Below are 109,624 nucleotides of genomic sequence, written 5' to 3'. Positions count from 1 at the left end.
CTGTATTTTTAATTAAATAAATGTAGCCTTGGTGAGCAGACGAAACTTCTTTTAAAAACATTAAAAATAGTGGTTACAAACTTTTGGACTATACTGTGTATATATATATATATATAATATATATATATATTATACAGTAAGTTTGGAAACATTGCTATTTTTAATGTTTTCAAAAGAAGTCTCTTGTACTCATCAAGCCTGCATTTATTTGATCAAAAATACAGAACAAATCTGTAATATTATAAAATATTATTACAAATTAAAATAAAGTTTTCTATTATAATATACTTTAAAATATAATTTATGTCTATGATTTATTGCCAATGTTGTGCTGCTTAATATTTCTTTATAACCTGTGATACTTTTTCAGGATACTTTAATGAATAAAAAGTTATTTTAAAAAAGCAGCATTTATTTAAATTAAATCTAACAATATACACTACTGTTCAAAAGTTTGGGTCAGTATTTTTTCTTTCTTTTAAGAAAGAATTAAGAAATTGTTTTGGGAAAAACTTTTATTTTATTCAGCAAGGATGTGTTATATTGATAAAAAGTGATGGTAAAGATTTATATTGTTGATAATATTTCTATTTTGAATAAATGCTGTTCTTTTTAACTATTTATTCATCAATGAATCCTGAAAAAAGTATCACAGTTTCCAAAAAATATTAAGCAGCACAACTGTTTATAACATTGATAATAACTGAGTATCAAATCAGCATATTAGAATGATTTCTGAAGGATCATGTGACTCAAAAGACTGGAGTAATGGCTGATGAAAATTCAGCTTTGCATTACAGAAATAAATTATATTTGAAAGTATATTATAATAGAAGAAAAAAAAAAAAAAAAAAAAATATATATATATATATATATATATACACACACACACACACACACGCACATTGCCTTGCAAAAGTATTCAAATCCCTTCATTTTTTTACATTTTATGTTGCTGCCTTATGTTAAACTAAATTACTTTTTTTTCACATCAGTCATCAAACTTCTCCATACACCATAGTGACAAAGCAAAAACCGATCTGTGACAACTTTTCAAATTTAAATGGAAAGGAAAAACTTAAATAAGTACGTTGCATAAGTATTCAATGCACATCTGCATTTGGGTATTTTCTGCCATTCTCCTCAGATCCTCTCAAACTCTGTCAGGTTACACAGGGACCACACTAGACAGACATTTTCAGGTTTCTCCAAAATGTTCAATTGGGTACAAGCCTAGGCTGTGCCACACAAGGACATTCACAGGGTTATCCTCTTGCATTGTCTTAGCTGTGTGCTTAGGGTCATCCTGTTGGAAGGTGAACCTTCTGTCCTATCCAAAGTTATGAATGCTCTGGACTATATTTTTTTTTAACGCTGAGTTTCAAAATGTCCCATCACACACTAACTTACAGTTGTGTCTCGAATACTGTCTGTATGAACAAAAGTAATATCAAAGATGGCGATGTCCATAAAACTGAAAAGTCTTAGCACTTTTGACAGGACAGAGTCCATCCAGAGGTCATCCATTAAATCTTCATTAACCGACAGCAGCTTCATTGTAACGTTAACCATGCGCTAGCTGGACACATTTAACCGCTGCACTTACGTCTCAGTGTCTCACACATGACACGCCATTTGAGTCACGCATAGAACACAAAACTGATAGAAGCAGCTCCGGTGGAGAACAGTGACTGGATCTTAAAAATTCTGATGACACACAGCTCATATCTCCATCGCTGTAAGTCACCGAAAGCATAGCGGCTCTCTCGCACTGTATGACGTGACAGACAACTAGTTGTCCAGTCCTGTTCCGTTCACACAACGCAAATTTTCTGAGAATGCGGTTGTGAGTCCTGAAAATTTACAGGTGTGAGTTCTGTTATAGAATGCGGTTGTAACTGTCATAAATAACTGTACTGTGTGTGAAAGTAACTGTATTAAGGACTCAAATACAGGACTGACAACCATATTCTGTTGCTGTGTGAACGTGGCCTATTTTTTGCTGCTTTGAGCATTCCTTCTACTCTGATGAGTCCCTCAGTTCCTGCCGCTGGAAAAAAACAACACAGCATGATGCTGCTCCACCACCACACTTTACTGTTGGGATGGTATTGTGCAGGTGATGAGCAGTGCCTGGCTTCCTCCAAACATGACGCTTGGAACTGAGGTTCATCAGACCAGAGAATCTTGTCCTTTGTGTGCTCTACAAAGTGTTTTTCATGTGTCTGTCTTCACTGAGGAGAGGCTACTCTGTCATAAAGCCCAGGGGTGCGTTTCCCGAAAGCATCGTTGGTGAACCATGGTCGTAAGTCCAATTGAACTCTATTGGTAACGATGGAACTTGCGACCGTAGTTCGCTTCGGGAAACACGCTCCAGATCGGTGTTGCAGTGATGTTTGTCCATCTCTAAGTTTCTCCCTTCTCCATTAATTATCATGGAGCTCAACTAGAGTGACCATCAGCTTCTTGGTCATCACTCAAACCAAGGCCCTTCTCCATTGATTGCTCAGTTTGCTCTAGAAAGTGTCCTGGTTGTTCCAAACTTCTTCCAGTAAGAATTATGGAGGCTACATGCTTCTGTGAACCTTTAATACAGCATTTTTTTTTTTTTTTTTTTTTTTTTTTTTGACTTTCTCAAATCTGTCTTAATACAATCCTGTCTCTGAGCTCCACAGGCAGTTCCTTTGACCTCATGGCTTGGTTTTTGCACTGATATGCACTGTTAGACCTTTTGTTGAGAGATGTGTGCCTTTCCAAATAATACCCATTTAATTGAATTTGCATCAGTTAACTCCACTCGAAGTGTAGTAACATCTACAAGTGAAACTGGAATGCTCCTGAGTTTTCCAGTTCTTTTCCATTTCACGTGTCCCAGAAAAGCGTATGAATACCTATGCAATGTAATTATTTCAGTTTTCTATTTTTTATACATTCGCAAAGTTATCACAGATCTGTTTTTGCTTTTTCATTATGTTGTATGGAGTGTAGATTAATGTGAAATAAAGTAATTTAAAGTAGTTTAACATTAAGCAGAAACATAAAACGTGAAAAAAAAAAAATGAAGGGGTTTGAATACTTCAGGTGTGTGCAGGTTTTATTCTCAATGCCGGCAGGAAAAATGTTGGTGGGGGAGTGAATAAACAGTGCTCTCTTCCACCCTTGAGCAAGGCACCTAACCTCAAAAATGGCTGCCCACTGCTCCAGGTGTGTGTCCACGGTTTGCAGTGTGTGTGTGTTCAATACTCACTACTCCTAATGTGTGTGCACTAACTTGGATGGGTTAAATGCAGAGGACAAGTCCAAGTATGGGTTACCATATTTGGCCATCACGTCACTTTCAATTGTTGCTGCCCATCAATCTGAGAAGGGTTATTAGGCCATTTCCAAACAATTTGAAGTCCATCATTCTGCAGTAAGGAAGATTATTCACGAGTGGAAAACATTCAAGACCGTTGTCAGTCTTCCCAGGAGTGGACGTCCCAGCAAATTCACCCCAAGGTTAGACCATGCAATGCTCAGAAAAACAGCAAAATACCCAAGAGCTACACCTCAGACTCTACAGGCCTCAGTTAACATGTTTAATGTAAAAGCTCATGACAGTTCAATTAGAAAAAGACGGAATGTGTGTGGCATGTTTGGAAGGGTTGCCAGGAGGAAGCTTCTTCTCTCTAAATATAACATGGCCGCACAGCTTAGCAAGCTACATCTGAACAAACCACAAGACTTCTGGAACAAAGTCCTTTGGACAGATGACACCAAAGTGGAGATGTTTGGCCATAATGCACAGAAAACTGAACACAGTATATCAGCACAAACACATACCAGCTGTCCATCATGCTGATGGAGGGGTGATGATTTAGGCTTGTTTTGCAGCCACAGGACCTGGGCATCTTGCAGTCATTGAGTTGACCATGAACTCTTCTGTATACCAAAGTATTCTAGAGTCAAATGTGAGGCCATCTGTCCAAAAGCTTGGCTGAAATTGGGTCCTGCAACAGGACAATGATCTTGTGATACCAGCTAATCTACAGCAGAATGGCTCAAAAAGAAAATAATTAAGATGTTGCAATGGCCCAGTCAAAATCCAGACCTCAACCCAACTGAAATGCGGTGGTGGGACATTTAGAGAGCAGTGTAATAATAAAAACTAAAAGTTGTAACATCAAGTAACATCTAAGGAGTCATATGTTAAAAATATAAAATTTTCTTATTGATTTTATTGAGTTGAGTATTGATTTTAGATTGGGTGGAAATTACGATTAATCATCTGTCCGCTAAATTGGACATCATGCATCACTATATTTCAGCTAATTATTACAAAGTATTACTGTGACTGTTGTTCTTGAAAATACTTACTGCTTTAACTTTTTTGGTTGTAAATAAATGTATTTGTGTTATTAGAATGCAATTTGTGGTTACATCAAAAAAGTAATCTGATTACGTAATGCATGTTACCTGTAATACATTAGTTTACTTGTTGCATTAAAAACGTAATGTGGATGCATTATGCTTGTTCCTTATAATGCATTACTCGTAACACTGCTCATTTCAGATGAGATTGATTTATTTATTTATTTTTTTCCCAGTCTGAAAACATCAATAGATCAATGTAGATTTCAATCTGAGGTTTTCTCAGAGAGGAGAGCTAAATATATCCAGCAGGACAAATTTAGTCAACAGGAACCAACTTTGGTCGAACAGGAACCAACTCAATTGCGTTTGAAGCTGTATTATAATTTTATATATATATATATATATGTGTGTGTGTGTGTGTGTGTGACCCTCTTTGGTTTATCTCTGGCCCGGTTTGTCACTGCGGTCAAGCCAGCCGCAGTTTGAAAATACACGGTCAAGCCAGCCGCCAAAAAAAAAAAGTGTGTGCGCCTATTACTATAAATACGGTAATTTCAGGAACAGCAGAGAGAGAACGCGCTTTCAGAGCGCTCAAGTTGCCCATCTATCTATCTATCTATCTATCTATCTATCTATCTATCTATCTATCTATCTATCTATCTATCTATCTATCTATCTATCTTTATTCAGTCTAATATATAAAACATCTGTTTCTTTCTTTCTTTCTTTCTTTCTTTCTTTTCTTTTTCTAATATATCTATCTTTTTTCTTTCGATTATATATCCATCTCTTTCTTTTTTCTTTCTAATGTTTCTTTCTCTTACTATATCTTTCTTTTTTCTAATATATCTATTTCTTTTTTCTTTCTAATGTCTTTCTTTCTATAATTTCTTTCTTTTCTGTTTCTATAGGGGACGTCCCATACAGTATGCATACCTCATAAATATCCCTTTTACTGCAGCATTTTGGAGATATGCCACATTATTCGACTTCAAAGGCCTATAAACACCTCATTTCAAATAAGCAGAAAAAACTAATGGTTTGTTTCTATAGGGGACGTCCCATACAGTATGCATATCCCATATGAGTACATTTTACTGCAGCATTTTGGAGATATGCCACATTATTCGACTTCAAAGGCCTATAAACACCTCATTTCAAATAAGTAGAAAAAACTAATGGTTTGTTTCTATAGGGGACATCCCATAGAGTATGCATACCTCATATGAGTACATTTTACTGCAGCATTTTGGAGATATGCCACATTATTTGACTTTGGAGGCCTATAAAGACTCCATTTCAAAAAAGTAGAAAAAAATAATGCTCAGTTTCTATAGGGGGCATCCCATAGAGTATGCATACCTCATATGAGTACATTTTACTGCAGCATTTTGGAGATATGCCACATTATTTGACTTCAAAGGCCTATAAACACCTCATTTCAAATAAGTAGAAAAAAACAATTAACTATTTCTATAGGGGACGTCCCATAGAGTATGCATACCTTATATGAGTACATTTTACTGCAGCATTTCGGACATATGCCACATTATTTGACTTCAAAGACCTATAAACACCTCATTTCAAATAAGTAGAAAAAACAAATAGTCTGTTTCTATAGGGGATGTCGCATAGAGTATGCATACCCCATATGAGTACATTTTACTGCAGCATTTTGGAGATATGCCACATTATTTGACTTCAAAGGCCTATAAACACCTCATTTCAAATAAGTAGAAATAACTAATGGTTTGTTTCTATAGGGGACATCCCATAGAGTATGCATACCCCATATGAGTACATTTTACTGCAGCATTTTGGAGATATGCCACATTATTCGACTTCAAAGGCCTATAAACACCTCATTGCAAATAAGTAGAAAAAAACAATGAACTGTTTCTATAGGGGACATCCCATAGAGTATGCATACCTCATATGAGTACATTTTACTGCAGCATTTTGGAGATATGCCACATTATTCTACTTCAAAGGCCTACAAACACCTCATTTTTAATAAGTAGAAAAAAAGAAAGGTACATTTCTATAGGGGACGTCCCATAGAGTATGCATACCTCATATGAGTACATTTTACTGCAGCATTTTGGAGATATGCCACATTATTTGACTTTGGAGGCCTATAAAGACTCCATTTCAAAAAAGTAGAAAAAAATAATGCTCAGTTTCTATAGGGGGCGTCCCATAGAGTATGCATACCTCATATGAGTACATTTTACTGCAGCATTTTGGAGATATGCCACATTATTTGACTTCAAAGGCCTATAAACACCTCATTTCAAATAAGTAGAAAAAAACAATGAACTGTTTCTATAGGGGACGTCCCATAGAGTATGCATACCTCATATGAGTACATTTTACTGCAGCATTTTGGAGATATTTCACATTATTTGACTTCAAAGGCCTATAAACACCTCATTTCAAATAAGTAGAAAAAAGTAATGGTCTGTTTCTATAGGGGACGTCCCATAGAGTATGCATACCTCATATTTATCATTTTTACTGCAGCATTTTGGAGATATATCACATTATTCAACTTCAAAGGCCTATAAACACCTCATTTAAAATAAGTAGAAGAAAACAAAGGTCTGTTTCTATAGGGGGCATCCCATACAGCATGCATACCTCAAATAGCATAGGACAACGCCTTGCCCTAAACTGTCCTCACACGTCTACAGGAAACATACACATACACAAGCCCTCCTTCCTTTCCCCCTGACACAAGTTACTGAAAATTCTCCAAGATGTATAATGTATCTGGTATATCTATTGTTTTTTCCTTTCATGTTTGGTATCATTTTAAATGTCTCAGTGTGGTTGGTAAAATGGTCTCAAATTCACAGCAGTCATTGGTATTATGAAGAAGGTTGAAAACTAAGGAGATGTAACGAATGTAGCGGTTATTACTAAATTTATGGATGAAATATGAATATAATAATTCATAAGGTTATGAATAAATTATGATTCATATATCGACCCAACGGGGAATTAAACATATATTGTGAATCAATTACAACGAATTATAATCAATTACATATATGATTAGTTCTGGTTTAATAATTATTTAGAGAAACTGTTCGTTTGTCCAGCAAACTAAGTCCCTCACAGAATATTATAAACAGAGTTATTCTCTGGCCATGAAAATAACTAAAGCATAAAGCGATCGAAAAACGTTAAAGTGACTTGGTCTTCAGTTGAAAGAACAACAGAACAATCGAGCATGAATTAAGTGTTTAATATATGCAGCTACGGCTACCGAGATTATACGTCTAAAATATATACAGAAGTATACACATATATATACACAAGAGTGAGAATGAAGAAAAGACATGGAAAGAAAGATGATCAAAGGATGGCAAATTCTTTGTTAAACCTTTTTGAGAGAGAGCCAGCACAGAAATCAGTTTAGACAAATTCAGATAAATGATAATACTTGCTTATTGGTTCAAGTCCGTGTGTAGCAGTTTCAATGCGCCTGGCTGGGTTAGTCCTTTCAGAGAGGGTTTCTCCGGCGGGGTTTTCAAAAGAGGTTTAAGCTTAAGTAACTTAGCCGAAGAGAGAGAAAGTCTAAGGAAGTGGTCCTCCCGAACTGCGCGCGTGGTTGGGAAGCGCGGTCAACTGAGGCGTCCGTGCACGAGGTGCTCGTGAGTCAGTCGGGAGACAAAGGAGAAGAAGAAGAGGAGCGAGTGAAGGTGTGTGTCGTTGTCTTTATGGAAACCCAAGCTAACACACCTCCTGAATTGTAGCGACCAATAGATGCGCAGCACTATTTGGCGGGCAAAGTTGCTTTGTTTGGTCTCCTAGCTGAATTTGCATACTTGATGATTATCCGATCGGATTTCGAGATGGAGTACGTTCTTCACAGGATCATTAAACACATAGAAAAATGCATTTGTCCGTTTTGTGACATGTCTCAATGAATAGCTCAAGTCCGGAGCTTTAAAACGAGATCAAACTCGATAGGTCGGAAAGGCATAGGGAAGAAGTTATGGTTTACAGACAGAATTCCACTATTACCATGCACACTAGCACAAATACACTCCTTTAAACACTAGGAAACATGCATACGCTTCAAAATACAGGATGGGTATATGTTGGCATAATTTGTATTTTACATATACAGTCAAAAATGTATGTTTGTGAGTTTCTGTATGTGTCTGTGTGTGTGTTTTTGTGTGTCCCTGTGTGTGTGGGGTGTTGGAATGTGGATCTGGTCAGTCTCTGGGGGGGGTGCTCCTTTTGAAGTCACCAAAGTGAGGAAGTTGGACTTTTCTGTTTACCATTGCAGGCCCACAAACCTGCCGAAAGTCACAGCCGTCCGGCGCCGATTTAGTGATTTATAAACAAAGTTCACCAGGTTAAAAGCGTTCTGAAAACTCCAAAGTTTATTGACTCTGAACGGATCCATCCAGGTGTTACAGTGAATTTAGTCCTCTTTTTGAGTGGTGTTGTGAAAACCCACTCCTCTCCCCCTAAAACAGGTGTTGGTGTAGTAAAAAATTACAACCCTTTTGTTTTGGTCTGTGTATATAAGGTAAAGTGCAAAGCAGTCATGTGGGATCTTCTGTAGCCAGAAACCCCGTACAGTGATGGGTGCGTGTCTTAAAAACACACTTGACATTTGATATTCAATAGTATTCTTGACATTTATTCAACAGTGCTTTGATCTGCCTGCATTGACACTATTATTTAAGAGCTGCTGTGCAGCCAAATTATGTACCAGTTATCAATGTAAAGCTGCTTTGACACAATCTGCATTGTAAAAAGCGCTATATAAATAAAGGTGACTTGACTTGACTTGACTTGACTTATTTCTGATTTCTGATTTCTGAATTGGCTTCTAATTGGTTATTTGTGTAATTGGCATGATACACTTTTACCTGACAAATAAAATGGGTAACACTTTATAATCTCACACAATTAAGCATAAGTTAAGCATTAGTTAAACACTAGTAAACAGTCAATTCATCATTTATAAAACATTAATAGACATTAGTAAGCCATTTATAAATACAACTATAAATGCTTTGTTCTTGATTTATAAGCATATCTATAATGAGTTTAATGATTGTATTTTCATACTTTATTAATGATCAATTTATTATTTCTAAATTATGTATTACATTATTCACAAACCAGTAATTTAGGAATTGTCAGTGGTTCATAAGATCATTTTTGAAGTGTAAGTAAATGATTAATAAAATATTTAAATGTACATTTATGCATCTCAATATTCAGACATATAGTATTACTTACTCAGTGTGTTAATAAATGCTTTATTAACACATATTCCTAGTGTCAAAACTACCTCAGTACTAACTTTAAAACATAAGAGAACAGCACTGCAGAAGATCACTGAACCTTTAAATCTCATTTATAAAAGCTTTACAAAGCATAAATAGTCCTCACTTTAGATGAGCTCACAAAAATTGTTAACTAAACACTTCTAAATATTTTATAATTATCTGAATTAATCATGAATTGCAATAGGAATATGTGTTAATAAAGCATTTATTAACATACTAAGTAACTATTATTATATGTCTAAATAATAAGATGTATAAATGAATGTTTAAATAGTTTATTAATAATTTACTTACACTTAATAAATGATTTTATGAATCACTGACAACTTCTGAATAACTGGTTTGTAAATAATGCTATACTTAATTTAGAAATGATAAATTGGTTATTAATAAAGTATAAATACAATTATTAAACTCATTATAGATATGCTTATAAATCAAAAATAAACCATTTATATTTGTATTTATAAATGCTTACTAATGTCTTTTAATGCTTTATAAGTGATGAATTAAGAGTTAATGCTTAACTAATGATTCATAGCGTGCAGTTATTATATTACCATAAAAGGTTATATTTGCTTTACTCTGGATTCTCCTGATATCATTATTAGCAGTAAATTATGGGAGGCTAATGTTACCGTAAATCTGTGTCCAGGGTAGAACAAACTGAAGACGCATTAATGAAGGAGCAGTAGGCACTTCATCTGAAGACCTTTTGATTTCAGTTTACCACTGATAGTAAGGTGTATGGAAGTGGCTAAATTAAAATACACTTTTGTTCAAGTAAGTAGTAGGCAACTGACTAAAGGTTTAGCTAACTTATTACACCCTCTGACGAAGATCAGACTGGCGAGTTTATGTTTGTGAGTTTACCGCAAAAGCCGGGAAGAGTACCTCTGTGTGGCATTGGGTCCTTGATGAACGAATAATTGAAAGGATACCCAGAATAATCAAATATCTAAGTTAATACATAACCAATAATTAATTTCTTATTGGAAACACAACCTAAGACTAATAATCATTTGAAATCGGAGTCAGATTAAACAAGTGAAATTAAGTGAACTTCACAGGGGCACTGAAAAGACATACATGCGTTAACCTTCGCCCAGGCCATCGGATTCCGTTTTTGGGTTCCCTATACAGTTTGTTTCTAAAGGGGATGTTTCATACAATATGCATACCTCATATGGAACCATTTTACTGCAGCATTTTAGAGAAATGTCACATTAATCGACTTCAGAGGCCTATAAAGTCCTCATTTCTAATAAGTAGAAAAATATAAAGGTCACTTTCTATAGGAGATATCCCAAATACACAACACATATGAAAACATCTTACTGCAGCGTTTTGGCGATATGTCACATTTTACTACTTCAAATGCATATAAAGTCCTCATTTCTTATAAGTTGAAAAAATAATGCCCAGTTCTCAAAAGGGATGTGCCTTACTATATGCACAACACACATGAAACCATTTTACTGCAGTGGTTTGGAGACACACATCTTTATTCTACTTTATTCACCTATAAAAACCTCATTTCTAATAAGTAGAAAAAACGAATGGCCAGTTCTTATAGGGGACATCCCGTACCATATACACACACCACATATGAAAACATTTTACTGCAGCATTTTGGAGATACGCATGTCACATTTTACTACTTCAGATGCCAATAAAGTCCTCTTTTCTAATAAGTAGAAAAACGTATTGGCCAGTTCTTATAATGGACGTCCCATACTATATGCACAACTCATACGAAACCATATACTGCAGCATTTTGGAGATATATCACATTTTACTACTTCAGATGCCTATAAAGTCCCCATTTCTAATAAGTAACAGAAAAACTAATGGTCAGTTTCAGTGGAGGTGTGTCAGGCATTAATGCCCAGCCAATCCCTGTTTCCTATCAGTCGAAAAAAATGGATGGTATATTCCTGTAGGGGTCATCCCACATTATATACGCACTTCATATGTAGCAATCTAACTGTGGTGTTTGGGAGAAATGCAATTTTTCAAGGACATTATGAAGTCCTTATAAAAAAAATACATAGTCAGCTCTTGTAGGGGACCTAAAGAAACGTCTCAGGTTACGTATGTAACCTTGGTTCCCTGAGAGGGAACAAGACGCTGCATCAAATGCTTTGTGAATGCCTCTGCATGATTGCATCGTGAAGCACATGTGAAATCAGTCCAATGGCATCATAGGCAGATGACGTCATGACCAGGAAACTATAAAGCACACCTAAACCAAACAGAGTCAGCTTCTGATAGGTCGAAGTCGGTCACAGGTACGCCCGTTACCTCTCAGGGAACCATGGTTACATACGTAACCTGAGATGTTTCCTTTCAAGGCAACTCATTTTGGGAATGAATTCAGCTCGAATTAAATAATTGATTTATAGTGAATTATAAAGAGTCATTTAGTTTACAGCCGAGCAACTGAATCATACAGCGTTCATCTGCTCAGGCCATAATAAGCTCTTGTAGCGGATATTAATATCCACTATCGTAAAAACTCTAATTAGAGTGCGGTAACTTTAAGATTGACAGTTTAAGACATTACATTTTCGAGCACATAATACAAGACACTTTCTTTTAAAATCTACAAGAGACTTTATTTATTCTAACACAAACTAATCTAACACAAACACGCAAACACACGCAAACATTCATACACGTTGCAGAAAGAAAGGACATGAGAGAAATAGTTTTGAGAGAGAATGAAATGATGAGCATGATTTTTAGCAAAATATGCACTTTAAATGACCTGACCTGAACGAACTATGAATCATTAATTTAATGCACCAGTTCAGTGTTAGAATCTGGTGGTACTTGCTTGTTGATTTCAAATGGAGAGAAGGGTTTTTCAGTCGATGATTTGTTGCAGAATCTTTTCAGGTCCGGATTGTGGTTAGGTAAAAACCAGTCACGTTTGAGCATGCTAGCAAATGAAATTAAATCTCTTGTTGTGGCTGGAATTAAAGTTGCAAAAGTCGTTAGAAGGCGGCAAAATAACCCTTATCTATCGTTATCGGTCTCTGGAATCACCAGCTTTGCCAGAGAGCACCATTTAGACATGATTTCTACACAGATTTCATTCAAGCCATGATTTAAACATACATTTGAGATTTAAATTAATTTCAAACCAGACCAGACATGCTTTCAATCAATCATTCAAAAGTTATCACATTTTCATGAATTGTGGGTGTTCTATAGCATAACAGCTTACATGTAGCATGTTTAGACATGATATAAAATTTATGCAGTTGAAAGATGTTTGATACAAATTGTTTGGAACAATTCAATGCTGTTTTAGTTGTAGAAACAGTCTCTGTGTAGCCTGGATGCCAGCCGAACTTAGCCCCGTCCACAACATTTTGAGGTCAGGGAGTTCGGTCTGGACTCGATCCGTAGAGGAGTAATTATGCCCGAACAGAAACTGTTCGGACCAATCACATTTGTCAGGGCGATGATTGACAGATTATCACCAGAAACGTAATCAGCCACGTCATCAAAGAGCGCTTGGGTTGAATTAGTTTACAACAATGATGGCTGTTGTTAAAGAACTGAGATGTGTAGATTCCGCTATCGCGTCCGTTATAGAAGATATCGACAGCGCATTAATTGGCAAGTACTCAGTGTATACTTAAATTCTTTTTACAACACCGGCAAAGATTGTTTACGCTCATCTTCTACTAGTTCCAGCATGTGTGCAGTTGAGTTCTATTGACAACTATGCGTCGCTCAACATACATCACTTACTCTGTAGCTCTGATTGGTTGAAGGAGGTCTTTCCTGGATCGGTTGAAATACGCCCCCATAATCAAAGCCCAATGGAGCAGTATCAGACTCATATTCGAACTAGAATTGAGTATGACCACGTCAGGCTAGTCTCTGTGTGTTTTTTCTGTAAAGTTAGGTCACTCAGAGAAACAGGCCTGCATAGTCTCTGTCTCTTTTGATCTGGAGATCAAAGATTCTTTATTTTCTGGTGACCATTTGGTTTCTACAAATGACTTAAAGGTTTGTCTCCTCTCCTTCAGTCAGGAAGCATGGGTGCCATAAAAGTACCTAGCAGGGGTGGTTCTGTAGATGGACTGGAGCCGAAAATTAGATTCTTTTGGGTTTCTGGAATTATGTTTTGAAATAATCATCTAAATGATTAATTTGTCTGGTTCGTCGAGTATGCATACTCTATGGGACGTCCCCTATAGAAACAGACCATTTGTTTTTTCTACTTATTTGAAATGAGGTGTTTATAGGCCTTTGAAGTGGAATATCTCCATAATGCTGCAGTAAAAAGGATAGATATGAGGTATGCATACTCTATGGGACGTCCCCTATAGAAACAGACCTTTGTTTTTTTCTACTTATTTGAAATGAGGTGTTTATAGGCCTTTGAAGTCGAATAATGTGGCATATCTCCAAAATGCTGCAGTAAAATGTACTAATATGAGGTATGCATACTCTATGGGACGCCCCCTATAGAAACTGACCATTCGTTTTTTCTACTTATTTGAAATGAGGTGTTTATAGGCCTTTGAAGTTGAATAATATGGCATATCTCCAAAATGCTGCAGTAAAATGTACTCATATGGGGTATGCATACTCTATGGGATGTCCCCTATAGAAACAAACCATTAGTTTTTTCTACTTATTTGAAATGAGGTGTTTATAGGCCTTTGAAGTCAAATAATGTGGCATATCTCCGAAATGCTGCAGTGAAATAGACTCATATGAGGTATGAATACTGTATGGGACGTCCCCAATAAAAAGAGACCATTGTTTTTTTCTACTTATTTGAAATAAGATATTTATAGGCCCTGATGTCGAATAATGTGGCATATCTCCAAAATCCTGCAGTAAAATTTACTCATATGAGGTTTGCATACTCTATGGGATGTCCCCTATAGAAACAGTTAATTGTTTTTTTCTACTTATTTGAAATGAGGTGTTTATAGGCCTCTGAAGTCAAATAATGTGGCATATCTCCGAAATGCTGCAGTAAAATGTATTCATATGGGGTATGCATACTCTATGGGACGTCCCCTATAGAAACAGACCATTTGTTTTTTCTACTTATTTGAAATGAGGTGTTTATAGGCCTTTGAATTAAATTAATGTGGCATATCTCCGAAATGCTGCAGTAAAATATACTGATATGGGGTATGCATACTCTATGGGATGTCCCCTATAGAAACAAGCCATTAGTTTTTTCTACTTATTTGAAATGAGATGTTTATAGGCCTTTGAAGTGGAATATCTCCATAATGCTGCAGTAAAAAGGATAGATATGAGGTATGCATACTCTATGGGACGTCCCCTATAGAAATAGACCTTTGTTTTTTTCTACTTATTTGAAATGAGGTGTTTATAGGCCTTTGAAGTCCAATAATGTGGCATATCTCTAAAATGCTGCAGTAAAATGTACTCATATGAGGTATGCATACTCTATGGGATGTCCCCTATAGAAACAAACCATTAGTTTTTTCTACTTATTTGAAATGAGGTGTTTATAGGCCTTTGAAGTGGAATATCTCCATAATGCTGCAGTAAAAAGGATAGATATGAGGTATGCATACTCTATGGGACGTCCCCTATAGAAATAGACCATTACTTTTTCTACTTATTTGAAAAGGAGTCTTTATAGGCCTCCAAAGTCAAATAATGTGGCATATCTCCAAAATGCTGCAGTAAATTTTACTTATATGAGGTATGCATACTCTATGGGACGTCCCCTATAGAAACAGACCATTTGTTTTTTCTACTTATTTGAAATGAGGTGTTTATAGGCCTTTGAAGTGGAATATCTCCATAATGCTGCAGTAAAAAGGATAGATATGAGGTATGCATACTCTATGGGACGTCCCCTATAGAAATAGACCTTTGTTTTTTTCTACTTATTTGAAATGAGGTGTTTATAGGCCTTTGAAGTTTAATAATGTGGCATATCTCCAAAATGCTGCAGTAAAATGCACTCATATTGGGTATGCGTACTCTATGGGACGTCCCCTATAGAAACAGACCATTTGTTTTTTCTACTTATTTGAAATGAGGTGTTTATAGGCCTTTGAAGTGGAATATCTCCATAATGCTGCAGTAAAATGTACTCATATGGGGTATGCATACTCTATGGGACGTCCCCTATAGAAACAGACCATTTGTTTTTTCTACTTATTTGAAATGAGGTGTTTATAGGCCTTTGAAGTGGAATATCTCCATAATGCTGCAGTAAAAAGGATAGATATGAGGTATGCATACTCTATGGGACGTCCCCTATAGAAATAGACCTTTGTTTTTTTCTACTTATTTGAAATGAGGTGTTTATAGGCCTTTGAAGTTGAATAATGTGGCATATCTCCAAAATGCTGCAGTAAAATGCACTCATATTGGGTATGCGTACTCTATGGGACGTCCCCTATAGAAACATACCATTTGTTTTTTCTACTTATTTGAAATGAGGTGTTTATAGGCCTTTGAAGTCGAATAATGTTGCATATCTCCAAACAGCTGCAGTAAAATGTACTCATATGAGGTATGCATACTCTATGGGATGTCCCCTATAGAAATAAACCATTAGTTTTTTCTACTTATTTGAAATGAGGTGTTTATAGGCCTCTGAATTAAAATAATGTGGCATATCTCCGAAATGCTGCAGTAAAATGTACTGATATGGGGTATGCATACTCTATGGGATGTCCCCTATAGAAACAAACCATTAGTTTTTCTACTTATTTGAAATGAGGTGTTTATAGGCCTTTGAAGTCAAATAATGTGGCATATCTCCGAAATGCTGCAGTAAAATTGACTCATATGAGGTATGAATACTCTATGGGACGTCCCCAATAAAAAGAGACCATTGTTTTTTTCTACTTATTTGAAATAAGGTATTTATAGGCCCCTGATGTCGAATAATGTGGCATATCTCCAAAATTCTGCAGTAAAATGTACTCATATGAGGTATGCATACTCTATGGGATGTCCCCTAAAGAAACAGTTCATTGTTTTTTTCTACTTATTTGAAATGAGGTGTTTATAGGCCTCCAAAGTCAAATAATGTGGCATATCTCCAAAATGCTGCAGTAAAATGTACTCATATGAGGTATGCATACTCTATGGGATGTCCCCTATAGAAACTGACCATTACTTTTTTCTACTTATTTGAAATGGAGTCTTTATAGGCCTCCAAAATCAAATAATGTGGCATATCTCCAAAATGCTGCAGTAAAATGTACTCATATGAGGTATGCATACTCTATGGGATGTCCCCTATAGAAACAAACCATTAGTTGTTTTCTACTTATTTGAAATGAGGTGTTTATAGGCCTTTGAAGTTGAATAATGTGGCATATCTCCAAAATGCTGCAGTAAAATGTACTCATATGAGGTATGCATACTCTATGGGACGTCCCCTATAGAAACAGACCATTTGTTTTTTCTACTTATTTGAAATGAGGTGTTTATAGGCCTTTGAAGTCGAATAATGTGGCATATATCCAAAATGATGCAGTAAAAGGGATATTTATGAGGTATGCATACTGTATGGGACGTCCCCTATAGAAATAGACCATTGGTATTTTCTACTTATTTAAAATGAGGTCTTTATAGCTAATCAGACAGTAATCCTTATGCAGTAAGACAGTAACACAATTTAATTCAAGAGTAATTGTAATAATATATATATATATATATATATATATATATATATATATATATATATATATGAAAATAACAACAGAGGGATAGAAAGAAATATTAGAAAGATAGACATTACAAAGAAAAAGGAAAGAGATATATTAGAAAAAAAGAAATAGATATATTAGAAAAAAGAAAGATATAGTAAGAGAAAGAAACATTAGAAAGAAAAAAGAAAGATGGATATATAATCGAAAGAAAAAAGATAGATATATTAGAAAGAAAGAAAGAAAGAAAGAAAGAAAGATGTTTTATATATTAGACTGAATAAAGATAGATAGATAGATAGATAGATAGATAGATAGATAGATAGATAGATAGATAGATAGATAGATAGATAGATAGATAGATAGAGACAACTCGAGCGCTCTGAAAGCGCGTTCTCTCTCTGCTGTTCCTGAAATTACCGTATTTATAGTAATAGGCGCACACACTTTTTTTTTTGGCGGCTGGCTTGACCGTGTATTTTCAAACTGCGGCTGGCTTGACCGCAGTGTCTTGTCTCACCCTTCATTAACACGCAACTCAGAATACGGATGATCACAGTATTTATTTGTCCTGCACAGAGCAATAGAAGAAAGAGAAACAAGTGAGTAAAGTTGCTTCAGCTCCATCTGTACGAGACATTTCACCACAGCAGTTCTCTCTAGCTCTGCTGTATACCAATATAGCAATAAACAATTTGGCTTCTTAGATTTAATGCTTTGTGATCGTATAGTAGTTTTCAATATCAGATAGTAATATGCATAGACAGAAATATTATAATAATTATTTATTTCACTAGTTTCACTAGTTCGGGAGCACATGGAATGACGCACATGGAAAGATTCGGTTCATTAAAAACGGAAATAAAACTATCAAAAATATGAACAGAAAACACACTCTATAAGTCAACTAGTGTTCAATGTGTGCAATCCCCTTCATACATCGTCTAACATTCAACATGAAACTTATATTTTTAACTTTTAATACGGAGCTGCAGCAGAAACGATTCACCCACAGCAGTTCTCTCTAGCTCTGCTGCAGGTTCGAACTCGGTGGGCTATAGCGCCACCAGCGCAACCAATAGGAAGCGTGAACACATTACAGCAGGATTTATTTAAAGAACCCTTGAACTATGATATTTATCCCGTTACATATATATATTATAGTTTACACGTGATTTTAGATCATTTTATTCATTGGTTTGTTAAATGTACACAGTGCTATTACTGTATTATAGTATCTCTTTGGTTAAAACCAAAAAACTCAAGTGGACATCTGTGTAAAAATGTGTGTAAAAAAAGTTCAGATCATGTTTTTCATGCCCTAACAGCAATAAAAGCACATAGGGGAAAAAATCTGACTGAGGTTGTAATAATTAATGCATGAAAGGGTTAACGTTGTCCACTAGAGGGAGCCACATGATATACTTTTTTAAGCCTAATCTTTTTCTATCAGTTTCTATTCATGGGAATAAATGCGTTGATCTACTTCATTTGTATAACTATGGTGAACTGACAGGATAGTTTTATATAATTAGTGAACATAGAAATATGTGAAATGCTTGTATAGATCTTTAAATGTTTATTTAACTTCTATAGACTCAAATAAAACATATAAAACCAGCATATTAAACATTTAAACCGTTTCACAGACAAGACTTAATCCTAGTCCCAGACTAAAATTCATGTTTGAGCTGTTTTAACTGAAAGCAGTTTACACATATATCTTAAAATATGTCAGTGTCATTGTTTTGTCTCAAGATTGACACCAGTAATGTTTTTATTCCAAGGCACATTTATAAAAGCTACTTTAATGCCCTAATTGAACTAAGGCCTAATCCTATCTCAATCTAAGCCTGTCTGTGAAACCTGAACATAACATATTAAGCCATTTTAAGGGGTTTCTTTATGGGGACACTCTTGCACCTTTGCACGTTGCGATCGTATTCTGGGCTCAACTGATTGCCTGTATATGTTTCATCAATAAGGTGTATGAGTTTGGTCTTTTTAATTCACTGTTTGTCCACCGTTTAAAGTTAAGCATTTTAGAATGTCCAGCGACAGGGGAATCCTGTGTGACGTATGAGGGCAGCTCCAGTACTGCGGCACAGCGCCATATTTATTCTTTACATTAGTTTATTCTGCACATCAGCCTCGGGGGATATGACATTGTATCTCCTTTGTGGTAGAGAAAGCTCAATATGGATTACTGAATTTTTTATAATGAAATTGTGTTTGAAATGTTTTCATTTGAAATATTCACAGCTTAAATATACAACCATGCTGAATTTCAGCCCCCCAAAGCACTGTTTGGTTTGGTTTGTTTATTTATGTAGCACTGCTAAAAACAACCGAGGATGAACCAAAGTGCTTTACATAGTCCCAAAACAAAAACAACAAACAACAGAATATACACATATTAACAAATCAAACATCATAGACACCACATTTACCACATAGAGTTTAATATACTGTTAATAGAATGCTTTTTTTTTTTCATTTAGTGCAATTCAACATGCTATTTTTTTTCAGAGACATTAGTCATTATTTCACTTCCATATTAATCATTAAAGCTATTGCTACGACACAGAATATGCCCTACCTAAATGGTCAGGAGGAGCCGCTTCTACTGTGTATAAATTAAAATAAATTGTATTTCTGTAATTATTTCTAATTATTTGTAATTATTCTCTTGCCTTCTCATTTTCCCTCTGCATTCACTAACTGCCTGTTTAAAGACAACATAAAATGAAAAAAAAAAAAAAAAAAATCAATAAAATTAAAAAACGCTTTGTAAACAGACAGTGGGGGTGGAGGATTCCGTACATGGAAGTGAAAAGCAGGGCATGTTTGTGAGGGATGGTGGCTTGTTGGTGAATGACAGTTAGGGGCGGGGCTTGTGCTGCGCTGACTGATTGAATCAAACAGCTGAGAACGCGCGTGTGAAGACAGAGGAAAAGCAGCAGATGCATCGAAAGAAACCACAGCAGCACAATAAAACATTAAAGACAGCGTCTGCGGCAAACAGATGAAAGACGATGAATGCCAAATGTGTACGGTGTGTGTTTTAGAGGCGACGATGGTGTGGTGAAGAATGAGGACGCCTGACATTTTCATTTCTCTGTGACAACTGATGAACAACGCGCGGAGCAGCAGCAGCGCTTGAAGCAGAAACGCGAAGGGGAATACTCGTTTTGTCACGGTTTTTATTTTCAGCTCCTTTTATTTGTTGGTGTTTGACCTCGTTTATTAATCACACCGCAAACGCCCAACTAAACTAAAGATTTAGGGGGATATAGCTTAACCATTTTTAAATAGCACGAAGAGGAATAATTGTGCGGTCCTTCGCCGTGTTAATCAGCTGCAGGAGCAGAGATGTGACATTTTTCACACGAGCATTCAACCATCTATCATATCGGATGCTTTAATCGATAAAGGTACGTGCACAGATCAGATATAGACTATTGAAATCTACAAGAGGAATCTGCTGTTTTCTGGCAGGTGTCATCAAATGTTGCTTATTTTGATTCGAATATCTTTGCGCGTGTGTGTGTGTGTGTGTGTGTGTGTGTGTGTATGAAATCAAATCGTACAAACGTTTCATTGGTCATTTTGATGTGATTTATTCAAGCTAAATTACATAACGATTCATTAGATGCCTCTGTGGAATAGGGGTATATAAATATGAACAAATAATCAACACACTGGAGATCATTTCCCCTGACAGATATGCCATAAATGTAAAATGATTTTTACTCCTCTGCATTAAGTGTATGTAATTATACAGTACTATCATACTGCTTAATGCGACGATGCGTGATTGTGTCATTCTTTAAACGGAGGAAAATCGGATCCGAAATTCAAATTCAGAAAGAGAAGAGGATTTAACATTTTAAATATTTTTAGCCAAATTAATTAGCATATGACCATGAATTTAAACCAGTCACATGTTTATGTTATATAGCTAATAACAGGAGCTGGAAAGCATTCATAACCCAACCACTGAAAGAGCTTGTTTGATTAGGTTTTTTCCCCCTTCTCTTCCTACATTTCATTTGAGCATCCATGTTTGTAGTGTGCATCTGAAGTCCTGCATCTGAAGATTTATCATCCTCTGGTGCTGAGCTTAAAAACTGACCTCACCAGGCAATGGACTGAGGCCCTTTTCTAAAACCTGAAGTTCATCACATTATACATGCTGCTGTGGTTCTAGCTTCCCCCCTTCAGCGCCCCAGCTCACAACAACAACAACACAAAAGCTTTCTGCACTAACTCTTATTTATATTCAGACAATTGGAATAACACACATAAATAATCTTAAAGGTCCCGTTCTTCGTGATCCCATGTTTTAAACTTTAGTTAGTGTGTAATGTTGTTGTTGTTAGAGTATAAATAAAATCTGTAAAATTTTAAAGCTCAAAGTTCAATGCCAAGCGAGATATTTTATTTAACAGAAGTCGCCTACATCGAACGGCCAGTTTGGACTACATCCCTCTACTTCCTTCTTTAATGACGTCACTAAAACAGTTTTTTGACTAACCTCCGCCCACAGGAATACACAAGAGTTGCGTTTGTAGAGTGTGTTTGTCGCCATGTCGTCGAAACGCTGTTATTTTCATCCCGCAGTCCAATCTCCGGGTCTGATTCCGGCTCAAATTGATAGGGTAAAATTAAAGACATGTTTACAATAACACTGAGCGCATGCATGACCGTGACCTTTCCAGGCACGGTGCGCTCAGAGCTGTCGAATCACAACACAGGAACCGCTGGCACAATCAGAACTCGTTACGTATTTCTGAAGGAGGGACTTCATAGAACAAGGAAGTCATCCGCCCGTTTTTATGACAGTGGAAACAGCGGTATACAGATAAGTAAATTATGTGAAAAATACTGTGTTTTTTTTACACGCGAAACATGAACACGTTATATTGCACACTATAAACACAATCAAAGCTTCAAAAAAACACGAAAAACGGGACCTTTAACATTTTAGAAAAATGTATACAAAAATAAGACTCGAATATCAAGTGGTGCAGACTGGTTTTATATTATTCTTAATGATTTTGCACAAACAGGAACAATATGTCTTTGAAACTATTATGAATGAATTGTGGTTTATTTGGTAGCATTTCATAGTGTGGCTGATTTTACTAATATATTATTAGTGCTGGGCAGTATACCACTTTTGAATTTTGCATGTTGTATGTCAAATATCACCATACCATAGCTAAAATATTTGCTGTTTTTTTTTTTTTTTTTTTTTTTACATTATTTCTGTGATTTTTATGCAATTTGGGTTTTTTCATAAAATAATGTTTACATGAGTACTGCTAAGAAGGTGTAACATTTAGCTTTTTAAAAATCTACAGAGAATATATTTTTACCTAATTTCTCCAAAATCCACATTAATTTGCAATGGTATGTTATTACAAATACTCGAAAGTTCTTTAAAGTGAGTTCTGAGTAAAGGCATAGTCTAAATGTCATAAACCGTCATATGTATAATGGACCTGTTACCCTGTTGCGATTACATCTCATTATATACTTTGGTAAACAAATTCACGTCAGGTCCTAAGAAAATGTTTTGTTTTGAAAAGGAAGCAATGTTAAAGTTGTTGGCATATCTTTTATGGTTTTACTGCATTGCAGGTTGCACATTTAAAAATGGCTTACATTCTGCATCTGCGTTTTTGGTCATGGGTTTTTGGTCATGCCGCCCAGCACTAATTATCAGTGTACAAAGTTAGAAGTGCATGTTTGATAGATTCCCTTGCTCCCCTGCCTCGGACTTCCAGAGGGGACCTCTGCCCACCCCCACCCAACTCCCCATCTTCTACTCTTGTGGAAGACCTTCCCAGGGCAGTAGCCTGTCTAAAGCCCTGTTAAAGGGTTAGTTCACCCAAAAATGAAAATTCTGTCATTAATTACTCACGCCCATTTCATTACACACCTCAAGACCTTCTTTCATCTTCGGAACACAAATTAAGATATTTTTGATGAAACCCGATGGCTCAGATCATTTCCTTTTTCAATGGCCAGAAAAGCACTAAAAACATATTTTAAACAGTTCATGTGACTACAGTGGTTCAACCTTAATATTATAAAGCGACGAGAATACTTTTTGTGCGCCAAAAATAACCCCCCGAAAAACGACTATATTCAACAATATCTAGTGGTGGGCGATTTCAAAACACTGCTTCATGAAGCTTCATGAAGCATCAAAACTTTATCTTTTGTTTTGAATCAGTGGTTCAGAGTGCCAAAATCAGGTGATTTCAGTAAACAAGGCTTTTGAAATTTCAATAGTTCACGTGACTTTGGCAGTTTTTGATACACACTTCGAAACACTAATTCGAAACAAAAGATTTGTAAAGACACCGCACCGCCATACGGGTATTCCCACACATTATATTGAATCAATAGGAAATCGTCAGATTTTGAGAAAAAATTACATTACGAATCAGTGTTTTCAGAAGCCTCCCTTGTAAAATGCAAATATCCTAAGCATGTAAATGGTTGTTTGTTTAAAGTCAGGAATTACCCCTGCTTATTAAAAAGTTCATATTCGTTACAGTATAGCGAACATCAGATTAGCAAGCGGACGAGACACCTTAACATATATTTTACAGATTTCATAGTACTTATTCTGGAATCTGAATACAGATTTCTGCTTTGTAAGGTAGTTCGCCCTACTCACTGTGATTATGTTGTGTTGTACGGTATTGTACAGTAACTGTAAATGATTCAACCATCATTTAATTAACAGCATGTATTTTGAAGCAGTTAAGATAAAACAACAATGTTGGTTAAATTAACATTTTAATTCAGCAAAATATACATTTAACACTGAGCAAGATGATGCATGCATTTTTTTATACAATATAGTGCAATATAGCAACAAAGGCTTGTATTGTAATATTGTACATTTGAATCCGTTTCTGCTAATATTCCCAGTTGTATATTCATGTTTTATATTTATATTTTATATTCATCAATTACGTGTGTCGTCAGTGTGCAGCAGACACACCCATCTTAATTATTTCTATATATTGCTTGAAAGGACCATAAACATTACAGACAACGCTTGAAGTAACAATTAATTTACATACACATATACTATAAAATGAATTCTGTGCAACTAGTGCACTGCAAACCGGGTGACTTTTAGGTCAAGGTTTTTGCTGTCAGTCAATAATGCTCTCCGTCAGTTGGGAACAGCAGTAGGGCCATTCGAACCCTTCCAGTGGCTTCACCACCTGCTGGCAGTTTAAAACCCAATGAGCAATCCAGTCATATATTTAGATCGGTGGAAACAACACGTGCTCTTTGACATTGCAGCTATATCTATATGTGGCCAGTCCCGCTGGCTGGTGCGGGGGCTGCTATTGGATCAGGTCTGTGAGAAAACTTTAATTACAATGTTAATAGCGCTCAGCTGTTTCCCTTGGTACAACGAAACATTTACAGTTTGTTTGTGGTGAGTAGCCTTGATTTAATATAAAAAGCTTTGTTTAAACAACTACAAATGCTGACTGATAGGATTAACTTCTCACAGTAGAGCAGGGGTCTCCAAACTTGGTCTTGGAGGGCCACTGTCCTGCAGAGTTTAGCTCCAACTTGCCTCAACACACCTGCCTGTAAGTATTTAGTATGCCTAATTAGTCCTTGATTAGCTGGTTCAGGTGTTTATTTGGGGTTAGAGCTAAACTTTGCAGGACAGTGGCCCTCCAGGACCGAGTTTGGAGACCCCTGCAGTAGAGTATTATGTCTAGTACACTTGCACTGACTTCACCCCCATTAGTAGTCACTCAAAGTTGTTTTTATCAACTTTGTCACTTTGCTGAAGACTCCTACATCCAGTTGCAGCAGTCACTTTTGCCAGAAAATCAATCAGTGGGATCATGTTGCTTTGTTGTTGGAGGTGTGAACTCACAACCTAGAATAAGGGAACCCACTTTTAGGTTAATTGGCCCACACATGGTATGATTGATGTGACATGCAAATGAGCGATAGAAAACCAATCTGGCTGCCCATTTTTCCCATACCTAAATCTGCCCCTGGTCTGGATGAAACAAAGCTTTGACTGGGCAAAATAATTCCTGCTCATGCAAAATTTGATACATGCAAGCTGAAATTCAGAATAGGGGTTGGCGCTACAATATCCCATTATGAGCATGCAGGACTTGGCAGTGCTTTAGTTTAAGAAAGAAAGTTTGTGAGTGACCAGAGATGTAAGAAGGCCTTTTTAGTAACTGGACAGGTTTAATGTTTTGTTGGGTAGGTCAAACAAAAAAGTAAACAATAGCTATAATTGTAGACTTATAATGTGAATAGTGACTTGGTAAGTGACCACGGCCGAGTCATTCTTGTTCAAACACATTATCTTGCTAATAATCGAGAAATACAGTGCCAGGTGAACATTCAATTTAATTGCAAGTGAATATCTTAAAGACTCTCTGAAGTGCCTTGAAATGCACAAAGTGTTGACGTAATTTCCACTGAAACAGGAAGACAGGGCAGGACATATCGAACAGCTCTTCAACTGTTTTTAAATGGCCAATAGCTTTTTGTTTATATCACAGCTCGGCCAGAGTCGTTGAGCTAAAGTTCTAAAGCCTCAGTTTCCTTCTAATTTCAACTTGCTTTTTCTCATGGAGAGTGGGCACCCACCGGCAGAAACATAAATCGGCGCCTATGATCATCAGTGATTTTCATACTATAAAATAACATTTTGGTTAATCAGAAAGTGCAAATTGAATCCAAAATATTGCTGAAATATTCGAATAAATATTTCGTTTCGTTGGCTTTCTTTTTAAAGTGTAATAGGAGTTACACTTTTGGTCAAGCTCATGTTTGCATTTGCGAACTTTTTGCAGATGAAAGTTGTAATAGCTACATCTGATTAATCTAATATAGGATGTGTTGTGATATCAACATTTATTAACAAGCTGAATGCGCTGCATATCAATGTTTAGATTCATACTCAAATACAATGCCTGATATTTGAGTTATTTGAATGCTTTTAGGCTAGATGTTTCTTAAAAAAAAATACTGATGTTATAATAATGCAGCAGTGTTTTTTTCGTCATATTTGTTTAATGGCATGGCTATGCTAATTCGTATTGGCTTCGAAAACGCGCAAGGCAATTTGAAATCACTTAGGCTAATGTAAATGAAAATAAAGCACACATCTACCATAAACAGTATTATAATGAGAACTTCATAGAAATATATTGTACATTCTGTTCTGTCATGAAAGCGCATCATGGCGCGAGCTCTCTATCTGACTCTCGCTATAGCACGTAACTTAAAGTTCACTGGAATTTGCATCCTTTTATGCAGATACAAGTTGTAATGTTACGTCCATGTTATGTATCTGAGTTATCAGATTAAATATCATAGGATGTGTCATAGAATGGGCTTCAGTTCATTGGCATAAAGTCTATCACCTCAGGCAGCTATTCCTTTTAGATGCTTCTCAATAACATTGCTGCATCATAATCATAATCTAACAGTTTGTTTTCATAGACAGGTTTTCATGTTATATTTTTATTTTTAACATTCATGTCATAACAGTCTTCAGATATTTTCATTATCTCCATGACAGCCATGCCCCGCCCCCCAATTACTCGGTTACTCGTCTTTGAAACCTATCGATGATTGAAATGAAAAATTGCCAAAAATGCCCATACCTAATATTTACACTGTCTGAATCGTTGCCTATCCCCTATATAGTGACATTCACCACATAGAAAATAGTAATAGTGTGAACAAGTGTCTGATTTTAGCCACAGCTTCAGCGTCTTTTTATAATGTAGGGGGCGGGATGCTTGAGATTCTAGAGAGCTTTTGATTGGACAGAAAATCTGATAAGAAGCTGAAGTGCAGAGTGATGTCATCAAAATCATTGATCATATTGCTGGGAGTGAGAGACTGTAAGTTTTGAACACTTATATCTTTTAAATGTGAATTTAGTCATTGTTTTGGAGCACACTAGCTTATAGTGTACAGTAAGGCTAAAATATTCATACTAAAAGCCAAAGAACTTTGATTTCATGGGGACTTTAACACCTCACTAGATTGCCCATACAATTCTTTATATAATATAATTCGTATGTGATTTAAACAGCCTAGTTTTAATGTCAGGCCAGTCTTGGTTGTAGATAGAAAAGCAAAGCTCGCATGACGAATTCTCTGTGCCAGCCATGCAGCAGAACTGGTGAGAGCTGGATCCTTGTTATGTAAGAGGAGTCGCGAGCAGCACAAAAGAGTGGGAGCAGATTGGATGGGGTGCCTTGACAAACATGCAGCAGAGGATCTCCAGGGCAAAGCATGTCTTTCACTGCACACATCCACATTCTCCAAACCAGGAGAATTCTTACATGAGAATAAATATGAGAGACAGTTGCTATTTCGTGTTCAGATGCTGTTACACGTGTCCTAACATTGAATGCGAACATGGGGCGTGTCTCAATTACAATCAATCACAAAACTCAGCCAATCAGTTTTCTCTGTTTGCGCTCTCTCACACCAAGCAACACACACCTTGTATACTCATGACTTCCATTATCCTTCAGTTTGGTTAAGTTAGATTTTTTTTGTGTGTGTGTGTGTGTGTGTACAGTTGCAACACTGTAAAACTAGTAACCACGCAATCAGCAAAATGTCATGTCACTTGGTCGTGGCCAGTTAAACTCATTTACCATGGAAGGGATGCTTTTTATTTATTTATTTATAAACATTTTTTATTAACTTGAATTTTTGTTATAACTGGTGATGACAATCGACAAAACATTTTGTTGGTCACTATGTTTCTATTTCTGCAACATTGCACCCCCCATCCCACAGACACAGAGATATTTTGTTGGACTGATTCCTCTTGTATATTGAATATCAAACATGGACAAGGATTGTGCTGTTGTACAATAAAATATGACAAATCACACAAGTTCCACAACCTATGCTTCTCAGTGAAGCATCACAGAAAAATACAAGAAGTATTTGTTCTGCAGTGCGTTGCTAGTGTGTGTGTGTGTGTTAAGGTTGGGACCGTGTTAGAGCACTGCTGTTGATTTGCAGCGGATGGGCAAACACCCCCCACACCTCTTTCTGGCTCTTGCTGTTACCATGGCAATCACTGCACAATTACACATGACATCAGTTTTTTCCCTTTTTTTTTCCCCAAACAGTGCAGTGGCATGAAAAAAAAAAAAAACGCTGCAGAGTTCAACTTTGCAAAAAAAAATAACAGGCAGTTTTCAATAGTTTCTTTAAAGTAAATAGCACTGTGATTGAATCTCAGGTGACGCCCTTTGCTGTTTCAATAGCTGATTTGTACAGAGGCATCTGATGAGCAAACTAAATTGGAATTTGCAAATGGAAAAATCAAATGAGCCTGGAGCAGTTTGTGTTATCAACGCACGTTTTTAGTAAACCATACCATTAGCTGAAAGAGTATTCACATATGGGCCAAAAATCCAGCAAACTGTGCTCTGAGTCTCTGACCCCTGAAAAGGACCTCGACCGCATCTGAAATCACATACTTCCCTACTATATAGTAGGCGAAAACTGTCTGTGACAAAAGAAGTATGTCTGAATTCACAGTACTCATAAAAGAGTAGGCAAAAAGTAGCCAGATGACCTACTACTACCGGTGAAATTCTGAAGCGTGCATACATTTTATTATCCCATGAGACCACGGGAGGGGATTTGTGAATGGCAGTGAAGAGACGCAACCGATGCTGGTAGGTTATGTGACAGTAACAACATGGCAGATGTAGTACGTCCGAATTTTGTTCATGCTATACAGAACATACTTTTTTAGAGGATGCAATGTAATGTAATTACTTATTCAATATAAGTACCTGCTCAAGAGAGTATGTGATTTCGGACGTAGCCTAAGTGTGAAAATTTGCAGGATTAATTTAACATGCCTTTGTTTCTTTAATCTCGCATGCCCCCCGTTTATTTTCATTTATTATTACTGCCTCTGTAATACACGTATTACAGTCATACAATCATAATTGGTAATTAAATTTCTATAACACTGTTGAACTCTTTTAGTTATCAGATACTTTTTTTTTTCTTTTTTTTTTTCCAAAGTTCATGGTGAAAGCAGAGCAATAAAAATATCTGAGATGAGACTGATGCACCATTAACATTTTATTGTAAAAGGTTTCTATGAGAGAAAAAAAAAAAAGCTCAACGTAAAAATATATTTTTTCTATTTAGATTACAGTGTCATTGTTTTGGTAGTAAACTGTGAATAAGATAAGAGTATGGTAAAAATTCATTGATTTCTGGTCATTGACAAACATAAAACTGTTAATAACTGAATGTTACGTGAAATAAGGATAGATGCAATCGCAAGTCAGAAAATCTCATTTATTGAGCTCCACACCAGGTAAACAAAAGCAACAGGTAACCAGCAGCAGGGAGACGGCGACACAGGGACTTTGATGGGCCAGAAGTGAAGATGGAAGTGCCAGAAAGTCCAAGTGCTAGATGATCGTGCTGGAGTCCGTGGTAGTGAGTGAAGACGTGAAGAATCCAACGAAGAACAACAACTGGAACATGAACACGAAGACTCTTAATCCAACGGAAGCACAGCAGGACATAAACCGGAGACTCCAAGCAACGATCTGACAAACATGGAACGAAAGACAAGGCGTTATATAGACCAATTTGGTGTTTGCAAACAGCGATGACGTTTTTTGTGGGCGGAGCCTAGATGGTTGCAGAAAATGAAAGTTGAGCAGTAGAAGTCTATGGAAGCCACGAAATAAAAGAATAAAAAAAAGTTAATTTCGAGTTTATATCTCACAATTCTGACTTTTATTTCTCGCAAATCTGAGTTTACATATCACATTTCTTACAAAATAAAACAGAATTGTGAGATATACTCGTTATTCTGTCTTTTCTGAATTGCAATTTATCCCGCAATTCTGACTTTTCCCCCCTCAGAATTGTGAAATAAACTCACTATTGCGAGTTAGAAAGTCCGAACTGGGAGTAATAAACACGCAAATGCAAGAGAAAAAAAAAGTCAGAATTGTGAAATAAAAATTATGTTTAAAAGTTATCTATGTAAAATATTATAGGTTTAAATCATTTTAATTATAATTGTTTCATGCTGTATGTATGTATGTCCTCTGAACTGCATATGTGAATTTTATGTAGAGACTTACTGTTTACATCAAATTCCTGCTTTAATAGTAGACTAATCCTTGCAGGTGTCATCAATCCAGTCTGTGAAACGTCTCTGTTTATCTTCAAATTACGTTTTCAACGATGGTTTTCTTTAAAAATGAAGACTATATTTTTTGCATTCCGATTCCAACATCCAGAGGCACAACAAAACATTTTTCTCTTATTCTGTGGATTTTTTCACATTTTTCTTCAATAGCTTCAACTATTTTTCTGCAACCAGTATGCGCACGCAGCTGCAAGTGACGTAATTGTGACGTCTGCTCCAAAGTGGTCTATAGGCTGACAGAGATAGGAAACAGCTGCCGCTGATCACACAATCAGCGGCGACGCCCACATGAAACAATTAACGTGACAGCATAACGTAAACACAGACGACAGAATGAGACTGCGGATCTACAACTGTGACAGTACCCCCCCTCCTAGGAACGCCTCTCGGCGTTCCCAGGAGCACCTACCTGTCGATTGTAATCATCGATAAGGGAGTGATCCAGGATGTCCCTAGCAGGAACCCAACTTCTCTCCTCCAGACCGTAACCTTCCCAGTCCACCAAGTACTGAAATCCGCGTCCCCTCCTTCTCGAGTCCAGAATACGATTCACCGAATAAGTGGGTTCCCCGTCTACGAGACGCGGCGGTGGAGGAACCAGGGTAGGCGGGTTAATGTGTGAATGAAACACAGGTTTGATTTTAGACACATGGAAGGCGGGATGAATTCTCCTGTACGCCGGAGGAAGTTTGAGTCGGACTGCCACCGGACTAATGATCTTGGTGACAGGAAACGGGCCAATGAATTTGGGAGCAAGCTTATTAGAGACGGAGCGGAGAGGAATGTTCTTGGTAGAAAGCCACACTTTTTGACCCATGACGTATACGGGAGGCTTCGACCGGTGGCGATCAGTCTTAGCCTTGGTGCGCGCCCCCACTTGGAGAAGAGTCTCGCGGGCTCTAGTTCAAGTGCGGTGACACCTCTGGACAAAGGCGTGAGCGGAGGGGACCGCAACTACGGATTCCAGACTGGGAAAAATAGGTGGCTGGTAACCTAAACTACATTCGAGCGGTGAGAGGCCCGTAGAAGACACTGGTAATGAGTTATGAGCGTACTCAATCATAGAGAGTTGCTGACTCCAGGAGGAAGGATTCTTGGAAACCAAACATCGCAACATTCTCTCTAAATCTTGGTTGGCTCTCTCGGTTTGACCGGTTTGACCTGGGGATGGAACCCAGATGAAAGACTAACGGTCGCCCCCAGCAACTTACAAAACTCTTGCCAAAATTTGGACACAAATTGGGGCCCCCTGTCGGAGACCACATCCATCGGGAGGCCATGTAGCCGAAAGACGTGATCTACGACAGTTACCGCTGTCTCCTTAGCAGAGGGTAATTTAGGCAAAGGGATGAAATGAGCCGCCTTCGAGAACCGGTCCACTACGGTCAAAACAACCGTGTTCCCCTGGGAGGGTGGGAGGGCGGTGACAAAATCTAGCGCAATGTGGGACCAGGGTCTCGAAGGGACAGACAGCGGTTGGAGCAACCCATCTGGGGGACGATTGGAAGTCTTACCAGTGGCACAAATCGCGCAAGCCAAAACAAAACTGCGAATGTCACGAGCCATAGCAGGCCACCAGAATCGTTGCTTGACCAAAAAACTGGTGCGATTAACCCCTGGGTGACAGGCTACGTTGGAACAATGCCCCCATTTGATAACACTGGACCTTAACCTCTCCGGCACAAATAAACGACCCGTTGGGCATCCGGGCGGAGGCGTTACCCCTTCTAAGGCCGACTTGACCTTCGATTCGACCTCCCATGTCAGAGTGGAGACCACTAATGTCTCAGGAAGAATACACTCGGGAGTAGACGGGCGTTCGGAAGGATCAAAAATACGAGAAAGAGAATCGGGTTTGATGTTTTTAGAACCCGGGCGGTACGAGAGAGAAAAATCAAAACGTCCGAAAAAAAGTGCCCACCGAGCCTGCCTGGAGTTTAGTCTTTTAGCCGTTCTGATATACTCTAAGTTCTTATGATCAGTCCAGACGATGAAAGGTACCCCCGAACCCTCCAACCAATGACGCCATTCTTCCAACGTTAACTTGACTGCCAGCAACTCTCTGTTACCAATGTCATAATTGCGTTCGGCCGGAGATAAACGATGAGAAAAAAACGCGCAGGGATGGATCTTATCGTCTGAGGGAGAACGCTGGGACAGAACTGCACCTACCCCCACCTCTGACGCGTCGACCTCCACCACGAACTGACATGAAGGATCAGGGGCTATGAGGATAGGAGCCGAAACAAAGCGACTTTTAAGTTTGGCGAATGCAGCCTCAGCTGCATCGGACCACCTGAACGCCGTTCTGGGGGAGGTCAAGGCGGTCAGAGGCGCGGCTAGTTGGCTGAAGTTGCGAATGAACCGCCGGTAAAAATTGGCGAAGCCCAGAAACCTCTGTAGGGCCTTACGGGAATCTGGGTTTGGCCAATCCACCACAGCCTTAACTTTGGCAGGATCCATGCGAATTCCCTCAGACGAGACGATGTACCCTAGGAAGGAAACAGACTGTGCATGAAAATCGCATTTCTCCGCCTTGACAAAAAGCCCATTCTCTAGCAGCCGCTGAAGCACTCGCCTGACATGTTGAACATGTTCCTGGAGAGACGAGGAGAAAATCAATATGTCGTCCAGGTAGACATATATGAACTGGTCTACCATGTCTCTCAACACATCATTGACGAGTGCCTGGAAGACCGCCGGGGAGTTGGAAAGCCCGAAGGGCATGACCAAGTATTCAAAGTGCCCCCTAGGGGTGTTAAAGGCGGTCTTCCATTCATCCCCCTCCCTGATGCGGACCAAATGATAAGCGTTCCTTAAATCCAACTTTGTGAAAATGGATGCTCCCTGCAACCTCTCGAAAGCAGAAGACATCAACGGTAAAGGATAGGTATTCTTCACCGTGATGTTATTCAACCCTCGGTAATCAATGCAAGGTCGCAGGGACCCATCCTTCTTTCCAACAAAAAGAGAACCCCGCCCCCGCTGGAGAAGAGGAAGGGCGAATGAACTTAGCTGCTAGAGAATCAGAAATGTATTTCTCCATGGCCTCCCTCTCGGGAACAGACAGAGAGTAAAGTTTGCCTTTAGGCGGAGACTTACCGGGAACTAAATCTATGGCACAGTCATAGGGACGATGCGGAGGAAGAGAAGCAGCTCGGGCCTTACTGAACACCTCCTTCAGGTCCAGATACTCCGCGGGCACGTTTGACAGATCCGCTGCCTTTTCCTGTAATACAGACACAGACACAGAAGAACAAGCTGACACAAGACAAGACTCATGACACAGTGCTCCATCCCAACACGGAGTGCTGCCGCCAATCCACCCGAGGGTTGTGTTGAGTGAGCCAGGGATGTCCAAGTACAATGGGGGCCAGAGGGGAGTCCATGAGGAGAAATGAAATGGATTCTGTGTGATTACCGGAGGTGATAAGAGTAACAGAGTCGGTGGTGAAGGAAATGTTGGGAAGGTCTTGTCCATTGAGTGCGTTGACGGAAATCTGCCGGGTGAGAGGGATGATGGGTAGATGAAACCTTTGCGCGAACTGTGTGTCAATGAAATTGCCCTCTGCTCCGGAATCCAGTAAAGCTTGACAGTCCAGTGAGTGAGTGGCCCATCTCAGTCTTACCGGAAGGAGAGTGGATGGTGAGGACTTTTCGGCGGAGACCCCACCCGATAGTAGCCTCAGTTTTACTATCGGGCTCGATCTTTTACTGGACACGAGTTCAGGAAATGTCCAGCCCCTCCGCAGTAAATACAAAGTCCTTGGGATCTCCGCCTCTCTCTCTCCTCCCGGGAAAGCCGAGCCCTCCCTACCTGCATGGGTTCTGGATCGTAGGTGGGACCGACCGTGTCACCTGCGTGGATTCCTCGTGCTTCTGCACCCCGAAGTCCGAGGTCAGGACAAGGAAGATTCTCCAATCGATTGAGGCGGGTATCTACCCGTAGGGCCAGATCAATCAGACCATTAAGACTCTGAGGTAAATCCAAGACGTAAATCTCTCGTTGGACACGGCCGGCCAACCCATGCAGGAAGACGTCCCACTGCGCCTCCTCGTTCCATTTGCACTCAGCCGCCAGCGTCCGAAACTCTATGGAGTAATCTGCCACCGTGCGGTTTTCTTGTCTCAGTCCCGTGAGACGTCGGGCTGCATCTCTCCCCGTGACCGCACGGTCAAACACCCGCTTCATCTCGGCGGCGAGTGCTTGGAACGAGGCACAGCATGGGTCCTGGTTCTCCCACACCGCCGTTTCCCACAGTGCAGCCTGCCCGGTGAGCAGCGTGAGAATGAACGCCACCTTAGACTCCTCCCTCTCGAAGGTGCGTGGCTGAAGGGAAAAATACAATGAACATTTGTTCAGGAACGCTCTGCAAAAGTTAGGCTCACCAGCATAGGTCTGCGGCGTGGGAAGGCGTGGCTCCGGCTGATCTCCTTGCGCCGGTGATGGAGGAGGAACAGGCGGTGTGGGTGGCGCAGCGGGACTGCGGAGTTGTTGCAGCTGTTGGGAGAGCTCAGACACCTGTGTCACCAACGCCTGTACGGCGCGTCCGGTGGAAGAAATGCTCTCCTGCTGCTGGTCCATGCGAGCAATACTATGGTTGATGAACTCCGTCAAAGCCGCTGTACTTGCTGCATCCATGTTGATGGTCAGATCGTTCTGTTACGTGAAATAAGGATAGATGCAATCGCAAGTCAGAAAATCTCATTTATTGAGCTTCACACCAGGTAAACAAAAGCAACAGGTAACCAGCAGCAGGGAGACGGCGACACAGGGACTTTGATGGGCCAGAAGTGAAGATGGAAGTGCCAGAAAGTCCAAGTGCTAGATGATCGTGCTGGGGTCCGTGGTAGTGAGTGAAGACGTGAAGAATCCAACGAAGAACAACAACTGGAACATGAACACGAAGACTCTTAATCCAACGGAAGCACACACGAAGAAACAGCAGGACATAAACCGGAGACTCCAAGCAACGATCTGACAAACATGGAACGAAAGACAAGGCGTTATATAGGCTGACAGAGATAGGAAACAGCTGCCGCTGATCACACAATCAGCGGCGACGCCCACATGAAACAATTAACGTGACAGCACAACGTAAACACAGACGACAGAATGAGACTGCAGATCTACAACCGTGACACTGAATTATTAATATTTGAATATGGCTTGACTATGTTTAATGTACTATGGCACTTGTTGCAATTCGTTTCTGGCCAAGCAGATCATCAGATTCACTACCTCAAAAAGGGTCCAAAACATATGTTTAATGTTAATGGATACATACCCAATAGTTTGTTGTTGCTGGTTCATATTGCATAAGCTAATATATGAACATATAGAACTTTTTCATTTTAAAAATATATTGTGTAACCATATTGTAAAGTGTTTCCCATTTGACTGTATTGTGTGGTAACATTATTTCATTCGTATTCTTGCTGTTACAAATAAAGACAGAGTATTGGCATTTAATGTATATATATTTAATCATATGACATTCAAATTTTACGTACAACTGTGGACAAACAAGCTTATATGGTATAGCCTATAATGATTTCTATATATACCATAACATGTAGGTCTGTGTACTATACCTTTTTGCCACACAATGTAGAGCATACAAAAATAAATGGTATTTTATGATTTGTAATAAATTAGTAAGAAATCTTCGTTAGAAATGGCTGGTAGGCTAATATTGGCAAAATAGCCAAGTGCCTCTAGTACAACATTAGGCTGAAGTATTTGGGTAATTTGCATTATTAAGGCAAAATTTAAAAATTGTTGGATCCTTAAAACCTCAAACTTGTCATTGGATCAACCCATGTCATCATAAATCAAGGTTGTAAACTTTGCTTCCCTGGCTGGAGTGAGATTTTATTCATGAATAAATACAATACATACAGTGATTTCATTGCAAAGCCAGTTTTCAACTAACCAATTTACAACCTATTTCAGTAATTAATCAACTGACTACAGAAAAAATATTCTACACAAAGTATGATAACAAATTCAAGCTTCAGTAATAAAATGAAAGATATGCACAGATTCAGTATTTTTATAACTCGCTGTATTCTCTTGTCATGCTTGTTCTGTTGTCAAAAACTCCTGCCCCATCTGTGGCCATATCTGTACTGATCTCTAGACTCTAGAGCACATTTTAGGTGCATTTACATACAAAAACATATTGCACATTCTTTTCTCGTAGACTTAGAATTTTAGTCGAAATGGAATTATCAAGATCACCTGAATTTCCTTTTAGGAACTTTAACTTATTAATGGGGATGGGTTTGAATCTCAGCTCTAAATCTTTTTAGGGATTACCTTATAGAGTATGTGAGAAGAGAGAGAATTTTACTCCACTTGTGCTCATTTATTTGTAATTCCAGAGGAAGATGTTATCCGAACATATCGTTTGCCAAGCCACATTATTAGTAATTTGCTGCGCCTGTATTCTTAGTAGATTAACCTGCATCTGATTATCATAGGCTTGTTTTCAACCCTACGACCTTGGTTTTCAGTCCTGGTCCTGGGGACCCACTGCTTTGCACATTTTGTATATCTCCCTTATTTAACATTTCTGATTCAGATCATCAGCTCATTAGATGAGAGATAAGAGAGACAAAATGTGCAGAGCGGTGGGTCCCCAAGACCAGGATTGAAAACCACTGCCAAACAAAGTTTTTCCTTTGCGTCTTTCATGTACAGATGACAACATTGGATCCCCTTTCACATGGATCTGCAAAAATGATTGAAAACTGTTATGTATGCCAGTCCAGTAGTTAATGTCACTTTGTAAACTGTGACTGAACACGTAATACACATGTGCATGATGTCACCAATTTCACAAATCACGTTTTTGTAGTTTACACATAGACAATAATGGTATCGTTTTCTAAAACTTACAATTTGAATCCTGTTTTCAAAAGTTTACATTTTTAGGCCCCCAAAATGCCGTTGTCGTGTAAACGAATGGCCAAAACGCATAAAAAGTTTTCAGTTTTTCGTTAAAGGGTTAGTTCACCCAAAAATGAAATTTCTGTCATCAATTACTCACCCTCATGTCGCTCAACACCAGTAAGACCTTGGTTGGTGTTGTCATCGTCCAGCTCAGTTCAATTTGCATACAATGGTGTAAGTGCAGGCAGAAAACATTGTTGAATATCAAGTGTCCCCAACTAAGCCAGCCAGAGGCAACAGCGGCAAGGAACCCAAAATCCATCACGTGACAAAAAAGGAGGAAAAAAAACCTTGGGAGAAACCAGGCCCAGTCGGGGGGCCAGTTCTCCTCTGGCCAACAACGAACAGTGCATGATTATGATTCAGGCAGCATTACAGGTCACAAGTCAGATTGGGATCGGAACAGTCAAAATACTCCAGTTCCATCTGGTTGAAGATCAGATCAGGGGTGCCGCTAACCTTTTTGTGCCCTATGAAAGAATATGAGGTTGGGCCCCTACCGCACCCATTCCGCACCAAACATACAAGTCAACCTAGCTATCCAAAATCTTTGTCTGCAATTTAATAATAATGACCTATTACTTTTGCTATTGCTTTTGACCACTAGGTATAAGTATTTAGTCAGAGACCTCCCATGGCAGTAGCTAGCACTAGCAGATTATTTATTATGCAAATGTAAATGTAATAGAAAAATACAGTACATTATTCTAATATTCATATTAATATATTCTTAAAACCAATTGTTTAGTCAAAAATTCAAGAAGGTCCATATTTTAAAGCTCTTTCTAACTTGTACTCGGCCTTAAAAGTAACATAGTTCTTATAAAAGCTCAGAACGCGCGATGTATACAATTAATTAATAGTCTGATGATTAATAGTCTACGTTCCGGTGTGGGCGCTCAGAGTACCGCTGCGTGAGAAGAGTCGGTCCCGGCTCACTTTGAGCACTGACTGTTACTACTAATAAAACCGATCTCTGGGGGCCCCAAAAGTGCGTGTGCCCTTAGAATCGTCCTAACTTTCCCCCCCTTAGCGGCGCCCCTGGATCAGATTTGTCATGCCGGTATGGAAATGGTTTTGTTGAGGATCTGTGCCACTGGCTGTCGTGTCGATTAAGCCTTCACAGGGGATAGTTGACACACCCTGTGTCTCAATCAGCTCCCTAGTTCAGTAGTCAGGGCACTGACCAGGGAGTCAGCCATTTTAAGGGCTGTCTCAATCGCAGAATCCTTCCAGGGCACTGAAACGTTCGCTCCCTGAAAAGTCCCACAATGCACCGTGAAAACCAGGGAGCATCGATGCTCACTATGCTCCCTTAACGGAAGTTCTGAAGCGCGAAACTTGAATCACGTGAGCCAACTCACTACACATAACGATACGATAGATGTTTTTAAAAATACAAACCGTTATTTTATTATATTTCAGCATAAACATACATCGCTAGACAGGTAATGAGCATAATCTAGCTAACACTTATAATTTATTCACGGCTGAAATGTTGCACGTAAGCAAATAATTAATCATAATGTACTTTAAATAACATTACAAGTAATGTCAGAAAATATCAGCTCTGTTGTTGTTCATAAATACCAGTAGTGATGTTGTACAATGAGGACGTTGTCACGTCGCCGGAAATAGAGTCATAAGTGTCCCAATGTGTAGTGAACCAGCAGCTTTTACTGTCCTTACCAGTGCCCGAATTCGTGTACACGATATACTGATTCACGAGCTCGGGAGCTAGGGAACTGATTGAGACACACCCACAATCTAGCTGACATTTCAGGGATGCGTTGAGGGCGTGTCTAGGCGCAGGTCCCTCCATCTGATGTGGATACGGCCCAGATCCGACTGACTACGATAAACGTCAGGATAAACAGACTAATATTAGCGTAGACGCCATTCTTCTTATGATGTAATGAGTACATCGGGTGTTATTGGAAGTGTTCCCGGTTCCAGCTGACCTAATTTATGCAGCCTAAAAATCCTTTAACGGATGTGAAAATATAAATTGATAATGTGTTATGTGTATGCCAGGTTAAAGAGATGCGTTTTTAGTCTAGATTTAAACTGGCAGTGTGTGTCTACTTCCCAAACAATGCTAGGAAGATTGTTCCAAAGTTTAGGTGCCAAACAGGAAAAGAATATACCGCCTGCGATTGATTTTGACATTCTAGGTATTATCAAGTGGCCAGAATGCTGAGATCGCAATAGACATGAAGGACTTTAATGTGTTAATAGCTCGCTCAAGTACTGGGGAGCTAAACCATTTAGTGCTTTGTAAGTAATTAGCAAGATTTTAAAAATGTATACAATGTTTAATAGGGAGCCAATGCAGTGTTGACAGAACCGGGCTAATATGGTCATACTTCCTGGTTCTAGTAAGAACTCTATGCTGCATTTTGGACCAGCTGTAATTTGTTTATTTAGCGTGCAGGGCAACCACCCAGTAGAGCATTAGAGTAATCTAGCCTTGAGGTCATGAACGCATGAACTAACTGTTCTGCATTTGTCATTGAGAGCTAGGGTTGCCACCCGTCCCGTGAAATACGGAATCGTCCCGTATTTACAGGCAAAATGACGCGTCCCGTATCAAGTCAATATGGGACGCGATTTGTCCCGTATTTTACATAGGTCCACATTATGCAGCATCCCATGCAAATCATTGTGTGAAGACGTGTCCTATTCTGCCCCTGATTGGGTAATACTCGCTGCCATCGTTGGTTTGATTGGTTTGTTTCAGGTTTACGGGCCGTGAATCACGGCCAATCAGAGTCAGAGGAGGGCGGGACGCCGCCTCGCCGGTTCTTTTGTCAGAGAATCCATTTGAAACGATGGCGGAGGCAGGTCCAGATTTTTTTTTATCACCTCAATTTTTTTAATTGATAATGTTTCATATGCTGCCTATTAAGAAATAATGTTAATAATGTACATTAATCATGTTATGGTATGATTTGTTTATTAAGGTTAAGTTGTACAGTCAGACACATAAGCATTACTTTAATAAGAGTTAAGAGAGATATATTTAATTAATCAAAATATAGTACCTATGTGAATAAAATAAACAACTATTTGTTATGCTTAACCAATTTAAATAATTGCATCATTCAATACTATAGAATTAACAATAGACTATATAAAAATGGAATAAATAAATACATAAATATATTTACTTACCAATAATAAAAATGTTGTTAAGTGTTTTACTTAAATAAGAAATGTTTGTAGATATTATGTCATTTAGGTGTGGTTTCACTGTTTGGATGGTGTTACTGCAAACAATGCCAAATATTTTAGCCAAAATCTTTGTTCACATCACTCTATAAAATTACTCGAGTTAATTAGCAATTTCTTATCCTACTCCCCTCTGGGTTACAGCAGCTGAGTTAACGCAGGTGTTGGCCTATGTTTATTATTGTCATAGCTGTATATTCAATATGACCACTTAAGCTGTGATAGTGAGAGACTGATTGCATCTGTTCACACTGATTTCAATAGCAGATATCTTACTGTAATGTCCATTGGTATCAATCTTAATATTTTTATGAAAACATGTTTTAAGTTATGATATACCACCACTGGCACGTCATCGGGTCCGTGGTCATCGTGGCCCCGAGGGGTGTGGCCCCCGCTGCGGCAGGCGTCCCTTATTTTTCTGTATTGAAGGTGGCAACCCTATTGAGAGCATATGTCATAGTTTTCCATCAAATGTTGGATTTAAAATATTAAAATGTAAAAAGTGTATTTTGTCCAGTCTTTTTGTTTTTGTTTTATTGTATTTGGTTTAGTGTCGATGAAGGGGTACTTGAGCCTTATTGATGAGGTTGTGGGGGTAAAAAGGTTGCAAACCACTGCTATAGGGCATAAAAATAAGGGAGGTTTCACAAACAGATGATGAGCCAGAGAGAGTAACAGAGACTATAGATTTTCTTAAGGCTAGATAAGGACATGTTAAAGGGACCATGATAAGATTAAAGAAACATCAAGTAAAACGTTTAGATTGTTATTGTTCAGTGGATGCTAAAAAATGTTATATTAAAACTAAACCATATCTGGCCTTTTTGATCAGCAGTTCATAGTTGAACAAAATGAATCAAAGGTGATTAAGAAATCTGAAGCTTTTACATTGAAACAATCATAGTAGGCTCATTTGGCACACAGTTGGGCTTTACACATGTATCTTACAAGCACTGAATTTTTTGATGCAAAACACAACATGGTGTTTAGATGAGGGATATTTGATTTAATACTCTCTTTATTAAAAATCTTCGGATATCTGCAAGAAAACATGGATAATTTGGATTTAGGTGGGTTTAAAGGGTTTCTTCCCCCAAAAATGAAAATTCTGTCATCACCCTTATGTCGTTCCACACCCGTAAGACCTTCGTTCATCTTCTGAACACAAATTAAGGTTATTTTGATGAAATCTAAGAGCTGTCTGACTCCTCCATAGGAGTACCAGAAAGGTACTAATGACATGGTTGAAACAGTTGACGTGACTGCAGTGGTTCAACCTTAATTTTATGAAGCGACGAGAATACTTTTTGTGCGCAAAAACAAAAAATAATGACTTTATTCAACAATATCTTCTCTTCTGTGTCATTCTCCTACGCTGTCTACGTCCAGCGCTTCCAGGTTCTACGTCAGAACAACTTTGAATAAAGTTGTTATTTTTGTTTTGTTTTTGCGCACAAAAAGTATTCTTGTCGCTTCATAACATTAAGGTTGCACCACTGCAGTCATGTCGACTGTTTTAACAATGTCTTTAGTACCTTTCTGGACCTTGAAAGTGGTGGTTAAATTGCTGTCTATGGAGGAGTCAGAAAGCTCTTGGATTTCATCAAAAATATCTTCATTTGTGATCCGAAGATGAACGAAGGTCTTACGGGTTTGGAACGACATGAGGGTGAGTAATTAAAATGCATGCAGTCAACCTTTTTTTTTTTACAGTGTAATATTAAATTGTGGAGGACTGCTTTAAAAAAATGTTCAAATGAGTTCGAATGAGACTTTTTGTGTTATTCATCAGTGTTTTGAGCTGTCTCACAGAACCATAGCATGAACACATGAATACTTTATTCAATTTCTTATATAAATGCTCTACCAGTACCATGAAATACACAAAGTTTGAATCCTACCAAAGAAATTTAATTTGGAGATGCATGTTTTTGTGTGTGTATGTAACATGAAGTATGTGAAAACTAAAACTTTCTTTTGCTGTGCAGGGTCCATCTCTTAGGCCATAATTTTAAAGGCTGCCACTGAATATATCTTATACTAAGGTAAGCTGTTGGCTTTATTTAATATTAACCCATGACACCCTTTATGCTAAGCTATTTATGGTATACACGCACAGGATCCTAATTTAAGAATAATGAACCTAAAAACTACTTAAACATACAGTGGCCACAAAAAATGTTTGGACAATTAAGTCACACCTGTAGAGATATTGTTGAACATCTGACAAAAATGTCTTCCCTTCAAGACATTTCTTAAACAAATCTTTGATATCGTTGGGCTTGATCTTTTGCACATTGTTAACAATTATCTCAATACTGGACTAGTCCCGGACTGCCTCAAACATGCTATGGTAACTCCAAATCTCAGGAAGCCTAACCTTGATTCTACTAGTTTAAATAGTTTTAGATCTATATTTAAGCTGCCTTTTCCCTCTAAAATCCTGGAGAAAATTGTGTTAATTCAGTTGAAGTCTCATTTGAGTTCAAACTGCATCTCTGTAATTTTAAAAGTCTTAAATTTTATTTTATTGGCAACTGATAAAGGGATTGTTGTTGCTTTGGTTCTTTTAGATCTAAGCTCTCCTTCTGATATGGTTGACCATAATATTTTTATTTTTTGGCTGGAGAGTTGTGTTGGTCTACGAGGTACCGTTTTAAAATGGTTTTGTTTGGGTTTTTTTTTACTAATAATTGGTTCTCTGTTTCTATTGGTCAGTATAGACCTTATGTAGCCCCGCCCCTTTTCAGCGCTGCGCTCGTTGTCTTTTGACTTCCGGTTTGTATTTCCACAGCGATCTTACGTATTTATGAATGAACTGCTCATTTTAAAATCTCCCCGGTCTACTGAGATTAGTTAAGACATATGCTTTAAACATTACAATGCTCATGATAACTTTCATTAACTCTACAACAAGTAAATCCACTTCACCAGCTAATTTTTCTTCAACAGCGATGCCATAGAAATATACAGGGCTACCGCAAAAACGGAAGTTCAAAGACAATATTCCAAAGATGGCGGCGCGCTTGTTTCTCTGGAAAATAAGGTCAATAGTGCTGGGCGCTATACCGGTTCATACCGAATACCGCTATTTATTTTTGTTATGATATGAATTTTGATGATACCGCAATACCGGTATGTGTCGCTTAACCAACGTTCAGAACACGGCGCAGCGTCACTGTTTGAGAGCGTCCCGTTTCACTGTTGCACTGTAGTGAGAGCACAGCTGAGATCGCATCACAGCCTATGGTAAGTCCGAAATCACCCCCTAATGCCTTATTCACTATTCCCTACCTTATCCACTTATATTGTTCGCTTGAAAGAGTGAATGAAAATGAGTGAGTGAATTCGGACAGCCTTTGTGTGTACATCGGCTGTACACTCGTTATTGCGGTGCAATGTGAGATTGAATGAGTGCGCTCAATAACGTCCACTATGGTTTCGGACACCACTACAAATGGCTGTCCCCTCAAATAATGCCCTATTTGAGGATATAGGATTCAGCCCTTGATTACAGCGGAAAATTCAAACTACACGCAGTTTCTGCGCGGAGCGCACTACGTTCTCCACATGGATCATATTATATAGACCGGAGCGAGAGTGTTTAAGTTTTTTATGGACCGATTTCATATACTCTAGTGCTCTAAACATGAACCAGCAGCGTGTATGCGCACATATTTCATCACGTCTTCTTCAAATGAAATGTAACGTTATGCAAAGGACACTGAACTGTACGTCTGATCACGACCGTGTTGACACGATGGGTTATTCTGCTACATAGAAGACGATGTAAGTTAATAAATAGACTGACAATTCAAAGAAGAATGGGCAAAAATGTAACTGCTTTATTGTTTCTGTGTTAAACTTGCGTGTGTCATTTGTTCAGAGACTGTAGTGCTCTTAAATGTACTGAAAATATCCTTAGACATTTTAAATGTTCTTCCGCGTTTCTCCCTCGTTTTGGCAGTTTGTTGTTATATAGGGTTAGATTTTTAAAAATTTTTCTACAATATTCACTCATCGTGACAGTAAAACAGGGCATTCTAGTCAATCTACTGCAGTATTTCCTCTCTCAATCAGTAGAAAATGTGGTTAACGCCCGGTCATGCATAGGGGGAAAAAAATATCGCCATATACTGTGAAACCGATATAATTTTGAAAAATACCATGATATAAATTTTTGGTCATACCGCCCATCACTAGGTTGTGAAAATCCACCTAATATCCCTCAAAACAGTGTATGAGTTTCTGTATAGTGCCAATTTAAGTCCTACATGCTCACAAACCTAACCCATTATAACAAACAAAGCATAGATGCACTGTTATTGCACGCTTTAGTAAGATTGATTAAAATTGTAGTTTTTGTTTTTTTAAAACCGTGGTTTTATAGTGTCTAAATATAATTTTTTAAATAAGTGTTTGTTTTCCATCAAATGTTGGATTTAAAATATTAAAATGTAAAAAGTGTATTTTGTCCAGTCTTTTTGTTTTTGTTTTATTGTATTTGGTTTAGTGTCGATGAAGGGGTACTTGAGCCTTATTGATGAGTATGAGTATGAGTATGAGTTATTGAACCTGTATTAACTCTAGTGTGGATTTTTTCTACAATATTCACTCATCGTGACAGTAAAACAGGGCATTCTAGTCAATCTACTGCAGTATTTCCTCTCTCAATCAGTAGAAAATGTGGTTAACGCCCGGTCATGCATGGGGGGAAAAAAATACCGCCATATACTGTGAAACCGATATAATTTTGAAAAATACCATGATATAAATTTTTGGTCATACCGCCCATCACTGGGTCAGTATATCTGTACTTCTACTTCTCTTTTGTGTGGTGTACCTCAGGGCTCAATTCTTGCACCAGTTTAATTTTTAAGAGGCATGGAGTGTCTTTTCATCTCTATGCTGATAATACCCAGTTATACCTTCCTTTACAATCAAAGTCCCTTTAAGACAAGTCATTTCACTCGGTGGCCATATTTGAAACTCCTCTCGAGCATGCAAGTGCAACTCCTATCTCTTTGAATGGGGAAACATCAAATTCTCCAAAGCTGTTCGTCAAGCTTTGGATTAAATTTCATATTTGAACTCACCAATGAAATCTGACAACAACTGTTGCATAATTTTTTTTCCAAATGCTCGAATCATGACAAAAAAACCCTGTATTTTTCAGGCTGTATTAAGCTAATGCGCATGCGCAGACCTAGATGCGTGTCTCTTGTGCCTCATTTCAGAGGCGCGGGTCTGACTGTTTCTATAGAAACCGGTGCTTCTAACGGCCGCTGCAGTGATGTGATGACTTTACCAGTCGACGATTGGCTTTTATTTAGAAGGCGGGACTTATTCCGCCATATTGAGCGTTGCACTTTCTCCCATTCAAAACAATACGAGTGACGCGTCTTGTGTTATTCTATAGTCTTTGTTTACAATGTAATTATAAAGAATCTTCTGGACCACTGTTAGCCTGGCTACAAGTTTGGCTAAATCAGAACTCAAATTATCTTAATTGGTTCCAATGACTGCCATGATACTTTTGATCTTGGGCATCTGTCTTCTCATATTACTTCTTGTGCAAAAAATAGGACTTTTTCTTTCCATTACACCAAAAGGGACTGTAGTGGCACTGCATTCTAAATACTGTACATAAACATTCATATGGAGTTCCCCCTTTGCAGCTATAACAGCTTTCACTTTTTTGGTGAAGGCTTTCCACAAGATTAACTGCATCCAGTAGAGCATTTGTAAGGTCAGGCACTGATGTTGGACAAGAAGGCCTGGCTTGCAGTCTCTTTTCCAGTTTATCCCAAAGGTGTTGGATGGGGGTTGTGTGGGACATTCAAGTTCTTCCACACTAAACTCATCCATCCATGTCTTTATGGACCTTGCTTTGTGCACTGGAGCACTGTCATGCTTGAATAGAAAAGGCCTTCCCTTTGTTCCCACAAAGTTGGAAGCATAGCATTTTCCAAAATGTCTTAGCATGTTGAAGCATTAATATTCTCCTTCACGCAAGGGGTCTAGTCCAATCCCTGTAAAACAGCTCCACACCATTAACCCTCCTCCACCAAACTTTACATTTGGCACAATGCATCTGCCAAAATCCAGACTCGCCCATCAGACTGCCAAGCAGAGAAGCGTGATTCGTCACTCCACTCCATCCAATGCTTGGCATTGTACTTGATGTGAGACTTGCATGCACCTGCTCAGCCATATTAACCCATTCCAAGAAGCTCCCGCCACAGTTTTTGTGCTGAAAGTTTGGAACTGATGGAAGGTTCCCTAACTGGGAATCTTCTTGCAAGTACGCGCTTAAAGCTATTCATGTCGCTGTCTGTTCATGAAGTGCTGATGTGTCAATCAATTTATCATTGCAACCTCATCATGGCCTATAATCTATAATGGTATGTAGCAGCAAATCAAACTCTATTAATGAAATAGAAGATTGGGGGGCTGGGCTATGCTGCTGAAACCAGAGTCAGTTTAAAAGTTAGAAATATACATAAAAGTAACAATGATATTACTTTCCCAACATTTGTTTTATTATTCTTAAAAGTAGTGTAAATTATGTTTACAACTATAGTGTTTTTTTTCCTGTAGATTTATGGGGTGGCCTGTATGAGTGTGAGACTGCGTATCATTATAATAAGCCTAATTATATATAATTGTTCCACTTATGTCATGACAGAAAGCCTCTCATCATGAAAAAACAGCATAAGTGCAACATGGCATTGCTATCAGGTCGATCGTGAAACCACATAAAACATAAACATTGAGCTTACCATTAGAAGAGTTGTAGCCTCCTAGATGCTGTGCTGAACCTCGAACTGACAACCTAGAACTTGGTTGTCAGGTCCTTCTCACATGATAGCTGAACAAGATTAGCTTTTTCACTGAAAACTCGGTTCAGGGAATTTTCACACATTGCAGTCGATGCCCCAAATGTTAATGAAAGTTTCAGTGCCAGCAAACCCCCGCAGTATCTTTCCAGAGTGTGTGGGGATCAACTTCTTTTCTCTGGCTTTTTTTGAAAAGTTCATTTCGGATAAATGTATAAGCTACAATAAACTCCAATTCTACCGTTCAGTTTTGGTTAGTTGCAACAGCAGCTTGATCTTATTTATGTTCAGAGAAAAGGGCTGTCAGTGTCCATGGCACACAGAGCTTCTACCAGTTGGGTATCTCTTTTGCTAAATCATGATGAGATTTTCTCTAGAACGACATCGAAAGTGCAAAAGAATATTCTTTTGCACTCACTTTTGTCTCCATCAGCACCCACTGTGCTTTCAACCAATAATCCTCCATGGTTTTGTACATAAGTCTTTGTCGTTTGCTTGTTGGTGTGGCAAGAGTGCTTGATACCTGGTGGTATTCACATTTGCTTCACATCGCTGATGTTCAATACAGTCAAATGTGCTGTGGACTAGTTGAACAGTTCAGTTCTACAGATCAGCAGCCTCAGAGTGCAACCATTTAATTGGAGGATTGAGGAGACCCAGGATTTTATGGCTCATATAAGCTATGAACCTGAAGCTTGGCTTGGTTATGGCTTTCAGTAAGCTTGTAGCCTCAAGTTTCACATCTGTGGAGTATGAGTGAGTGGATTCGTTTTCACAGAGCGTTTCAGTTATGCTGTCACCAGATTTCACAATGACTGACACCGTAGCAAGGTGCTTAGTCCATCTCTGATCAAACAGTCTTTTCAGTTTTTCACTAGTGTATTGTGCAGCCACCGTGGGTTTCTGAAAAAAAATGTGTAATGGGAATTGCACACACTGAAAAAGTCCTCTTGCAGCTGGTGATTAAAACAATACACATATGGCACTTCATGATTTAATTTGTCTTGCAGTATTTTTTTGCATTCCTCCGTGTTTTCCAGATATAACATTGGCACCGTCGTAACACTGACTTAAAATCTTGTCAAGGTTGAGGCCAACATTAGTTATTTCGGAGATAACTAGATCAGTTAATGTCATGTTACATTGTTTGCTTGTAGCCATTTTTAGCAATCTCTCTCGCACACGATAACTGTCATCAACATATCTCACTATAGTCAAGTCAAGTCAAATTTATTTATATAGCGCTTTTACAATTGGTAATTGTTTCAAAGCAGCTTTACATATTAGAAGCACAGAAAAAAGGGAAGTGGTTAAAAATAAGCTGTACAAACAAGCGTGGTAATATGTAACATATACAAGATGGTGCTACATTAAGCCAATGTCGGCTGACTCCCAGGGGTGGAAAAAAAACCCTAGGAGAAAAACCCAGCGTGCTAACACTGGGAAAAAAAGTCCTAGGAGGGAAAAAACCCCTTGGAAGATATATGTAATATATGTAAATGGATATGGTGATCAAAATCTGAATTATACATTTCTATTATAGAGATTAAAAATAGATTATATATAAATATATGTAAGCGGATACGGGGATTAAAAATCTGAATTATAGATGCAGCCAGAACTGGATCTGTAGGCCCATTGTCTCCTGGGCTACGTTGTAGTCAGGTCCAGACACAGGTTCTCCATCTGATCTGGATACGGCCTGGATCCAGCACCTGGCAAACCTCAGGATAAGCAGAGAGACAGATATTAGCGTAGATGCCATTCTTATTCTGATGTACAGGTATATCTAGTGTTATAGGAAATGTTCTCGGTTCCGGCCGACCTAATTATTGCAGCGTAACAATCCTTTAACGGATTTGAAAAATGTTAATGTATTGATAATGTATTATGTGTATGCAAGAGCAAAGAGATGTGTTTTTAGTCTAGATTTAAACTGACAGAGTGTGTCTGCTTCCCGAACAATGCTAGGAAGATTGTTCCAGAGTTTAGGTGCTAAATAGGAAAAGGATCTGCCGCCTTCAGTTGATTTTGATATTCTGGGTATTATCAACTGGCCTGAATTCTGAGATCGCAATAAACGTGAAGGACTATAATGCATTAAGAGCTCACTTAGGTACTGGGGAGCTAAACCATTTAGAGCTTTATAAGTAAGTAGCAAGATTTTAAAATCTATACGATGTTTAATAGGGAGCCAATGTAATGTTGACAGAACTGGGCTAATATGGTCATACTTTCTGGTTCTAGTAAGAACTCTAGCTGCCGCATTTTGGACCAACTGTAGTCTGTTTAAAAGCCGAGCAGAACAACCACCCAGTAGAGCGTTACAATAATCTAGTCTTGAGGTCATGAATGCATGAACCAACTGTTCCGCATTTGTCATTGAGAGCATATGTCGTAATTTAGATATATTTTTTAGATGGAAGAAGGCGGTTTTACAGATACTAGAAACATGACTTTCAAATGAAAGATTGGTATCGAAGAGCACACCCAGGTTCCTAACTGAGGACGAAGGTTTAATGGAGCACCCGTCAAGTGTTAGAGAGTATTCAAGGTTTTTTCGTGAGGAAGTTTTTGGTCCAAAGATTAGGATATCAGTTTTTTCTGAATTTAATAATAAGAAATTTCTTGTCATCCAGTTTTTAATGTCAGCTATGCATTCTTGTTAGTTTTGTGAATTTGTAGGTTTCGTCAGGGCGCGAGGAAATATAGAGCTGAGTATCATCAGCGTAGCAGTGAAAACTAACACCATGCTTCCTAATTATCTCTCCTAAGGGCAGCATGCACAGAGTGAAAAGCAACGGTCCTAGTACTGAGCCTTGTGGTACTCCATATTGAACTTGTGATCGATACGACATCTCTTCATTAACTACTACAGACTGATAACGGTCAGATAAGTACGATTTGAACCATGCCAAAGCAATTCCACTAATGCCAATATAGTTTTCAAGTCTTTTTAAAAGAATGTTGTGATCGATAGTGTCAAAAGCAGCACTGAGATCTAATAACACTAATAGAGAAATACAGCCAGATATTTTCCAGATATAACATTGGCACCGTCGTAACACTGACTTAAAATCTTGTCAAGGTTGAGGCCAACATTAGTTATTTCGGAGATAACTAGATCAGTTAATGTCATGTTACATTGTTTGCTTGTAGCCATTTTTAGCAATCTCTCTCGCACACGATAACTGTCATCAACATATCTCACTATAGTCAAGTCAAGTCAAATTTATTTATATAGCGCTTTTACAATTGGTAATTGTTTCAAAGCAGCTTTACATATTAGAAGCACAGAAAAAAGGGAAGTGGTTAAAAATAAGCTGTACAAACAAGCGTGGTAATATGTAACATATACAAGATGGTGCTACATTAAGCCAATGTCGGCTGACTCCCAGGGGTGGAAAAAAAACCCTAGGAGAAAAACCCAGCGTGCTAACACTGGGAAAAAAAGTCCTAGGAGGGAAAAAACCCCTTGGAAGACATATGTAATATATGTAAATGGATATGGAGATCAAAATCTGAATTATACATTTTTATTATAGAGATTAAAAATAGATTATATATAAATATATGTAAGCGGATACGGGGATTAAAAATCTGAATTATAGATGCAGCCAGAACTGGATCTGTAGGCCCATTGTCTCCTGGGCTACGTTGTAGTCAGGTCCAGACACAGGTTCTCCATCTGATCTGGATACGGCCTGGATCCAGCACCTGGCAAACCTCAGGATAAGCAGAGAGACAGATATTAGCGTAGATGCCATTCTTATTCTGATGTACAGGTATATCTAGTGTTATAGGAAATGTTCTCGGTTCCGGCCGACCTAATTATTGCAGCGTAACAATCCTTTAACGGATTTGAAAAATGTTAATGTATTGATAATGTATTATGTGTATGCAAGAGCAAAGAGATGTGTTTTTAGTCTAGATTTAAACTGACAGAGTGTGTCTGCTTCCCGAACAATGCTAGGAAGATTGTTCCAGAGTTTAGGTGCTAAATAGGAAAAGGATCTGCCGCCTTCAGTTGATTTTGATATTCTGGGTATTATCAACTGGCCTGAATTCTGAGATCGCAATAAACGTGAAGGACTATAATGCATTAAGAGCTCACTTAGGTACTGGGGAGCTAAACCATTTAGAGCTTTATAAGTAAGTAGCAAGATTTTAAAATCTATACGATGTTTAATAGGGAGCCAATGTAATGTTGACAGAACTGGGCTAATATGGTCATACTTTCTGGTTCTAGTAAGAACTCTAGCTGCCGCATTTTGGACCAACTGTAGTCTGTTTAAAAGCCGAGCAGAACAACCACCCAGTAGAGCGTTACAATAATCTAGTCTTGAGGTCATGAATGCATGAACCAACTGTTCCGCATTTGTCATTGAGAGCATATGTCGTAATTTAGATATATTTTTTAGATGGAAGAAGGCGGTTTTACAGATACTAGAAACATGACTTTCAAATGAAAGATTGGTATCGAAGAGCACACCCAGGTTCCTAACTGAGGACGAAGGTTTAATGGAGCACCCGTCAAGTGTTAGAGAGTATTCAAGGTTTTTTCGTGAGGAAGTTTTTGATCCAAAGATTAGGATATCAGTTTTTTCTGAATTTAATAATAAGAAATTTCTTGTCATCCAGTTTTTAATGTCAGCTATGCATTCTTGTTAGTTTTGTGAATTTGTAGGTTTCGTCAGGGCGCGAGGAAATATAGAGCTGAGTATCATCAGCGTAGCAGTGAAAACTAACACCATGCTTCCTAATTATCTCTCCTAAGGGCAGCATGCACAGAGTGAAAAGCAACGGTCCTAGTACTGAGCCTTGTGGTACTCCATATTGAACTTGTGATCGATACGACATCTCTTCATTAACTACTACAGACTGATAACGGTCAGATAAGTACGATTTGAACCATGCCAAAGCAATTCCACTAATGCCAATATAGTTTTCAAGTCTTTTTAAAAGAATGTTGTGATCGATAGTGTCAAAAGCAGCACTGAGATCTAATAACACTAATAGAGAAATACAGCCATGATCGGATGATAAGAGTAGATCGTTTGTAACTCTAACGAGAGCAGTCTCAGTACTATGGTATGGTCTAAATCCTGACTGGAAATCCTCACAGATTCCATTTCTTTCTAAAAAGGAGCACAGTTGTGTTGAAACTGCCTTTTCTAGTATCTTTGACAGAAAAGGTAGATTCGAGATTGGCCTGTAATTTACTAAATCTCTCGGATCTAGTTGAGGTTTTTTAATAAGAGGTTTAATAATAGCCTGCTTAAAGGTTTTTGGCACGTATCCTAGTGTTAAGGATGAATTAATTATATCAAGAAGTGGACCTACGACCTCTGGAAGCATTTCTTTCAGTAGTTTAGTCTGCATTGGGTCTAACATACATGTCGTTGATTTTGATGATTTGATAAGTTTAGATAATTCTTCCTCTCCTATAGCGGCGAATGATTCTAGTTTTACCTCAGGGACACTACAGTGCACTGTCTGAAGCGAAACTGTGGACGGTTGCATGTTTTTAATTTTCTCTCTAATATTATCAATCTTGCAAGTAAAGAAGTTCATAAAGTCATTACTGCTGTGCTCTATGGAAACGTCAGCAGTTGAATCTCTGTTTTTAGTTAATTTAGCCACTGTGTCAAATAAATACCTAGGATTATGTTTGTTTTCTATTAAGAGATTTGAAAAATAAGTAGATCTAGCATTTCTTATAGCCGTTCTGTACTCAATCATTTTTCTATAATAGAAATGTTTTCACATCCAGTTTGGTCTTTAGTTCCATCCACTTTAAGGGTGTACCACAAATCACCAATCTACTTCACAATGTGTTCTGTGACAGTCTCACTCTTTAAAAATATGAGGATTGGGATGTATACATGGCATTACGTGGAATTTTGCTGAATGCTTTTGCGAATTCTTTGTCGTTTTTCAGCATGTACTCTAACAAGGCCAAAAAAAGACTACTAATTTTCTCTCCCATGGAGTTCACGGCATCTAAACTCCCTTGCAAAGAAAGCTCATTTGCAGCAGTATACAACACTATGCCCATTATCCACTACTATAAAAACAGAGAGCGAAACAAGATTAGTCATTTGCATAAAATATTCCAAAACCATGTCCATATAAGGGCTTTCTGTCTTACATCACTTGTTCTCTGTTTTTAGGTCTAGGTTTTGCTGCAGAGGCAATCGAGTCTTTGCTGTAGCTGGTCTTTGGAACAATCTACCAAGTTTCTATTCGAACTGCCTTCTCTTTATTTAGTTTTACATTCATGCTCAAAAATATTTATTCTCATTGGCTTTTAGCCCATCACGAATCTGGTTTTAAACCCTTTATATTGTTTCCATAATAATTGCTATATGGTCTGTCTGTAATGCTTACTCTGTTTGGTACAGCCTTTTTATTGTACAGCACTTTGGCCAAGAGCTGTTTTAAATGTGCTTTATAAATAAATTAAATGACTCAAGTACAGTTCATTGTCATAAATTGTTTATTTTTGTTTAATCAATTAATCAACCCTAAATGGTCAACTTCACATTCATATCTTATTTAATTAGTGATCATATACGCAAAGTGAGCAAAGAACGCTCCTTTTTAATCCCTGGAGCTGTCAGTCACTTATGGACATGTCTGTTATGAATAGTAATTAATCATTTTGAAGTGTTATTTTAATTTTCTGTGCTGTATAATAATAAAATTACATTCAGATGTGTTTGTTAGGAATGGTACTAAACTCTGTGGGACAGTGACTCTAGGACCAGAATTTACCATTCCTCTTATAAACAATAAAGGCTGGAATACACTTCATGACTTCTAAAATCTGAACGGATTTTTAAACAGCAGGCATCATACACTTGCCTACTTTGTAAATGGTTACAGAGAAAAGCTGGGCATCATACACTACACGACTGAGGATCACACACTAGAAGACTTTAAAATCGTTCCAAACACAAACAGAAACGTGCCTCGTTGCTAGGACAAGCATTACAGGTGAAACAAATGCAGCAGATGAGATGACCCGCAGTAGTGGAAGATACGAGCCAATTGTGTTTGAGTACGGTCTGTGGTGGGTAGACTCAGCCGCAGTCTGTATGGACTCAACAGATTATAACAGGAGTTAGAGGTACATGGCATAGTGTTATGTTATTAACATCAATATATAATCCATTATCAGTCGCTGTTTACATTTAATGTAATATAATCAATCAATCAATCGCAGCTATTGACATTTTAATCCGGCTACTTATCCCGGATAAAGTGTTAATGTCGAGCCCTGGATAATGATGAATATTAACATAGCTAATAATGAAGGAATCTGGATTTTCCTCAGAATGTGGTTTGCCAACTCTCTCAAGACAAAGCTAAAGCCCAAAGTATACTTAACTTTTTACGGGTATGTGAGGGTTGGCATACAGTGCGTGACGCGAATTTCGTCATCAGAAGAGTACGCACACTGCCATCTTTTTGTAACCGCACATACTTTGCATACATACACGCAAGTTGCACATGCTTATTAAATTTTTTTGCTGTAATTAGTTTATCCACAAGGTGGCAACCATGCCCTGGGGCCGTTGATTCACAAGGTAGTTGAAGAATAACAGAAAAAACAGAACAGACCGGAACACATGCAAGCTACAGCGACAATAGGGGCCTACATAGAAGAGAGATTGTGCGAAGAGGTTAGAAAGTACCCTCAACTCTAGCATGAAAGAATATAAAGATCTTTACATGAGTTGAAACTCGTGGTAAGAGATTGCTCAAAACTGCACATGCGTCTGTGTACGTGTACAAGTCAAATGAAGTATACTTTCCAATACTTTCCACTAGCGTATTTATGAGGATTTCCGTATTTTTCAACCTGGGAGCGACGTGAGCTGCGTTAACTCATGATCGAGCTTGCTGCTCCATCTAGCAGCTGTAAGTGGTATATCCTAGTGTCTCAACATGATCACTTGGCAAGCTCTGACTTTCAGCAACTAGCGTCGACTTGTTTATATTGTAAATCGGGGGGAAATCAGGGCAAAAGTCATATAGTGTATTCCAGTCTTTAGTCACTGGCCTTTCTCAGGTTGGTTTATACAAATTAAATGTTTTTGGAAAGAAATGACAGAAAGCTTTTTTTTCATGTCTTAATAACAAAAGCTCATCTTTAAAGTTGGAGGTTGCAGATGCACTTGAAGATACCTGTGTTTAGGAGAACTGACTTTATACAAAATAAATACCATAAAAAATTAACATCAAAAATGGCTTATAAAAATGTTTTGAAAAAAAAAAGACCATCATTTGTTTATATATTGTTGATAATATTTGATATAACGCAATAAAACCCACACTTGAACTGGGACTTTGGTGTCCAAGAACATTTTTTGGCTCACTGTATGTGTCAGTCTAAATTTTAAAAACACAAATTGCACAAGGACTAAGATTTGCTCTGTCATTCTCATGTTCTCTCTTCCTCAGATGCCATTTTTTCACGTGCTGTTCCTGCTGCTCACTGGGCTGGATGTGAGTTTGTCTCAAGATGAGAAGCCGACAGTCCCGTTCGGCTGCGGATTTGGTCTTCAGCGCCCCTACACTCTCTTATGTGACCTGGATGCTGTATGGGGCGTGGTGGTGGAGGTCGTAGCAGCGGCTGGTGTGTTAGCTGCTGTTTTACTGTTGGTAGTGTTACTGTGCCGGCTGCACTCAGTGACCGAGGCACCAAAGCGAAGTGGCATCGGTCCGACTCTCTTACTGTTGATAGGCATTATTGGGCTTTTTGGGCTTAGCTTTGCATACCTTATTGAGCATAACGAGAGCATTTGTTTGGTGCGGCGTGCCCTCTGGGGTGTGTTTTTCTCACTCTGCTTTGCCTGCATGTTGGCACAGGGCGTGAGGCTGCGAAGGCTTGCCCGTGAGTCTCGTAGCCCGGGTGGGTGTGCCCTCGCTGGACTAGCGTTAGGGTTGACAGCAGTACAGGGTATTATCGCTGCAGAGTGGCTTCTACTAACAGTGCTTCGGGCGGGTAACCCAGCGTGCCAGTATCAACCTCTGGACTTTACGCTGGCTTGCGCCTACGTGCTTGCGCTTCTGCTGGCCGCCCTAGTAAGCGCAACATTAGCACTGTGTGGGAAGGCACGACACTGGCACTGTAATGTTGTGTGGCTTCTGGTCTCCTGCTTGCTGTCCATTCTCTTGTGGGTGGCTTGGGTTGGTTTCTACGTCTATGGAAACAACGTGCTTGGGAAGTCTCCGGACTGGGATGATCCAGCATTGGCTGTAGCACTGGTAGCACAGGGTTGGTTGTTATTGCTGTGCCACGCTGCTCCTGAAGCCCATGCCTGTCTTCGAGCGCCACCTCAGCCTTCTGCTCCAGACTATTTCGACACATCCCAGAATTCCTCACGCATGAGAGAGGCCAGCCTTGATGAGGACATCCCCCTTTCACACAGGCAGTTTGTGGAGAACCAGGGATATGCGTTTGATGAAAATACTGCAGGTACAACTAGGCACAAAGATTTATAGAACATTTAGAACATTATTCAGTTCACCCAAAAATGAAAATTCTGTCATTAATTACTCACCTTCCTGTCGTTCCACACCCATAAGTCCTTTGTTCATCTTCAGAACACAAATTAAGATATTTTTGATGGAATCTGAGGTATGACTTGTCCATAGACACAGGGGCGGTGCTAACGGGGGGGTGGGGGTGGAGTTAGGACGATTCTAAGGGCCCACACACTTATTAATGAACTGTACATCTCGTGTTCTGAGCTTTTATAAGCTCTACGAACTGAACGGATCAATTGTCTGCGCAATATGACTGTGTGACTGAAGCACAATTGTTTAATTTTGCATGAGTGGCGAGCCAATCACCGTAAATGCATTCATAAAAGTGTTAATATTTGCACGAGCCGTTCCTATTCGACGCTGTTGATAAAATGTGCAAACCATTTGGACTCCATTGAGGATAGTAAAACGCTATGGAGAAAGTCGAACATGATCTAAAACAGCCACTAAAATGACTGTTGAAAAGAGGGGAAAACATCATCCTGCAAGCTTTTTAAACTCATGAAGACCACATTTACTAGAATTTATCATGTTGTATTTACTGTGGCAAATTTTGACTATTTTGTTAAGGGAATAGATGTTTTACTAAAGATTTATGTTACAGCTGTGGCATGTTGTAGCTATAGTTTCTAAACTAATGTTGCTATTTTTCATAACAAATGCTATAAAAAGAAAAAGGAAAAAATGGTCTTACCTGTAATTGTATCCTTATTGTAATCAATGCTATAGTTAACAATTACGAGAACTATGTTATTTTAAGGCAGAGTACAAGTTAGAAAGAGCTTTAAAATATGGACCTTCTTGATGACGCAGGAGCCGGCCAATAATGAGTCAGCTTTCTGATGTAGAACCTTGGAGCACTGGATGTAAACAATGTACCAGAATGACACAGAAGAGAAGATATTGTTGACTGAAGTCATTATTTTTGTTTTGTTTTTGCACACAAAATGTATTCTCTTCACTTCATAAAATTAAGGTAGAACCACTGCAGTCATGTCGACTTTTTTAACAATGTCTTTAGTACCTTTCTGGACCTTGAAAATGTCAGTTAAATTGCTGAAGAGTCATATACCTCTCAGATTTCATCAGCAATTTCTTAATTTGTGTTCCAAAGATGCACAAAGGTCTTACGGGTGTGGAACAACATGAGGGTGAGTAATTGATGACAGAATTTAAATTTTTGTGTGAATTAACGCTTTAACTAATGTTAAACAGATCCTAACATTCATCATAACTTTTGTAGGGTTGAGGAGTGGCAGTCACCATAATGGCAACACAGGGGCCAGACCCAGTGCACCTTTCAGAAGTAACGTCTACCAACCCACTGAGATGACCATGATACTAAATGGAGGAGCAGTAAGTACTTAACTTTATAATTTTTATAAATAGGCCTAATAGAGAAACCTTATTTCCAGATTCTTTGCTACATCTGATGTGTATGAGACAAGCTATTGACCAGCTCAAGCTTGTGACAAGCCCCATCAGAAATGGCATTATCTATAGATGTCTATAGATCAGGACTGGAAAAAAAGTGGCATAAATTAGATATCAATCAGTTATCAAAGCTGATAGTTTGTGATAGTTTTTCTTATTAATTCCTCTGTGACTTGGACTGGGAGGTTCTAGTTTCACATCTTTGGTTTAACACTATAACTGCCCTCTAGAGATGAAAAATAATGCCAATCATGGACTCTGCATGGAGTTTTTGACACATGATGACCATACTTTGCACTTGAAGAAGTGGATTTCAAATGTCGGCAGAGAAAAACCAAGGTCTGTACACAGTTACAGCATTGTTAAAAAGTCAAGCATGGAAACCATCTAACTTTACATTTGGAATAATAAAAATGGCACTTTATGCTTTGTGCAAGTCCATTACGTTTTTATCTTGTACTTGCACTTTCAATCACCTGTGCTTCCTCTGCAAGTGATGTAACTTGCAATCGCCACCTACATGGAGTCTTTTCACATTTCAGGGTTTCTCAGCTGCGGAAGTCAACATAGTTGGGTAAACTTATTTAGCGGTAAACAAGAGACTACATTAAATATATTTTTGTGTTTCTAATTGCCCAAATAGCAAAAGAAAAACTCTACAATTGTGTTTTAACTACTTTCATAAAACGGGAAAAAATAGAAAGAGATTGATAACGGCAGTCAGTCAGTGGAGAGTAAGATGTAATTTTTAGTGTCACTGGCACTGCCACTCAATTAGAAACACCCTCACAGCAACATTATTTTTTTGTAAATTGATGCAAATGTAATATAATACAAAGTATAGTGTAATAAATATATGCATATATTTTTTAATAAAAATATAAAAAACTGCAGGATTTACGAGGCTGATGACCATTAAAAGGCATCATCAGTCTGTGAAAAGGGTCCATTCTCTGCTGCCTGTGACTCACTTACACTTGACACAAATAAATAAAAAAATATTGCCAAAGGGGCAAGAAGCTGGGATGGTGAAATTATTTAACATACTTTAATACTGTAAAGAGACTGAAAGGTTTTAGTTTCACAGATTTTTGTTGCTGCTTGTTTCTTTATTGTGGGATTCAGCAACTAGAAAATGAGAGATGACCGTAATACAACAATAATAACAAATCATTTTTGGTCTCATAAATGGTTTGATGGTTCACATTGAAATTCATCATAGTTCCATAAAGTTTAATAAAGTCCAATATAATCAGTTTGCAAAGAAATATTTAATCTCCACAAAATTTACAGATCATTGTTACCTTAATTTTTATATATCCTAATGATACTGAAAACATATTTGACAAGTTGCTAACAATGACTGCTGTCCAATTAAAATGAAGAGACAATATTATTTGTCTGTTTTAACACATAGATTAAAACTAGACATAGTTAAAGACTTGTTTTATGTTTGTAAAGAGACATGGCCATTGTTTAACTGTATAGTCTATGTATAAAAGGCTCCTGGAGAAATTAAGTCTTTTATTGATGGACTCTTATTTTGATAGTTTGTAGAGCGTATTTCCCGATTCATCCAGTAGAAGGCATTATTGTTGAAGTTTGCCGCCTGCTGCGTCATTATATTATTATTGAGAGAACTGCAACTGCGCACTTAGTTTTTCCTGCCTGTTATTTGGATGTTTGTTGCCGTTTGGTGTTTCAAAGTGTTAGTTCATGACCATAAAGTAAGTTTTCTTCGATTTATATATGTTTTAAATGCGTTTGAAGCGTATTATTTAACTTTTTACATTTGCACGGGCATGCACGGACATGTAACGATTCACGTGTGCTCGTTCGACAGATAAACAAGATATGCTATGTAATTTCTGCTAAATACAGATGTAAATGTTACGGTTTACATAGTAATCATTCTATAATCGGTCATGTTTGAGACTTTGTAAAGATTTAACCAGTATTACTGCCTTTTTGATGGTTATTTGGGAAATTGCATTGTTTGTTAATGTAACTGGATTTATTAATATATATAATAATACCGAAGTAATTTCATGGGACAAGACCATTAGTTATATTGTCTTCCATTGCACATCCTTTACATATTTAAAACTGCAGCTGTTATTTAAAGATTATACTGGAAATGTTAGTATTATTGATTAAGGAATGTCTGATTTATTTGTAATGATGTACCTATTTCCACTTACACTGTTATATTTTGTTATTTGTAGACTAATATTCAATACACTTTGGAAAGAAGCTCCAGTCTCCTCATTCTTTGTGTCCTGACCGACACCCCAGGAGTGTATACTGCTGATAGTTAGAACTAGAGCCTAGTAGTCTCCTTTCCTCTCCAACAAACTGGTCCTTCGAGCCGGATGCAGTGTTCATTCCTGGTACCATGGAATCTGATGAGGAGATTGTTGGGGCAGCCAGACCAAAACGGCAAACACGTCCACCAGTCCGACTCCAAGACTTTGAAGTACAGTATGTAGGGGGCAGAGCTGTAACTGAACATGCTGTCCAACCCCCTTGGGAGGTACCTGCCCATGTGACACCTCTCCAGTCGTCATGGGACAATCCTGATTACCTCTATGATGATGCTGCTCCTCGCACAGGCCCTCAGTTGAGATCACCAAGCTTCAGTTATACAGAGCGCAGTGAAAACTTACCTCAGTCATTCTTGTCAGCCTAGCAGCCCAGATACCCTGAACCTGAATACTATAATGAACTCCAAGCCATTCGTAGAGAGAATGCACAGCTGCTGCAGTCACACCAAGCTTTCCGTGCTGACTTGATGGAGTTGAAAGCAGTTCGTTCTGAGTTCAAAGAACTTGTTAAAGTTGCTCAAACCCTGAGAACAGAGCTTAGTCCAAGTAAAAGCCATGACAGTCCTCCCATGCAACCAGTTCCCAAACTGCTATCCAGTCCTTCCTGCCACGTAGACCAGACAGAGCTGGCTACATCAGCTGATGATGAAGAGTGGCCTGAGCTTCCACCCTGGCCTGAGCCCGAGCTAGAACTGAGAAAGGGTATGGAGACTTTAAAGTTATCAAAACCCAGCACAGCTACCAACCAACGAGAGGTACCGAGGTACTCAAAGGTCTCTCAATCTCACCCTTCACCAGCATATCGGCCTTCTCAGTATTATTCTCAAAGTCCAGATGTGCTACCTCCCCCACCGACACCTGAAGACCTCAGAGAGTTGTTATCCTCGGCTGCACAACCCTCATTTTGGAAACCCTCACTGGCCCAAATTCCAGTTTCCTCTCCCCGACATGGAGCAATGCCAGCTCAGTCAAGTCATCGAGCACCTGCAGTTAAGGTAGAATCCAACATACCACAATTAACCCACACCTCAGGGTCAGAGTATGTGTATAGAGGGCCTACCCCTACTATCCCCAAGTTCAGCCGACCAGATCCAAGCGAGTTCGCCAGACTTCGAATTGCTTTGGAAAATCTGCTTCCTCCAGATAGTACTGAACTCTTTAAATATCAAATACTTGTGGACCATTTAAAGTTAGATGAAGCTAAACTGATTGCAGATGCCTTTCTGAACTCGTCTACACCATTTACTGACACCATGGTGTCCCTTCATGAGAAGTTTGGTCAGCCCCACCAACTAGCATTGAGGAAAATTGTGTGGCGTGGTGATACAGTTGCATTCCAGAAGTTTGCTCTTCAGGTACAGTCATTGGTGGGTTTGTTGAAGACTTTAGGACCTGAAGGTGACATTGAACTGAATTGTGGGTCACATGTTGCACGTCTTTTGAGCAAACTTCCTTCTGAACAGCGAGCTGAGTTCCGCCGTCACATGTTCCGGCAACCCGGAACTGTATCTACTCTGCGTGATCTCTCAAACTGGCTCCGCTATGAAGCCTGGTGCCATGACTTTGATGCAGAGATGGTTGCACGAGGAACTCAAGACCGACAGACTTCTAGATCTGTACAAGGTAGAAAAACTGTAGCCATTCTTCATGGGGTTGGAGAGACTCACAATGTAACTTCCCTGTCCCCTCAGAAGGGTACTACTCAACAGACTAAACCAGTTGAGGTGAAGCGGTTCTGTCCCTTCTGTGATAGTACAGAGCATTATTTGAGCCAATGCAAAGCCTTTGCTAAACTTACCACTGACCAGGCCAAAGACTGGATTCGAGATAATAATCGCTGTTGGCACTGTGCCAGGACACATCATGCTGCACAGTGTGACTTGAAAAAGCCCTGCAACCTATGTCAAGGTAAACATCTTCACCCTCTGCACAAAGTAAATGTCAGATCCTCCCAAGAGGGCGCAGTCAGTGCTGAGAAGAGTTGCCTTACCAGTTCCTCTCCAGACAGATTTTACCTGGACAAACCTGTTGGTGGGACCCGTGTCATGCTCAAGGTAGTACCTGTACATGTTCATTACAAAGATCGTACTTTGGAAACATTTGCGCTTCTGGATGATGGCTCTGAGAGAACCATCCTGCTCCCAACTGCTGCCAAAGCCCTGGGCATACAGTATCCTGTGGATCAACTGCAGAAGAAGTATAGACACTTACGAGGTCTTCCCATCCTACCTGTGAAAGATGCTCAACCTCTTCTTCTGATTGGGTCAGATCAACCACATCTTATTACACCAATCGAGCCTATCAGATTAGGTTCTCCAGGTGGACCTGCTGCTGTCAACACACGCTTGGGATGGACACTCCAGGGCCCTGCATCATTCATGGGGCGGCCTGCATCCTACCAACAATGTATGCTGACATCTGTCCTTCCCCCTCAAGATGAGCTCTTCAAGAATGTCCAAAGACTCTGGCAGATAGAAGCTGTTCCACACAGGGATGAGAAAGAGGTGACTCGTTCTAAGCAAGATCAGGAGGCTTTAAAATTACTCGAAACCAAGACCATCCGCACCGACGTGAACGGCATTCTTCGAATGGCAACGCCCTTACTACGACAGAAGGATATGCCTCAGTTACACGCCCCTAAGGAGTCAGTCATGCCTAACCTGCGCAGCACTGAGAAACGTTTGTTAAAGGATCCAGTGAAAGCAGAGACTTTTAGAGCAGAGATGGAGAAACTCATGCAAACAGGAGCTGTCCAGGAAGTAACTCAGGAGACAACAGACTCTGACGAATGTTGGTATATACCTCACCATATTGTCAGTCATAATGGGAAATCTCGTGTTGTTTTCAACTGTTCCCATCAATATCATGGGCAAAGTCTCAACCAGTATCTGTTGCCTGGCCCTACACTTGGCGCATCATTGCTAGGTGTACTCCTCAGATTTAGGGAACATCCAGTTGCAGTAAGTGGTGACATCAAGGCGATGTTCCATCAGGTCCGCCTCCTTCCTGAAGATCGTCCCTTACTGCGGTTTCTCTGGCGTGATCTGAAAGTGAATGAACCCCCTAAAGTCTTTGAATGGCAGGTGTTACCATTTGGTACTACATGTAGTCCATGCTGTGCCACTTATGCCCTGCAGCACCATGTGACCGAACACAGCATGACTAGTGAGTCCATCAGGTTCTCAGTGGAGAAATGTTTTTATGTAGACAACTGCCTTCAGAGTCTGAGCACCCCTGAGGCAGCCAAATACTTGGTTGATGGACTGCGAGAGATGCTTTCCAAAGCTGGATTTGAGATACGACAGTGGGCCAGTAATGTTCCCGGCATTCTGAGTCACTTACCAACGGAAGCTCAAGCTGAGAGTTTGGAACTTTGGTTAGCTCAAGACAAGTCAGATGTACCAGAGTCAACCTTAGGATTAAGCTGGAACTGGCAGATTGATACCTTAGCGTACAAGCACCGACCTGTTGTGTATGAGACTCCCACCCTCAGGAACATCTACAAGGTCCTAGCCACTCAATATGACCCTCTCGGACTTCTTTTGCCCTACACCACTCGAGCCAAGATCATAATTAGGCAGCTATGGAATAAGCAGCGGGGTTGGGATGATCCAAACTTACCACCTGAGCTCTTGCAGTCATGGCGCGTCTGGGAGAATGAACTTCAGTACCTACCAAGCATCACCCTCCCTAGGACTTATGTCCCTCCTGAAGTGGAGAAGGATGGCGTCATACATGAAGTCCACATATTTTCAGATGCTTCAGAACAGGCATATGGAGCAGTGGCATACATGAGGACCACTGACAAGAAAGGCCAAGTGTACTTGTCTTTCATGGTAGCTCGATCCCGAGTGGCCCCCAAACGTTCTCATTCCATTCCCCGATTGGAACTTTGTGGAGCTCTTGTGGCTGCTCAGTTAGCTAGATTGCTTCAGAAGGAACTGACCTTGCAGATTGAGACAACAGTGTTATGGACAGATTCTTCCACTGTCCTTACCTGGCTGAACTCTGAATCCTGCCACTACAAAGTTTTTGTTGGCAGTAGAGTCGCCGAAATCCAGGAGCTAACAGAGATGTGTTCTTGGCGCTATGTGGATTCTGCAAGCAATTCTGCAGATGACCTCACTAGAGGCAAACCTCTGAATGCCCTTACAGAGACAAACAGATGGTCTCAAGGACCTCCATTCTTACTCCAAGATTCGGCTACCTGGCCAGTAATGCCAAGAACAGACCAAACAGATGACCCCACAGAGCTACGGAAGTCTGCCTTCTGCGGAGCCACGACAGTAACACCCCAATCCATTATATCTGATTCTTGGAATCATGATACCTGGCAAGAACTCCTGGATGCTACTGTCAAGGAAATTCAGGTAAATCCTACTTCTGATTCCTTTCCTGCTGCAGATGATTATCGTCAAGCTGAGATCCTTACTCTCAAGCGAGTTCAGCAGGAGTCTTTTCCCATTGACTATCAACGTTTGGAGAAAGGGAAACCAGTGTCTTCTGATAGTCACCTTCTTACCTTAGCTCCTGAACTGGACAGATATAGTGGTTTAATCCGAGTGGGAGGTCGATTAAGGAGAGCTGAGTCCATAGAAGAATGCACCTTACACCCCATTGTATTGGACGCTCATCATCCAGTCACCCGGCTACTGATTAAGCATTATGATTGCAAGCTGCATCATCCAGGACCTGAGCGAGTCTTTGCCGAAATGCGGCGCTATTATTGGATCATCCGTGGCCGTGAAGCCATTCGTCGGCACCAGCATGGGTGTCCAGAGTGTCAGCGTTGGAGGGCACAACCAACTATTCCTAAGATGGCAGACTTGCCTTCGGCCCGTCTCCGTCTCCACAAACCTGCCTTTTACTCATGTGGTGTAGACTGCTTTGGCCCAATGCTGATTAAAATTGGGAGACGCACAGAAAAACGCTGGGGGATAATCTTCAAGTGTTTAACTACTAGAGCGGTGCACTTGGACCTCCTCAGCACCATGAATGCTGATTCCTTCTTAATGACCTTTAGGCGGTTTGTTGCACGGAGGGGGACACCAGCGGAACTGTGGTCAGACCGAGGAACAAACTTCAAAGGAGGTGAAAGAGAGCTGAGAGAAGCCTTTGCTGAAATGGCTCCTGACTTACAGAAACAGCTTGCTCATCAGAGAATCCAATTTCACTTCAATCCTCCAGCAGCCCCACATTTCGGAGGAGTGTGGGAGAGAGAAGTACGATCTGTAAAGTCAGCCCTTTATACTACCGTGGGAGCTCAGTCAGTTCCAGAAGAAGTCCTGCTGACAGTCCTCCTAGAGGTGGAAGCTATTCTTAACTCGAAGCCTTTAGGATACGTGTCTTCGGATGTTGCAGACATTGACCCAGTGACCCCAAACAGTTTGCTCATGGGGCGGACGGATGGTTCCTTACCACAGGTAATCTACCCGGAGTCTGAATTGTTGAGTCGCAGATGCTGGAGGCATTCGCAAGTCCTGGCGGATAACTTCTGGTCCAGGTTTATCCGAAACTACCTCCCAGGCCTCCAGACACGGCAAAAGTGGCAGTCCTCTCCCCCAGATGTAACAGAAAAAATGGTTGTTATGATTGTAGATCCACAGATGCCTAGGGCCCTCTGGCCTGTTGGACATGTCATCAAGACACACCACAGTTTGGATGGACATGTCAGATCTGCTGATGTAGGTATAAAGGGGCAAGTCTATACTCGACCAGTAGCACGGTTGGTGATCCTCCCAGCTCTGCCAGATAATGAAAACGGCCCTGCCAACTCGCCTTAACTTAAGTCGCCTTTTAGTAGAAGCAAAGTTGCATAGCACCTTTGGGGGCGGCTGTATAAAAGGCTCCTGGAGAAATTAAGTCTTTTATTGATGGACTCTTATTTTGATAGTTTGTAGAGCGTATTTCCCGATTCATCCAGTAGGAGGCATTATTGTTGAAGTTTGCCGCCTGCTGCGTCATTATATTATTATTGAGAGAACTGCAACTGCGCACTTAGTTTTTCCTGCCTGTTATTTGGATGTTTGTTGCAGTTTGGTGTTTCAAAGTGACCAAAGTTTCAAAGTTTCAAGTGACTCATGACCATAAAGTAAGTTTTCTTCGATTTATATATGTTTTAAATGCGTTTGAAGCGTATTATTTAACTTTTTACATTTGCACGGGCATGCACGGACATGTAACGATTCACGTGTGCTCGTTCGACAGATAAACAAGATATGCTATGTAATTTCTGCTAAATACAGATGTAAATGTTACGGTTTACATAGTAATCATTCTATAATCGGTCATGTTTGAGACTTTGTAAAGATTTAACCAGTATTACTGCCTTTTTGATGGTTATTTGGGAAATTGCATTGTTTGTTAATGTAACTGGATTTATTAATATATATAATAATACCGAAGTCATTTCATGGGACCAGACCATTAGTTATATTGTCTTCCATTGCACATCCTTTACATATTTAAAACTGCAGCTGTTATTTAAAGATTATACTGGAAATGTTAGTATTATTTATTAAGGAATGTCTGATTTATTTGTAATGATGTACCTATTTCCACTTACACTGTTATATTTTGTTATTTGTAGACTAATATTCAATACACTTTGGAAAGAAGCTCCAGTCTCCTCATTCTTTGTGTCCTGACCGACACCCCAGGAGTGTATACTGCTGATAGTTAGAACTAGAGCCTAGTAGTCTCCTTTCCTCTCCAACAGTCTACATGAGCGGGTGGTGCTTAGACCCTGATAATCACCGTTTGTGGTTATATTTAAACCTTAATTTCACAAGGAGACTATATACAACAAATTAACAATTTGTATTTTTGAACAAAAAATAATGGCAATAGATAGACTTAACAATATATAAATTTATAACACTTATAAATATTACTGGATTATACATTTCCAAAAAACAAAGTAGCAAAAAATGACTTTTTACTATTTTCATTACTGAACAATAAAACTGTAAGTTATTCCTGTCCTAAGGACATTCAGCCTTCAGTAACCTTGGTCTTGTTCCTCCATGCACAGTATTATTTTGGCACATTTGTGTGCTACACGAACCAACATGGTGTGGTTTATTTTCAGGCTGCATCACAAGTCAGATTATGAAATGATATAATTTAGAATATTTCATCCAGTTCCTTCTGTTTGAAGATTGGAATACATCATGTCGGTAAACGATATCCTACAGTGTTTGCAGCTTGTAAGATATATAATAAACCTAATGCAATATAAATAACATTCTGTCAAATAGTTTATCCACTCAAGATAGCAACGTGTGATATCATGGTTGGCTAGATAGGCTATCACAACCATAATAAACAGTGGCTACGTTTACATGGACAGCAGTAATCTAATTACTGACCTTATTCTGAATAAGACAATATTATGATTAAGGTGTTTACATGAGTTGCTTTTAGAATATTCCATTCATGTTCCCATTTTACATGTTATAGAACTTAGATCGATTAATGGCAAACGTCTTTACGTCCCCACAGCACGCTGTCCGACGTTCTCTACAGAATTTCACGTATCATCACCACACAGTTCGTGCCATATACAGTTTTGGGAGTTTTCATTTTTAATCTTACGAAAGCTTCAAGTGCAGTTAATTATTTGACATGCAATACGTGCAAATATATATACGGAGCCCGCACATGACATGCAAGAATAAATAAATAAATTGTGTGCATGATTTACTAATTCGTTCCCTCGATTTATACATAGAGGGAACAAATTAGTAAATCGTTTGCACGATTTAGCCCAGGCTACTATTTATTTTCTCTCTCATGTGTGGGGCTCTGTAAATAGACAACGGTGGATACAAATTCTCCAGCAACAGGCCTCCTGTACTTTAATTCGGCAACTTTTATTCATGCCACCGCGACAAACTCAGAGGTACTGGATGAGAGATGAGGTGAGAGGAATTTGATTTGTGGCTTCTTGCTTGACGCTTGCTCTCTTGTTTGCCGTCAAACGGTTGACCACTGCCGTGTGTGTATTATGTGTCCTGTGGCAAAATGTGGCAAAAACTCCCACATGACGTTAATAGTGTGATTAAGGTGTGTACATGTCTACAATGCACTCCAATAATGCGACTAAAATAGGAATACTCCACCTGTCTTAATTCGATTTGTGTTTTGAACATTTGCATGCTTTGAACAACAGTTTTCTAGGTCATTCTCCACACAATGACACCCTAGGAGGACAATAGTTGTGTCTTTGTACGCACTGCTACAATGTTGTTGTTACAGTTTTTCTGAATTGCTAAAACACATTTCAGGAAATTTACTCTTCATTTCTCAAAACAGTAAACACAACCCCACAAAAAAAGCTACACTGTCAATACCTTTGCCTTGACTTGCTAAATCAAACTATATTATCTTCAGATAACACACAAAGCCAGCCAAAAACACTACACTCTACACACTACAATCATCTACGAACAGCACTGTGGCAGCAGTGGAGTCATTCAGGTTCCTGGGCACCACCATCTCCCAGGACCTGAAGTGGGACAACCACATCGAGTCCATTGTGAAAAAGGCCCAGCAGAGGTTGTACTTCCTTCGCCAGCTGAGGATGTTCAACCTGCCACAGGAGCTGCTGAAACAGTTCTACTCTGCCATCATCGAATCCATCCTCTGCACTTCAATTACCGTCTGGTTCAGCTCAGCTACCAAATCTGACCTCAGAAGACTACAGAGGGTAGTCCGGTCTGCTGAGCGAATCATTGGCACAACCCTCCCCACTCTCCAAGAACTGTACTTATCCAGAGTGAGAAAAAGGGCAAAGAAGATCACTCTGGACCCCTCACATCCAGCACACTCCCTCTTTGAACTGTTGCCATCCGGTCGACGCTACAGAGCCCTGAGCACCAGAACGACCAGACACAGGAACAGTTTCTTCCCTCAAGCAATCCATCTCATGAACACTTGACAAACACGGAACACACAACACTATTACACATTATTTACTTAAAACACTTATTTATATCTCAATTTGCACACATAATTGTACATACATTGTCTATAATATATATTGTCTTTTGCTTTTTTTGCACTTTGTCTATCTTGTAAATTTGTATATTATTATTTTATTCTTTTTATTATGTGTCTTGTCTTGTCGCTGTTACTCTGTTGCACTGTGGAGCTTCTGTCACTAAAACAAATTCCTAGTATGTGTAAACAACATACCTGGCAATAAAGCTCTTTCTGATTCTGATTCTGATTCACTCTGGGCATGGTCAGGCCACAGGACCTCATCTACATCACAGGCAGTCCTCTCCCTAAACAACAAAGGAAATAATCCTTTAGCATGCCGAATCCAACCTATGTTGTGACATGCTGCATCCATTGACTGGAGGAGATTTTCCTGGGTATAAGAAACGGCATTCACCTTCCACCGCCACACTGAGAAAAATTCTTCTATGGGATTAAGGGAGGGAGAGTATGATGGGAGGCACGCATTTATAAAATGTGGGTTATTGGTAAACCATTCACAAATTCTTGGACCGTGGTGAAAATTCACATTGCCCCAAATTACAACATACACAGAATGCTCTGCCTGCTCATGACCTCTCTGCTCACGTCTGAGAAGAGCACCCCATAGAGCAAGATGGTCACTGTTGGATGGTCCTTAAGTCACATGGCAGAGGAGAACCCCATAGTTGATGATGGCAGCACATATGGTCACGTTGCCAGGCTTCATGTCTCTGTATACATGCGCTGCTTTACATACAATACAGCAAAGATGTACTGTAATTCAGTAGTGCTGTAAATTCACCGTAAATGTTCACTTACTTGCACATACTGATATCGTAGCTCTTTTACTCTTTCTGAATTTCTCTCAAGTGGCAATCTATAGGCTTGTTTCAAACTTGTCAGGTTGCGCTGCAGGACACGGTCAGTTGTGGAAAGACTCACACTGTTGATTCCTTCAAAATTCACATTGTCTTCAACAACTCGCTGTTGTATTTCACGCAGTCGAATTGCATTATTTGAAGGACCATATTAACAATGAGAGTGTCCTGTTGTTGTGGGAATATACCTTTCCTTTCCACCTTCATGTGGCTTTCAATTCTACAAAAATATCATTTTGTTAGAAGTGTCAGAGTGCAATACTGTATTCACCTTTATTTATATAGCGCTTTTTACAATGCAGATTGTGTCAAAGCAGCTTTACAGTGATAACTGGTATATAATTTTGGCTGCACAGCAGCTCTCAAAGAAAATGGTGTCAGTATCCATCTGAAGTAAATTCAGTATTGATTCATTCCGATGTAAGAATCAATAGTTATTAATTTAGTTAATTTATCTATATAAACACTGGAGTAAACGATGTCATCATCCAGCTCAGTTCAGTTCGCATACAAGGGTGTCGATGCAGGCAGATAAAAACACTGTTGAATAGCAAATGTCATGTTTTGAATTGACATGTTTCCTCAAATATGTACTGTGCAATACAAAGTATAGTACTGCAAGGAAGAATTTTTCCTGGCCCACTGTCTAGAGTTTTGGTAGAGTGATTTACTGAGACATTCTACTGAATATTGTACTGTAAGTGTCAGGGACCAAAAATTTACCTGTTTTCTTTTCTGAATGTCCTGACTATGGAGGCCACTGAGAACCTGCTTAAATTAGGTTGAACACGTAGTCCTGCTTCCCTCATACTCTTCCCAGAACATGGTCTATGATTGTTGCTCTAATTTAATTTGTAATGATGGCTCTTGCTCTTCATCTTCCTCCTCCTCTTCTTCCTCCTCCTCTTTGTCCTCTTCTTCCTCCTCCTCTTTGTCCTCCCCTTCCTCTTCCTCTTCCTCCTCCTCCTCTGCCCTCCATTGAGGAAATCACACATGCCATTTGTATTTGACCTGCCTGTTTACTGAATAGGTTCAACACATTGCTGATTGGACGATGACAACAGTGTGTTAGCTGTGTTTAACTTTTGGGCCCTGTGTGTGTGTGTCATTCTGGGTCAAAGTGCACCACACTGCTAAATGTGTTTTGTGAATGAGAATGTGTTTACAGTTTTGAAAGTGGGTGATTAAGATTTGCAAATTGTGTCTAATCACATGAACAGTTTAAAGTTTTGCCAACTGTGTGATTCATTCAATAAAGTTGTTTTAACAGTTGAAGTTTTTGTTTAGAAAATAGGATTTAGTGTTTTAGCAATTGAGAAAAACTGTAATATCCAGCAATATTACTGATTCAACTGCACTGACACTATCGGATGAGAACAAACCCTGAACTGAATTGAGCTGAATAATGACAACATTGTCTTCTGCTTTATAGCTGCCCATTTCATTTCAGCTGAGTGCATTCCACAATGACTATTGCTGGGAAACTTTCATGCTCTGAAGTACAGGAAGTTCCTCAGAATTACTTTTGGGGAAAAAGCTTCTTCCCCTTGGGCTGGCCTTAGCACCTTGTACTTTCACAAAGTGCACTGACACTGCTCTGGGTCTGTTGAGACTCCAGTGCAGACACATTTTAAATTACTTCCACAGTTGCCTTGCAATCTGCTCAATCAGACGTGTGTGTGTGTGTGTGTGTGTGTGTGTACCTACTTAACAAAATTTTGGTGACAAATTTGTATCCAGTGAACAAAACCTGACAAAATCTCCAAAAAACTCCCTTTAGGGATGTCCTCATTTGTAAAATAAAGTAATGAAAGGCTTTTTAAAAATGTAAAGAAACTTTTCTGTGATGGGTAGGTTCAGGGTTCGGATTAGTGTAAAGGCTGATTTATACTTCTGCGTCGCGTGTTCGCCGTAGCTAGTGTAGGCTGTGTGTAGCACGCGTAGCCTACGGCATAGCCTGACGTGCACCTCTCCAAAAATGTAACAACGCATCAATTCTACGCGGGCTGCAAGAAAAAACTGGCGTGGAGCGAGCGGAGAAGAGCGAGCGTTTTCAACTTCCATAAGAATGAAAAAACTCTGCTCTGCTCTGTTTCAAGGGACACGCGCCATCAAGCAGCAACAAAAGTTGTTGCCTATTTGCTTCTCTGACAATGTACACGACAAGCTGCTTCTTCGGCTTTTGACTTGAAACTTAACATGACCGCGGACACCTACTAGCGGTCTGCATGTTGCACGTCGACGCGAACAATGACACGTATAAATGAAAACCGAAGTATAGCCTATGGCGCAGAGGCTCCGGTGTAACAGTGTTTATTTATTTTTTAAAAATGAGGAATTCAAATGTTTTAAATACAAAGATGAGTAGTAAAACTCCATTTTGGGAAAAAGGTAAAAACATGAGTGCATAGAAAGACAGCAGTCCCAATACTACAACTCAACAGTCTAGAACAACCTATAGAAAACAAGCCATCTTACCACTCCATCTAAACCAGATTTATTATCTCATTAAAACAATTTCATAAATGTTGTTCCATGAGGAAAAAATCCACACCAGAGGGATTGGAGTCATGTCAGGTGCTGAAAGATTAGCTGTCTCATTTCAAAGGCAGCGTCCTCCAGAGGTCACATATGTTGGCCGCATATGTCATTGAGGCTGCTTCATTTCAGTAAACTGACCACTACATTCCAAATTCATGAAGAAATTACAACAATTTATACAACTTGAATGCTTCAATCTGATGAACGTTCTAAGGTGAGCAATTATTTTCAGGGAAAGGCATGGCTACAGTAGTTCTGTATAGTAGTTCAAGCCTTGACCGCATTATAGTGCCATATCACATTGCCAAATGATTTCAGTTATTTCAAAGGTCCTTACTACAACCACAAAAGAAACAAAACCCACAATGACACTGACCAAGCAAATAAATAAAGTAAACAATAGGATAGAAATGACTAGCTTAACGTTGTGGCCGCATTACCATCTCAGGTCTGCATTATTTTCTAATGCTTCAAAGGCCCGTCGTCAATTATTCCTTACATACGATTTGCCAGGAATAATGGTCAATTGTAACTGTTACTGTTCTGAAATAAGATGTACTTTATGATGTATGCGGCTGACAAATGCTACCTCCGGAGAATGCAGCCTTCAAAATGAGAGACAGCAATTGTGTGTTCTGTTTAATGTGCTAGAGATGTGTTTTTCCCACTTATAAAACAACACCATCTTATGTAAATGCTTTGACTGTAAACCTGCCTGCTTCTAATTTATCTAATTTTGTTTCTTTTTCCCCACAGGTTCCATCCGCCCCTCCCACATACACAGGAAGACAGCTTTGGTAAAGGAGGAGACTGGAAGAAGAGTGAATGGAAAAGTGGTGCAAGCTCCTGAACTGTAAGAAAAATCTCTGAAGTGAATACAGACTTACAGTAAAGGACAATGTCAGTAGCCGCCAGTGCTGCAGTAAGACTGAAATAAAGCACTTGGATCGTGTGTGTGTGTGTGTGTGTGTGTGTGTGTGTGTGTGTGTGTGTGTGTGTGTGTGTGTGTGTGTGTGTCCCTGAGCAATCTGACAAGCATGACCGAAAGATGTTAAAGGGACAGTTTGCCCAAAAATGAAAATTTTGTCAAAACAAAAGAATATATTATGAAGAATACAGTTGACGGTAGCCATTGAGTGCCCTAATATTTTTTCCATACTATGGAAGTCAATGGCTACCTTCAACTGTATTCTTCAAAATCTCTTCTGTTGTGTTCAGCAGACGAAAGAAACTCATACTGGTTTGGAACAACATGAGGGTGAGTAAATGATGACAACTTTTTCATTTTTGGGTGAACTATCCCTTTAAACAGGACAACTCTTTGCATTATCAATAGTTGTAGTGAATTTGAGTTGGTGTACTGGTAAAATATTCTTGCAGTTTTACACATTTCTCTATTAAAACCATTAATTACAACAGTATTTTAATTTTATCATTGTCTCAGATGAATATGTATTTTGCTTTGACTTCAGATTCGCCCTGAAGTCATATCGGGCTCTGTGTGTTACATGCAGAGGTTGCAGATCTGTCTCTACAGCAGTTGTGACTGTGCAGTAAAACTTGGACATCTTATTCTATGATAACAAGATACAGTACTTTGGTCTCTCTGGTAAATTTTTTTCTTTTTTCTTTTGTGAGTTGTCTGTTGTATGAATAAGTGGTGCGCCACTGAAGCAACATGCTGTGACAAATCTAAACCTTTCTTCTGTGGAGTCTCGAGATCAATTCTCACTCAACTCTAAATGAAATCTTAGCAACACCTTGTTGTAAATGGCTGTATTTTTTATACATCAAGGTTCTTGAATTTGCCACTTAAGTTTTGATCTCTGCTTTTACACAGTTATACAATTAATCTTCAGATACCTACAACTGCTGGACAGATCCCAGCGGAAAAAAAACTAAGATGACAGAGCAAAGGAGGAAAGTGAGGACATGGGGTGGGGTGTTAATATAGTTCAGACTACTGTAGGTCTGCACGTTTGATGATTTGGAAAACTGCAACTCTAAATGGCCATGCAGACTGCAACCCCCCCCCCACCCCCCCACCCCCCAATTTTCGAAACACAAATGAAGATATTTTAAATGAAATCTGAGTGATTTCTGTTCCTCTTTTGACAGCTATGCAACTGATATTTTTGTTGCTTCAAAAAGTTTATGAGGAGATCATAAAACTAATCCATATGAATTGAGCAGTTTAGTCCAAATTTTCTGAAGTGACTCGATCACTTTTTTATGAACCGATTGAATTTAGGCTCAAAGTTTCAGTTGCATGGAGGCACAGAAATCTTTCAGAATTCATCAAAAAGATCTTTATTTGTGTTCCAAAAATGAACGAAAGTCTTTCGAGTTTGGAACGTAAATGACGACAGAATTTTCTTTTTTGGCTGAACTATCCCTTTCAGCACTGAAAAGAATGACAGTATGTACATGACCACAGTAGCAGAGATCATAGAACTGTGGTAAGAGGGTCTGTTCAGTTCATTTTTCAGATGGATTTCTTGATTTCTTTTTTCTTTGAGAGTGATAATGTTGTTAACCAGTTGTGTTCTTTTAAAATGAAAGTGTTGTTGTTTGCTGCTTAGACTGTGCTGTAACCTTCTAAAAGGGACACTGAGCTGTAGAGAATAACTATGATTTGCTTTATATTTATGCATGCAGAGTCCTATACCACATCACATAAACTGATATATGAGAGTGAACATTGATTGTTTGGTCCAACTCGGTGTTCGATTCCTCCCTTCTCCCCTTGTTATACAAGGTACAAGAGCCAAATAATATGCTGCAGTTAATAACAGTTATACTCTGAGAATGCAAAGATGTAAATTACACATCATCAGTGGCGATTTACTTCCACAAGTTATGATTGATTGCTGGAGTCTGTAAACCCTTTTCAAGTAAACTTAGGTGTGGCTCACAGGTGCATAGCCGAGCTTGCAAAACTGAGTAAGCTGTTATTATTTATTTTCACTGCTTACTGCAGACAAGTCTAGATTTTGTGTTGGCATCGTACATTCCACAATAAAGGAAATTTTCCTGCTATCTGAACAATTCAAGCTTGAAGAACCACCTTCACGTTTTTGCCATAGAAGCTGCTACTAAACACAATGGTCCCACAAGCTACATAGCACAAAGCTATATTGCCAAGAATAAACCAGTTATAAAAGACAATTAGTACTTTCATATGTGTGTATCAAAGCAATAAGAGGTTAGGATAAGAAAGATGGATAGTGATGCTATGGACATAATTATTAAAGGGGTCCTGACATACATATGTTTCCAACCATTTGAATAGGACACTCGTTTTGAAGCCGTTCTTGAAAATTTCACTGTAAATGACCATTTCCTTGGCAGAATCTTTAAAAAAAAAAAAAAAAATGCCCTCATCATATTGCACAGTTAAAATATATCAAATAAAAGATCAAATAATGTGTGGAAAAAATATTAAACTTTTGTTTACTTTCCTGCCCAGTAGGAAATAAGAAACTGCAAAAGTAAATTGTATATATATATTTATATATATATATATATATATATATATATATATATATATATATAGAGAGAGAGAGAGAGAGAGAGAGAGAGAGAGAGAGAGAGAGAGAGGAGAGAGAGAGCTTAGGTTAAGAAAGTTTAAAAAAAAAAATAAACTTGCCATTTCTTCTTAAGGGATTAGTTCACTTTCAAATTAAAATTACCCCAAGCTTTACTCACCCTCAAACCATCCTAGGTTTATAAGACTTTGTAAGATTTTGCCAAACAGCAGCCATTTCTATACTTATTTCTGTGGCCTATTACTTGTGGTGAACACTATTAAATAAATTGAAACTAGAATTGTAGATACAGAAGTTAGAACAGAAGTAAGAAATACTTCAGAAATTGAATATATTAGGCTGTTGTAACTTCACTTAAGACATAAACCGACTGTGGTTACATGAATACTCAGATTTTGTCATATTTTTGTGTGTATTTGACAGCGCACCTGAGTTGAGCAAAAAGTATTCACCTGCTGTTGCACCACGGAAGTAAGCTTTTTTTTTTTTTCTGTGAATGTGTGGGCACTTCTGATTCATTAACCACTATAGTAAATAACTGGAAGAATAACAAAATGCAGTAAAATAATTTGCGCTACAAACCAGTGTGTTTATGATTACAATAATAAATTAAAATGATATTATAATAAATAACAGTTTGCAATATCAAGCAGCATAATGGGCAGTTTTTGTACAGCTAAAATAATTGGAAGTGGATGAGACCGGAAGCCTTGACACAATCAAGTTACAATGTCTGTGTCTGCTCTTACTTAAAGAATGGATGCTTGTCAGTGTTCCACTCCATCTCGAAGCGCTCGACACAGAAAGCAGCCTGTCAGCGTGCGAGTACTAAATTTGAATCTTTCGCAGCATACTGCACTTTTAATATCTCTTTTTAATATTTAATGTCCATGTTTTTTATCGCTCTGTGTCAATTACTCACCCACTAAAAGCTGCACGCATATATTTGAATACTGCGATATATAAACAATATAGAAAAAGTTCAATCAATTTCCACTTTCAATTTCCACTATATCGTCATATCACTCAGCCCTAACAAGCAGTAATACATAAACACATTTGACTAGCTAGTTGATAAAACAAACAACCAATTAACTATCAAGACTTTCTAACGCTATTTTTCCCCTTTGTCAGTGCTTTTTAAGGCAAATCTGAATGATGTTCCGTTTTAACCTTAATCAATAAGTAAATTCGACCATGTCATCCTCTCCTTCTCTTGTTCCTTAATTACTTCTAGAAATGCAGAAAAGTCGTACAGCTGCAGCTCGTGGGCATGAAAGTTGGGGTTGGGAGCCCTGAACTAGTTTGTTACAGGAAGTCAGCAGCCTAATAAAGAGGTCGACTGACACAAAGCATTTTATATATTGCTGAAAATACAAAAAATACTAAACTTAATAAGCTGCTGAAGGTAACTTTTGTAAAAAAATTTTTTTTACATATTTGTTAAACCTGACATTATGTCCTGACAGTAGAATATGAGACAGATAATCTGTGAAAAAATCAAGCTCCTCTGGCTCCTCCCAGTGGTCCTATTGCCATTTGCAGAAATGCACCCCTCCCGGTAAGAAACAACCAATCAGAGCCAGGAGGAGTGTCTTAGCAGTGTCAATCAATCAAGCTCCCGTGCGCGCTGATCTCACCCCTCCCATACACAGCGCCAGCGCATACAGGCTTCAAGATTACCGGTGTGCCGCAGCTTTGGCGGAAAAACAATCCAAACTGCCAATTCCTCGAGTGGCACCTGCTCATAAAATAAAGACGGGTAAACGGAAAAAGACAAATGACGATGATAAAAAAGCCAAAAAGAAAGAATTAGATAGAGCCCGAAATAAAACGAGGGTAAATATCGGAGCGGCTTTTCCGAGGTGGAGGGAGCTATGTATCCTGAACGGATTAAAAACCGATGCAGAGTCAGCCACATTTCTGCTTGACAAGTAATCCCTGCTTGATTTGTTTAATTTTTTAAGAACTACACAACTAAGATAATTTCAAAACAGGACTGACAAATTATGTATGGCATGGTTTCTTGTAGATTTCAGGGTGGTCCTTTGCATATAACATCGTTTTATTTCGCCATAAGCAAAGCTGCGGCACACCGGTAATCTTGAATTTGACGCCTGTACACTGTGCATGACAGGAGCTTGATTGATTGACACTGCTAAGACACTCCTCCTGGCTCTGATTGGTTGTTTCTTACCGGGAGCGGTGTATTTCTGCAAATGGCAATAGGACCACTGGGAGGAGCCAGAGGAGCTTGATTTTTTCACAGATTATCTGTCTCATATTCTACTGTCAGGACATAATGTCAGGTTTAACAAATATGTAAAAAATATTTTTTTACAAAAGTTACCTACAGCAGCTTTAAATGTATATAAATAAAAATTACATTTGATTTTTAAAAGGCTTTAAAATACAAAATAGTATTTTGTATATTTTAAATACATGTATCTGAACTTCTGCCTATCCCTTATGGTGATTCATGCATGAAGCAGGATGGGCCAACATCCTCCAGAGTTTAGCTCCAACTTGCCCCAACTGGAAGTTTATAAAAATCCAATAGACTATGATTAGCTGGTGTGCTGAAACGGGGTTAAAGCTGAACCCTACAGCATAATGGAACTCCAGGAGCAGGATTAAATACCCCTGCTGTATATGAAAAAACTAATTCTCCACAAAAAAAAAAAAAAAAGCAACAGCCTACATATGTACTACAGAAGTGGCCAAAGGTTTTGGCAGTACATAAATTGTGTTTCACAAAGTTTGCTGCTTCAGTATTTGTAGATCATTTTGCATTATGCATTTCATAACTTTTAAAGGCTTTTATTGCCAAAAACATTCAATATATGCAAATATATATTCTTCTTCATGACCACTGCTCTGGCACACTAAATATCAGCTTCTGGGCCAAATCCTGACTGATGCTGATCCATTCTTATCTTATTAATGCTAGGAGTTGATCACAATTTGTGGACTTCTGCTTGTCCACTTGCCTTTTGAGGATTGACCACAGGTTCTCTATGGGATTAAGATCCGGGGAGTCTCTTGGCCATGGATCCAAAATTTCAATGTAATGATCTCTGAGCCACCTCATCACTCTTGCCTTGTGATATGGTGCTCCATCATGCTGGAAAATGCACAGATCATCACCAAAATTGCTCCTGGGTCATTGGGAGAAGCAGGCTGTTTTGATCCCATTCTTTATTTTTGGCAGTGGTTTTGGGCAGAATTGTGAGAGAGACACTCCCTTGGATGAAGAGCAACCTCAAACATGGATGAGCTCAGGATGCTTCACTGTTGGCATGACACAGAACTCATGGTACTGTTCACCTTTTCTTCTCCAGACAATTGATTTTCCAGATGTCCCAAACAGTTGGAAGGGGGCTTCATCAGAGAAAATAACGTCTGTCCTTGATGTTTTCTTTGAGAGAAGTGGCTTCTTTGCTGCCCTTCTTGAGACCAGGCTGTTGTCCAAGTCTTGGCCTTACTGTTTGTGCAGATGCATCATGTCCACCTGCTGCCAAAATTGAACAGCTCTGAGCTGGTGGTGACATGATTCTGCTTGCTGGACACTCTGGGACGTCCAGAAGCCTTCTTCACTGTAGTTGAAGCTCTTGATGATCCAGTAAATGATTCTTTCAGGTGCAATATCCTTGCATGTGTGGTCATTTTGATGCACAGCGCTGATGGCTTCACATCTTTAATCACAAGAACAGAATGATTGGAAGCACTTTTTTCCTCCTTTAATAGTAATCAGTCCGCTCTTATAATCCAATCAAAATGATAGAGACCTGACTAGAACTTGTTCACACTTACCCGTATGCTGATGATATGATTAGTAAAATTATGTTAGCTGGTCATTTTGTACCAGGGCCAAAAAACAGTAAAATTTGGGGTTTTGTGATTTTGGGTTCTTTTTTCTTTCTTTCTTTTGTCAGTTATGCTTTTAGCAATTATTTAAAATGAATCTGATCACTCTGCATAATGAACTAGAAACAATGGGAATCAACACCACAACAACTGAAGCAAACTTCACGAAACACACTGCTAATACTTTTGGCCACAGCTGTATAAGACTTAACTGAGACACACAACAGAAACAATATTAGCGTCAGCACTCTCCTAAATACTTCTAGCCAGCAATTCTCAAACTGGTACATGCACCACCAGTGATATTATTTTATGGCTGCATGTCTCGGTCAAAGACATCAATCTAGCCCGTTTACATAGACATTTTAGTTTTTAAGAATAATGGTCTCATCACTTCACCTCCTTTTTGTTTATACATAGTCCATGGTGGTGATGATATAAGTTGCTTTGTGTTCATATGCAAGGAGTTTCACGTATTTATATTATTTTTTGTAGTTCTGAAACATACTTTCTGTATGTTTATAGTACAATGCACTTTTAAATGTAAAAAAAAAAAAAAAAATCTAAATTCAATTGTCATGACCCCATTAATGTGATTTACTTATCTATTAACGTTTCAAAGTGGCAATTCAAGTTGGTACAGGTTTACAGATTTATCAGTTGCAGCAAAATGATTTACTGCCAAAAGTTTCAATGGCAAATGCTAACCATATTCAAACTGGGACAGTTGGACTGTGGTTTCATGAACAACAGGATCAAATTGAATTGCTGTCATGTCATCCCATCCCCAGTATCTAACATCCATTTACAGAAGGTTCTGAAGGTCATAGCAGTAGATCAATATACATTACTGAAAGATACTCCATCCATGCAACTGTGAACACTCAATTCTAGCTATGTGTTGTTGCATTTGGCGTGTTCATAAGTTCACAAGGCAAGTACTTTACATGTTGCATTCTCAGAACTGTTGCAAGGGATGCTATAGCACACGATAGCATGAACTTCCTTCTTGTACGGTCACTTTTGTTTTTCTTTTATAGGCCAACTACTGTCATGATGGAGCAACAGTATGAAGAGAATATTGTTGAATAAGTTAGGCTGTTTAAATGTGTTTAAAGTTACCTACCTGAATAGTGTACAGTTTAATGGCACAGACATTTGAAGGTAACTACTATGAGAAGCTAACTTGTAATGTGTTGATGAAACATTTGTGTCTACGTTTTTAAGGTGCAGTATCCCTCTACACTGTTCAGAATGACTGAAGGTGCTGTGTGAAGGGGAAAGGTCCCGTTACTTATTAGGGCCTTTATATTAATATATTTGTTGTTTATGTTGTTTCGTCAAGCTCCTGTATATGTGTGTATATAATATGCACACATGACGTGTTTGTCAGGGTTTACATGACAGTCATAAAATTACCTGTGTATTTTCACATTTTCACATGACTGAAAAAAATGAGATGAAGTTTGGTAGGTCACCTGTGTTCATTAAATAACAATAGTGAGATATGCACATATCTGTTTCCTGAATCTTCCATACTACTGAATTTCCCTTGTTTCTGTATTTTTCACATATCTCACCTCCTGGTTGTTTTACCCTCAGACTTTATCATCATGTTTGCAGTGATGCAGCATGTCTATGTTTAGAACATTTTCCCCAAAAACAATATATATGGAATAAAACATTTCAACAACCAGTGACTGTGTGCTTCCTGCTGAATTCAAATGAATGTAATTAATCAACTGTTATTTTTTTGTTGAAAAAACTGACAAATTCCATGACTGTGATTACAAGATGAGTATTTTAGATAGATAGATAGATAGATAGATAGGATGAGAAAATAATTACAAATAATTACGTTATTACAAAAATAAACACAAATATTACAAAATTTGACATTAAAAAGTGTAAAAGTCACTGTTTTTTCTAAAGTAACAATGTCAGTGACACCCGCAGGTATAGTTACAGTGGGGAGTCCAAGTCTCTCGTGCCTTCCCTGATCACATAGAGTTAAAACAGAAACCCTAAAGAGTGCTGTGGGTTTAGTGGGGGCTAACTGAGAATGAATGGGAGAAAGTCACGTGAGAGGAGGCAATGCCTCCATCACACTATGTTTGGATATGATCCGTTATGATTGTATATGATTGGTTTGTGTGATAAATCCCGACACTTGTTTTCATGCGCGTTGTACAAGCTCGATGACTGCTAAAAATAAGTTGACTATTAAAAAGAAAAGCCGAACATTAGTTCACAAATTATATATTTTATATATATATAGTTTAAATTGTTACTGCCTTTAGTTATTATTTAGGAATAAATGTAAAAATGTGTAAAAACACACCAAAAAAAAAACAACAACCTGGCAATAAGACAAAATCCGGAAACACCAAGATATATGCATGCGAGGATCCATTTTCATTTCCCCTCTAATACAGGTGTGTCCAGTCCTGCTCCTGAAGCGCCACTGTGCCGCAGTTTAGCTCCAGCAGATCTGCCTGGACGTTCTAGTGATTCTGAAGACCATGGTTCAGGTGTGTTTAATCGATGCTGGAAAGTGGCCCTCCAGAAGCAGGATCGGACAGACCTGATCTAATGCAAAGTAACGTTAATAAAAAATAGAGCAACGACAGTGAGTTCTCTCCTTCACTCTGCACTTATATTGTGCTTGGGAATCACAGACGCATTCACGTGATGTAGAGTGGCGCTGCGCTGGGATGAGAGGCTCGGCGTGAGCAGCTCTTTTCTCTCTGTGGTGCTCTGAGGAGCCGGTGTATACAGGACCCTGCTCTGGGGTGTGGGAGGGACCACTTCAATGGACACACCAGCCACCACATGCTGCTCAGCATCGCCATCAAGCTCAACCAGCTCTGACCAAACTGAAAAAACAAACAACGATAGGAGATAATTCAGAATTTGACTGTTTGTGACTGTAGAGCTGCACAAACACAAATGATACTTTTCAAAAAGAGAAAAGTTCTAAACTATACAAAGTGAAAAAATGGAGAGAACAAAATAATACATATTTATTGTGTAAAGACATGTCAGTTTTTTTTTTATAAAACTGGTTATGTCAGATTATGGGTTGAAAAAAGATCATGGAAAGTCAGTCGGGCTGCCACAGAATTTACAAGCAGAACTTTGCTTCTGCATTACTCAGGCACAAGGTAATCAAGGTAGTTCAGGTAATCGAGCAGGGAACTACCAAGAAACACCAATTAAAGTCAATTTGTTGGTACTTAAATGTTTCCTAAAGTAACAAATAGAAAGTTAGAAATCCAGCATGACTAAGCATCTGCAGATGACCAAGGGAAGACTTTAAACCTTATATCCTGCAGCCTTCACCACAGGAGTTTATAATTAAAAATAATATTTAATTAATTTATTTATTTAATTATTAATTCATATTTAATTAATAATTAATAAAATATTATTTATGCCACCATATATTTCAGCAAAATTATAAAACCATACAGTTTTAAAGACTCAAGGTAAAACAGGTAATTTAAACAAGGTAATTTCTATATATGCATGTGTATGATCTTGAATAATAAAATGAAACTGAGTTTTTGAGATCTTGGAGTTCTAAGTTCTACATTTATGCATTACATTCACATTAATGCATTTAGCTGGCACTTTTATCTAAAGCGACTTACAGTAATACAATACAATACAATACAATACAATTCAATATTCACATTATACAATGCCACTAATCTAGCTTTCCAAAAAACAATACATTGTGAATAATGTATATTATTGGATAAATGTGCCTGCTAAATGCAATGTGAATGTAATGCATAAATGTAGCATTACAATACAGATAAACAGATAGATAACCCTGTTATATACCTCTAGTTTGTACTATATTCTACTTGTAACCCATGTGACATTCAAAAAATGTCATCACGGGCACACTGAGCTGCAGTTATATTCATTTATTTGTACCTAAATCCTCTACTATTACTTTTTTTAGCTGTCATGCACTGAGGTAGTGTTGTAGACTTGTTTTAGATGTAGATTTTGTGTGCTTCTAAGATGAACAAGGTATTTTGTCTATTTAGATATAAAATGATTCACTTATATTGTATATCACAATAAGCATTTATTTCTGAAATATCACTCCAATAATGGTTTTCTCTGTTGTGCATGATTCTCTCCATCTGCATGCCACTGTTTGAGCTGCTGTTGTAGTAAATGTGGCATGACGGCTCATGTGACAACATAATAAACACGGTAAGTTCAGTAAAAACCGATGCATTTTTTTCCTGAAAAATCACTGTATCTAACATTAATCTTTTCTGTTATTTCTGTGTGTGACTGTCACCATCTACATGCCACTGTTTGAGCTCCTGTACCAGTGGAAGAAGAGTCACGTGACAGCAATCAAATCAAAGGTAGCCTCATTGTTGCTATATACTTGAACTTAAGCTTTAAAGACTTTTGAAGAGTGTTGAAATTAACTCTGCACAATGTGTTGGACATCTAATGATGTCATAGTGGGTCATGTGACAACAGTAAAATTGACACGGTAATTTCAGTAACCCACATTTGTACAGAGTAAGGGCAGAAGGTAAGCTACCGGATGTTTTATTCTTACAGCTCTAATTAATTACACTGGTTAGGTTTTATACAGAAAAGAACATGGCAATTTTCACATTGGTCTGCAGAAAAACAGCAATGAACTGAATTAAAATGTAATCGACTCTCTGACAGTAGGTGGCGCTGGAACAGCAGAAATAAAGCCATTTCCTCTGTAACTTCTGTACACAAAGCAGCTGTGCTTAACTAATAGCAGTCTAATAGCTCAAAAGACTTTTTTAGCCTACTTCCTTCATCAAAATGAACCATGGTTTTACTACACTAGTTTATGGTATTTGTAGTAAAACTATTGTTATACAAATAGTATCAATCCGACAAAAATCATAGTTACCACACTTACTATAATAAAACCATGGTTAATTTTCGTAAGTGTTCACGATAGTTTGCAATGCAAGCTAGTTGCAATGTGTTATTTACTAGCGAATAATACAACTTTACAAAATAATCTCAGTGATATGTTTTATACAACTTAGTGTAACATTTAACAGTTAGAAAACTGCATGCATGTGAAGTGACAATGAGGTGGGGCAAATTCGCTTCCTTTTAAATCCGTTTCGTCCGATGCCTTTATGTCTGAATCCGTTTCATCCAATGCCTATTTGTCCTTGTCTGTTTCGTCTGATGCCTTTTTATCTGAGTCCGTTTTGTCTGATGCCTTTTAGTCTGAGGCTGTTACATACGAGACCTGACACCTGATGTCATTTTTCCTGACACCTGAAGCCTTTCAGTCTGAGGCACGATGCCAAGTCTTATTAGGATGAAGTTTCATATTTATATAACTCAACACGATTATAAGGCCGGACAGATTGTGTTTTTTTGCGTACTACTGCTTTCAGTTGTTCCTATATTTTTAGTATGAAATTTTTGGTGAATCGTGATTTGTTCTTAAAGGTGCCCAAGAATGCTTTTTCACAAGATGTAATATAAGTCTAAGGTGTCCCCTGAATGTGTCTGTGAAGTTTCAGCTCAAAATACCCCATAGATTTTTTTTAATTAATTTTTTTAACTGCCTATTTTGGGGCATCATTAACTATGCACTGATTTTTTCAGCACGCCGCCCCTTTAATTCGCATGCTCCCTGCCACACGAGCTCTCGATTATATTACAGCACATTTACAAAGTTCACACAGCTAATATAACCCTCAAATTGATCTTTACAAGATGTTCGTCATGCATGCTGTATGCATGCTTCGAATTATGTGAGTAAAGTATTTATTTTGATGTTTATATTTGATTCTCTATGAGTTTGAGGCTGTGCTCCGTGGCTAACAGCTAATGCTACACTGTTGGAGAGATTTATAAAGAATGTTGTGTTTATGAATTATACAGACTGCTGTATAATTGCTGTATAATAAGTGTTTAAAAATGAAAATAGCGACGACTATTGTCTCTGTGAATTCAGTAAGAAACGATGGTAACTTTAACCTCATTTAACAGTACATTAGCAACATGCTAACGAAACATTTAGATAGACAATTTACAAATATCACTAAAAATATCATGCTATCATGGATCATGTCAGTTATTATTGCTCCATCTGCCATTTTCGCTGTTGTTCTTGCTTACCTAGTCTGTTGATTCACCTGTGCAGATCCAGACGTTACTGGCTGCCCTTGTCTAATGCCTTTCATAATGTTGGGAACATGGGCTGGCATATGCAAATACTGGGGCGTACCCCCCGACTGTTACGTAACAGTCGGTGTTATGTTGAGATCTGCGTGTTTTCCGGAAGTCCTTTAAAGGTCCCGTTTTTCGTGGTTTTTTGAAGCTTTGATTGTGTTTATAGTGTGCAATATAACATGTGTTCATGTTTCGCGTGTAAAAAAACACAGTATTTTTCACATAATTTACTTATCTGTATACCGCTGTTTCCACTGTCATAAAAACGGGCTGATGACTTCCTTGTTCTATGAAGTCCCTCCTTCAGAAATACGTAACGAGTTCTGATTGTGCCAGCGGTTCCTGTGTTGTGATTCGACAGCAGCTTAGCGAACCTTGCCCGGAAAGGTCACGCCTCTTACCATAACGTGGAGATGCACGCACTCAGTGTTATTGTAAACATATCTTTAATTTTACCCTATCAATTTGAGCCGGAATCAGACCTGGTGATTGGACTGTGGGATGAAAATAACAGCGTTTCGACGACATGGCGACAAACACACTCTACAAACGCAACTCTTGTGTATTCCTGTGGGCGGAGGTTAGTCAAAAAACTGTTTTAGTGACGTCATTAAAGAAGGAAGTAGAGGGATGTAGTCCAAACTGGCCGTTCGATGTAGGCGACTTCTGTTAAATAAAATATCTCGCTTGGCATTGAACTTTGAGCTTCAAAATTTTACAGATTTTATTTATACTCTAACAACAACATTACACACTAACTAAAGTTTGAAACATGGGATCACGAAGAACGGGACCTTTAAACAAATGAGATTTACATAAGAAAGAGAAAGCAATGGAGTTTGAAACTCAATGTATGTCTTTTCCATGTACTGAACTCTTGTTATTCAACTATACCGAGGTAAATTCAAATTTTGAATCTAGGGCACCTTTAAAATCGTTCCTACACACATTTCACGCACAAATTTGTGCATACGCATGCTTAGTGAATGAGACCCACTGTTCTCCGTGTACTGTTTCATGTTTATGGAAAGTAAAAAAGAAACCAAAAGTAAAAAAAGAACCAAATGGCAGTCACAGTGGAATTTACACCTTGCAATGGAGTAAATATTTGTTATGAGTTTGCTGTCAATAAACTAATTTATGAATGAAATGGTGTATGCTGAGTCATCCATACATCTATGGATTACTCAGCAAACAAAGTAGAGCATGATAGGCAAATTGATTGTGGACAAACTTTAGTTCTGTCATGATAACCGTTGGTGAAATTGGCATGGTAATGGATATGGCAATGTTAATGTATTTGGTCTTGGAATAGATCTGCTACGCTGCTGCTGCTGCAGAGCAAGTACTTGCTACACGACACTGCTGTGAGCATGTAAGACATGCTGCTACTGCACATATAACATACATGAATTAACCCTTGTAGCAGATCTATACAGGTGAATCTGGGGAAGGTGGAGGGTTTCTGAAAGACTACTGACAGTAAACAATGCCAAGGTTTGAACGTTGAACAGCAAGCTCATCAATCATCAATCGGCTGCGCTATGTAGATAATGACGTGATCACTAACAAATTCAGTTAAGGACCTATCAGCCTGCGCCATCTAGAGTTTCATGCCAGAACCAGGTAGGAACTAGGTAGGATAGTGAGGCACTTATGGTGGCGGTAAATGGGACCAATCCGTAAGCCTTAAAATAATCACAGTCTCAAAAGTATAGCCACTTGACGTAAATAATATGCCTGTTAACATGATTTTAGTGTGAAAAATGGCCTACTAACCTTTTCTGGCTAAAGTATGTCAGTGTTACAACTTTGTTGCCATGACAACGTAAGGACAAGAGTGATTCTTTAGCTCAAATAAAACTCAACATGCAGCTGCACATGCAGCTGACATAAACCAGTTTCAATAAACGGAGAAAAAAAAATTCTATCCAGTGATGAAGTGTTTTCTGTGTTGACAAATCTTTTGCAATGTCCTGACAGCCGGGATTCACACAAATAGATTCCACATCCGTTAATGTCCGATTCACGACCTAATGACTCATTTGAACCGATTCATTTTAATGAATGGTTAAAACAACTCATCTGTCCAACACCAACACTGAACTCACGAGACGTCACTGTCTAAATCAGTGTATAGCAAATCATTTACTCAGAACACCTCTGAAATGAGAACGTAAATGAACTTACCCCAAGAGTAGTAAGATTTAGCCTTAATAATCCACAGTATTAACAGGTTATTTATTTGACAACATGTAGTAAATTACCTATAAAACAGGGCTGTACGATTAATTGAAAAGTAATCGAAACCGAAATTCAGAACCTTTAACCGACGTAATTTTCCCATGTCGGTTATTTCGTTTTTTTAATCCTGTTAATACTTCCCCCTTAAAAACATACTATCGCGTGTGTAGCCACGTGACTCTGCCCCGTCCAGTCAGCGGCATGGAAGCAACACGGAGGTGAACGGCGAGTCAACACACAAGGCTTGTTCGAGATGCAGCGGCACTGCGCAGACTGATCAGCGTATGACATCAAAGTACCGCAAGAGCGTTTGGAGAGCATATGACTCCTTATGCTTTTGAAACGCTCTTGCGGTACTTTGATGTCATACGCCGATCGGTCTGCGCAGCGCTGATGCATCTCAAACATGCCTACAGAGATGGCGCACAAGTGAGCACAGAGATTACTTTCACTTGTGTCTTCACTAAAGTTTGTCAGTTGTATTTGTTTTAAGGTTTGCCAGTTTGGACATTCAAGTGATTTTAGAAGAATCGGATGTGTATTATTATATCGAGCTACTGTGCTCGCACAGCTATACTGTGGCATGAACACTCATACAAACAGTAGCTGCACAAAACGTGAAGTTCGTGCGCAAAGAGAGGAACGCAGAAATTAGTTGTCAGTGCTGTCCTGTGATTTATCACTAAAGTAGCTTAGAAACTCAAAAGTTATTATAGCATATATTTTTCTACTTTTGAAGTAACTATTTACAACCCACAGCTTCACAATTAATAGAGAGAAGGTACGACTAATTCACACATGCAATCACTCTCATTAACGTACTGGTACTGTGCTAATTTATATTTATCTGATTTACAACGAGCAGAAATCTGTAAGAAATGTTACGAACTATAGATAAAATAACTGCTGAAAGTGAGCTTTTATGTCAGATCACTCTTTCAATAGGAAACAATATCCCACCTTTCATAGTCAAGCATATTTACAGTACAAACCTTGTAAGTGAACTATGAGGGCAATAAAACAAAAAACCCAGAAACAAAATAATCGTTCATTAATCATAATCAAGGTAAAATGTTCAATTAATCAAGGTTTTGATTTTAGGTCATAATCGTCCAGCCCTACTAAAAAATTATTTAGTTTAGACTGGAGTGAGGTGAAAACAGAACAAAGAAAGCTGTTGTTAGCAAGGTGCATTCAATTGTATATGGTAGAAAATTAGAGTATTAGTTAAAATAAACTTTTAATGCTACTTTTTAATATTGATTATTAATTATTATTAATATATACCAAAATAATTATCAAGTCTAGCAAAAAAGCATCTTCTCTTACAAAGCTATGAAATCACAGATTTTTTTTTTTTTTTTTTGCAAAGAGGGCTAGAAAGTTTTACAGTGAGAGTGGTAGGTAATTTATTGTCAGTATTGGGCTCGCAGATTATGTGGGTAGGGTACTTTTTACTGTTTGTGTGGATGACCATGTCTGTCAGCCACCACCGAAGACCATTTTTGACCCAGGAAAAACCCTGATTGTTTGGACTGTTAACCCTGTGTTTATGATCTTTTGCCTGTTTTTGGATTACGTCTTTGGATTTTGCTGCAATAAACTACTGCATTTGGATCCTCAACCTTCAAGTCTCCAAGCAGTATATGACAATTAGCTCCATATCCTTGCAGACAAAACACACACAAATCGATCACAATGCATGGCTAGGATGATGTCTGCAAAGTCAGCAATAATTTGTTTTGCTTTTAATTTTTAATTTATTACTGTGTTTTTGTTTTTTTTGTTTTTGATATGATGTATTTTTGCTTTGTTTGATTTATCTCATTTTGTACATGTTGTAGCACTTTGAGTTTGAGAAAGGCTCACTATAAATAAAATGTATTATTATTATTATGAAAATCATACAGAATTTATTTGCAAGACACCAATAAACAGAAGCACTCTGCAGACTGCAAATTTTGCAAAACAACAGTTACTGATATGCAGTGTTGGGGAAAGTTATTTTTAAAAGTAATGCATTACAATATTGTGTTACTTCCTAAAAAAGTAACTAATTGCATTAGTTGTTACATGACACGTGTTACATTACTTTTGCGTTACTTTTTCTCATCTGGGCTGTTTGTTTGTTTTTGTAACTATTCTATTTTTTATTCTATTTCTGGCAAATGTAAAGGTCCTTTCACACCAAAAGTGAAATGAATAAGCCTCAGGCTGAAAGAAATGCAAATTCATGCCTGTACAGTAGAGGGTGCAACAAACAAGCCTTTCAACTGTGCTGCCATTCTGGAATACAGAAGAATAGGATGTGGGAGAAGAAGAAAATGAGTAAATGTATGCTCACATTTAGTTTAAAACTAGTCTAGAATAACCATAATGTTCACACAACAACACACGAAACCTCTGCATTAATCCCAATTTCTCTCAACATGGGGACAGGAGAGGTGTCAGTCAAAGAATGGCAAAACAAAGTAACTTGCGTAACTTAACTGAAAAATTAACTCAGATATTTTGTTGTAAATTTAAATGTGTTACTTTACTAGTTACTTGAAAAAAGTAATCTGATTAAATAACTCGTGTTACGTATAATGCGTTACCCCCAACACTGCTGATGTGTCTGGCACAACTTCAAATTGTTGAAATATTGAAAGAAAACATAAAGAAATGCTTATAATAACATAAAATTCTCCTCATTTCCAGTTTGCACTCTTGATGTTTGGTGTCAGTATTATAATAATAATAATAAATATAGCTGCAAGCAGCAATTACGGGGCCAAGCACAAAAACGGCACAAGAAGCCAGCCAACATGGCTGTGAGCATCAGACCAAATGCAACAGTGAGCAATTAAAGACCTATTAAGTCGTTTTTGCATCCTGCCTCAAATTTTTTGCTCCGGTATACGAAAACGGTTTGATGTGTCGACTTGAAATCCATAACTTTAGTTGGCATTGTCTGAAGATGATATGGTTCAATTTTGGTGAAAATCGGAGCAACGGTCTAGGAGGAGTTCGAAAAAGTAGGTTTTCAAAGAAAAACAATACGGCACACTGGAAGTTTGGCCGACTATGGCAAATTTAATATCTATGTTCTCAGCATGACCCAAGGAATCTACTGAGACCAGTTTCATTACAATGGGTTAATATAGTCAAAAGTTATTAACATTTTTGTAAATTTTGTTATAACTTTTGACCACAAGGTGGCGCTGCACTGAAAATTTTTGAGTATTGTCAGGGCATGGCACCAAAAACCCATACTGAGTTTCGTAATGATACGCTAATGCGTTCGTAAAATACAGCATTTTAGCACAAAATTCAAAATGGCAGACGGACAAAATGGCCGATATGAGAAATATGGATGGCATTCGACTCGACATGATGCCCCGAATCTAACAAGACCAAACCCATCAGAAGTTATAAGCAAAAATAGCCTTTTTTCATATCTCCAATCCAGTAGGTGGCGCTGCATCGAAACACTGCATGATGCCTCAGGTCATGCTTGTGATGACATGTACCAAGTTTGGTCTGAATACGATAAACCGTTGCAGAGATACAGCCTTATGTCCATTTTCGCAAGCACTATGCACAATTCGTTCGCTTGTTTTACGAAAACGGTTTGAGGAATTGACTTGAATTCCATAACTTTTTCTTGGCATGCTCTGAAGATGATCTGGTTAAATTTTCGTTAAAATCGGAGTAACGGCCTAGGAGGAGTTCGAAAAAGTACGTTTGTCAGAAAATTCAAAATGGCGGAAAAATTTTCATGACGGAAAATGACGTCATAGTGTGCAATCGATTCGGCTTGAGCCAAGGAATCAGAGGAAAAAAGAATTTTGTTTCTAGCCCTTATGGTTCAAAAGTTATTAACATAAACATAAGTGCAAATTTGGACAGCTGGTGGCGCTAGAGGGATTGAGATAGAGACTCCAAATTTGCTATGGACATAGATCAGACTGTCCTCTAACTGTGTGCCAAATTTCACAACTTTCCCGCAAGTGGTTCTATGGGCTGCCATAGACTTCAAGAGCGGAAGAAGAAGAAGAAGAAGAAGAAGCGTACAGAACGCCAACAATAACAATAGGTGCCTAAGCACCTTCGGTGCTTGGCCCCTAATAAATATAGCTGCAAGCAGCAATTACGGGGCCAAGCAAAAAAGGCACAACAAGCCAGCCAACATGGCTGGGAGCATTAGACCAGCTGCAACTTTGAGCAATTAAAAACCTATTAAGATCATTTAAGGCAAAGGTGTTGGAAAATGATATATACAGTCAATAATAAAGATTTACTGGTTTATCACTTTCGACCAATAGGTGGAGCTGTGACCAAATGAATGTGGTATGGTCAGAATGAGGTGACAATGACACTCGCTAAGGATATGACTCCCATAAAAATAAATCAACCAGATCAAAATGTATAAGCATATGAAAAAAAACACTAGGTGACGCTGGAACTACTCAGACTCTTTCAGGGCCTTGTGCTGATGACCCATACAGAGTTTCGTAACGATACGCTGATGCGTTCTTAAAATACAGCATTTTAAAACAAAATTCAAAATTGCAGCTGGCCAAAATGGCCGACATGAAAAAATTGGATATCATTCGACTCGGCATGATGCCCCGAATTGAAAAAGACCAACTTTATCATTTTTGGACAAACCTATCTGAAGCTATAAGCAAAAATAATGGCTATATTGGCTTTTTTGTATCTCCAGACCAGTAGGTGGCATTACGACGAAACTCAGCATGTAGGCTCTGGTCTTGCTTGGGATAATATTTATGAAGTTTGGTCTAAATATGATAAATCATTGCAGAGATACAGCCATGAGTCCAAATTGGGTGCTCTGCGTTAAATTAATTTGCGTGTTTTTTGAGAATGGTTGAGTTTATCTTAAAGCTTTTGATAACTTTTGCCACAATGGACTGAAGATGATCTGATTTGATTTTCATGACAATCAAATGAAGCGTCTAGGACGAGTTCGAAAAAGCAGGTTTTTCGCAAAATTCAACATGACGGACAAACAGTAAGTGGAAACCGTTGGACTCAGAAGGGATTCAGGAGTCTAAGGTAATGACTCTTTTGAAAATAAGTCAACCACAGTCAAAGTAATAAACATTTGAATATTTGATTTTACCACTAAGTGGCACTGGTGTGAAACTTCTCAGGCACCTTCAGGGCATTGTGCTGATGACCCATACCGAGTTTTGTGACGATGTGCTAAAGCGTTCATAAAATACAGCATTTTAGCACAAAATTCAAAATGGCCGACGGCCAAAATGTCCGACCTGTGAATATCGGATATTATTCGACTCGGCATGATGCTCTGAATCTAACAAGACCATATTTATGATTCATGGACAAAAGCATCAGAAGTTATAATCAAAAATAGCCATTTTTTTGTATTTCTAGACCAGTAGGTGGCGCTGCACCAAAACGCTGCAGGTTGCCTCAAGTCATGCTTGTGATGACATGTACCCAGTTTAGTCTGAATATGATAAAGCAATGTGGAGATATAGCCTCAAGTCTGATTTTGCGAGCTTTTCGTCGAATTCATTTGTGAAGTTATCAAGAACGGTTTGTTATATCAAAAAGCTTTTGATAACTCTTTGTCGGCATGGTCTGAAGATGATCTGGTTCAATTTTGGTCATAATCAGAGTAACGGTCTAGGAGGAGTTCGAAAAAGTAGGTTTTTCGCAAAATTCAATATGGCAGACAAATCATAAGTCAATACCTAGCAAGTTTGGTATCTTTGGACTCACCAGGGATTCAGGAGTCAAAGGTCATGACTCTTTTGAAAATAAGTTGACCACACCCATAGTGATAAGCATTTGAATATTTGATTTTACCACTAGGTGGCGCTGGTCCGAAACTTCTCAGGCTCATTCAGGGCATCGTGCTGATGACCAATACTTAGTTTTGTGACAATATGCTAATGCGTTCATAAAATACAGCATTTTAGCACAAAATTCAAAATGGCCGACGGCCAAAATGGCTGATATGGTAATATTGGTTATCAATCGACTCGGCATGGTTCCCCGAATCTGACGTGACCACATTTATGTTTTTTAGACAAACCATTCAGAACATATTAGCCAAAATAGCCATTTTTCGTATCTCCAGACCAGTAGGTGGCACTGCGCCAAAACACTGCATGTTGCCTCAAGTCATGCTTGTGATGACATGTACAAAGTTTGGTCAGAATACGATAAATCGTTTTGGAGATATAGCCTCAAGTGTGTCAACCATTTTGCGAGCTTTTGGTTGAATTCATTTGTGCCCTATTCGAGAACGGGTCGATCTATCAAAAAGATTTTGAGAAGTTTTTGCAGTCATGGTCTGAAGATGATCTGGTTCATTTTTCATGATAATCAGATCAACGGCCTAGGAGGCGTTTGAAAAAGTAGGTTTTTCAGAAAAATCAAAATGGCGGGAAAATTTTCATGGCGGAAAATGACGTCATAGGGTGCATTCGAATCGTCTTGAGCCAAGGAATCAGAGGACAAAAGAATTTTGTTTCTAGCCCTCATGGTTCAAAAGTTATTAGCATAAACAGAAGTGCAACTTTGGACAGCTGGTGGCGCTAGAGGGATTGAGTTAGAGACAACAAATTGGCTATGGACATAGTTCAGACTGTCCTCTAAGTGTGTGCCAAATTTCACAACTTTTTACCATACGGTTCTATGGGCTGCCATAGACTCAAGAGCGGAAGAATAATAATAATAAATATAGCTGCAAGCAGCAATTACGGGGCCAAGCACAAAAACGGCACAAGAAGCCAGCCAACATGGCTGGGAGCATCAGACCAACAGCAGCAGTGAGCAATTAGAAAAAAAAAAAGTTATTAGGATTTTTGTCAATTTTGTTATAACTTTTGACCTCAAGGTGGCGCTGGTCCGAAACTTCTCAGGCTCCTTCACGGCATTGTCCTGATGACCCATACCAAATTCATGAATTTTGGTCAAACCCATCAGAAGTTATAAGCAAAAATAACCATTTTTCATATCTCCACTCCAGTAGGTGGCGCTGCGCCGAAACACTGTATAATGCCTCAGGTCATGCTTGTGATGACACGTACCAAGTTTGGTCTGAATATGTCAAAGCATTGTAGAGATACAGCTTCAAGAGTAATTTTTGCATCATATCTCAAATTCTTTGCTCCGGTATACAAAAACGGTTTGACGAATCGACTTGAAATCCATAACTTTTTGTCGGCATGGTCTGAAGATGATACGGTTCGATTTTGGTGAAAATCGGAGCAACGGTCTAGGAGGAGTTCGAAAAAGTAGATTTTTAAAGAAAAACAATATGGCGGACAGGAAGTTCAGCCAACTATGGCAAATTTGATATCTATGTTCTTGTCATGAACCAACGAATCAAATGAGACCAGTTTCATTACAATGAGTTAAAAAAGTAAAAAGTTATTAGCATTTTTGAAAATTTTGTTAGAACTTTTGACCACAAGGTGGCGCTGTTCCGACACTTTTGAGGCTCCTTCAGGGCATTAAGCTGATGAGCCATACCGAGCTTCGTAAAGATACGCTAATGCGTTCGTAAAATACAGCAGTTTAGCACAAAATTCAAAATGGCCGACGGCCAAAATGTCCAATATGGGAAAATTGGATATCATTCAACTCAGCATGATGCCGTGAATCCAACGAGACCAAATTTATGATTTTTGGACAAACCTATCAGAAGTTATAAGGAAAAATAGCCATTTTTCATATTTTCGCACCAGTAGGTGGCGCTGCGCCGAAACACTGCATAATGCCTCAAGTCATGCTTGTGATGACCTGTACCAAGTTTGGTCTGAATATGATAAAGCGTTGCGGAGATACAGCCTTATGTCTATTTTCGCAATCACTGTGTTCAATTCGTTAGCTTGTTTTATGAAAACGGTTTGAGAAATCAACTTGAATTCCATAACTTTTTGTCGGCATTGTCTAAACATGATCTGGTTAAATTTTCGTGAAAATCGGAGTAACGGCCTAGGAGGAGTTCGAAAAAGTACGTTTTTCAGAAAATTCAAAATGGCGGAAAAATTTTCATGACGGAAAATGACGTCATATGGTACATTCGAATCGGCTTGACCCAAGGAATCAGAGGAAAAAATAATTTTGTTTCTAGCCCTTATGGTTCAAAAGTTATTAGCATAAACATAAGTGCAACTTTGGACAGCTGGTGGCGCTAGAGGGATTGAGTTAGAGACTCCAAATTTGCTATGGACAAAGGTCATTCTGTCCTCTAACTGTGTGCCACAATTTCACAACTTTCCCGTAAGCGGTTCTATGGGCTGCCATAGACTTCAAGAGCGGAAGAAGAATAAATATAGCTGCAAGCAGCAATTACGGGGCCAAGCACAAAAACGGCACAAGAAGCAAGCCAACACGACTGGGAGCATCAGGCTAACTGCAGCAGTGAGCAATTAAAGACCTATTAAGATCATTTTAGGTAAAAGAGCTGAAAAATGATAAAAAATTAGGATTTACTGGTTCATCACTTTCGACCAATAGGTGGCGCTATGTCCAAATTGTTGTGGTATGGTCAGAGTGAGGTGACAATGACACTTGCAAAGTTTGGTGTCAATATGTCAAAGCACTGAAGAGATACAGCTTCAAGAGTCGTTTTGCATCATGCCTCAAATTCTTTGCTCTGGTATACGAAAACGGTTTGACATATCGACTTGAAATCCATAACTTTTTGTCGGCATGGTCTGAAGATGACACGGTTCAATTTTGGTGAAAATCGGAGCAACGGTCTAGGAGGAGTTCGAAAAAGTAGGTTTTTAAAGAAAAACAATATGGCGTACAGGAAGTTCAGCTGACTATGGCAAATTTGATATCTATGTTCTCAGCATGGCCCAAGGAATCAACTTGTTGCATTCCTTGGGCCATGTTGCATTACAATTGGTGTATACAGTCAAAAGTTATTAACATTTTTGTACATTTTGTTATAACTTTTGGCCACAAGTTGGCGCTGGTCCGAATCTTCTCAGGCTCCTTCAGGGCATTGTGCTGATGACCCATACCGAGTTTTGTAAAGATACGCTAATGCGTTCGTAAAATACAGCATTTTAGCACAAAATTCAAAATGTCCGACGGCCAAAATTGCTGATATGGTAATAATGGTTATCATTCGACTCGGCATGATGCCCCGAATCCAACGAGACCAAATTTATGATTTTTGGACAAACCCATCAGAAGTTATAAGCAAAAATATTCATTTTTCATATTTCCGCACCAGTAGGTGGCGCTGCGCCGAAACACTGCATGATGCCTCAGGTCATACTTGTGATGATAGGTACCAAGTTTGGTCTGAATATGATAAAGCAGTGCAGAGATACAACTACAAGAGTGTGTTTTACAACATGCCTCAAATTCATTGCTCCGGTATACGAAAACGGTTTTACATATGAACTTGAAATCCATAACTTTTTGTCGGCATGGTCTGAAGATGATACATTTCAATTTTGGTGAAAATCAGAGCAATGGTGTAGGAGGAGTTCGAAAAAGTAGGTTTTTAAAGAAAAACAATATGGCGGACAGGAAGTTCAGCCGACTATAGCAAATTTGATATCTATGTTCTCAACATGACCCAAGGAATCTACTGAGCCCAGTTTCATTACAATCGGTTAATATAGTCAAAAGTTATTAGCATTTTTGTAAATTTTGTTATAACTTTTGACCACAAGGTGGCGCTGTGCCGAAACTTCTCAGGCTCCTTCAGGGCATTGTCCTGATGACCCATACCGAGTTTCATAACGATACGCTAATGCGTTCGTAAAATACAGCATTTTAGCACAAAATTCAAAATGGCCGACGGCCTAAATGGCCGATATGGGAAAATTGGATATCAATCGACTCGACATGATCCCCTGAATCTAACGAGACCAAATATATGATTTTTGGACAAACCTATCAGAAGTTATAAGCAAAAATGTCCATTTTTCATATCTCCGCACCAGTAGGTGCCGCTGCGTCGAAACACTGCATGGTACCTCAGGTCATGCTTGTGATGCCATGTACCAAGTTTGGTCTTAATACGATAAAGCATTGCGGAGATACAGCCTTACTTCTGTTTTCGCAAGCACTATGTACAATTCGTTTGCGAGTTTTTCGAAAACGGTTTGAGGAATCGACTTGAATTCCATAACTTTTTGTCAGCATGGTCTGAAGATGATCTGATTCAATTTTCATGAAAATCGGAGTAACGGCCTAGGAGGAGTTCGAAAAAGTACGTTTTTCACAAAATTCAAAATGGCGGAAAAATTTTCATGACGGAAAATGACGTCATAGGGTGCAATCGATTCGTCTTGACACAAGGAATCAGAGGAAAAAAGAATTTTGTTTCTAACCCTTACGGATCAAAAGTTATTTGCATAAACATAAGTGCAAATTTGGACAGCTGGTGGCGCTAGAGGGATTGAGTTAGAGACTCTAAATCTGCTATGGACAAAGGTCAGACTGTCCTCTAACTGTGTGCCAAATTTCACAACTTTCCCGCAAGCGCTTCTATGGGCTGCCATAGACTTCAAGAGCGGAAGAAGAAGAAGAAGAAGAATAATAAGCGTACGGAACGCCAACAATAACAATAGGTGCCTAAGCACCTTCGGTGCTTGGCCCCTAATAATAAGCGTACGGAACGCCAACAATAACAATAGGTGCCTAAGCACCTTCGGTGCTTGGCCCCTAATAATAATAGGGATTTGAGGCCTGAGTTTCTGGAATTTAAATATGTCATGATTGTTGTGGGGTGTTCAGAAAAGTAATTTTGGTAAAAATAAATCTAAAAATAAGTCCAAAAGCCTGTGCATACGGCGAATGTTTAAGTGACCTCACTGCCGTGACCATGGTGAGACCTGCCTCCAACAATGCCATTTTACTCAATCAGTGGTCAACCGAGACATCCACATCTGATAAGGAGAAGAAGGCGATAATAACTGTCAAAAAAGAACTGACCAAGACGGAGGAGGAAGTTGTTGATCAATTCCAGGATAAAACGGTCAAATTCAAGCAACATCTATTCAACATATGTTGGCAGTATAAGGCCTATAGGCAAGTTAGAGAGGATCTCAAGGACCATGAATGTTTAATTCATGTGGGCTTCAGTGAAAACTATTTGTGCAAATATGCAAATGAAGTGCAGTCTGTCCATTTTGGGGGATCCCATCAGCAGGCAACCCTGCACACTGGCGTATTATATACAGCAGCACAGAATCCTATAGCATTCTGCTCCATTTCCCCTTCACAGAGACATGATCCACCGGCAATCTGGGCACACCTGGATCCAGTCCTGGATATGGTCCAGTCAAAGTTTCCCCAGGTGACTCGGCTCCACTTCTTCAGTGATGGGCCGGCAACTCAGTACAGACAGAAGGGAAACTTTCTTCTTCTTTCCACTGAGCCCTTCAAAAGAGGCTTTGAGGCCAATCATGGCAAAGGGGCACCGGATGGTGTTGGGGGGACCCTGAAGCGGTCAGCTGACAGGCTAGTGTGCTTAGGAGAGGACATCCCTGATGCAGAGGCGCTCTTTAACAAGCTTAAGCTCCAGGAATCAGTTGTGGAGCTGTTCTTTGTCAGTGAGAACAGTGTGGAGGAAAAGGTGAAGGAAATGCTGTTGGTAAGTGTAATTTTATCGTGGTAATTTTGTCTTTAATTTCAACTAAGTATTACAAAAATGTGTCAAAAAACTACACTCACCTGAAAAACAAACAAACAATAGGAAATCTGATGAAACATTGAAAATTAATTTAATACAAACTTAAGAAAACACCACAGAAAACCGGATAATAGGAATTCCACAATTACCTGAAAAAAATGTTTAAGTATAATGCTCACCTGAGAAAATACATGAACAACAAATGATTTTTATTTTTTGAAACAATATTATATAGGTGCAGTTCCACAAATTACAGATGGGACACACTGCAGGACAATGACGGAAAGCTCATCCACTGTTAGAACCTGTTAACACTGGTGTTCCACCCTGTTATACTCCGTTCCATCCTGTTAGTTCCATCCTGTTCATCCTGTTAGTCATTTTATATAATAATTTGACAGCAACATTACATTTTTGGCATACTTTTGTCTTATTTTGTGAGGTGAGGAGGACTAACAGCACATATATGTTTTTGAACAAAAAAATTGTATTATTTACCACCCTACTGGCAAAAATGGCCACAAAAAGTACCTATTCTTAATAATGAAGACATATTATATTCATCAATAATTGTTTTGTTATTGTTTTGAAAATAAAAAAATAATAAGATGGCATAAGTGACATATACTATCCAAGAAAAGCTCATTATTGTTTAACATTTACATTATTAACATGTTGTGATGACTATCTATATGTCCCTAACAGGGTGGAATATTTTCATGGCCAGTGTCTGAACAATCTACCTATAATTATTATTTTTTGAGTCACCGAGCTTGACCAATATGTATTCCTAATAGTTAAACGTAACTATTTTGGTAGAATGCAAAAAACATATAAATCATGCACCTTTTTTTCCAGCACTTATGAAGCCAAAATGTTACTGCATACCAGGAATGACACATGAATGAACTCTGCTTAATGAACTCATACAACCTTTTTACCATATTTGTTTGTATCATATTTAATACAAAGATTATCTGGTAAAAGTCTATGCACTTCTGTGATTGTAGACCATGCAGCGTCTGAGCAGGACTTTTATTTTGGAGCGGCGGCATGACGTCATAAGACTGCGCCGCGCTCCTGCATCTGCTGTGATTCTGCTGAAGAAAGGTTTGTTTTAAGAATTTAACCTGTTTTAATCGACAGAAACAGTACAATGATTAATAGTTGTGTGTTTTGTTTTAAACAAGCGATGTGAGTTTATTTACTATCTAATGTAACGTTGTAATTGTTTATCTAACTGTAATGAAGGATATTTGTGTGATTAAAACTCATCCACTGATGAGAAACAGTAAACCTGCGCCTCATTTCTCTCTCTCTATAAATCATAAATCAGTTTATCATGAACACGAGTTCAGTGTCTGGAGAGTCATGATGGAGAAACTGAACTTTTCAACTCCGAGTCAATTGAATCAAACACTTTGAGAAATGATTCAGTGAATCACGACTCGTGCTGCTCAAACAGTGAACATGAACGAGAACAACAAACACTAACAAACTAACTAAACATGTTTTCATCAGTCATAAATGCCTAAATATGAAGTTTATTCATTTGCAGCGTTAGTTTTTAGAGATTTTGTCTAACCAGGTCATTTAAGACCATTAACTCTGTTAATTATTCTCTTAAAGATGGAGTTTAAAACAGAGGAGAAGAGTGAAGATATAAAGATGGAGTTTATTAAAGATGAGACCGAAGACATGAAGATGGAGATTAAAAAAGAGGAGGAGACTGAAGATATAAAGATGGTGTTTATTAAAGAGGAGGAGAGTGAAGACATAAAGATTGAGTTTATTAAAGATGAGACTGAAGACATGAAGATTGAAGAAACATTCAGAGTGAAACATGAAGATACTGAGGAACAAACAGGTTGGTTTTATTCTCACAGCTGAACTCAGTCATTTGATCCTTATAAAAATGTTCAGCTCTACAGATATAGGCTAGAGAATATACAGAAGTATAATCTTACAGAAAAGTGTCCTAATTCACTCAATTCACTTCTTCAAGTGCACTTACTTGAGTTAGGGTTTGCTTACTTGTAATTAAGCATTATTAACTCATTATGATAGTGAGTAAATGTAGTAATGTGTAACTAGATCACTTTAAATTCAGTGTTTCCATTAAGGGTGCGTTCACACTTGTAGTTTGGTTCGTTTGTTTCATTTGGTCCGGACCAAAGAAGAAAAAAAAAACATTTAGTCCTGGTCCGATTAGCATTCAGATTAGCAATTTTATCACCGAACCAAAAGATACCGAACCTTAAGGCACAGGGATACATTCACAACTTGATTGGTCAGATTTTATGATGCATTGCCTATTTTGAGACGGAACTTACCGAACATCCAAAACAGTGCTGTGTGCTGAGGTTAATGCGCTCGTTCTGTGTGTATTTAGTGTTTTTAGGGTCTCGTCTTCCTGTTTTTGGTTCGTTTACATGTCTTTGGTCCGTGTTGCATTCATATATCATTCGAACCGCACCAGAGTTCGTTCTTTTCAGCGGTCTCGGCCCGCTTGTTTGGTGCGCACCAGGGTTCGGATGGCAGCGTTCACACATATTCAAATAAACCTCACTAACTGAGCAATCACACCAGGGTTTGTTTTAATCGAACCAAACGTGAACGCACACTAAATCTGATCCTGGACCACAAAACCAGAAAATGTTAGTAAATTAGTAAGCAGCTACCTAATTCAGTAACTTGCTAACTAATAATTTTGACGTGATATAAGGTAAGTAAGAGATTCATTGTGCAGTGTAACCAGGTTCATTGATTATTACAGGAGTTTACACAACAGTGCAGAACTTGAAGTTTGAAAATTATATAGATCGACATGATGATAACCAGCATTGGACGGGACAGAAATAACTAATAGACCTGCCACATATTCAATTACGTGTTATGGGTTTCTTTATTGTTCATCGACTTTGTCTTTGACTAATATTTTTATTTTCAAATAGTTAAACAAAACATTAAATTAGTTCCAATATTTTTTGCTTTACTAGTATCGAGAACAGTTTGTCATAATGTATGATTAAGAGCTCATATTAAAAACTGATTTTATAGTTAAGTCATGGCAATAAACTATGGAAGTGTCTGCTGCTAAATAAAAAAAAAAAAAAAAGGTAATTGCAACTTTTTATCTCAAAATTCAAAAAAATTCAGAGCTTACATAATTATGTATGATATATAAACTCGCAATTGTGTTATAAAGTCAAAATTATAAATTGCATAACTATGAGATAAACTCGCAATTGACCCTTCACCGGGAGTTTGATTGACACGCGATTTAACCAATCAGAACGCAGAATCCGCCATTTTGTCCGACAAAGCAGTCACGAGTTAGAAGATTAACTTTGGTGGAGTTAAACTTGAAAAATTGTGTATATTGACATCTCTGCAATGTATTTTTCACTGTGTGTGGCGTGACAGCGCCACGGCTTGTCGGACAAAGCAACAGTAACTAAGGGGGGCGGGTCTTTGCGAAGGGTCAATTGCGAGGAAAAAAGTCAGAATAATGAGATACAGAAAAAGGTAATTGCAACTTTTTTTTAAATTCTGTGGCAGAAACAAGCTTCCATAGTCATAATGTATGATTAAGAGCTCATATTAAAAACTGATTTTATAGTCAGGGCAATAAATCATGGCAATAAACTGTACGCCTTTTAAAGACTTAGAGAGCAATATATTACTTTAGAGTGTGATCCTTGTCTTTTATTCCTGCCATAGTAAAATTTAAAATGTCCTGGAAAATGATCGCTGAAAAAGAGTGGGAACCCTGAAATGGTTATCGTGCCACCAGCTAGCAGCAATAAGAGTGGCACATAGTCAAGCCTTTAAAATGATCATTTTATAGTTACAGTATTTTCTGGAACATAAGTGCATCTGCAAATCAGCTCCATAGCAGATTCAGATTCAAGAGCTTAGAGAGGTACATTTAACCCTTATAGGGTCTTTGGGGTCTTTTTAGTCTTTGTCCAAATGACATGAAACTTTGTACAGGGATTAATACTTTCTAGATCTACAAAAAAAAAAAAAAAAAAAATGGAGTGATATCTTGTTTTTATATTAGTGTAGAAAAAAAAGTCACACTCAGGGTACAAAATGTAATTTTGTAACAAAATATTTTATTTATTTATTTTTTTTTAATAAACATAATTTTACTCTGTTTATTAATGTATTTACTTCATATTTTGGAAGATTTATCAGATCTTTTAAATTTATATAAATAAATCCTTTTTTTTTAGTAGGTTTTTATTCAAAAACAGCTTTTTATGTACAATTCACTTTATAAATTTCTAAATTTCATTCATGGGGATAACATGGATAATTTGACATGGTTTAGTGTAAGATTTTTGCTCATCTTTTGGAAAGTGCAGTTTTAAAAGTAAAAAATTATGCAGAGCTCTGCACAAATGTTGAAAAAAGTAATGAACAGAGTAAAATTACATTTGTTTTTTTTTTGTTTTGTTTTTTTTAAAGACAATTATTTTGTTACAAAATTACATTTTGTTGCCTGGGGTCTGTGGAGACCCCAAAGATCCTGAGTGTACTTCCCAAATGAAGACTGCACAAGGGTTAAAGTAGCTAGACAGATTCTGCCAGTGTTGGTTCAGTGTAAACAATGATGTACATCTGAGTCTTTAAGATGGAGGGAAGTTAGCAAGGGAAGGGCTGATCAAACACACCTGCCCCTGAAGATCTTAGTTCACTGCTTCAGGTGTGTTTGATCAGAGCTGGAGCTGAACTCTGCTGGAAATGTAGATCCAAAGCCACTGGAAGGCAAGCCTGCAACCTTTAGCCAAAAAAGCATAACGGCTAATGCTAATGCTCCGCCCCAGCGGTACGCAGGGAAGAAGACCAGAGGCTGTTTTTTGAATGGATGTCAATGGATGAGAGGCTTCACTATGCTGATTAAACAGCTTTTGTGGGGAAATAGTTAATCATTTAATTAATTGACAGTCTGTTTGCTGATCTTCAGCATGTTTTACACTAAACAATACTTTAGAATAGATGTGTAACATTTTTGAAGAGGTGCACGGCAGGCTGCAGCCTATGGCGTACCTACGGGATACTCATGACACAGAAGTATAAATCAGTCTTAAGTCTTCAGGAATGCTTGAAAATTACAGGCAGGTGTATTTGTTTAGGGATGAAACTTAACTCTGCAAAAGAGTGGCCCTCTAGTACCAAAGCTGCCCATCCCTGATCCATAGGATACAAACATGTTGTGGGTTTTGATGCTTTAAATGTCTAAATTGTTTTGTCTATTTTTGTCCTAGACCTGATGGCACTGAGAGAGGCGAGTCATGAGCTTAATGAAAGGGATGAAGAGAAAGAACATTATAATTTAATGAGTGAAGAAAAATCAACAAAGTTTTCCTTACAAAAAGGAGCTCAAAAGACAGGAACTAAAAGTTATTTCACCTGCCAACAGTGTGGAAAGAGTTTCAGTCGAAAAGGTAACCTTAAGGACCACATGAGAATTCACACTGGAGAAAAGCCTTACACCTGCACTTTGTGTGGGAATGGCTTCAAACGGGAGCAAAGCCTCAGGCAACACATGAGAATTCACACTGGAGAAAAGCCTTACACCTGCCAACAGTGTGGAAAGAGTTTCAGTCAAAAAGGACACCTTATAGTCCACATGAGAATTCACACTGGAGAGAGCCCATTCACCTGCAAACTGTGTGGAAAGAGTTTCATTAGAAATGTAAACCTTAAAGTCCACATGAGAGTTCACACTGGAGAAAAGCCTTACACCTGCCAACAGTGTGGAAAGAGTTTCAGTCAAAAAGGAAACCTTAAAGACCACATGACAACTCACACTGGAGAAAAGCCTCAAGTTTTGATTCATTATTTTCTAATATCAAAATAAAATTGAACAGCTCAATATTGCAATAAATCGAGGTTGACACAACAGTTTACAAAGCTTACGCTACTATTACAAACTCAAAATTCCTATTTTTTGCATCATTTACAGTTGATCAAATCTATCAAACCGAGAAACCAGAATGAGCTTTTATCATTTACATAACTTTTATCTCTTTTTAACTTTAAAAGTTGTCACCTTTTATAGCGTTTTGTGTCTGCTGATACTGAAATGAATATGGAACCTGCTTACTTTATTGTTTTTGACTTGGTTAAATATTCACATTTTTCATGGTATCATTTGCAGGGAAAATAAGATATTCTATCCCAATGAATGATAATTTGGTGTTTTCACTTCAGTTTTGTAGTATTCTGTTTACAATGTTGATCTGGTTACCATGAGAACATCATAGCCATCATATGGTAGAAAATGTCAGAATAAATAAATGTGTTCAAAAACTGACAGAAGTCGATCCATTTCTTTGTTGGTAGGGTGTAAATATTCACTTTCCCATATGGCTATGGAGAAGAATCGGATGGCCATTCAGCACACAGACATCGACACACTGTATTTTTTTGTATTTATTTCAACAAATGACAACCAAAATCAAACCCATAGAAGCTTGTGAACAGTTTTTAAGTGGCTGTGTGCAAGTTATACTCATTCACAAGCCGAGTGAGAGTCATACTCGCAAATGTAATGTTAATTAAACTGCAAGCACCCTAGCCCTCGCACCTGGGCTAACCGCCACCCACTGGCCTTAGGAAAAGAGTGAATAGTGGGCGACATGCATGTAATCGAGTAAATACAGGAGAATTATGGCAAAGTCATTTCAAAGTGGCACACTTCCTGCTGCCAACAATTGGCATTTGACCATAAACGAATATTGTGATACAGATGTGTTCAGGCCAGAAATATTATCAAACGTGTGACGTTTGGAGCAGATCGGACATTGTATGCCTGAATTACAACAACTTCCTGTTTCATGGCGTTAATTGTATACATTAGCACTTAGAATAAAGCTGCATGATTTAACGTGTCTTGCATGTTTGGTACTTCATGGCATATTGAAATGTGTTTCTGTCAAGTCAAGTCAAGTCAAATTTATTTATATAGCGCTTTTACAATTGGTAATTGTTTCAAAGCAGCTTTACATATTAGAAGCACAGAAAAAAGGGAAGTGGTTAAAAATGAGCTGTACAAACAAGCGTGGTAATATGTAACATATACAAGATGGTGCTACATTAAGCCAATGTCGGCTGACTCCCAGGGGTGGAAAAAACCCCCTAGGAGAAAAACCCAGTGTGCTAACACTGGGAAAAAAGTCCTAGGAGGGAAAAAACCCCTTGGAAGATATATATAATATATGTAAATGGATATGGAGATCAAAATCTGAATTATACATTTTAATTATAGAGATTAAAAATAGATTATATATAAATATATGTAAGCGGATACGGGGATTAAAAATCTGAATTATAGATGCAGCCAGAACTGGATCTGTAGGCCCATTGTCTCCTGGGCTACGTTGTAGTCAGGTCCAGACACAGGTTCTCCATCTGATCTGGATACGGCCTGGATCCAGCACCCGGAAAACCTCAGGATAAGCAGAGAGACAGATATTAACGTAGATGCCATTCTTATTCTGATGTACAGGTATATCTAGTGTTATAGGAAATGTTCTCGGTTCTGGCCGACCTAATTATTGCAGCGTAACAATCCTTTAACGGATTTGAAAAATGTAAATGTATTGATAATGTGTTATGTGTATGCAAGAGCAAAGAGATGTGTTTTTAGTCTAGATTTAAACTAACAGAGTGTGTCTGCTTCCCGAACAATGCTAGGAAGATTGTTCCAGAGTTTAGGTGCTAAATAGGAAAAGGATCTGCCGCCTTCAGTTGATTTTGATATTCTGGGTATTTTCAACTGGCCTGAATTCTGAGATCGCAATAGACGTGAAGGACTATAATGCATTAAGAGCTCACTTAGGTACTGGGGAGCTAAACCATTTAGAGCTTTATAAGTAAGTAGCAAGATTTTAAAATCTATACGATGTTTAATAGGGAGCCAATGTAATGTTGACAGAACTGGGCTAATATGGTCATACTTTCTGGTTCTAGTAAGAACTCTAGCTGGCGCATTTTGGACCAACTGTAGTCTGTTTAAAAGCCGAGCAGAACAACCACCCAGTAGAGCGTTACAATAATCTAGTCTTGAGGTCATGAATGCATGAACCAACTGTTCCGCATTTGTCATTGAGAGCATATGTCGTAATTTAGATATATTTTTTAGATGGAAGAAGGCGGTTTTACAGATACTAGAAACATGACTTTCAAATGAAAGATTGGTATCGAAGAGCACACCCAAGTTCTTAACTGAGGACGAAGGTTTAATGGAGCACCCATCAAGTGTTAGAGAGTATTCAAGGTTTTTTCGTGAGGAAGTTTTTGGTCCAAAGATTAGGATATCAGTTTTTTCTGAATTTAATAATAAGAAATTTCTTGTCATCCAGTTTTTAATGTCAGCTATGCATTCTGTTAGTTTTGTGAATTTGTAGGTTTCGTCAGGGCGCGAGGAAATATAGAGCTGAGTATCGTCAGCGTAGCAGTGAAAACTAACACCATGCTTCCTAATTATCTCTCCTAAGGGCAGCATGTACAGAGTGAAAAGCAACGGTCCTAGTACTGAGCCTTGTGGTACTCCATATTGAACCTGTGATCGATACGACATCTCTTCATTAACTACTACAGACTGATAACGGTCAGATAAGTACGATTTGAACCATGCCAAAGCAATTCCACTAATGCCAATATAGTTTTCAAGTCTTTTTAAAAGAATGTTGTGATCGATAGTGTCAAAAGCAGCACT

At 38.6% G+C, this 109,624-nt stretch overlaps 2 protein-coding genes across 6 annotated transcripts in view; both read left to right on the top strand.

Annotated features, from left to right (window-relative positions):
• The first annotated feature begins 19,223 nt into the window (after window positions 1-19,223).
• Window positions 19,224-77,735, top strand: gprc5ba (G protein-coupled receptor, class C, group 5, member Ba). 5 transcript variants are annotated; one of them, XM_048152763.1, is made up of 5 exons: window positions 19,225-20,793; window positions 42,792-42,848; window positions 56,112-57,129; window positions 58,444-58,556; window positions 74,119-77,735. In XM_048152763.1, exons 3-5 carry the CDS (start codon window positions 56,112-56,114, stop codon window positions 74,161-74,163), a joined length of 1,176 nt encoding a protein of 391 aa, XP_048008720.1. In that variant the 5' UTR covers window positions 19,225-20,793; window positions 42,792-42,848; the 3' UTR covers window positions 74,164-77,735. The 5 variants fall into 5 exon arrangements, 3 of the variants coding, with proteins under 3 accessions (XP_048008730.1, XP_048008720.1, XP_048008703.1); XR_007179004.1 differs by lacking the exons at window positions 19,225-20,793; window positions 42,792-42,848 and adding an exon at window positions 43,833-44,052 and having other exon boundaries at window positions 74,119-74,215; window positions 74,835-77,735; XR_007179005.1 differs by lacking the exons at window positions 19,225-20,793; window positions 42,792-42,848 and adding an exon at window positions 43,833-44,052 and having other exon boundaries at window positions 74,119-74,971; window positions 75,203-77,735.
• Window positions 77,736-102,059: 24,324 nt separating this feature from the next.
• The window catches only part of LOC125243001 (gastrula zinc finger protein XlCGF57.1-like), a 26,451-nt gene continuing 18,886 nt past the window's right edge, over window positions 102,060-109,624 (top strand). Inside the window, exons 1-2 of the mRNA XM_048152202.1 lie at window positions 102,060-102,757; window positions 106,167-106,722. Coding sequence (XP_048008159.1) covers window positions 102,520-102,757; window positions 106,167-106,722 — 794 coding nt within the window. The 5' untranslated portion in view covers window positions 102,060-102,519. The remainder of the gene's footprint in view (window positions 102,758-106,166; window positions 106,723-109,624) is intronic.

The sequence above is a fragment of the Megalobrama amblycephala genome, linkage group LG1, assembly GCF_018812025.1.
Source record: "Megalobrama amblycephala isolate DHTTF-2021 linkage group LG1, ASM1881202v1, whole genome shotgun sequence".
In the NCBI taxonomy this organism is placed as follows: Eukaryota; Metazoa; Chordata; class Actinopteri; order Cypriniformes; family Xenocyprididae; genus Megalobrama; species Megalobrama amblycephala.
Note: the sequence above shows the minus strand (reverse complement) of the source record. Positions and strands in the feature narration are given on the sequence as shown.

Coding starts and splice junctions, on each gene's coding strand:
- gprc5ba (XM_048152746.1), top strand. Junction 57,130..58,443: donor GTTTGATGAAAATACTGCAG/GTACAACTAGGC, acceptor TAACTTTTGTAG/GGTTGAGGAGTGGCAGTCAC. Junction 58,557..74,118: donor TGATACTAAATGGAGGAGCA/GTAAGTACTTAA, acceptor TTTTCCCCACAG/GTTCCATCCGCCCCTCCCAC.